At 45.3% G+C, this 119,870-nt stretch overlaps 6 protein-coding genes across 9 annotated transcripts; 3 read left to right on the top strand and 3 right to left on the bottom strand.

Moving 5' to 3' along the window:
* The first annotated feature begins 8,762 nt into the window (after positions 1–8,762).
* On the top strand, positions 8,763–9,223 carry LOC111067309 (protein Diedel-like). The gene has a single exon (XM_022356367.2). It carries the CDS (start codon positions 8,805–8,807, stop codon positions 9,144–9,146), a length of 342 nt encoding a protein of 113 aa, XP_022212059.1. The 5' UTR covers positions 8,763–8,804; the 3' UTR covers positions 9,147–9,223.
* A 9,417-nt stretch (positions 9,224–18,640) lies between these two features.
* LOC111067300 (E3 ubiquitin-protein ligase MARCHF5-like) lies at positions 18,641–19,579 on the top strand. Its single transcript, XM_022356358.2, has one exon. It carries the CDS (start codon positions 18,641–18,643, stop codon positions 19,577–19,579), a length of 939 nt encoding a protein of 312 aa, XP_022212050.2.
* A 3,392-nt stretch (positions 19,580–22,971) lies between these two features.
* Positions 22,972–31,474, top strand: LOC111068635 (homeobox protein slou). The gene is given in 5 exon segments (XM_022358273.2): positions 22,972–24,619; positions 25,002–25,178; positions 25,180–25,267; positions 30,529–30,815; positions 30,902–31,474. Coding segments are annotated over 5 exon segments (2,172 nt in total). The 5' UTR covers positions 22,972–23,308; the 3' UTR covers positions 31,211–31,474.
* A 19,930-nt stretch (positions 31,475–51,404) lies between these two features.
* On the bottom strand, positions 51,405–52,331 carry LOC111067293 (E3 ubiquitin-protein ligase MARCHF5-like). The gene has a single exon (XM_022356349.2). It carries the CDS (start codon positions 52,329–52,331, stop codon positions 51,405–51,407), a length of 927 nt encoding a protein of 308 aa, XP_022212041.2.
* Positions 52,332–53,206: 875 nt separating this feature from the next.
* LOC111068513 (phosphatidylinositide phosphatase SAC2) lies at positions 53,207–60,683 on the bottom strand. Of its 4 annotated transcripts, XM_022358014.2 has the most exons (12): positions 60,316–60,683; positions 58,465–58,693; positions 57,957–58,401; positions 57,774–57,895; positions 57,347–57,712; positions 56,951–57,278; positions 56,812–56,882; positions 56,135–56,350; positions 55,625–55,861; positions 54,510–55,565; positions 53,719–53,863; positions 53,207–53,654 (listed from the first exon to the last, which is right to left on the bottom strand). In XM_022358014.2, the coding sequence occupies exons 1-12, from the start codon at positions 60,410–60,412 to the stop codon at positions 53,526–53,528; spliced, it is 3,441 nt and encodes a 1,146-aa protein (XP_022213706.2). In that variant the 5' UTR covers positions 60,413–60,683; the 3' UTR covers positions 53,207–53,525. The 4 variants fall into 4 exon arrangements, with proteins under 4 accessions (XP_022213706.2, XP_022213723.2, XP_041447516.1 ...); XM_022358031.2 differs by lacking the exon at positions 56,135–56,350; XM_041591582.1 differs by lacking the exons at positions 53,207–53,654; positions 53,719–53,863; positions 56,135–56,350 and adding an exon at positions 53,927–54,405.
* Positions 60,684–61,101: 418 nt separating this feature from the next.
* On the bottom strand, positions 61,102–111,290 carry LOC111069363 (mucin-5AC). Its single transcript, XM_041591639.1, is given in 11 exon segments — positions 61,102–61,783; positions 61,854–62,334; positions 62,336–63,263; positions 63,266–63,877; positions 63,977–65,193; positions 65,195–66,355; positions 66,357–67,395; positions 77,952–78,100; positions 88,764–88,819; positions 96,512–96,572; positions 111,155–111,290. Coding segments are annotated over 8 exon segments (5,841 nt in total). The 5' UTR covers positions 78,067–78,100; positions 88,764–88,819; positions 96,512–96,572; positions 111,155–111,290; the 3' UTR covers positions 61,102–61,495.
* Between the last annotated feature and the right edge of the window lie 8,580 nt (positions 111,291–119,870).

Raw genomic sequence — 119,870 nt, 5'->3', positions numbered from 1 at the left:
TGTCTGTGTGTGTGAGAGTCCTTTTGAAACACGGCTGGTTCATTGACCGACCGGTGGCTGGCAATAAAAGTAAATGACTTCGAAAACTTTTGACGGAGTGCCAAACGGGCGGCTAACGAATTAGAGCAATTTGAAGAGAGACTATAAAAACGCCAGGAAAACCGCAGAAATATGTTGAAAATTTTTGGAAAATTTTCATGGCGCGTGCCCGAGGAAACACTCAGGTAAATGGGGCACACGGGGGTGGCCGTTGCCTTTGTCGTTGTCTGACGTACCGATCCGAACTGTGTGTTTAATAAGCTATGACGAGCGGAGCGAACGAGCGCATTGGAAGTGCAGGGAGGATCCATATCAGTGGAAAATTAAATGCATTTTGAGGAGCAGACAATCAAGGAGGATAACATGTGGAGGAGGGGATGACACACCCAGGCCCAGGCGCAGGCCTGTTCAACTACATCTTCGTGGGCAAACATATTAATTAAGCTGCCCCACAAGCCTATACCGGCCTATGCGCCTGTCAGTTGTCCGATGCGACGGGTCAACTCGGGTCAGGTCAACAACTTAATTATATTGCCCCGACACTGGCCCCGGCACTGGCCCCGTTGCTCGAGTGCACTCCGAGTGCTTCAATTATAATTATGCGTGCATCCATACATCCTCGTGTTTGTGTGTTTGCTTGCATTTCCAAGTCGAATTTATTATTATTTGTATCTCGAATTGTTTGACTGCCACGGCCCCGCCCAGCTCTAATTTGATAATTGCAATTGCGTGTGCAGTCAGCGGCTCGTTAGCCAATGTCGTTTCAGGACAGGACAGGAGAGGACAACGGAGGCTGATGGGTTAATTGGCCTTTAATTTGTTGCAAATTTGTGGGCATTGCCGGCAGCTTTCGTGTGCACAATATGTATGTGTGTATATTGGCCGCTATGAATAGATATTGGCCTCTAATAGTGTCAACATTGTGTTAAATCTACATTTACAACTGTCTGCATGCTGGCCCGGCCGCTCAATAATATATTGTAATTAAACCCATCCGCGGTGTCCCTTTAAATTATCTGCATTAATTTTTAGTTGTGGCCATGGAAGCCAGAAATTAGATACAATCCCAGTCCGGATAAAAACAGTATTTTTCGAATTGGCAAGCCAAATAAAATGGTTGAGTGACAATTGGTTAAATGAAATTGATTGATGAGACAGTCGGAATGTATCTAAACTTTGACAGATTGCGGGCAGAAGGTTGTGTTGTGGTTGGGCAGCCGCATAAACCCCACACCCAGATAGGGATCATCATCATTTAGAGTGAGTGGCACGAGTCAAACAAATATTGCGACAGAAAAGGGGTGCGGCCCAAACGAGAGACAGATACTCGAACAAATGTAAATGCTCGGAAATTGCCTGTGCTGTGCGTGCAGCTTATTGACATTAATGTAACAATTGTCAAAGGATTTATTAATAGCTCAGAGGGGATGGGCTGCTCATGGTAGGGTGCGACTCGGCTGGGCTGGTGCTGCTGGTCCTGCTTTTGCCATCAATCATTTGATTGATATTAATGAGCTGAAATTTGCATTAATTCAACGATGATCACATGTTTAGCGGCTCCGAGAGTGGAGTTTTGTGTCGTTTGAGTGCTCTGCTTTAGAGATTTGCCAAATGATTGCATAAATTTCAGGCATAATTAAGTTTGTGTCGTACGACCTTCCATTAACAATGCAGATATATACATATACCTAATAATATATGTAGATAGTGGCATTGAAGAGAAAATTAAATTCAAAATATATTTTGCACACATTTTTTGGACTGCCGCCAGCTTGTGTGCCAATAAATTATTTCGAATTTTCCACACACAAACAAAAAAAAAAAAAAAAAAGAACCATCCTATCCCTCGAATATTGAACAGAAAAGAAAAAAACTCAAATGTAACAAGAAGATCAACAATAAAGCCACAAGAATACAAATTACCAGGCCACAAAATGGCAGACAGCCGCCCCCCCTACACACACAGATACTCATTCCGACGCACACTTACCCAGCCATATAAATGCACAGTTTGTGATGCATATAAAAAACGGAAAGCAAATTTGAATTTTTAAATTAGTTTTGTTAACTTTTGCCGGCGCTTGTTGTTGTTGCTGGTGTTGTTGTTGTTGTTGTGGAGTTACTCCGGTCCTGGCTGGGAAATGTTTAACGACTCGTAAGGAAATTGCAAAGTAAAATGTCTTCAGGAATTTCCACATTTCCACAACGGCAGGACATGGGAGGGGTTTTTGGGGGCCGACAGAGCAAACGTAATAAAAAGCAAAAGGAAACCACCAACAACTACAGCATACAAAGGCAAAGAAAGCCACAAGATGGCGTTGAGTGGGTGGATGACAAGGATGCGCCGTTGGGTGGGTGGTTACTTGGCTGGTTGGGCTGGTTGGGCTGACTGGGCTGACTGGGCTGACTGGCTGCTGAAAATGGCGAATTAAATTTGAAATTGCGGTCGGTTGTTAGACGAAAGAGAGCGGCATACGGGCCACAGTGTGCAGGAGTGAAAGAGAGACGAGAGAATGTCACAGCAAGTTGAGGTAAAAAGTTGCGTCTGGCATTGCTTTTGTTGTTTAAAATATGGAAAAATGTCTTCTCGGCTTGGATAATGTGAGAGGCAAGGTAAGGTATGCAAGGACTGCTTATGCATACCAAATGTGTGTGTCCTGTCCCCTCCCCAGCTCCAACTCCAGCCTAGGGATAGGGACAGGGACAGGGACAGCATATGAAGCGGCAGCAAGTTTATTTGTTTTGTCAGTCGTTGCACGCAGCTTGGAGACCTCATTCATGCCCGCCACCGCCAGTTGATGGCTTGGAAAATAAGCTCAGAGTCCTCCCCGATTCTTCTGTCCCTTTTTTTTTTTTTTGTTTGCTCTTCCAGCTCATTTGAAATGCAAAGCAGCACTTTGGAAAAAAATTAAAATTATATTAAATTTGTGCCACATTTGATCAATATCAGATAATCATTTACACCCACCTGTCATCCGATAGAGAGAGAGGGCTCCAATGGGAGTTAATGCAATGCAAGCTTAGGGCTATAGTTGCTATGTATCGCTCCCAGATCCCTGACTGCAATTTCCATTCGAATTCCCCTGCTCCTCAGAGTCCTCATTCGATGTCTCCTTGCGATCGGAAGATGCCGATTACAAACTCAACAGTGAGGATCTCAACATCGATGAGTCCTCATTGCGGATCATCTGTCAATTTTCCAGCGCATTGGACCTGGTACTGCCTGGCCAAAGTAAAATCTTAGTCGGACTAATAAAGTGACAAAACTTAACAGTAAATTCTGGCCAATGAACAAAAAAAAAGGACACAAGACTCAAACAAACACACACACACACATTCATGAGAGCAGCACAAAGCCAGTGAAGACTGTGAAATTTATTTTGCCAAGTAAAATTACTTGTCGCTTCCGGGACAAAGAGCCTGACGATGCATGGGCATGGGGGCAACTACGCTTACGAGATGCAGAGACTAAATATTTCTGTGTGTGTATGTGTGAGAGAGAACTGCAGCTGTGTGTGGGTGTTGTGTGTACACAAATTAGACAAACAACGACAAAAGCTGTGGCACACTCAAAGTGAACGCCATGTCACGAAAAATATTTAAATTAGCATTAACATCTTTCGTTTGTATGTTGTATCCTGTATCCTGTACTCTGTACCCTGTACCCTGTACCCTGTACGCTGCTGTATTTTGCCTTTGGTGCAAAATGTTGCAATCAAAAATTGGCTTCCCCTCCGCAGAGGGTGGCAGCCAAAAGATGAAAGGCGCCGGACTAGACTGGAAAAGGAAGCAAAACTTTTGATGCTGTTTGCTGCTTTTCACATTTCCCTGTCACCATCGCTCTAGACGGCGTGTGTTCCTTTCCATTTAAAGTTTTTTTTTTTTATATGTTTTTTTGTTTGTTTTGTTTTTCTGCGCTGCTTTGATTTTAAGTATGGGTCGAGGACATTGCTGGCATCAGCATCCCTACCCTACCCTACCCCACATTGCTGTTGCTCCCTTTTTTGTCAGTCAATTTCGCCGGATTCCAGTTGATAAAAACTGTGATTGGTTCTCGGTTTTTTGGTCAGAGAGAAATGTTCATACTTATGATTTGATTTTGGCTGCTGACAGACAGCTATCCAATTCTTGCACACAAAACTTTTTAATCACGACGCAGTAGGTGCCCTTGCTTTGCATACCAATGTGTAAGGTTAAAACTAATTAAATGTGCCGTGCCGCCAAGTAGGCAACATTTTGTTGCTGTTGCTGCTGCTACTGCTCTTGGATTTTGTTTTTCCATTTCCATTTCGCTGTGGCACAGATTCAGATTGGGGCGACGGCTTGACAAATGAATGTGGGTGTCAAAGTGCTTTGATAACTTGGTAGCAATGGCGGCTCAAAACAAATGGCGCCATCAATTTGAGGTGTGGCCTGGCTGCCCCGTCCGGACGGGGGAAACAAGGAAATGTACAAACTAATTTTCATGCTCGGCACGCGCACAAAATACACGGAAAATCATTCCGAGGGTGGAGAGGTGGTTGGTTGATTCAGTTGGTTGGCTAGCTGGCTGACTGGCTGGCTGGCATATTAGAGTAATTAAATGGCAAACGCAAACTTAATTGGAATGGCCATTGGCCATGTCTCGTCTGTTGGCTGCCTGTCCGAGTCTTCGAGCTGGTAATAAAATAAAAAAACTCGCCATAAAACTTAACTTGAGCGGCGAGGCGACCATTTTCCAAGCATTACTTCTTCGCAGTGCGTGTGCCTATTTATTTAACAAATTAGCATAATTGTTCACAAAATAAAATTCAACTTAAGTACAAATGATGGCCGCTCTGGCCCGGCTGGCTGTTAATTAACATGTGGGTGCAGGCGGGGCTGGTCAGGACTGGACAGCACTGGACTGAGTTCCCGCAGCGCAAATTAGTTGCGAGTGCGCCAATGCTAATTGCGGAATGGCATGTCGTTGGACAATGAAAAGCTCGCCGTGTAACTGGCTGTTGGCTGGAAAATATATGAAAATTGTTTTGACTTTAGATAAGCGACAAACTATACTATGGCCGGAGTAAAGGATGGGCCAGGGCAGGTCTGGGCTGGGCTGGGCCGCTGGCATGCCGTGATAGACGCGACGCAGCTCTGCGCAAACGAAACGACAATCAAATTTATGACTTGCAGTTGAGGAACGACAGCGGACAGCAGACAGATCTTCCTCCTGGTCACTTAAAAGCCACTTGCCAGGTTTAATTACGAAACTATCAAATGGAGCCAGCTGTTGGAGTGGCCCGCGAGATCTCATCTTTCCATCCTCCGTTCGACTGGCTGGCATCCCTTTTGTCATTATTCGACTCAAAGAGTGGCTGGACTGACTCCGACTGCGACTCTTTGTGTGTGTCCATCTGAGATAAGCTTTGTCGCCAGTTTGCTGCAAACACGCAATGACAACTCGGCTACCTATGAAGTTGTCTTCCCGCTGTTCTCGCTTTGTGCTTTGTGCGATTTTCAGTGGCAGATACAGTCCTACAAAAACGAGTATATGTGAGTGAGTGTGTGTGTGTGTGTGTATATGATAGCAATTTTAAGTAGCAACATCACACACAATGACAAGTGCCATCATCATCATTGTCATTGTCATTGCCATTGTGCCCAGGACTTGCCTTGGCTCTTCTTTCTATTTTGGCCTGCCCTTTTTGTTTAAAGTGTTGGCCGGCACACAATTGTCCTTGTTTGCTGTTGTGTTCTGTTCTGTTCGGTTCGGTTCTGTTTGCCATTGAAAAGTTGATGTTTCGGACGCTTATCGTGCAAACAATTTAACAAATGGCTAATATTATTGAGCTTGATAAGGCAAGCAAGCGGATTGGCTCTGATCGAAATGGGTATTAGGTTGTTTAAAAGTAATTGAGATATAAGCAGAACGAATGGGGAAAACTGGAGGGCGAACAGAGAGTCCAAAAACAATATAACTTAAAGAGAAAGGTTATTCAGCAGATGAAACACAACTATTATATAAATCAATTATGGAAGCTCTCTTTGGCAGACATTTTCATTATGGATACTTGAAGAGAAAAAAGTTATAGAAAAACAAAACACACATTTTAAAATTATTTATTCGGCTTTAAAAATAAAACGGAGGGGGCGGGGCCAACCGACCCACCGCGTTTTTAACTTTTTGCAACAACGATACAGACGGGGCGCACGACGGGGGGGGGGGGGGGGGGGGGGGGGGCGGAAGGGGGGGGGGGGGGGGGGGGCGGAACGGGCCGGCCCGGGGGCGGCGGGGGGCGCGGCGGGGGGGCGGGGGAGGGGGGGGCGCCCCACCCGGAATTAAATAGAATTCACTTTGATTTAAACATAGGAGTATTAAAACATTATTTTTTAATTTAATATGTTTAGCTGTGATTTATCCATTATCCTTGCCACGAACCTCGTCGAGCTTTTGTTTCGCCTAAAAGCGTTTCAGTTGAGCTTTCACTTTAACAAGGGAAAACTACCAACCCCCAGCCCAGCAGACTAAGCCACCCCCCGGAAACCAAAGAATCACGCAACACTCTACTTGCACACACACACACACACACACACATGCTCGCACGTGTGTGCGTACCGCACACGCACACTAATTCCATTAGCCCCGCACACACATGTGCGTGTCGGAAATTATGCTGGGAAGCGAACCCTCAGGAACACTGGCGTGCATTATGTTCGCCTGGTGCGAAATCTACCATGAAAGAATGTGTACGAGTATGTGACGGACAATACACGTGTCTTCGGCCTACACATGCAGCAGGGGATGCTTCAGTGTGCGATGCGATGCTGTGGCACGCATACGCACACAAGAACGAGACAAGACACGGCAGAGCGTAAGAGCGCTCCTGCATGCGACAGAGCAGAGTGAGTGGTGTGTGAGCTGTGAGCTGCGAGCTGCGAGCAGCGACCTTGAGGCCGAGTCGTCGCGCACACTTAATGAACCAACCCCTAATCAGAGGCAGAGACAGAGGGAGAAACCACCATCACCACCACCACATCGTCGGCAGCAGCAGCAGCAGCAGCAATGTAAAGACGTAGTAATGCGTCCTTGGTCGGGCTGTTCTGGGCGCCTGATAGACTAAGGTTGCTCCTAGTTACGACGTAAATGTTAACCGGTTTTGGGTGTGACAGCCGCACTGCTCTCGCCTGTTAGCGTTATGTAATGGCCTCGCCTCGCCTCGACGCAGGCCCAGCAACGTCAGTGGTAACGTCAAACCCGGCCCAGCTGGTGGGCGGGCAGCAGGCATATTCTGCCGTGCCATAGTACGGTTATACTCCGCCCCGTAGATCCGCCCTAGTTTGCGGAGCGGACCGCCTGCCGTCAGCGACATGCGCAGTGGGAGCGAATCTGGCAGGGTTTGCCAGCCGACAGTCCTGTTCGCCTGGTCATCCTTGGGCGTTACCTTAAGAAGGGTTAAAACCGCTGATGGACACGTGTCCGTATCTGTCTCTTTTAATGTGCTGCTGCTGTTGCTGCTGCAGCTGCAGAGGTTCTTGGCCGGGTTCTTGGCAAAAAACACAAAGAACCAGTCCGGGTACCGTTCGAAACAGTTTGGACCCACCCAGCGCCCTCACTCGCTAATTGAAACGCTCTGTATGACGCAGTGGTTTGGTGTGGCTGTGCCGCCCACCCACTTGGGCGTAGTCGATGGGCCACTCCGTCGAGTGCCTCGCCAATGGGATACCTCTCACTTTTCTAGTTGGTGATAATGGAAATATTTATGGATATGTAAGCCCCAGTTGATTTTTCTATCTGTTTAATTTCCAATATTCCAATGTACTCTGCCAGTGCTGGGTACCACCGCAGTTACGTCAATGGCACAGGACCCACCCCTAAAGCAAAGTGTGACAATGTCAAGCGAACACACCCCTCACACACACACACACACACACACCTCGCACACCAACACATGCAAATACTTTCGCTTTTTGGAGGTTTGCTTAGGAATGTGGCATGCCAGCGCTGTGTCGCTGTGCGCCTGGTGGAAAACTTAAACTGGAATTTCCTTTCGTTTGACTGTAAATTTCGTGGGCCCGCATTCATTTTAGTGCGGACAGTGCAATTCGAAGTAACTGTTCACACTCAGGTCTGAATGGAATCTCTAGTGGAGCTGGGTGGAATGCTGCTGACATGGCCAAGTGTCTGAAATGCTGCAGGAAAAGACAAATTCTCTCAGTAGAGAGTAGAATGGAGAGATAGAATTTAAATTTAAGCTGGCCTTCGAAGATATTCCCCATTTGATAACTTTAATTTAAGAATCATAAATTGAATGCAATTAAAAATATAATTGATTTAGGCAATTATTCTTCTGTTCTGAAATCAAAAATTAAAAATTAAAATCTGTCTCGATTAATGCATATGTATATGTACATATGTATGTACAGAGTACATACTTAACTTCATTACAGTTCGTTTCCTCTATCTCCACAACTGCAAAATAAATAGTATAAGACCACTTCGAGTATGTTTATATTGGGAAAATAAATAGTATAAGACCACTTCGAGTATGTTTATAATGGGAAATGACTCTTGATGCTGATTAAACTTAGTCATTCAAGTATTTTTCACAAGAAATATTGACATACTTGTCGGAGGTTTTTGTTACCGCAACAAGCAAATGTTGGCACATAACGATTTCGATAGATTCACAAAGACGCATTAATGCAGCTAGATAGGTATCATACCCGTTATCTTTGTTGATTCGGGTATAAATACCGGACACAGGTGGAGATCATACAACAATTGGAGTCTAGAGATAGCCATGAAACCATCAAGCGTATTCCTGCTAGCCATTGGATGCCTTCTGGCCCTGGCCAGCGAAGTGAGAGGCGAATGCTGCCGTGCCTCGCTGACCATCACCTACACAGTTGACGGCGGCCAGGACTGCGGGATCGCAGGAGGACATGGCAACAAGGATAGATGTACTATTACTGTCTGCGCCGATGGCCGGGCCCAGGTGGGCACCTATTGCGGCCGAAGCTCTTGCAACCTATTCGGCTGCGCTTGCAAGAAGGGCTGCCTGACTGGCGATTGGCTAAATAGTTTCATCAAGAACAACAACGGTCATGAAATCAAGGTTCTGGAACAGAAGTGGAATACATAATATAAGAGAGAATATGTCAATTTAATCCTTCAATATGCGCTATTATTTACTCTATAAATAAAATCAATAGCCCTGCAGATATGGCAGATTCATATATATTCCAAAGTTAAAACAAGCGCGCCGATAACATTTCATTTAAAATAGGAAAAAATGGCCACACTGTTGAGACAGACCAAGGGTCACACATCAGGTAGAAAACCCCACATTTATATGTGATTTTTACATAAGCATGCATCGCCCTCTGTTGGTAATTACATGAATCATACACCAAATATACGCCCAAAAGTGTGCTATGAAATTACACACGCGCATCTGAACTTGGTCGGTAGGTGGTGGCACAGGAAGACCAATGAAGGATAATAAAATCAATTTTTTTTTTTTACCAACGCTGGATGGCGGCACGAAAATTTCAAACCGAAAAGAGGAAGAAAAATGGCGGAGTGGGCGCCTCTAGCGGACTTGAATGTCACATAATAATTATAATTGTCGAAAAACTGCCATCAAATTCAAACAGTTGATTTTAATCATTTAAATTGTACTACTACGTTTGTGTTCAGTTTTGACATTGCATTCGGATAATTTAAATATTTATTTTTTACTCCTCTTGCAGCTATGAAAGCCATGGCAGTGCAGACCAAATCGTCGTGGCTCTCACGACATAGGAGTAGGCTCCACCGGTGTGGATATGATGATGAGAGCCAAGCTCAGAAGGAGAATGCGAAACTTAAATTTTCCGGAATGCTATTGCAACTGCACTTTTTTCTGCGCTCAGCGTTTTATAGCGTATTTATAGCAAACGGATGATTCTTGGGCCGCTAAGCGGAGTGGTACATTGATTGCCTGACTTTACCTTTTGCTAAAACTACCCAAAATGAAGGCCAATCCAAATGATTAAACATCTAATTAGCATTTCGCCTTCAACGCCTGCCTCCCCCTGTCAAGCCCCAATCGAAACTAATTCGAAAAATTTCAGAAGTGAACGAGTAGAAAAAGATATATATATATGTATACTTTGTGTGTGTACAAGTCCCAGAAGTAACGCCATTCAACAGGGGAACTGACAAATAATCTAATTAGTCGCCAGTGCGATGAGTTTCCACTGTCAAAAGATGAATTCGAGTAATTTCAGCGCCCCCAAGGAAACTACTCGAAACGCGAGCAGGAAAGATAGAGATGGGTGTGGTGGGATATGGGGGAGCGAGTGAGATGGCCACATTGTGTCAAGATGTCAAAGGGAAAGGTAATAAATTGCTGCCACCACCAGCCAGCCCCAAGTCGGCAGCTGGCTGTGCAGGGGCTACATCTAAAACGATACTTGTGGTCCAAAGATGCTGGAGGCCTATGTAGGTATGTGAGGGCAGCGCGTGCATTTTCAATTTCCGCAGGCGGCATTTTTCAATACGAACACGAATATTCCTTGGAGAGTGTGCTCTCGGGCTCATCTTGAGATGTAATTAGCTGGATACTTCATTAACCACAGTCGACAATCAACAAATGAGTAATTAACTTGCGCCTGAGACTCGGGGTCGGACTGGGACTGGGTTCCTCGTGTGCCGTTAATATTTCATAATTGAGCAATTTATTTTCGCCTCTTTGACAGGATCAAAGACGGCACCGACCCCAAAGCGCCGCCGCACGCAAATTTTATGCTCGGTTAAGGAACGCAGGGATAGTTCCGTTCCGTTAATGGTGGGTAGGCTTTGTGGGCGGGCCACGATAGTATGTAGGAACTACACAACCTTGGGGAATGGAATGGTTATGATCTGTTCTTTTTTTTGAGGAAATCCCAGTATTTTTAATATTACTACTTAGTACTTTTGGCACCTAAATATATTTTATATTTAAGTTAAATATTTTCAAATTTAGATTAAATATTTTTTGAAATCATAAGCAGCCTCTTTAGCAGTATAGTCTTCTGATTAATGTTATTTTATTATTATTTTCTTATCTATATTCTATATTTTCTTTTCATCATTATATTTTCTTACTTGAAAGATCGATAAAAGCGCTGTCGAATGACAATTTCCGGTGGTACCTGCTGTGAAATGTTAATGATCCAATCAAATGTTCATTGGAGTATCTGTTTGCTCATGTTCTGCCGTTGTTTCTGTATCTGTTTGACAACGTCAAAACACCAGACGCGACAAGAACTTGTCATAAATTTGGTTTGATTGTCTCGGGCAATGCCAAGAATCTGGAGTGGAAATTTATGCCTAGACAATTCTTTGGGGAGGGACTGGTGCTGGTGGCCTGGCATCTCTACTCCGGTTTGGGGCATTCAACGAGGCGTGTGAGTGATTTGTGGGGTTGGGGGGGGGAATGTCAGAAGTTGCGCCATTTTATGTATGTGATAAATTAATTAAAATTAGACAATAACTACAACGGGAAGCCGACTAATGAGCTGGAGACGATCGACAAGGGCAACAGTGTGGCAGAGTCATGAGACAGCCTACCCAGCTTCGGGTCTCTCTCTCTCTCTCACGCGGTTGCAAGCAGAGATCTTGTAGAACATGTCAGCGCAACAAATTTCAATTAGTTCACGCTTCACTTATTCGACGGCAGCAGAGCACTCATAAAAAGAAAGTGCCGCCCCTGAAGGAGTCGACGGAATGAAAATGGAAATGGGACTGGTACTGGGAGTCGAATTGGAGCTGCAGCACATGGCGGCCACGCAACATAATTAATTCGAACAACTAAATTTATTGTAAAACGTTGATTGTGGCCTTAATTGGGCGTGGGGTCGCCACCCAAAGGCCCTTTAGTGCCTCCCGTCACTTTCCTCTGGGAATATTGCAATGTAAAGAGCTGCAAAGAGGTCTCCGAAATCAAATGTTGGGTTATTTTCGGTTGCCCGCACTCCGGTTACATGTTTTCTGTCATAGATTAGCCGCGGCCCTGCCTCCTTGCTGCCGAGCACATAATTTCACACTCCCCCATTCCGCATCCACCATCCTCTGCCTGACTGGCTGACTGGCTGCTGGCATGAGCATCTGTTGAATGCAGATACTTATGGGAGTATCTCCCCATCGCCCTCCTCAAGTGTGACAAATGTGTGCGGAGGAGTTCAGTGGCGGAGGGTTTGACTGCGCGTGTTCGTATTTTGTATGTCTGTTGTCTGTTGTCCCTTGGATAAACTGCATATTACTTATGCAGGATGATTTACTGGGACGCGTGACAGATTTACAAGTTGCATTTACTGCATTAATTTATCATAAATATTGTTTTGGGGGCAGCATAAGCCTTGGAGAGCTTGGATTCAGAATATATGGGAGATGGCAGATTGGTGATGGCTGATGGCTGATGGGAGGAGATCTGCCAAGTTCAATAAGAGGATCTTCACACCTTGGACGGGCTGTCACATCGGAGGAAACAATTACCGAATGGCACATGCTGGCATTTCCTGCCTCGGCCAGCCTCTAATTGCACTTGATGTGTATTTATAAAAACTTTATTCATTTGGCGACACATTTTCGCCGTTTTCTCTGGCCATAATTATTATGAGGCGTTGACACAAATATCGCATGCAGGCGACTCGTGTGCAGACCCGTGGGGCAACATGAATTTGCCATTTAATTAAGATACGATGAGATACTGTTGCACATAATGCTTTTATGACTCTTTAATGCATTCTCTAAATATTACATGGATTTCAATTTAAATAATTTGCCTCTACCGCAAAATTAGTCGGCCGAAACGAGCCCCGAAATTTCTATATTTATGTATCGAAAGTGCAATTGCCTGGCGGCAGCCGCCAGCTGAGCACACTCAAAAAACAATAAAAAAGGAAAGAGTGAGAAACGTATTTCGAATCTATTGTGTTATAAAACAAAGTATCATTTGGGAAAATCAGCGAGAAGCAACGACAACAAGGCAAGGAAAGGCAAAGAAGGCAAATACAAATCCCACACGACCGACCGACCGACCCGAAAAGACATTGTCTCTGCGGTTCTGTTTTCTGTTTTCGGTTTCGGCATGTTGCATTTTTATGTGCCATGAAATTAATTTACGATTACGACAATTTAAATTTTTAAAATCACACTAAAAATATGTTAACAACCCGACCGACCCACCATCTCCGCTGTCGCATTGTCGTCCCAAGCGAAAGTGTTAAAAAGGCCCGCGGAGGAGGCCCCAACTGTGGCCGGGGGATTTATGGTTGGCTGTGGGTTTTGGGGGGTGAACGGAACGACGTTCCGTTCCGTTGTTGTTCAATATCAGAAGTGTTGACTTGAGTTTATGTTTCATATTTTTTGTCTGAAGTCATTTAATTTCTATAAACAGACAAGACAGGGCAAGTCAATGGTTCCAGGGGTGGCTCTGGGTCGCATCTGAGGACAGCGCTGATGATGATGTGGCACTGACGTTTATGTGGCACTGACATCGGAGCCAAAAGGCGGAACTCGTTCACGGCTTATTTGGCAGCTCCTTCTGGCTGCTGTGAACAACATGTTTTAAGTGCCTGTTACTTTATGAGCTTATTAAAAAGGAAGTTCTCTGTTGTTCTCGTGTTTATTAGACCAAAAAACTGTTGGCCATAAATTGTCACTTCAATGGCCAACGGAGGAAGCTCAGGTGTGCGATGCGACAAGAAAGTGCACTTAACCACAAGCTAAAAGCCAAAAAGAATAGTAATAAATTGTACCCTTAATTTTGATTTGAAATTCCTTTTCTTTTATTATTAGATATCAAAACTATCCACACAATTGGATGCGTAATCTGGCATGCAGCCCAGCCCTGGCTCTTCCCACGTAATTCCACTCGAGGGCCTGTCATTACCTCCTGAAACAGGGATTTGGCCAGTGTCTGATTTGAAAATTATTTATTCATGGCAATCAGAGCAGCAGCAGCAGCAGCAGCAGCAGAGCAAAGGCAATTGTGTTTCATTTCTCTTAATATTGCTCTCGTCAAATAAACAAATCAAATCATGGTGTTAAGGCAAATGATGGATTGACATCAGCCAGCCACACAAACACACACAGAGATTGTTCTAGTGTAAAGAAATACACTGAGGAAAAAAGTGTTTTAAAATTAGGCAACATCAAGAAAAGGGGAAAGGAGACATAAAAGATATAGCGCTGCCGTATATGCCATGATCTGATCTCATGATCTTATCCTTTAAGTCCCCTGGCTGTTGCTAGCAATTCATACTTTGATATTCTATACAGAGTCTGGAATCCACTGACTATCTGCCTCAGCTCGGCAGATTCATACCCAACTTGTACACTTAGTTCAAATGCCTGTCTTGCCTTTGGTTGGCTGTTTTTCGCACTGTGTAGCTGCACTGGTGAACTCAGTTAGTCAGCCAGAAAGCCAAACACTGGGAATGCTGCAAATCCAAAAAATCGTGTCCTGGTGGCAACAATGCCAGCAAAACGCGACTCGCTCTGGAGTAGCAAAAGCAACCGAGGAACAATTTTTGCAGCATGTCCTGGATGTTTGTCCTTGGTGGAGGGGCTGCCAGGCACTGCCTTTGTTGCCGCAGTGCCTTTAAAATGGGTTCGGTTGGTTCCCTTCTTGCTCTGCTTGGCCTTTTTTTCGCAGCGCACTTTATTTTGTATTTTCCACACTTTTTGTGCGACCCGACCTGACTTGGCACAGAAAGAACAAAGCGAAAACATACTCGTTCGGCTGGGTAAAGGGGGGAAGAAAGCTCGAAAACATTCATAAAATATGCATTATGCAATCTAAGCTCGTGTGAGCGTTGCTAAATATTTCATGCACGTGTATTGTACTGCACAGACTCACACACACACACACACACTCACACACCGAGGATGATGGTACATATTGTGTGGTTTATGATTTTGTTTTGCCGCTGAATATATTTATAATCATTAATATCACAAAACACAAAGCCAAATATCGAAATTAACAAATTTCTTTATGCCAGAAATGTTCCACGCTCCACCGAAGACAAATGGCCGGAGCCGCACAACAAACACGGAATGTGCTAAAATAAAGCTGGCAAAATTCCGAAATAATAAAAACATTAAATACAGTTTTAAATAACATGTGCCGTTTAACACATTGAGCTGCGGATTTTTGTTCATTTTTAATGCCCTTTCTGTCGGACTCTGCGCATAAATTTCATCTTAAATTGCGCGCGCAGACCAACAGAAAACAGAACAGCCAAGAGGCAAAGGAAAACCATTCGATTCCCCTTTGGGTTGGTTGGGGAAAAGCCAACGCCGCCCACTTAGCGCCGCCGCCGACTTGGGTGGCTCCCTCTCTCTCACTCACTGTGACTGTCTCCGTCTCTGTCTCTGTCAGGTTCTGATTTTAATAAGACTGCCAATTAGCATTTGTGTGTGTGTGGTGCCCCCCACTCGGTGTTCCGCTTAGTTTAATTTGATTTGCCTAAGCAGTCAGCTTCGGATCTTAATTTCTGTATTTCGAAACTATTAAATTATGGGCAAAACGATGTTGTGCTCTTTGATCTGTATGCCAAGAGTCAACGGAAAATAATGTCTTTATATAAACAGACTGGTGGTGGGGTATAGTAGGTACATATACTTTTATTACTGGCCGGACCATACGACTTTTCTTTGTTCTGTTCTGTTCTGGTCTGGCTCCCTGTTTTCTCTCTGCCTGTGCGCCTCGTTTACGGCCTTTTAATGAGAATTATGTGACTTTAATTTATGTCTCAATTTTGCGCATATTAAAATCTTTATTTTGTGATTCAACTTCTACGATTTGGCAATGTGGTCCGCATGCTGTAGGGGAAATGTTAAATATATAATACATATTTTTTATAAATTAATTCTATGACTTACCTATTTGGACTAATAAACTTTATAGTTGTTGTGCTGGTGCTGCTGTCATCAAAAAAACTGTTTTACAACCCTAAGTTTTCTTTACAATAGACATAATGATTTCTGGCCTTTCAACCCTTCTTGATTTGTGGGCACGTTGCTACCCTCTGGCGTAATTCCTCGAATTTTATGACTACTCACAGATAAAGTTAATTTGTGATAGAAAGAAAACTAAAAATTGTTTTTATTCGTATCCAAAAAATATCTGATATGATATCTATCATTATTCCAAAAATTAACCTTAAAATCAACTAAAATGTTACTTCCTATCCCCAACTAGCTTATGCACATATTATATGTGCAAATATAGCACTCCAAAACTCACCAAAACACACAAACCTTTAATTTCTGTTATGTTTGCATATCGGATGCACACTTTTAATTGTTTAATCAAAAGACAAAAGTCGGTGGCTGGCAAAAGGCAATTGTTACGGCTAATGACTGCAGCTTTCAAAGTGTATAATTTAATCGCTGCTGCACATAGTGTCATGCGGGCATATCGTCCTGTGCTGGCCAAAGCATGTCCTGCTGGACAACAAGGCAGCACTGGCACTCCACTACAAATGCAGTCCACCCCCAACACCACCCCCCCACTCGGCTCGTTCACCCTCACCCACACCCAGGCATACGGCAATCCACACTCAGAGCCCTGTGCACAGCAGACTTAATATCTAAAGCAATTCACAGTTATGAAAATAAGAGACATATCCGCAAAACGACAAGCACAGTAGCACGACACTGGCACCGCCACCGCAACGACAGTAGAAGCAGTGGAGTGGGGCGGGATCAGGGACAAGGACTATAGCAGCAGGAGCAGCAGCAGCAACAAAGAAGAGGAGAGGACGAGCCGAGAGAAACTTCTGCTAACGAAGTAAGTACCCTAGAGGACACTTAAGCGTGCGACCCAGCCCAACTTGTGACGGGCGTCATAATGTCGCCAACATTTTTCGAAATTACACACAAATGACAAAATAAAAGGTGCAAAAAGTCTGCAAAGGGACCAAAAAGCAAAAAGCTGCAGGGGAAATCCCAATTCCACATATATATATGTATGTATATATGTGTATGGTTTATACCACTCTTTCCCTTACTCTTATGTTGAGTGAAAGAATCCATCTCTCTCGTTCTCGCTCGCTCTCTCTGTTGAGTGATTTCTCTCTGGCGGCCATGTTGAAAACGTCAAAGAGCAATTTCCTGAGCATTGAGTGAGTTTCTTCTGCTGCCACCCTCTCATTGGCTGTGCAGAAAGAGGGCGTGTTCAGAGAGACGAGACGAGACGTTCGTTGCGCAGTGAGTGAGAAGAGAGTGAGCGTGGGTGGGGGGCTGGGAAAGGGGATGTGTAGCTACGCGTTAAGTTGCGGCTGCCGAAATGAGGGTTAAATCGCGTGCATAATTTAGCAGTTCATTTCATTCATTTGAGTGCAAGTACTCCGTGCTCAGTGCTCTGAGATGTGTCGCCGCTGCCTAAACGCTCTTTCTGTCTCTCCGAGTGAGAGTGCGAGTGTGGGGGGTGTGGGTGTTCGGGCGCTGGCGCAGTGGCGACAGCGACGCTGCAAATATCTACTGCCGTTTACCGCTACAATGACAAGCATTTATGGCAATTAACACTTTAGCTGTTTATACGCTGATGCTGCTGCTCTGCTGCTGCTGCTGGTGCTGGTGCCGGAGCACTGACAGCGGAAAAGCTGCTTCAGCCATTGGCCTGGCCCATTGCTGCCGATTCCTCTCTTGTTGTTGTTGTTGTTGTTGCTTTTGCTGCTGTTGCTGTTTCCGTTGTGCACGCTTAATCGTGTCGTCCATTAGAGGCAGACCCAGACCAAGGTCCACTTCATTTGCCTAAAATCTAATTGCATTTTCCATGCAAATCACGTTCACTAGTTCGCGAGTTCTTTTCGCTCCCTCTCGCTCTCCCTCTCTCTCTTACTCTATCTCCCTCTAGCTTGTTCGTTGTCTTATTCTTGCTGGCATTTCCGTTTCCGCTTTTGCGTTTAGTGCAAATCCAATATCGTGCATAATTAATTTGCAATTAGCACGTTTCTGTTTTTGTTTTCATTTCACCAGCAACGCGCTGCCATCCAGCTATCCAGCCACCCAGTTCTCCCCTGGCTGAACTGCTGGTCGCCTGGTTGGCCCATAGGCGGTACATATAGCCATTGAAATTTTCTAATTACGTGCACAAGCTGAATGCAAACTAGTTTCAGCCACGCTCCTGGCCCCTCTGGACACTTGGCTGGCTGGCTGGTTGGCTGGCTGGCTGGCCGTCGGCATTTCGGCCAGACCACGTGCGTCCATGTCGATGTCGATGATGGCCTGCGAAATGGGCTGGCATATGAAATGAGCTGCAAATTGATGGAGGAATTAGCGCAGCATATTTAATTTGTGGCAACAACAACACGGCCTCGCTCGAATGGCTGTTTGCACGCCCGTGCACACCGTGTGGGCTGCTGAAAGATGGGCTACTAATGGGCTTTTAGTTGCACATTTTTAATGCAGATTTAACTACGGATTCGATGGGGAGATACCAAAAGATTATGGCATTGACAGGAGTCGATATAAATGTCATATTTATATGTAAATTAATATTTAAATACGTATACAACCAGACCAAAGTCACATTTTATTTTCTACATCGTAAAATAACAACTTTAAACTAAATTTACTAACTAAAAAGTAACAAATAAAATGCGTAGAGCTCCGCGAGTGCCTCTCTGCGAACTTCCCCGACTTCCCCGTCTTCATGGGGGCCTCGACGAGGAGCGAATGTGCTGGATTTGCCTGGACGGCGAAGAGGGGCCGTCGCAGCGTACGGATTGGCTCCATCCGTGCCGCTGCCGCGGCAGCAACAAGTGGGTGCACCACAACTGCCTAAAACGCTGGATCGACGAGTGGCAGCTGCGACATCCGAACAAGCCGATCGCGTGCCCCCAGTGCCGCACAGAGTACATCATTGTGACGACGCCGCTGTGCCGATTCGATGCGCTGCTATCCGGGATCGACGACTTCTACGGTACAGTGTGTTCCAGCGTGGCGATGGGCACAGTTTCGGCCGCTCTCTACTTCTCGGCGATGACCTTCGGGGCCCTGACGCTCATCCAGATTATCGGCTACCGCAAGAGCCTGGCGCTACTGAACGAGAAGTCGACGCTACTGATAATCGTCCTGCCGACGATTCCTGTGGGGCTTCTGCTGCTTCGCAGAATAAGATTGGATGACTACATGCTGCGTTTCCTACGCATCTTCCGTAGCCGGCGCAACGGCGTGCAGCCAGAGGATCTGGATGAGGCGGGCGAGAGACTGCCGGGGGCCCCGCTCGACGCCAACTACTTCGATGATCTGCCCCAAGATGATACGGCTGCGGACACAGACCTACAGGACTCCGAAATACTAGGCAGCGAGACAATGCGCAGAGCCTCGACCAGCTTCGTGGTGGCCCTCAGTCTGCCCAGCTTTGCCGTGCTGCTGGGACGCAGCTTGTACGCGAAGATGGAAAACAGGTTCCTGGGCATCCTCCTGGGCGGTATGACGTTCCTGGGCATCAAGGGACTGGCCAGCGCCTATGTGCGCCATTCTCACGTGAAACGTCTGCGCGGTCGCTCCGTGCTGGATCATGTGAAGCGCTGATCGAAGTCAAGCAGGACACAAAGACAGGCCCTTATTCCAGTTTAATATAAATAAATTTTGATGGCACCCAACCCCACACTTTCCAGCATGCAGGAATTTTAAATTTTGTAAAAATCTAGAAATAATATTAAAAAAGGAAATAATAAAAATTCTTAGTCATGATACGTCACATTATCAGAACTCATATTTCGTAGTACTGGTATGCTGAAGCGAGTCCAAGAACGAGTGAAACCCAATCAATGAATTATGCAAAATTAAGCTCGGCGAAAAAGCGATTTGCCAGCAAAATTGGATAATGAGTTTAGGCAATCCAGCAGCTGTCTGCGCTCCCACACAGTCGCAGCTTTACCCAGCTGGCTGACTAATTTATGTATTAACTTTGAACGCTCATTAGTTTAATTAGTCAAACAAATTAACGTGCGGGGCTTACGGCAAGTGGAGTGCAAACAACAAAATGGCCGAATAAACAGAGCGAGGAGCGTGGAGCGGCGAGCCGAGAGAGGCGTTGCTCTGGGTGAGGCTGGAGTGTGTCGAGGCCTCCACTCGCACTTCATTAAATATACAAATACAACGGACAGTGGCCCCATAGGCTTAGGGCGGCAGAAATTGACAGGGCAGAAATAAATGTTACACATAAATAAATTGAGAATAATTCAATTAACGCATAATTATGCAGATGGCCGCGCCCTTGTAGTTCTTTTAATTGCATTTGTCGCGAGGTCAGTGGATTTTCGATCTGCCCATCGATTGGCTTGGCTCTCTCCCTTTCTTAAAGGTACTCAATTTGGCTTTTAATTAGTTGTAAATCTTGCGCAGCCTGTTGAAAGCCAAAGGACGGGTGGGGGTGGGGGTGGGGGGTGTGGGTGGGCGCAACTGCCGCCATTGCATGCACTATTTATTTTAACAAGAGCTGCTCATTTAATACTTATTTTCACTAATTAAATGGAAGAGTAAGTACATCACAGCACAAGCGAGAAAGAGAGGGGGAGAGCAAACCAGAGAGAGAGAGAGGCGAGAGAGCACTATACATGCGACAGCCAGAGCAATTTTCCGCTTTTCCGCAGCGTAAAAAGTTTGATGTCTATGTAAACAGCGGCTTTTGTGTGTGGGTGGTGGGGGGACGCTGCAACATACATGCATATATATGTGTGTTTGTGTGTCTGGCGAGCTGCCAATTTTCCTGCCCCACTCACACATACAGCAGCCATGTATTGGTTCACATATATGTATGTACATGTGTATATGTATGTGTCTGCGTCTGTGTGCACATGCTAACGTATTCCGTATAGTACGTTGGGGCTGTTTGAGCGCACTTAAATAATGAATAATGACGAGACAAGCAATTAAAATAATTTGCGGTTTTACCGTGCGTATGCGCATCATTTAATTTTGCATGTAAAAGAGTTAAGCACTTACCCACACTGAGAGAAATCTACAAGTGGAAGCGGGTATAATACACCCCGACATTTATCTCTTCATACAGATGATGATGCTAAGATGAGATTATTCTCGCAGTGATCCAAATGCATGCTATACATACTCCTATATATATATACATACATTTACTCATACGTCATACGTATACGTATATATGTAAGTCCTCCCATCAATGGGGGGGGCCAATTAAAATGAGTGGCTGGCGCATTGGATTGGTGTTGGTGGCGGTCGGTCGGTCGGGCGGGCATCTTAAAACTAATTAAAACGAAAAACGGCATAACAAGCTGCTCATTAAGTATCGCGTTCCCGTTCTGCCACTCGTTTTGCGGTTAATTATAGAAGAGCGGGGCCGAGCAGTGCTAACGAGTGACGAGGCGAACAATAAAACGAACAGAAACAGCTAAAAGAAGAAGCAGCAGAAGTAGTTGCGGATGATGATGGAGGGAGAGGGAAGAGGGAAGTGTATCTAGCTGGACCCCACATTGACTTCCACTTGCCCACCCATCCAAATCTGAATCTCCGCTCTGCTGCCGTTGGAGTTCATTAAGCAGCATCCTCGGCCCGGGTCCGTCCTGCGTCCACTTAACGATGTCACTTATACGCCCCATTGTGCGCTCAAACCCAGCCTCCGTCCTCGGTCCAGCCAGGCAGAGCGGATAGGAGCAGAGCAAAAGAGCCTATCCATCCCCCCGTTCGGACAACCAACCATCCACCCATACAACACCAACCCCAACCCCCACTGAAGGCCACTGCTGCGATGCGTATAAACCGCAAATTGGATGCGATATTAAATCGCCTGTGCCAAAGCGCATATAAATTTTTGTTCAATTTAAAAGAATCTTTTGGTGAGAGCGAGCAAGCGCAGAGAGAGAGAGAGAGAAGAGTGAGAGAGAGACCCAAGTAGAGTGCAGAAATAGTCCGTCTACCGTCTCACTCAAGCACTTGCGAGTTTTACATAGAAAAAAGTGTCGTCAAGTCAAGTGGATAGCTGATAGTGAGGAGTGGACAGGTGGGGGGAGAAACGTAGCCAACAATGGCCAGTCCTGGAGCAGCCTTTAAGCTGATTTTCCACCAGAAAAAAGAAAGTAGTAAAACAGCAAATAAATAAACCATCTAATTAGCAACATAATTAGGGGAGCAAGCGAATTTAAAAATTCAATTAAGCTGAAGAAAATCTGGCAGAGCAGTGTGGAGCAGCTCTCTCTTGTTTGCCGCCCTCTGCCAACCTCTGCCACCGTACTCCGTCAATCCTATGCCATAAAGGCACAAAGCATTCATGCATATATGACTAGGAACCACCCAGGCATACGCGACCGAGGAAGCAAAAGGAGAGGAAAACCACTCGCAACATACAGAAAGCAAATAAAATATATAAAAAAAGAAAACGTTGGGGATCCATTTCGGAAGCAGCCGAGCGCATAAACAAACAAATTTTGCGCTAAATAATTTGACAATTACTCACATCCGCACATCCGGGACGGGAGGGAGGGATCCCAGCTAGACCAGCCTTTGTTTTCCTCGTGTTTACAGCTATTACAGTTGAGTGGAGAACTATGTAAAACAGAGAGGAGAGCCGAAAGAGCACCTCTGCCACTTGCCTTCCCTCTCCACCCATACGATACTCTCTACGGCTCTCTCTCTCTCTCTCTCTTCGGCTGGCTGGCTGTGGCTTAGACTCGGAACAGACCATTACATTTGCTAACGAGTGCAAGGCAAATTAAATCATTAGATGCTAGTAGAGATTAGAGCTGCTAGCCCGCACGGCAAAGGAGGAGTCAATCCCACTCACAAAATGTACCAGGAACCACTCAACTCACCCAAATGGGGGCGTGTAGTGCTGCCCGAGAGAGAGAGAGAGAGCGAAAGAGAGCGACACCACTCGAAATAGCCCACCACCAACCGAAAACAGATTTGTGTGTGCTTCCCCATTTAGCAGTTGACTTGCCACAGGGACACTCAACGGCAGCAGGGCCGCCGCCACGCATCTGCTGGATTATCAACCCGACACCCGAGCAACCCTCATTACGGTCCAGGCTCTCGCTCTGTGCAGTGTGAGTCGCTCGCTCCCCGGATTACGCTCAGGATAAGCGGATAGGATAGGATAGCATCGCCAGATATTGGGAGATACGCGCCGGCCTCAGTGGACAGTCGATTGGCTGCCATCAAGCGGACAAGACACACAGCGCGCAACACAGTGAACCGTGCAACCCCGCAACCCCGTGAACCGTGCAGTTATTTTGAGCAGTGTATTGAACGCAAAGTGTATTGAGAAGCGAAAGAACTTGCATCAACATGGTCATGTTGCAGTCGCCGGCGCAAAAGGCCAGCAGCGACAATCAGCCAACGGCCGTCGGTGGCCTGATGAGTCCCAACTCCAATCCGGACTCGCCCAAGTCGAATACTTCGCCGGAGCTGGGCAATGTGGAGGCAGGTGCAGCAGCAGGCGGAATGGCCACTTCTACGCCCCCAAAGATACCCAAGTTCATCATCAGCGCGGGCAGCGGACAGCAGCAGGCGGCGGCCAAGCAGCAGGAGCAGGAGCTGCGCTACTCCCTCGAGCGGCTCAAGCAAATGAGCAGCGAGTCCGGCAGCCTGATCAGCCGCCTCAGTCCCACGCAGGAGGTGTGCCCCTCAGACAAGGAAAAACCCAACCACAACAACAATAACAACAACAACAGCAGCCTGACAAACCACAACAACAACAACAATAACAACATCAATGGCAATGCATCGCGTCGATCGCAGTCCCCGCCAGCATCAGGAGCAGCAGCCAACGTTGTGATCAACAACTTCTCCTCGCCCGCCCAGCAGCGAAAGCTCTTGGAGCTGAGTGCCGTGCGCCAGTTGGCGCGGCCCGAGCCACTGCAGCATCCACACGCGGCGCTGCTGCAGCAGCATCCGCATCTGCTGCAGAATCCACAGTTCCTGGCCGCTGCTGCGGCCCAGCAGCACATGCACCACCACCATAATCACCACCATCACCAGCAGCAGCCTCATCCGCACTCGCATCCGCATCCACATGCACATCCTGCAGCTGGAGTGTTCCATCTGAGGGCTCCCAGTGCCACTAGCAGCACCACTGGGCCGCCCTCGCCCGCCACATCGCCACTGTCGCCGCCCACATCTCCAGCCACACATTCCGAGCAGGCGACGAGCTCCCCCCACGCAGCACCAGCAGCCAATCCTCCCGCACATTCCATCCAGCCACAGCCACAGCAGCAGCAGCCACAACCAGCACAGATCCTGCTAAGCAGCGGTCCGCATCCGGTGAGTCCCTTGTCCGCCAGCGACATTGATTTGGAGCGCATTAAGCTGGTGGCTGCGGTGGCCGCCCGCTCCAACCAGGCTCCAGCTGCGAGCACATCCGCGGCAGCCGCCTCCGCCTCCAGCTCCACTTCGAACTCCGTCTCGCCGGCTGGCCGAGACCTGAGTGACTACGGCTTCCGAATACAGTTGGGTGGACTGGCAGCAGCGGCGGCAGCTGCGGCGGCCACCTCACGCCAAATAGCGGCCGCTAATTATGCGCGCAGCGACACCAGCGAGGAGCTCAATGTGGACGGCAACGACGAGGACAGCAACGATGGATCCCACAGCACGCCGTCGGTAAGTGTTCAGGGAAAAACAAACAGACCGACCTGAATTACGATTTCAGTTATACTTTTCTTATAAGCAGAAAATATGCCATTGGCATAGCAAAAAGAAACATATTAAATATTCGGCTCTTGGAATTAAATATAATTCACTTTAATTTAAATCTAAGTGTAACCATTAACCATTAGTGTTTTTTTTTTGATGTGTTTACATTTTTTCCGAATTTATTATTTTTATTATTATTTTTTTCTCGAATTTATTATTTTCATTATTATTTTTTTTATTAAGAAATTACTTTTGGAAAATTATAAAACCGATATAGAGTTGTGAAGTGGAACAATTACAATTTTCCAGTGCCTAATTTAACTTGATATTCGTCATATATTTTGTACAGGTCTGCCCAGTTGATCTGACACGTTCAGTGTCCACAAATGCCACGCCAAATGCCAACTCTGCTTCGACCAGTGCCTCCAGTGATCGTGAGGCGGCCACCAAGCGCCTGGCGTTCTCCGTGGAGAACATACTGGATCCCAACAAGTTTACTGGCAACAAAATGCCCGCCTCCGGGCCATCCCTTTGGACATCCAAGGCAGTGGAGCTACGATCGCGATGAGGAGATGCACGAGCGCTTAGACGATGATCAGAGCGAGGATATGTCTGGTGAGTGTTTCCCGCTCTTATAAGTCATATTCAAGGAGAGAGGCTGGGACTTCTCACACTCGATAAATAGCAAATCACTGTGGGCACTAAGTAATCGTTTACAGATTTCGATAGAAATCACTTGAAATTCAGGGCACATCAGCAGCAAACACGATCCCTCGAGTGTCTCTGGGAATACATATGCACAGACATATATATGTATGTATATGTGCCATAAAGAGAAGCGTAGCACAGACAGACACAGACAAAAAAAAAAAAACGAGAGACGCAAACCACCTGCAAACAGTTGGGTTTTGCTCTTCCATTGAAAAAGTGCTTTCTGCCTCTCGATGGGGGTGTAGCCACCCCATGTGGGTGGTGGCATGTTGTATTTATACTGCTGCTTGTATCGTTTTTAGGTATGTTTTGATTTTGAATTTGCTTTTGCCTGCGCCCCACTCCCACTCCCACACACACCTCTACCATCGGGCGCCACCATTTTGAAGCATTGGAGATTTTTCTCTTGCCAGTCACGTATCATGTGGCGCTGCCTGCGCTCTGTGGGGGATGTGGAAAGCATTTATATTTTTCGTATATTCAATGGCAAACAAATGCGCAAATACCAGAGTAACCCGCATGCAAGCAACACACAAAAAAACAACAGCAGGAGCTGCACACGAACTTGTTTAGACCAGAAAGGATATGCACTCATATCCAGTAAGGATTTTCAATAGAATTGCTTTTAATTGATTGATTGATGTTTTAATTGGGGAAAAGCCATTGCTTTTGGGGAAAAGTTACATTTTCTTTTTTTCCTCTACCTCCCACCCCCATCTCTCACTCTGTCTCTCCCACTCCTCCAATGTTTATCTTGCTGCGGATCAGGTTCCGGTTTTCCCAATGGTTTTTTTTTCCGGCTGCTGTTTTTCTTTCGGTTGCTGGCTAAAAATTTTTGCTGAAAATTAATTGATTTTCATGCTCGGCTTGCTGCAAAGAAATTGCTCAAATAAAAATTTGCAAATTTGATTGAAGTTGTTGTGAGGCGGTGCGGGGTGGGGCGGGCGCTAAGCTTTTGCCAAAGCGCCAAAAACGGGGAAAAAGAAAAATCTCTGCGGATGGTTGGGTTGTGGATGGAGCTTAAGCTCAAGTTTTGAAATTGACGGAGCGGTTTGTTTGGATCTGATTATGAAATGGGGCTCCGAATCGTTGACTTAATTGGTAATGGCTTGTGGTTATGGCAAGTCCATTGCAGAAAATAATTGAATTCTGCGGAAACTTAAGCGAAAAAGTGGTCGTTGATCGACATGTTTGAGCTGCTCGTTTAACCCATTCCCTGTGATCTCCTTTGAGGCTCGCTCTGGCTGTTTGCCTTTGGCCAACATGGCAAGCGAATGGTTAATATATGTATGTATGTGGGCATATACGTAGTCTGCCAATTAATTCACTCACTTCAAAGTGCCATTCACACACCAGCACACCAGCACTCACTCCCACTCACACTCATTTGATGGGGCCCTTCGTTAAGCGCTTATGTACGAAATTATAGCACACAGAAAATGGCGCACAGGCAGCACCAGAACCAGCGCAGTACCAGCACCAGCACCAACCTCATTATCAACGACACATTATCGGCCATTGCTGGCTGTCCTGCTGTCCGTTGTCGGCTTTTCTGTTTGTGCATTTGTGTTTGTGTTAATAAAACACAATTAACTTCATCAATGGTGGGCCCTCCGAGGGCTCCGCTCCGAACATAACTGCTAATAAAAGCGGCTGAATGGCCCCAGCCAGGAAGTGGAGGCTGCTCTGCTCGTAGGCAAACATACGAATGGCGGAAAATGGACAGGCAGACAGACAGTCAGGCAGACATTGGAAAGGCAGAGCAGGGGAGACTTTGCACGATAATGATGTTGGAAATAATTATGTTGCCGCCATGGTTGTTGCTGGCAGTTTATTGCCTGCCTGGCACAAGTTTACAATCCAACCCCCAGGACCGGGCTTTGCAAGCTATCTGTGTGTCTGTGTCTGTGTTTTGTCTGTGTCTGCACATCACGCATACGCACTGTTTGCGGGCTTGTATTCAACGACTGTTGGTTGGTTGGCGTTGGTGTTGGTGTTGCTGTAGTCATTAATTAGCAAGGTACTTAATTACCGCACATTCATTAGGCGCTTCAATGGCGCTGCTGTCGCCCAGCCCCATGCTTGGCCCTGATTTGATGGGCTATTCGGAGGAGGTGCTAATGCGACTCTGCCTCTCTCGCTTTTGGCTTCGGATTAGCGTAATTATGCGGCCTTTTGTCATTGCGACTAATTAGATTTTATGGCACATTCTACTCACCCTTCCCCTCCCTCACTCAGTCTCCCTCTCGCTTAGCAAATGCAGCAGCCGCAGCCGCAGCCGCATCAGAACTGGTTAATAATTCATAAATATTACGCATACAAGCAGCGGGCAGCAGCGCAATTCTCCAAGGCGCCATTCATTTCGGTTTAGGCGGAGCAGCAGCGGTGGCAGGCCGAGCAATTTGCATTTCATTTAAATTGCAAAACAAAAGTGAAGCATAAAACTAACACAAACACACCAACTAGGCAATAACTGGGAGAGCAACAAAAATAACACGACTCCCGTGTAGATACAGATCCCCCCCACCACCCCCCATACATACTCGCACGAGTGTGTGTTGCCTGCATAATCCAGATAGTACAGAGCAGAGCAGAGCAGCGTCGGAAATGCGCCCCAAAAGTCATATGAAAAAACATGCGATAACTAAGTAAGTTGCTGAAGGGGGGGAAAATCCGTGAGGGGCGGGAAAAACTGAAACTGGTTCTGTGCCAACATTTAAATGTGGGCGGGCATGGCCCGGAACGGCTGATGGAGCAACCAACCCCCACACACACACACACACACACAAAAATGTAAAATGGCTGCGAGAAACTTTTATTCTTTTTGCAGCACTCCATTTGCCAAGCGCTCTCACTCTCTCTCTCTCTTGCTCACTCTCTTGTGTTTGGAGCACTCTTGCATATGTATTAGTGTTCGCACTCAGGGGAACACTCTCTCTCTGTCTCTCGCTCTGTATGCGTGTGTCTGTCGAAGTAAGGAAGGAAGGAAGGAAGGTTGGTTCATTTTAAGCGACAATTTTGAGAGCATGGTGGGGGGGCTTGGTTGGAGCTCGACTCGCTTTTACGAGTATTTTCCGTCCATCAGCAACTCATTTATTATTTTATGAAAATGGCAAAATGAGACGACAAATGCTCCCAGGGGTCGCATTGGCCAGACGGGATGCGATTACAATGATTGCCACTGCCACAAAGAACTTTCAAATTTATAAGCCATTTTGGCTGGTGGTGGCGGGTAAATTATGCGCCAGTTTGTGGTAATTAACACTCGGATTTCATAATTAAGTTTAAATTGTATGCCTGTAATGGCATCTCTCCATCCCTCCATCCCTCCATCCCGCCACTCACCATTCCTCCCTGTGTCTGCTCAAAATTGCTCCATCGAGCATTCCATCTGGGCATATGAGCCTTTGTCTCTCTCTCCCCCTTTCTCTTCTCCCTTTCTGCTCCACCATATCATCAAAATTGCTTATGAAGTGCTTCTGGCCGTAATTATAATTAACTGCAGTCATTTTGGAAATGGCAGATAAGCAGAGCAGAGAGCAGAGAGCGCAGAGGCCTCACGATTGTGCCATATAATGATGATCAGCCCTTTATGAGGGTCATCGACTAAACGACGGCTCATGACTCCATCACTCGAAGGCAATGCCTCGTGTTTGTTGTTGTGGAAACTTTGAATTATTCTTAGTCAAAGTTGAGAGTCGACTCTCAATTACATGCCCCCACACACACACACACACACACACACAAACACACAAACATACTCGTACTCGTACTCGCACACTCCACATGCCACTACCAGATTCTGGCTTACTTGCCGTAAATATGCATAATCCTTTCAGTATAATTAAACGTGGCTCACAGTCAGCTGTAAATATTGAACTTTTGCCTGTCTGGCCAAATGGCTCCCTGCCAGACATATTACGCATTCGCCATGTTGCAGCGTTCAGTTGAATGGCCATCGTAATTAGGCGCACTCTCACTCTCCTCTCCCCTCTCCCCTCTCTCTCGATCTGTCTCCCCTGCCCCACTCTCCGCTTGCGGTTGCAACGCTTATTAACCAGCTGTGGCCAGGACCAGGATGTAGCTCCCCCTTCGAATTTTACGCGTCTGTTTGCCAGCGCATTAAGCCTCCGACTGCCGGCCAGCCAGTCGGTCGGTCGGCTGGCTCCCCTTTCGTTCTGTGTGTTTTTGATGCTGGTAATTCAATTGACTCAAACCAATTGTGGTCAGGGCCAGTCGTCGACTCACTTTCGGTTAGGTATTGATGAGGCTGCCGGACGATGGGCAGTCGGCGGATGCCGGGCATCTAATGTGCCATTAATGCATATCAAAGTGGCTGCAAACACTCCACAGCCCATTACCAGCGATAATGGGGGCCCCGGTCCCTCCCTGCCTGTCTGTCTGTCTGTCTTTCGCTGGCCGCTGCAAAATTCGTTAAATATTAAATGAAGCGTTCACGTAAATTTTCGGTTTAATTGGCGCACACTGTCTGTGGGGCTGTGGTGCGCTTTTAGGCGCATCGCCATCTGCATCTGCTCCCCCTGCCACACTGCCTAATTTCATGCAAACATGGCCAATCATGTTGGCCAATTACCAGGGCAGGGCCATGTATTTTCCATGCAGACGAAAAGCATCTTTGACGGAGGGTTGACACTTTTCTCGACCCTTTTTGTCGCCTGACTTGCTCAAGGGGGTTGCCGTTAGAGTTGCCCCAATCGCTTTTATTCCCGCAGCTAAAATTTGTTAACAAGCAAAGTTTTAATGGCCTTAAGCATGATCCGGTGTTGCGTTGGGTTGGGTTGGGTTTTGGTTTCTTAAAGTTGCATATTCTGCCGTAAGAGATATACGCGATGCGGCAAGTGCCAGTTGGTCAGTGTGGGCGCTTCCTTAATTGAATTTTGATTGCCGAATCGATTGCAATCAACTTTAATCCAATGCCAATCTTCCGCCTGGTCCATCAGCCACTCACATGTGCGCCGAAAAATTCCAATTAATCGAACAATGATGCGGTGGTGGATGCGAGGTGATTGATTTCATTTCCGTTTGCCAATCGTGGACACTGGCCCTTGATGGATGGCCCGCCCCAGCACGGGCAGGCCTGTTGACTTATGCAAAAATTATCATCCACTCATTCTCTCGCTCTCTTTTTGCTCTCTGTGTTGCAGCTCAGGATCTTAATGACATGGATCAGGATGATATGTGCGATGATGGGAGCGACATTGATGATCCCAGCAGCGAGACAGACTCAAAGAAGGGCGGCAGCCGCAACGGCGATGGCAAGTCCGGGGGCGGTGGTGGCGGTGGCAGTGGCGGCTCCAAGCCACGACGAGCACGCACCGCCTTCACCTATGAGCAGCTCGTGTCGCTGGAGAACAAATTCAAGACCACACGCTACTTGAGCGTCTGCGAGCGGCTGAATCTGGCACTCAGCTTGAGCTTGACTGAGACACAGGTGAGAATTCGCTCCGTTCCCAGCAAGAAATTTATGCAGATCCACATATAAATAAATATATTTTTTTCTTGAAATTTTCTTCGCAGGTGAAAATCTGGTTCCAGAATCGCCGCACCAAGTGGAAGAAACAGAATCCGGGCATGGATGTGAACAGTCCGACTATACCGCCACCAGCGGGCGGCGCCTATGGACCCGGTGCCTATGCCAGCAGTCTGCTCTATCCGCACGCCGTGCCATATCCGCCCTACGGTCCCTACTTCCACCCTCTGGGCGCCCACCATCTGAGCCATTCGCACTCATAAAATTGTAAGATGCAACAGCGATTGTTGCAACTGTTCGAAAAGCGAGGGAAGCCGCCCGAGGGAGCCAGGACCCCCAGTGGGGGCAACCGATAAACTGTAAATGTCGAACTGCTTTAAGTGTGTGTGTTTAGTATCTCTACGAGTAGCCTCCCTTAGTTTGTGTGTTATTTCATTTCAATTAAGTTGTGGCTGTACATAGTTCGTGTAAAAAAAATATACCCACTTATACATACGAGTATGATAGCGCTTAGTGAACCTCGAATGCCATATCTAGAATTAAATTAAAACTATAACATAACTTGTAGCGTTTAAGTGGCAAGCAAAATCAAAAAAGAGCAAACCAAAAACTGCATAAATGTCAAGTGAGAAATAAACATTTTAAAAATAACCAATGCGTATCCTTAAATCAGATTGCCGAACATGCGAATTGGATGCATGAGGGTGCGAGGGAAAAACAATTTATCGCAGCGCTGCACACAAAGACACAGACAGATACAGAGGACAGCGGACAGGAGTCCGTGTGGCGGCAGAGGCGTGTGAAATGACAGGACAACAATGCTAAGTCAAGTGTAAAATTTTAAATTTGCTTCTCATTTGCCATGAGCGGCTCAAGCACTCACACGCACTCCGAGCACTCACCCCCCAAACACTCACTCACTCACTCACTCGCAGAGCGAACGCCCGGCTGGCTATTCAATTATGTGGCAAACGAATGCGAATACGAAATTTCTTAATCCGATTTGTGTGATACAATGCCGAGCCCCGGACGGCCAGATCTTTTGCTGGGGAACCGGGCGGACGAGAGGTTGTCAAAACAGTGACAAGCAAATGAATAAATTCACGGGCGCACACCTCCCATTGATATTATAATCGCCAGCAGCGGAACAGGACCGCAATTGCCTCCTGTCCAGGTCTGAGCCAAGTTGCGTATAATTGAAACAGAAATCCATGCATGGCCGATGCCAGGCTCAATGCGGATTGACTGCGACTGCGACTGCCGCTGACAGCGACAGCAACAGCGGTGCACAAAGAGTGAGAACAGCCAACGGATCCCCCCGGAAAATCCCCTCATATCTATTACCATAGACAAAGACACTCAGTCTCTCGTGCATTTGAGTCTGAAAAAATTGCACAAGCAAAATCATTTTCACCTTTCATCCGTGGACTTCTTTTTGGTGCTTTCACGCTGAATTTCTTTTGGGCTGCCGCTGCATTTGCTCGCTAAATAAATTATTAAAAATTTTGCTTTTACATTTGTTTGAAGCTTTTGCTTAAGTACTTTGCAATTAGTGGCACAAATCCTATTTGCCACCCACACACAGACACACATGCACACGAGTACATACATACATGCATATGTATATGCAAGCTCTCGCGTGTGTGTATCTGTGAATAAGTTGGTGTGCGTTAATTTCTGTAAATGTAAGTCGCTAAATTATTCAGCTGCAGACATGAGAGACATGTGAGCAAATGCTGCTGCTGCTGCTGCTGCTGCACGCCATTCAAACAGCACGGCGGCGAGCAGGAGAGTGGCACGGCACGGTGGGTTCAAAGTGGGAGCTGCTTGTTTAATTTGCATAAAATTAAATGCTAATTTTAGTTGCACACACATTTCGGCCCCCTGAAGGGACAGGTGAGTGTGAATAGGCATTATCTTGAGCATTGCAGCATCTCAATGAAATCGCAAAATATTGTTTGGATATACCAAAAGGTATAAGCTTAATAATAAGCTTAAATTATCTAGCTCCTAATTCCCATAAATTCTCTCTGGTATACATTTTAAAAACGAAGTTTATGCAGGTATTTTTCCTTTGGGTTTTGACTGATTTTCATTGATTTTGCTTGCGTATATTTCATATATATAATATATAATATAATAATAATAATATATAATATTAAATATATATAATATAATATTATATATATAATATAATATATATATTTAATTATTGTATCCCTAAGCATTTGTAAATAAAAACCCAAATTCTAGTAAGTCTATGGTGAACTCATATAACACGACTCTTGTCTGATTATTCACGGCTAAGTTATTTCGATCGATAGAGACTACTTTGTCCTTCGTTTGGGGCCTTTCAGCGGCATTTTCTCAGACATTTTCCCATAGAGTCTTTAGTCACACTTTCACACATGTGTCTGTTTGTGGTTTGATCCGCTTCTCCGGCTACTCCAGTTCAGACTCCAGGTGGCAGTTCCAGTGAGTCACTTCATCCGGACAGCAGCCATCTACATACATATGAACAATGTTGGGTGTAATCTACACCCGAATCCCATGGCTGCGTGTCTAAGTTACACCCAATTTCGACTCGTATTACAAATTAAAATGTGCCGCAACCCACACAGACGGACAGGCAGAAGGACAGACCCATTTCCACGGACGTGGAGAGGGGAGAGTGCGGCATGACAGCGTTTTAAACTGATTAGCTGACACTAGGAGCTGGCTGCGCTGCGGCTGCGGCTGGGGTTGGGGTAGGGGGCTGAGACTGCCACGGGTCAATGAGATGCTAAGCGTATGACAGGCATTGAAAGGGTGTCGTCGGAGCAACCTTCAAAAAGATTGTTTAATTTTTAAGCAGCAGTTTGCCCTCCCAGCATCTCCCAGGAAAAAACACTCTCGAATGGAAGGAGTCGACGTTCGGTCGGCAAGGATTTACCGGAATTTGTTAGATGTTGCTTTGTGGCTTTGACAGTTTTTTTTTCGGGGGATTGATGGATTTGCCTTTGCTTCTGCCGCACTCACAGTTCAGTGAGCATATCCTGGCGGGCCGGGTCGCGCCGGGGCATTGATTTATTTGCCTCGAATTCCCAATTTAGTTTTTTAAAGTTTCTGCTAAACGCCCAAAACTGTCAACGGTGGCAAGCGTTTGGGAATGGGAATGAGACTGAGACTGAGGCCGGGGAACCTCAGCCTAGAGTTTATGATTAATCGCTGGTAATTAGATTGATTAATTGCCTTATTAGAGGCGTCGCTTCGGCTTTAGGCGTGAGAATCGAATCTCCGGCTGCTGCTATGGATCACAATGCTCCGCCATGTGGCAGGGGAGGGAGTAAAGGGAGCGTGCTATGATTTGTTGTAAAGAATACTTTAAAATAGAACAGCTCCGTTCCGTTCGATCGCCCCTCTTTAATTACCAGAAAAACCATTTGGCGCAAATGTTTTTCTTTGTTTTCGCTTGTCCGTCTGGTAAATAAGAGAGTAAACTGCTTCAGCTTCAGCTCCTGCTCCTGCTTCTGCTCCTGATGCTCTTACTCCTGGTCAAGCAATAATATTTCATTACATGCTGCGCTTTTGCTTGTGTTAGCCCGCTCCTCGCTCCTTCTTTTTTTTTGGTTCTCTGGTTCTTTTGGTTTGTGTTGCCGTTTCAACCATTTCGACGGGGCACTTAAAATTAAGCGTGCCCAAATCCCCAAAGACCACAAGACCAACATAAACAATCTAACCGAATGAATGCAGCACAGCAGCTCGGCCCGTCGTCCTTCCCCAAGGAATACGCCAGGAGCGGGCTGTTGGCTGTTGGCTGTCGGGCCACCGCAATCATAAAAATAATAACCACATTATTGTGTTTAGTAATGAAAAATATCATTTTCGGCATAACTTTTGGCTTTTGTTTGTGCAGTCCACCCCACACACATCGGTACAGCATTTCAGCCATCCTCCAAGGGACGCCCGCATTTTGGTTGGTTGGGATCACAAAATCATCACAGCCAACCCTTAAAATTTCGCCTAAGCATATTTTCTAAATTATCGCCGGCTGTGGGGGAGTCTCGGAATCCGAATCGGAATCGAGTGCCTTTTCCTTAATTTGTGGGTGCACACCCCACACCCCAGACCCCACACCACTCCCCCTCATTTGTCGCCCCTGGCAGCAGAGCAGCCATCTAAAAGGGGTGCGTCTTGAGTACCTGCTGGCTGGCTGGCTGGCATCCACATACACATCCACCCTCCCGGGTAGGACTTTGTTGTTTTTATTGGCATGTTGACTCTTGAAATTAGTTTTTAATATGCGCAAATACTTTTGCATATTCGTCCTTGCAAGTGCCTGCCACCCATTCCCAGCCATCCAGCATCCAGCAGGCTCAATACGGCCATATGCCCTTATCAGATACGTACACACGTTCATATCGTTCATACACGTATAAAAAGTGTAAATATTTGTTAACAACCAAAATGCAATCCACCAAATTGTTTACCCATTCTCCCCCCCTAAGGCAGGGTGAGGGAAAAAATCGCTGCATATTGACATCAATTAAAGTGCATCAAGTCGACACTCAAACAAACAATGTAATTCACAACAAATGTGTTTGAAAATAGCACGACTCCGTCTCCGACTCCGCATTCGAGTTCGTATCCGGCAAACGGTAACAGGAACTATTCATTAGCTAACCCCCCAGGGGCAGGCAAGCGGCAAGCGGCATACACAACAAAAAAAGGTTCAACAAGGACCAAGCCACAGCATCCCAGTCGGGGGTATAGCTACCCTTGTTTCAAAAAACTTAATGTGGCCAGATTCGGCAGCAGGAGCAGCAGCTAGAGCTAGAGCCAGAGGCGACGGCGGCCACATTTGAGTGCGTTGATTTGCGCCTTGAGCTGTTTTCCAGGGCGGGACGTAGAGGTCAACGGGAATAGTTCTATAATGAACAAAACACATTGTAAATTGTCCTGCTGGCATGGTAAATGGGTACAAGTGTGCAGGGACCCCACAAAATAGAGAAATACACTCGGAGAATTTTTTTAGCTGGAAGAGAAATTATATGATGGCAAGAGAAAATATTTAAGTATAATAAGGTGAAAAGAAAATGCGTTTTATAAGGCTTTAGTAATATTAAAAAATAGAGAAACTCGAATTTAGTAAAAATGTTATGGCTATAGCTCGGATAGATGCAAATTACTGCCTTCTAAAAAGTAGACTCTACGACTTTAATTCATTTGAATTTGTGCAACTCAGCGCCCTTCTGGCACTCACTTGGGCATGCCAACAAAATGGGGAACTCCAACTCAATTTCGTGTGGCGCATTCTGCTAAGTGTAGCTGGGTCGGGGTCGTTCGATGTAAAAGGCAAATTAGCAAAAACCAGCCCGGCAATTTAAAATAAAATGTTCTCGTGCAACACCAAGGCAGAGCGACGAGACAATTCTCAACTGCCTTTTACTCTATTAGAAACTTGTCCCCAGGCGATTCAATTTAACTACCCAAGGCAGAAAGACACTGAAGGCACTGCAGGCCTGGGCACGCACAAATCACTGCCACTGTCGACCCACCACCAGGGGCAGGGCAGGGGGGCAGGGCAGGCGATACAATACACATGCAAAACTGCTGCCACAGCTAATTTAATAATTTATCATTTGGCTGCGAGGCAGCAACAAAAGATTATTTAAATTCGCGTGTTACATGGCCGGGTAGAACGGATCGCTTGGGATGTGATGGTGATGGGTTGGGTTGGGACAGCAAACTGTTAGGGTTGTGTTTGTGTGTGTGCAGTACAAGAAGTGTCGAGCCGCTGGCAATGCAGCGCAATAATTTACAAATTTCCACACCCCCCAAAATGAAGAGGGGTACAGAATGCACAAAGGGGGAAAGGGGTGTGTATCATTTGTTAAATTATTTAAAATTAAATGATGTGGCAGAATTCAAATTTCTCAACTGAAATCAACGCACGCACGGGAAGTGCCCGGGCACTATTCTAATTGGCGCAACTAATGGCGAATGCAACGAATCGTAAAGCAAATCGCCAACAAAAGGCAACAAAATCCTTGACAAACACAGAACGAACGAACCCTTTGACGGTGAGGCGGCGGAGAGGACCTGAGCTGCGAGCTCTTGAAACAAATTTGTTTACGCTGCGTTGTGAAATATTTTGATTTATATAGACAGGCACTCGACATCACTCACACACAGGAGAGAGTGCAGAAGAGCAGACAGAGCTCTCCTCTCGTCCTGGTCGCATGTGTAATCCTTTCGTGCCCATTTCAATTGTTCGATTTGACAAATTGATTTTCACTTTTACTCGCTCGACTCGGTTCGCTCTGATTGCTTTTGGCTTTGGTTTGTTTGCTTTGGAAATTGGCATTTTCGTTGCTGCTGCTGCTGCTGTGTCTCTTTCACATTTTTTGGCCACATGTGCGTAAATATTTATTTAGTTTCTGGCCACACCACAACCAGTTTAGTTTAGGTCCGCCCTGCAGCAACGCCGCATTGTCGCCCATCATTTAAATGCATGCAAATTGTTGGCTTTTCTCCAGAACCCGCACAGAGAATACCTCTCTCTCTCTCTCTGTCTCGTTCTCTCACTCTATGCTCGCCTTGACTCGATTACGAGATGCGCTAACAGGACCACGACAAGTTTGTTGAAATTTATGTGCCATTGGGCAGGGGAACGCTTTAGCCGAAAAAGCGAACAAGCGTAAAAAAAACAAAGAGAATATTAATTGCTTTTGCAAATGGAGTGCGCTATCCAAAATGGCGCTGACCAGCTAGTACACATAGTTGGTAACTTGGCCTTTTGTTCTGGCCATAAGTGGAGAGCATTTTTTTTGCGCTCCTAGCTAGGCGTACACTGCGAGGCACAGACCAGCAAACCTTGAATACCAGGGAACTTTCCAACTAGCTTATATTTGTGGTCGAACTTGTACCTTTTCCTGGCTCAAACCCGTTCTTAAACCCCACCTGAATGTGCCAGCTTGGCTGCAATTTCTCTCGGTGCAGTGGAGTGGAGCTTTGCATATGGAATCATACATTTTTTTTCTTGTCCGCCATGTCACTAAACCGGCCATTGTTCTCGTAAACTAAACCCGGCAATTGCAGATTGCTACCCCCAATTCCAGCCGACACATTTTCTATGTGGCAGCATCCCTTTGCCGCGCACCACCTCTGCTGGCCCCACGTTGGCGAATATAAATTGCGGCTTTATCAAAGCTCACGTCAAATCTCGTTTAAATTAATGAGTTTGAGCACTTTTTTTGTGTGTTAGTCACACGGCTGGCGCCTCTGGTTTGAAATTCAGTTTATTTATGCGTCATAAATTGCAAGAAAAAACGATGTGGCTGCAACCGGAGACTACCCAGCCATGATGCGATGCGGCAGGCAAGACAGGAAGACAGGAAACGGTGCCGCCGGGCAAAGCGTTAAAATTATGAAACATTGTTTGGCACTTTGCGATGAAAACCGAAATCGATTAGGGAAGCTCTCTCTCACTCTCCCCCACTCTCTGCAGTGCTGTCCCGGCAAGTGTGAAATGAGCAGCAGTTAAGTAGTCATAAACTTCCAGGCGCAGATCCACAACAGCCGCAAGTGCGGCAGGCAGGGGACTCGAGGACATGCCTCGAGTTAATTAAAATGTTTAGCCTGCCGAAGTGTTGATAATGACAGTCTATATGTATATATACACAAAAGGCAGCGTGAGGGCAGCCAAGATGGGGGCCGAAGACTGGCTGAGTCGACTGCAAAGTTATTAAAGTTATTGTGGCGTGTAATTAGCTGACGAGCTGTCAACAATATAAGAGTCCTCTGCCCCCCAGCCCCTGTCCCTGCCACAGGACTGCCTCTAGCGGATGGATCATTTTACGGGCCCTTGCTTTGTTTGCCAGCCAAATTGTCGACTGATAAATCAATTGCGGAGGCGCTGATTATGGTGGGAGCACTGAGCTATTGTCGCTCCGGGCAGAAATCTTCCTCAGTGTTATTTGTTTAATTGACTTGTGAGCAGCGTTTTACCCTCCCCTCACAGAACAGACCCTGACTCTGACTCCGACTCTGACTCTGACAGTCTGTCCATAACTAATTTTGTGATTTGGCATGCTGTGGCGTAAATTACGGGTCCTATTACAGGACGCAGGGCATGGCAAATGCCGGCACAATTATGTCACGCCATCGAGTCGGCATCTCTTTCTTCATCATCATCATCAGCGGATTTGGTGCGCTTCCGTTTACATCCCACCTTTCGATTGGTCACGATTGCTGCTGCCCCAAGGCGCCGCCAGCTCCAATTGCAGGCTCTTCCCCCTCTGGAGTCACTGCTGCCTTCCTGCAATTGTTTTTTGTATTAATTAATTTAATTTGTTGCCGGGGCGAAAAGTTGGCAGTCCTAATTGAAAAATGCGCCTAAGCTGATAATTAGCATTTTCTGATGGGAATGGGAATGGGAGGGGGGGCGAGTGGGAGTGGGATTCAATTACTCATACTTGAGGCGTGAATGGAAAAGTTTCGGACAGTCGGCAAACTTTTGCTTTAGTTCCCAGGCTCTCGTCCTTCAAGTGACCGCTGCTGCTTGCTGCTGCTGCAACTCTAATTGGGCACAAAATACACACACACACACGCATACACACGCAGGACGTTGCAAATTGTTTTATCACAGTTTTGGGGCAACCTTTTGTCGGAGTCCTCCCACTCTGCCGGCCACACACTCAATTAAAACTCAAGACCCATCATAATGCCTGCGCCTTTTAGTCTTGATGTTTCAACCTTTTCGACTCTTTTTTTTCTCCTTTTCACTGTTGAAAAAGGATTTATTTTGATTCTTTTTCTGAACAATTTTTTTTCGTGTTTTTTTTTTTGGGGGGGGGGCAAGGTGGACATCGTCGTCATCTGAAAAGTGTGTAAAGTTTAAAGAGCCTTAAGGGATTATGCGCACAAATGTGTTGAAATTCGGGTCTTAATGATAGACCAAGTGCCAAGCTAACCAACAAAAAAAAAAGACGGTAGAAAAAAATGTTTCCAAAAAAAAAAGGACAAAAAGGACAAACATTTCGGTACGTGGCTTATGGCCATTTATAGATAAGAAGGTGGCCCGGAAAATTGCCAAAGCTCCGGCACTCGACCCGATTGACTGGCTGCTTATTAGTGTCCTGCCAACTGTGTCTCGTGTTCGCAGTACCCTGACCCCTGTCCGCTGTCCACTGTACTCTGGTACAGCTGCGACAGGGATAAGTGGGCATAAGCCCACAAAGGAGAGGAGCCTGTCTCTTTTCGGGCAACATTTGACAAGATTTCGGTACGAAAATACGGCAGGTGGCTGAAAGGCACAGTCAGATCAGGGACTAACAACTAATTTTCATTTAATATTTTTTGGTAATATCCCTTTATTTACATTTATTTGTTTGTTCAGCGTTGACTCGCTGACATTTCTACCCGCTGATGTTTGCTTGCCCGATTGTTTGTCTGTTTGTCTGTTTGTCCCTGCCGAAATCTGTCAACTTCGCATTCGAGACTCCGCTCAAGTGGACTTCTCGAGTGACTCGTCGCGTGTCCAAATATTGTTGTTTACACAGCCTCTACCCGGACAGTTTGGACACTGATTCGGAACGTTTCAAGGGGCAAGAATAATAAGTACCAAAAAGTACTAGAATTATAACAAAATATATGAATACAATTGAGTCTTAGGGAGAATAAATATATATAGTATTTTTGTCTGATTATTCTGTGTCTCCTTATCTGTTGTATCCCATGGGTAGTGAATTATTTCGACACTTTTCTATTTCAAACTTTCAATTCTGTAAGCTCTGCACATGCCGATGCTGTCATTATTCTCTGTATTCTCTGCTTTCAGTTCGAAAATGTTACCTAAGCACTTGCCACTCGGAAATTCCTTTGGGCTCATGTTCCGAACCCATCCTGAGGCGGCCTGCCCTGTCCTCCTTTATGCTCCATCCCCCCGCCCAAAAGCATCGCCCATTACAGGCGACAACAATGGGAAATAGCAAAAACAAAAGGCAATCAGAAAAGGCGCACTGCTTAAAATAAAAAAAAAAAAAATAAAAAACGGAAAAGGAAAAGGAAACGGAAATACTTGCAGCTAAGTTTCCACGTTTCATGGCCGTGGAGGGTAAATTATACTACGTGAGAGTGCACATGGTGAAATTCCCAAACTCTACTTAGTGTCTCATCATCAGTTCAGTGGTGGGGGTGCTGATGGTGGTGCGTTACCGGAATCAAATATAAAATACATTTAAAAAAGTAAACTTCTAGGTATTAAGAAGCGAGTGCAGAGCAGAGCAGAGCCACAGGCAGAGGCAGCAAAAGAATCGGAATCAGAATCAGAAACAGAAACAGGAACAGCAGAGAGAGAGAGAGGGACAGAAAGACAAAGCCGAGTGGATGGGACACTAAGTAGCAAATGCAACTGACTCTGTGGCAAGTGGCTTACACTTACACCATCCTGCCACCCACCACTCCGGCACTCCACTCACTCTAGGGGGGCGTATGTTAATTTGGTTGCTACACAAAGTGAGATTGATTTCGGCATCCGTACACTTGACTTGAGTCGATTTAAAATTTCTGCCACCACAACAGCAGCATGAAATATTCAAATGGAATTCAATCGCACACACACACACACACACACCAGTTCGATTTGTTCTCGAGTGCGACTCCAGACGTAGTCCGGACATGGAGAGCCATTGGGTTCCGTGTCTGGGCCAGGACCAGAGCCAGAGCTAGGACAGGGCATTGCCTGCTCTTAAGTGCGGTTTGCAAATGTCAATTGGCCGTTCGGCCAAAATCGAACTTGCTAGCCGATTGCATTTTAATTTTCCACCTCCCTTTGGGGAAAAGGCTCTTCCTGCTGTGGCTTCTACGTCTCCGTTTGCCACTGCCACTGCCTCTGCCCGTGCCTCTGCTGAAGAGATTGGCAAAGCTTGCTCTGGCATCGATCTCGTTTTCTTATTTACATTAAAAGTTGTTTGCATTCACTTAAAAGGATAAGCAATGTCCTTTTAATGGGTTTCGAATTGAATAAAGGATTAAGTTGTTATTATAAAATTGAATTGCGTACGCTCGTTGGGTTCGGGACCAGCCCAAAAGGGTTAGTTTACGGGCCCCAGGGCCCGTGAACGGACAGGGTGCAATCCCATTTGCACGCTGCTGCCGGAAATCGAACATCGAACAATGTAAGACAAATATGTGAGTAAAAACCAATTGATATAACGACCTGAAGCCCATCCACTAATTAGCAACGGCTAGCACATTAGCGACGACAGTCCTGGCAACCAGCAGCAAGTATTTGCGCTCTGGGGTTGACAGTTATTACGGCAGCCAGTAATAATTATTTGGCAATTTTGCCAAATCAAATTGATGCGCGGGGCATTGTCATAGCGACCAGATGCGTGTACCGTACCGGCGTACCGCCTGCAGGTGTCGCAGCGCAGCCTGCAAGTCCTTTGCTCACTTTCTGCCAGCGTAAAACTTTAACGAGCACATTACCAACATCCCCGGAATGAGTCGCATTCATTCTGTGGTGTGGCAACGGCAGCAGGCAGCCAGCGTAGCCAGCGCAGCCAGCACAGCCAGCGATTTGTTAAGCCCACCTCATGCTGCGACCAGGCCTGGAACAGGAACCAGCAAATAGCAACCAGGACCAGGACAGGGCTCACACAATTAGTTGCCGGTGGGCTGCTCATTTTAAAACTGCCAACTGAGGGCCAACCCAAAGCTTAGTTCCCCATCTCGTCTCGCCTCGCCTCGCTCTTATTAAAACAGATTTCCTCATTATAGCAGCAGCCCGAGAAAACCAAAGCAATTTGCAAATGTCCTGCCCAAGTGGCTGGGGCGACTCTTTGTTCGTCTTTGGACGCATTTCGAGAGCATTTCGAGAGCCACCGCAGAGTTCTGTCTGCCCCCGAATTGGGGACTAGTTTCGGTTTCCGTGTGAGGAGGTCCCTGGGGGACGGCTCTGTCCCTTCTTCCGTGCCGTATGTGATTGAGAAAAATCTGGCGCAACAAATGAAAGCGAGCCAACATGAAAGGTGATGCTGCCCCGTAATTGTGTTCCATGGCTTTGGAATAAATTACATAAATTGATGCCACTGTAGCACAGTGTCCCGATGATGGTTTAAGCCAAATGTAGCGTGAACCTTAAGGAGAATTTACTACACAGGCGAAGTTACTCCCCCGCACCCCGCACCCCTTGCGGCAAATGCAAATAAATTAATCCTTGTAAATGTAACATCAAAAGATACTTCTTCAAACTGGGGGCTGCTCCTTGTGGCTGCTTAGCCCTGCCGCAATTCGCGTATTATAATTGCTGCAGTTTGTTGTCTGCCCCAAGACAGAGTCTGCGTCTCAGAGTCTCAATCTGTAGCTGCTGTTTTTCTTGGCCAAAACTTGCCGGGGGCCAAATAAAACACGGGTGCGAATGTCTGACTCCTGCCACCCGCCAGCAAGTTGTGCGGCGTCTCCTTTAATTATGTGCTGGCTTTGTAATGTCACACTTAAGAGGATTGCCGCTGAAAGTGGCAAAGTAAAGGGTAGCCGTGACATAAATAATCAACCAGCGTGGCTCTTCAGCTCTTCTCCGCTGGCTTTGTACCACTCCTAATGCTGATAGTTTTATGTTTGTTGCTGACAAAGATGGCAGTAGCGGGGGGGCTGCCAAGCACTTGCCAAAATTTGTGAACAATGCCCGACGTGGCCGCGTGGCTCTTTGCGGGCTCAAACAATGGCAACAACTGTAACTGATTTGCCAGCGGCGCCCACATAAGTATGCAGCAGCAGCAGCAACAACAGCAGCAGGAGAACGGAACTGGAAGACGGGCACGGTCCGGGTACGGGTTGGGGTCCGGGTTCCCAGTTGACCGAGGCACACGCCCACAGTATAAACAACTCAATTTGAATGCATTTAACCGCGTAATTGAGCCACGTGCCACGGACTGCTACGCGTGCGCTATTTGTGGCCAACAACCCCCGCCACTCTCCTGTCTGGTAGCCTTTCTATGGCCACCCTCACCCCCCACCCTTCAATCAACGTTCCGTTCTAAGCGCGCCAAATTGCAAACCAATTGGCATGCAACTGGTTTTGGTCGCGCGTACTAATGGGATGGGGCGGTTGCGGGATGGAGAGCCGAGCCCAGCCCAGCCCAGTCAAATGCCCAGAAATTAGTGCGTAAATGTTTTCTCACCAAATAAAAACGGCCGACTGGCAGACTGACGTACTGGCGGTGGTTTGTACGGGTCTGACTTGCCCGTAGACCTGCCTGTCTGGCCTTTGTGCCTCATTTCGCTACGCTTTCTGGGAAATTAACTACGAATTATTTTGGACAGATGAGGCAACGTTGCCTTTTGGCTGGATGCGGATAGGACACACGTTCAATTTCGTTGAATTTGCAATGCATTTCAAAAAGGGAAAGTCCGCTTGACAGGTGATTGGTCCGAGCGGATGAGGCTGCTGATTCAGATGATGATGAAATGGCGACGCGTGCCCCTAAATGTAAGCCAATTGCTCAGTCAAGTAGGCAAAACAAATGTGAGAAACGATTTCGAATGAGTTAGAATTTTTGGACTGCAAGGAGATTGAGATTGTATTACTTCACTCAACCCACAACACGATAACATAAAGTTTCTAAAGCTATTTAATTATTTATTATTTATTTTATTTATTTATTTATTATTTATTTAGTTATTTATAGTAAAGGCATGGTATGGAACCCTAGGCATTTTTTCTCTGGCTGTAATCTTGATAAATCTTGTAAAAGTTATATATTAATTTAAATCGAAATATGCTAAGAATTTAAAATAAATTTAGATTTTCCTGGATTTTCTATACAGATTCGTTTCAGGATGAGTCTAGGCGACTATTTTTAGAAGCGTCTCTACATATACATATCTTTGTGAAGTTGTCTGTTATCACAGATGTATCAAATGTAGTTTTTAGCAATACTAAATAAGAGAACGGGGATAGTTAAAGGCGTGTCAAACTGGCGGAACCTGCTACTTAAATGTAACTTTCAATATGCGGAGTCCAATATGTTATAGTTGGTTCTAAAATACACATGCTCATCCTTCCTACAGAAAAAACCCTTTATGCTCCTTTTTATTTGCCAGTGCTCCGCCTTTAATCGACCATAAGAACATCAAATATAATTTTCAGCGCAAAGGTAGTTTACAATTTTATTGCCCATGCGCAATTTAAAATATTAATAGCCCTGAACAAAAACAGAAAGCGAGAACCAGTTGCAGCTCAGAGTTCGGTTAAGTTCCGGGATAAAAAAAAACAATGGTACAAAAAAAAAATGAAAAGCGCGTAACACTTACTGCCAGAGCTCTAGCTCGGAAGCTGCTCAGCTTCAATATTACATGAGCACAAATTGCAATTTAATCCACAGATGTCAGCATTACGATCAGTGTCTCTGTCTCTCTGTCTCTCTGTGTCGCTGCCTCAGCCCTTTTGCACGTGCCCAGGCTCTGGCTACTGTTCCGGCTCTGCTCTACCCGGCGTGTGTCAAGTTGAAAAATGGCATTAAAGTCACATTGACAATCATCAAAATGTGATTCGCTTGGAAAACAACAAAGAAAAACCCACCCCTCGAGCAGGTCTGACTCAAGACACATGTGCTGGCTGGGTTCACGTACGCCCACCCACCCGCTCCTGTTCCCTGGCGACACTTTAGCGTATCCGGCTACTCCCCCCCTAGCCCTGCCCCTGTTCCTGCCCACCCCGCGGACTCTTCATCAAAAAATGCCCTGCGCAAATCTGTCATATAACTTTGGCAAAAGGACTCTTGGGAGCTTGTTTATGTCAACCTCTGGCCATAATTTATATGTGCCCCGCATATGTATGCATTCGAGTAGTCGCCCGCCCGCCCAGTGGGCGTGGTATACTTATTAAATTTTAATTGCCATCGGATAGGGTGCAGGGTGCAGCAGCATTGTGTGCAGGAGACACTAGCAAATGGCAGACTAAATGAACTAAACTAAGTCGCGACTTTATCTACCACTCACAATTAGACATCCAACTTGGCTGCTCATGCGAATGTCATTCACAGTCTCGCTCGCAGTCTCCACTCTCTCTCACTCTCCCCACTCCCCAGTCCCCAGTCAGTCGGGGGATTCTCCGAGTCTGTCGCTTGTCCTTCTGTTTCTTCAGTTCCCATTTATCTCGACGCGTCGGCAGGGGGTTTTGGAGCGCACTCAAACGCGAAATTGTCGCCGTCGAGCAGCAATCCAAATTCAATTAAACAAACACAATAAGTTTTCGATAAAGCCGCACTGATAAAGAAGACAAACTAAATATTCGCATAAAATTTACTAGCGCCAACCAGCACTGGGGGAGGGTTGGCAGGGCCTGGGCTGGGCTGGGCTGGAAGGGTGCGTCGGTCTGTTGCAGCAGAGTCAATGGTGCAGATTAAATGTGGCTCACACCACACACACACAAACACACACACAAATAAACACACACACTCGACACGATGATGATGATGTGATGTATGCGTAATCTGGAGCAATTCAGGCGCGTAGGAAGAAGCGGCTCGGCTTCCTCGTGCGTAGCGTAAACCAGAAAGGAAACGAATCCCAAAAAAAAACCCACTAAAACAGGCATCCGAAATCGAAATCGAATTCAAATTCACTAAAACTCAGCTCAGATTATGCAGAGGAAAAGTGGGAGTGGCAGGCTCTTAATTGCGTGAATGTCGCGCTTTGATTTTCCAACAATTTTCCGGTCTCGCCGACTTCCAGCTAACGGGATTGGAAAGCAATTGTCTTGGATTTGCGTCAAGGCGTTGGGCCTTGTTAAGGGTAGCTTAACAGTGCCGTGCCCCCCCTCCCCCTCCTTAATTTATCGTTTCACTGATTTGTGTATTATATGGGGACAGGGGCGTACCCTCGTACCACGGGAGGGTTTATCCAAGTAAACTTACCCCACTTACCGAACGCCTCTGGCATGGTTAGTGTGCGAGTGGAGACATCTCCTAAGTGTCAGTAAATTGTATTTATAGGCTTGGGTTAACTCTAATCTGATGATTATGCCTCGATAAGAACCAAATTTAATCGGGGAAAGACACCAGAAAAGGAAATCTCTTTGTGTTAATGATTGAAAAAAGTTAAATGTGATGGGAAAACTATTCAGACTTTCAAAAATCTACCAGTCCAAGTTTATTGTACTTCAAAATATCAGAAAGGACTACCAGAAAGTATTCTATTGCCAATTATAATTGATAAATGTCAGCACTTTGCATGCTTTTGGTGATTATTAATTTCTTGCATTCGTCCTCGACTATTTCTGACCCAAGATTTATTCAAAATAAATCTCTTTTGTGAGGGTTGCTTAAAATCTGATTCTGTGAAAATATAATCTGTTTTTCCATGTATAATGATAATAAAATATAAACACCTGAAAACTATATGGGCTTAGCTCTGCCGGAATATGAAAATAAATTGAAACCAACTATCCTCCTCGTTAGTAGGTAATCTTTCGATTATTCCAACGCCAATCCAGAAACTTTAATGACAATCCCAATTTACCAATGACAGGACAATAAATCACTGGCAAAACGACGCTGTCAAAGAACGAGTGACAGGGAAGGAAAAGAAAGCACAGTAAACCAGAGAATGTAACAATAAAAACAATGCCAGAAAACAATTTCACAAGAAGAGCCCCAAACCATCTGCGTGGAGTGGAGTTGGAGAAGCTAAAGCGAAACCCTTGTGGATGCTGACCAACATGTCAGTGGCGGAAGCGTAACACGAGGCATACGAGCAGCCCCCAAGCTCATCAGCATCAGCAGCATCGGAAGCGGCATCGGTATCGGTATCACACAGCAGAACGAGGACGCCCACACACGAAGTCTGGGCTGGCACACTGATAAAGGAAAGGTGTGGAAACGTGCGATTTTGTAATTGATACTAAAAAGCCCTTAATTGGCACCTTAACGCTGCTGATGCTCTGACAAATTCCCCCAAAGGACCGGCACCAAGGGGGCTGGGCCCTTGGCGTTGACATGCGTGGGTTGGAGCAGGACATCGATACGGACATGGACGTGGACATGACTTGGTTTTGGTTGGGGATGGATTGAGGGTGTGTGGGCTGCCAGCAGGCAGCAGGCACCAGGCACCAGGCATGGTAATGTAATCCAATGCCCTTTAGGTAATAGAGAGCCCGCAATCAAAGGCGTTGGAAAATCGGTGCCATATTATGCCAAATAATCATCGTCATCGTCATGGTCATCGGCAGCAGCGCCATCAGCATCAGCAGCATCATCATCATCATCATCAGCATCATCAATGTCATGCGACCATGTGAAATATCAAATCTCGACGAAGCTGGAACAAATGGCACTAATCCATAATTGTCTGGCCGTTGGTCAAGTGGGACTTGAGCCAATAAATCTCATCAGACTAATTCGATACGTGGCGTGGCTTTTCTCTGACTCGACTCAGTGTGGGCGCTGGTCAGCAAGTGCTCGATGGCGGATGAAGGAAGTCTGCGGTGACTGGGCCCTCGGCTGGCTGCCACCCTTGTGGTTTTTGCTACTTGTTTGCCAGCCTGTTGTCATTTGTTAACATTTCATTACATTTATTCCACACTGGACACAATTCCAAAGTGGATGAATGGATTTTGCCGTTTGATCTCGCCCCGAAGGATGAGTACTGTACTCTCCACCCCCCTTGCCCACACCATTGGATTCTCGCTCTGTATTTGCTCTCAAACCAATTTGTTTTATAATTGAATTTGAAATTGAAGATGACATTCGGTTTGCAATTGTTTGGCGTGTGGTGCAGCAGCAGCAGCCACAGGCCAATGGGCCACGCCCTCTTTGCCATCCTCCCTGGTGACCCGAGCAGACCCGACCTGACCTCAACTATGTCTATGTGTTTAGGTAATTGTATGCACAGATCGAGTGTGCTCGCATCTCTCTCGCTTTGTGCCTGACCAAAAATTCAATTATGTATAAAATTTCACAACCATTTTCCGGGATGACTTTTGGGAAAAACGCAATTTTCTATTTAATTTGCTTTCAAGTGTCATGTCGGTTGCTCTCTCTGGTCACATGTTGTATGCCCAAGTGCTAGCCCCACCCCGCACACATGGTTGCCCGCCGCAGCATATGCACGTGCACTTTGACCTCGAGGTGATTCCGGCTCTGGCAAATATTGTTTGGCACGCCGAACGCTTTTCGGATTTTATTCATGCATCATTTGACTTTGCGGCTATTTCGATTGATTTATTCGCATTATCACAAAAAGACTCTATAAATTTTATATATTTATATTTCTGTTTTCAAATTGCCGGCGTTTATTTTAATGGGTTTCCCCACACTGCACCGTGAATGGGTCAAATGTAGGCAAGGGGGAATTAATGTGATTTGTAATAAATTCTACAATTTGCCATATTAAATTAAGGTACAGATTTCCTCAAGACAAACCCTGCCTATGCATGCAGTCAGTTCCCGCAGTAGCTTCCAAATGATTTCCCACAGTAATCATAGCGCACTCAGAGAAAACAAGAGTAGCATTAAATATTTTAATATTTAAATTTAAATATAAATATATTTTAAACACATCTAAAATTTTTTTAAATATTTAAATGTTTAAATCAAAGTTAATTATATTTATTTTTTAATATGGATGCATATGCCATTTTTCTCCGAGTGTGAGCATCCGTATCTCAAAATCTAGCAGCTTAGTTTGAAATCAGGGGCCCATCATCATCATTATATGCAATGCAGACCAAGACCAGGTCCAAGTACTCCACCCGATTCTCTCTCAACCGTGTCATAGTCTGGACCAGACACCAAATTAGCATACATGCCATAAAGCAAATTTGATTTCTATCATCCATCTGGCCCCATCAAGCACCACCCCCTCCTGGGCATAGAATAGAGGCACTCAGCTGTGCGTCAAGCACTTAACCCGCTTTTAGCAATAAAATTAACTTTCCATTGAGCCGGGGGGAAATGGGATCGAGGAGCCAGCAGCACAGCAGCACAGCACGTACAAGTCGAACGTATAGGAAATTAATGGTTTAAGGCAAAAGTGTTTAACGAAATTGGCTGACGGCTGGTGGACGGAGTAAAGGCAAGTGGGAGACGTAGAGCTGAGAGCACAGTGTGCACACGATAAACCATGTAGCCTACTCTAAAGGCAGTAAATTCCTCGACTATCTCTGTATTTCACTTTACGAGTATTGGCGCATAAAAACCGAACCGAACAGAACAGAACGGAACAGGGAAAAGAAAGATACGAAAAGGAAAGGCAACCCAGATCCGATGCCTCTCTCCATACGTCCGCCCAACCGAGCATGGAAGCAGCAAGCAATTCCGGGTTCCCGGAGTCTGACTGGTGACTGGGACAGGAGCTGGCGCTGGCGTTGGCACTGGCACTGGCTCTTGGCACAATTTGAAAGAGAAGCTGTGCTTAAGAAGGCGTGTAATTGAAACATTCAAAAGACAATTTCCAAGTCTTAGCACAGACACACTTAATGGACGCAAAAGACATGGACAAAGTTAAGAAGTGAAATGCGAAAGAAAAATGGCACAGCACAGGCAGAGCAGGGGGGCGAGGAGGGGCTGCATCAGGGGTTCGGTTCGGATGTGTGGCAATCAGGCGTGACCGGGGGTCAAATGGATTGGCATGGCATGAAATATTCGTACGTACATATATTACGTTGAGCTCTTTTTTCTTCCCAGCTGCCCCCCAAGCATCCCACTGCCACTTCTGCTTGCGCTTCCCAACGTACTCGTGAGGTAGACACTGCCGGCCCGTGCGTTAATTAAACAAACAGCCAATAAGATTGATGGCACGTTGATTGAAAAACAATTGATGCAACTGTGCGGCCACATTAGCATGATATTGGACCAAGCCAAGGCTTGGCCACGACCAAGAGCGCCAGCGTGAGGCTCTTATCAGCTGACATGCCAAAAGTTCAGCTTCGGTTGGGAAGAGAGAGAGGGCCAGGGCCAGCACAGGGATGGCTTCTAGCTTGTCCAAAGTTCGCATAAATAAAGTCCAATATCAATAGAGACAGCAGACACTCGTGTATGTATGTATGTATGTATAAGCTGATTGACAGCACACTCGACTCCCAGCAGGGTCCGTCGTTTCCATGGCGTTTTAATGGATTTTTGATTTCCGCAACGAGCTGAATTTCCATGGGGTGGCGGCTGGCTGGGTGCCATTTTTTCTTCATTTGTTTCTTTGTTTATCGCTTATGTAAACAAGCCTCATCTAGCTATGGGACACCACTTGACACTGACATGTTGCGCTTTGGCTGCGGTGGGACGGAAAGTCGAGGAATATTCCCACGATTGGTAGTCGTGGATGGATGGAAAAGATGATACGCCTAAAATATATTGCATAGGTTACAAAAATCATAAGCTAACATATACGTGCAACGCCTCACAACATGCCCCCACTTTTGGTTTATTTTTAATTTATTTTATATTTTGGTATTTAAATTCAATCAACATTTTTCTATATTTTTATTTTGCTGGAATGAGGGCCTTCAATAGTGGAAATGTGTATGATGTGGGTGTCTTTGTGTCTTGTTGCTGCCCTGCTTGACTTTGATCAGCGCTGCACATGATCAAGCACGGAGCGACCGCGCAGACGTTGCACGTGAGAATGGCGCACATAGGCGCTGGCCAGTCCCTTGATGCCCAAGAACGTCATACCGCCCAGGAGGATGCCCAGGAACCTGTTTTCCATCTTCGCGTACAAGCTGCGTCCCAGCAGCACGGCAAAGCTGGGCAGACTGAGGGCCACGACGAAGCTGGTCGAGGCTCTGCGCATTGCCTCGCTGCCAAATATTTCGGAGTCCTGTAGTTCTGTATGATCCTGGGACAAATCATCGAAGTAGTTGGCGTCGAGCGGGGCCCCCGGCAGTCTCTCGCCCGCCTCATCCAGATCTTCTGGCTGCACGCCATGGCGGCGGCTGCGGAAGATGCGTAGGAAACGCAGCATGTAGTCATCCAATCTTATTCTGCGAAGCAGCAGAAGCCCCACAGGAATCGTCGGCAGGCCTATTATCAGAAGCGTGGTCTCCTCGTTCAGTAGCGCCAGGCTTTTGCGGTAGCCGATAATCTGGATGAGCGTCAGGGCCCCGAAGGTCATCGCCGAGAAGTAGAGAGCGGCCGAAATTGTGCCCATCGTCACGCTGGGACACACTGCACCGTAGAAGTTGTCGATCCCGGATAGCAGCGCATCGAATCGGCACAGCGGCGTCGTCACAATGATGTACTCTGTGCGGCACTGGGAGCACGCGATCGGCTTGTTCGGATGTCGCAGCTGCAACTCGTCGATCCAGCGGTTCAGGCAGTTGCGATGCACCCACTTGTTGCTGCCGCGGCAGCGGCACGGGTGGAGCCAATCCGTACGCTGCGACGGCCCCTCGTCGCCGTCCAGGCAAATCCAGCACATTCGCTCCTCGTCGAGGCCCCCATGAAGACGGGGAAGTCGGGGAAGTTCGCAGAGAGGCTGTCGCGGAGCTCTACGCATTTTATTTGTTACTTTTTAGTTAGTAAATTTAAAAAGTTGTCATTTTCCGATGTAGAAAATAAAATGTGACTTAGAAATCCTTAACGTGGGTCACTTAGTCTTTTTGTATACTATATAAAGGCCCGATTAGATACACATAAAAATCCTATATTTAAGTATTCTACACTATTGCTATGGAAACTCCTGTAATACAATCACCTATAATCTTTTTGTATACCAAATAATACAGCAAGCAATTAAGGCCCGAATTTAAGCATTTGTATCCAATACACTATTATTATTCTGTTTATTATCAAAATGCGTATTTGTTTCGTCGAATAACATCGCCAATCTTTTGTTAGTCTTTCTATTGTATACTATAGCTTCGCTGATTACATAAAACACACACTATATACAAACACACTATAGTGAGTAGCGTATCATACGAGAAGGCCGCACCCCTTCTGGGAAAAACTTATAACCACTGTCAGTAATACATTTTTGGACATTGCATGAATATTCTACATCTAACATGTAGATTTTACATTGCCAATTAGTTTCCAGTATCCAATTAAGGGTACTTATTACGTAGTTCTGTTTAGGGATGCGTTGTCGCAAGGGAGGGGAAGTGGTATTTGTCATTCTGGCTGTAATTCTGATCTGTAAAAATCTGGCAATTGGGCATCCCAAGTCTTTTTTGTTTTGTTCTTTAAAACTGTGCAATTTCGTATGTGGTGGGAATGGGGCCGAAATTTTATAACAGGCTTACCAGCCTGAATGTCCAGCGTCATCCACACTGTTTGCATTCACAGGGACGGACGGCTAATTTGTCAGCCATGGCTATAACGACTCGGCTAATGATGTGATTAATTTGGGCGTAAACATCCACTTTTGCCGTAGCTGCATATCATAATAATATCATAATAAACGCTAGCGAAACACACAAAAATTGAACTGCTACTACTACAGCCTGGTGCTATACCAATCACAAATATATAATTAATCTTCTAATGCATCTAAGTATATTGAAAACGTTTCTGTTGCTGCATTCTACTATACTGTTTCCTCTGCCTAATATCATATGAATGGAAGTGCCTCGTACAACAAGTAGAACAATTGAAATTTTTGCTGCGTTCAGCTATCGTAAATATATATCACTTGCACTAATACATTAATAGGTGTAGAACTTCGGGTATTACTGAGTTATTGCCATGCTTATAGGGCGATCAATTTGGTTTTACACTTTTCGGCATCCCACAGCTCCAGCAGATGATCGCGCGAGTTGGGGCCCCGCTCTGGCGGAGAGTTGCCGGCCGACAGGCTAGTGGGTGAGAGCACGCCGGACTGCAAAAATAAAACACAAAAGAGTTAGTGATAGATGTTAATCTGCATGCTCATAAATGCTCACCTTTGTGGCTATCTTGCGGGGGTCCAGGTTGAGGCCAATGTTCTTGGCCAGCTTCGAGAGGGGACTGGTTAGCTGCTTCAGTTTGTTGGCGTCTGAGTGGGCCGCCGGCAGTCCCAGCGGCAGGCTAAGATCCCTGGCCCCGGCACTAGAAACGCGTCACACAATACACACACAACATTATCTTTGCTAATTGAGTTTATTTTGAGCACTTTTTTTTCGGGCAGTGAGTGCCCCAAGGTATGCGGTTGTGTATGGAGCAGGCACAAGTATTTCCACTTTTGTACAATAATACATGCTAGTCTTAGGTATACATACATACATATATTATTTAAAACGTATATCAGGTTTATAATAATACTTCAAGTTGAATATTATAAAAAACATTGCTGTCGATTAACATAAGCATTAACATTACAAAAAATATCTACCACACTCAGAGAAAAAAGCACTGACATATTGAAATATTTTAAATAAATACTTTTCATATTTAAATTAAATATTTTCCCATTTAGAATAAATATATATCATACTTTAGGGGATATTTGGATTAAATATGGACCGCATTCAAAAAGGCTTTTTGCAATCAAAGTGAATTCCGAAAGTGAATATTTAATTGAAATTGTGCGTGTGTCTGTTTACTATGCTTTTTTCTTCGCTGAGTGCACAAACAGATTGGCTAATTTACAACTTTAAAAGAAAAGAAAAAACGAGATTACAAATTACGAAGCTCAAATCAAGAAACATCTACTGCTGCTGGCATAAATATTAAACATTAATTGTAGAATACCGACCTGGACTGCGGCTTAGAATCCTGCGCCTCGAAGGCTTCGTGCGCCTCCACACAGATCTGGGGATTGGGCGTGATTGGTCGTATGTGTGGAGCATTCTCCAGCAGGCCTGTGGGCAGACTGACATGATCCGTGACCGAGGTAATGGAAATAGTGAGCACATCTTCGGCCGTCTTGCACATGCTATCCTTCTGCTCCAGCTGTCGAATTTCGTCCGATGATTCCGCTTTCTGACTGCCCATTACAATGCCCACCGAGGGCAGGAAAGCATTCTCGTTGTAGTTGCCTTTATCCAGGGCTATCTCCACATCGGAGTCCACCTCGGGCTCGTACAGACTGTTGTCGTGGTCTTCTGTGTCCGTGCTGCTGCTGGTGCTCGTGGCCCGTTGCTTTCCGCCCAGTGTGAATACAGCCTTCTCCGCCGCTTCCTGCCCAGATTCGATTGCTTGGGGATTGATTGTGGCTGCCAAATGGCCTTGATGCTGTGCGGAGCTCGATGAGGGCTTCTTGAAGGTCTGACCCAATTTCGAGAACTGACCGGCCACATTGGACAGAGCCTTGGAGCTGATCTGCACCAGCTGAGATTCGGAAAGGTTGCGCGGCATGCCACCCTTGGGTACGTCCAGCATGGGCACCTTGCTTTTCCGCCGCTGCAGCACCCCGCCCGTGATATAGTGGACATCCGTGTTGCCAGCATTGTCCAAGGCGATGCGAAACATCTCCACAATGGAGCTCAGAGATTCGGCCAGCTCCTCCTGCGTCTTGATCACGTACGCCATGTTGTTGAAGAAGCGCAGATTGGCCGAGCGGAACATGTGGAAGTAGCCCTCCTGTTCGTCCACGCTGTAGTTCAGACGCAAGCAGAGATGGGCCGGGGCCGAGCCCTGGAACATTTTCGTTTGCTGATGCATGCCCAGCTCTATGATGCGCAGCTGCTGCAGCTGTACCTTCTCGAAGCGCACAATCTTGTCCAGATGCGAATCGTACTCGGCCACAATGTAACAGTCATCGGTGAGCAGCAATATGGAGTCCACCTCCGTTTCGCTGGCATCCCCAGAACTGCGAAAAAATGTTCGTTTGGATTGAGTTACATAATTCAGCGGGAAAATCGAACCCACCTTGGATCTGCATCGATTAGACCCCAGGCCCCAACGGGATACTGAGCAGAGCCCAGCAGCAGGCGGCGACAATCCTCCACAAGCATTTTGGCATGTTCGGCATTCTCGGTGGCATCATTCTCATCCGGAGCTGCTTGACCGCCCAGCGCACTTAGCGATTCCGAGGAGACTTGGTTGCCCAGCATCAGGTCGATGGTGGCCTGGCGATAAGAGTCCTTAAAGCGGGCCAAATAATAGCTAAAAGATCACGTAAATAGGTTAAAAATGCTCAACGAAATGGCGATAAAAATAGAGATAAAAAGGCGTATGCGCAGATGGATTTAAAGTGATTGACAATAAATGGGAAGATGAAGAATATGTAATACCTTTTGCGAAATAAGAAACAAGGATATTGTAACAATTGGAGCAACTAAAAACTGTAACTGTAACTGCCTGACTTCGTTGGCTTGGCCATCGACTCCACCTCCACCTCCATCTGATTCTGTTTCTGATGGCCTCTGATCTGCGCACCTGGTTGTGACGATGGATTCGAGCAACTTCAGCTCAGGTGCCAGCACGCCCACACCATAATAACCCCTGATGGGCGCACGTGTCTCGGGCTTGAGTATCTGCAGTATCGTGCCCAGGACTTCATCCTCTTGCAGCTCATCGGCCTGCCTCAGTTGGCCCAGCATCAGATCGATGATGCACTGGCGAAACGAGTCCGCAAAGTTTTGTATGAAAAAGCTACGAAGAATAGTTGTGGGCACACGGCATTAGCTTTGGGTCTGTGTACAAATATATATTCATAATAATTCATAATGGTGGTGTGGTACCCTTCCACACAAGACCTTGTCAGGGTTTCGGTACATATTATATTTGTTTAGTTAGGATATGGGGAAAAAAGCATGCAGCATTAGTAAATCAGATCGATGAGAAATCCCAGAGGAGCACTGGTTGAAGGCAAAATGAATATAAGGCTGGTTTGCTGCTCTTGCGGACAGTTTAGAAATATTAATTGCAATTTGATTGATTGCCAAAAATGGGCAAAGGAATTGTTCTGATGGCCAAGTCTCAATTTCGATTTAAATTCGTTTAATTAGTGATCACGTTCAAGTTCAAAACGGGGGGTGATGATGAGTGGGGAATAGATAAGAACAGCAACAAAAATTACAAAAATAATGCCATAATTTGAGTAGTGTACGCACCGATTGGCCGAGTTCATGCCGTCCTTCATCATGCCGCTGATTTTACGCTCCCCAGTCCGTGTGTAGTCCCCCTGTGAAGCATTTTACATAAGCATTTAAATGGATATCTGCTGTGGATTAATCGTAAATTAATGCATACCTTTAAGGCATTGGTGCCTGCATATTGTCTGCTGATAATGTCTCCATTGTTTGCCCACAGCACCATGAACGGGGACTTCAGCTGCTCGGGTATGGGCGTGTAGGGCGGCGAGAGGCCCAATTTGACGAGCTGCGACTCCAGCACCGCCTTGCCAATGGCCGTTTGCACCACATTGGTGCGATCCAAGCAGTCCATGCAGTTCACACGAAACACCGATTTCTGATTGCAGATCATGCCGCGCTGATCGCGCCAGTGGAAGCCCATGGCGCCTGCCTCAGGTCCGACGGCATCAATCAGCGCCGAGACATTCTCGAAGCGCATGCCGCGGCTGCCCAAACAACGAAAATAGGTATGCATTAGTTAGGCGGTTAGGGCAACGGCATTTATGTATCTTACCAGTAGTCGTGAAAGTCAAAGGTCACATAGATCATGAGCTCGTTGTTGTATTTGATCACGTGATCGGCATAGGCATCTCCGATGAGCTTCTCCTTGCCACTCTGCTCCACCAGATTGACAATGCAGACACGGCCATAGGTCCCCAGCTCTTTGGTGAAATGCAGCTCGAAGGCTTGCTGTGTTTCGGCCACACCACGATCGAGACGGGCCGGCGGGCGGTACTTGTAGCCGGGCTGGCTCCAATAAATCGGCACGGAACCGCGCACCTGCGTAAACGACAATTGGTGATGGCGAAAGGAGAGTATTTGCTCGGTTTCCACATAATTGGCACAGTTTCCCTTCTCATCCACGCCCCGTCGCTTGTAGCTGGAGCGGATCAAGTGAGGATCGTCAGTTTATGATTGCAAGATTGATCAATGGGTATTACCGTGTTCCCGCTCGATGGCGTGAGCGTCGCGAGACCAAGGCCAATGTGAAGCACTCATTGCCAATGACGCACGGCTCCACCTGCACGAATCCCTGAATGATGGGCAGTATCCATGTTTTATCCTAAGTGGGGAGAGTAATTCCATTGAAATGCAATTGCAAACATGTCTGGGAGTTGTCTCACATTCATTTGGAGTATGTCCTGGATCATGTGCATGTTCCAGAAGAACCTCTCGTCGGGCTGCGGTTGGCTCTCCTCCATTTTGGCTTCGTGGCGCTGCAGATTGTTGGTGATATCGCAATCGAAACTGAAGTAGAAGCTGTCCGTGTCATCGAATATCTTGTGCAGCTCCTCGGTGATCCGTCGCTCAATGTGCTTCGGCTCCCGTATGCCCACAGAGGACTTGACCTGCTTGGTGGCCAGGTTTGCTGCCTGCTGTGTGGTGTTCTTGATGGTGTTCCCAGCACTCTTTACAGCGCCCCACGTTTTATTCATGCCCTCAAACAGCTTGGTGCTCTTCGAGGATCCGGAGACGGTGGCAGTACCGCCGCCACCCGACGAGGCGCTCACATTGTTATTCTGCGCTGCTGCAGTGGCGCTGCTGTGAGTGGGCGTGGACTGGTTGCTTCTGCCATGAGAAATAAGATTAGATTCACGTGCGTATGGCTACGAATGGGGCAGTGTCACTCACTTGGTATGCTTGGTGCAGTTGGGCAGATCGGCGTCTGGATCCTCGGCACTCAGTATGCAAATCGACTTGATCTTATACACGAGGTGCGGGGGATACAGCACACCCACGGCGGTCGCCTCCTTGATCACGACCAGGTGCGGATCGTAGACATTGGGCAGCGAGATGACGCCCACAATTCCATGCGTGACTCCAATGCATTCAATGTCATCCACAGAGCTCAGATCCCATCCTACAACAGAGAGGGACAGAGTACTTTATGTTTTATTTTATGTGTCCAACAATCACTAACATCTAATTGTCGCTGTCTAATGGCAATGACCGATTTATGCTCGTTAGCTTTTTATTGATATTTGATTAGCTGTGTGGCCCAAGCCACGTTTACGCCCCCCCCATTGTGTGTGACAATCTTCTGCTGGTCATGTACGGTAGCAATCAAACACACAACAACACGCAAATAACTAATAACGAGGAAAGAACAATGTAAATATCCCCACACCCAAGGACTATCGTACTCTCTACGCTACGTAAGTGCATATTAGCGTGTTTCCATGGTTCACCCTTGAGGTTACTGCTGCCCCGCTCATTACTGGAGCACACACCCACCCAACCACTCGGCCAACTGAAAACAGCAACGAGTGGAAAGTGTGCGGGAAAGTGCACTTAACGTGTGTCACCTACATGCATCCTTGGGCATCGCATCCACTTCCATTTGATGTAGATGAGAGCTCGCCATGGCAGGGTTTTACTGCCTTCTTGCCCTTCCGCACTTACAGTTCTTCTATCTTATCTTATGTCTAAGGGTTTATCTTGCTTTAGAGGGAGATATGGCCAGAAATTGTCTGAATAAAACAAAAGTTAGAAAAGCTTGAAAACATTTTGCGGCAGCCCAAAAATCAATAGCAAAAGATAGTTGGGGACCATAATAAATTATGTCAAGTTCGTTGAGGAAGGGAAAGGCAGAAAGGGGTAGACAACAAAACATATTTGGGGGGAAAAAAAGAAAACTGAGTGGTTCCCCCACTACCCGTCTGCAGCGTGTTGACCTTGACAAGGATTTATGGATCGTATATTCCAGAGACAATAGCAGGGGATCCAAGGGCCAACAGACACGCCACCAAGGAGCTGGCGGAAACATAGCTGGGAGTGTAATCAAAACGGGAATTAAATGCAACACGCGCGGCAGAGTTGCGTGCCAGCGAATGGGATCCAAGTGTAATTACCGCACAATAAACAAGCAATTAGCGGGAAAGAGTCCTGTCGACGGGACTCGCACTGAAATTATTGACTGCTCGGAATGGATTTTCTGGAGGGTATTAATAGACGCAACAGCCATCCAAAGGCTGTCAATGAAGAGGCACAAACTGGCTGTGGTTGGGTGAAAAAAAACCTTGACGCCTCCACAGGCAGGGCAGCCCACCAAGTCTGATGAAGACTGTGGAGAAATGTATTAATAGAACGCAGTGAGCGAATGATAAATACTAAGCGTTAGAAACGGCGACCGCATTAGTGCCATATACGAAATAAAAGCATCTCGCATACAGGAAAACATTATAGTATGTTCGAATTACAGTAAACGTTTTGCGTGTTTAATCATCCACTCAAACATTAAGTCACTTATGTAGTCAAAGGCAGATGCGACCATGAATCCTCCCCAGCCAGCCCCCACTGCAGCCTTGACATTGGACTAAAATGTAGAACATTCCTCTTATCGACAGATTCACAAGGCGGCTGCTCTGCTGATTCAACAAATATCCACTTTATGTGGCTTTTAATTGATTACACTTATTAATGCAATTTGCACAATGAAATACTGATTCATCTGCGTCTTATTTTTATTAATTTTATCATTACCCGCTTTGATGGCAAACTCTGACGTCTTGCGGTTCCACCACAAACTCTTGTCGCGCTTCACGAATATATAGTGCGAATCGGTCTGGAACACCTCCATGCTTGGCCGAGTATTTTGCTAGTTTGTTTATTTGTTATTTATTATTTGGCTTGCGACATTACGAAATACTGATGTAAACACGGTGCTATTTTGCTTGCGACATTTTAATTGGTAACGAAATACGGATGAAAACAGCGTGAGTGTTAACGGTCAACTGTTGTTGTTGTTCAATCCATTTGATAATTTTCCAAGGTGCGACTTTTCCCAATTGGATACAATTTTTATAAAAATATTTTACTTTAGCTCAAAAATGAGCAAGTGTGACCGCGGATTTATCAATACAAAATAACGCATGACCCTCACAAATATATCGAAATATACCATGGTCAAAATATACCGTAAATATACTGACGGACACGACAATATGCATTGATATTCCTCGATTTTGATGTTCGGTTTAAATATTACTAGATAGTTAGCCCTCACAGCCCAAAACAAATAAGTTTAATCCAATTCCTAAATATATTTTGTTCAGGATTGGCTAGTCTTCAGAACTAAACTCTTTTTTACTGCATTATTAATTAGGTTCAAACTTTGTTACTCTGTTAAAACTATGAAGCCACACAAATATATCGATATTTTTGTGCGATAACTATGTAATTCTCATAATCAGCCTGAAAGTATCTTTTGGGCGCCCGGCATATATCTGTTCATGCCAAACTAAAAAAATTGAAATAATTTTCTTTTAGTGTATGTTCTGTAAATTTTATTATAAACTTTAAGCATAGCTTAGATATATGTATGTATTATGTATATGGCTTTCTGAACGTATTTTTAACTGTAGGAAGAAAACTAAAAAAAATATTTTATTGAGCCTACATAAATGTAAATTTAAGTTCACAACTGTGTGATTTGGCCAATCACTAACGATACGATACCGACACCAGATATTTGTATTAATCCCAGCTTAAAGTACTGTAATTTTCCTACGACTTAACCTAACACTTCTGACCAATCGATCCGATCATTTGCTGCGCCAGCTGACCGCTCTGCTTGAACTGCTTGAACAGCTTGAACTGCTTGAACTCGTTGACGCTGGCACAGCAAGCGCGGATCGCTTTAGAAAAACTAAACTAGTTCTACTTAAATACGCAGACTGCGACGCCTGTGGCCGATGTTGAGCCACTCCAGCGGCACGTTGCCGGCCACGTTGTAGGTGGTCGGGGTGCAGTTCATCAGCTTCCTGGCCGGCTCGCAGCGGCGACTCACATTCCAGTAGGCGAAGCCCTGCGGACAGCGGTAGATTTGGCCCTCGACGCGGCCCGTCTGCTCCGAGTATCCGCACTTGATGAACAGCTGACTGCACTCGTCCTCGTTCAGGGCAAAGTGTCCCTCGCCGGGGCAAAGTGGAGCTGTGGAGCTTATTTGCACCTATTCGGAAGGTAAGAAAAGAACGTCTTATAAAAATTGCTAAATACTTGGGAGGGTGCTAGTGACTTGCCATGTTTTGGCGCCGCGTTTCGTCCTCGAACAGGTTGGGGTTAGTCCTCTTCTGGCCCTTGCTGCATTTATCGCCCGCCTCGGGCTTGCCACAGCTGCAGGACTTGTCCTGGTACACCGTGCCATTGGGGCACTGGAACACCACAATGTTCAGGTCGTTGCTGTCCGCGCTCTCGCTGCACTGGTAGAACATGCCGCAGGTCTCCGGATGGCTGCGGAAGCCGGTGGGGCAAACGTACACGTTCTGCCCTGGCCCCTTGCTCGGACATGGCTCAGTTCCATTCGAGCTTGGTGTTGGTGGGGCAGATGAAGTAGTTGTGGTATCTATGGTGCTATCAGTTGTTGTGTCCATTGGGGACGTCGTGGTTTCTGGCTTTGGACTCTTGGTCGTCGTTTCGTTGGGTCCTGTAGTGGTTGTCTCTTCGGTGGGTCTTGTAGTGGTTGTCTCTTCGGTGGGTCTTGTAGTGGTTGTCTCTTCGCTGGGTCGTCGTTTCGTTGGGTCCTGTAGTGGTCGTTGCTTCGCTGGGTCTTGTAGTGCTCGATTCGGTGGTCTCCTCCGGCTTCGCTGTTGTTTCAGTCGGTCTGCCAGTTGTCGTGGGTGAGTCCGTAGTGGAGCTGGAGCAATTTCCCGATACCTGATCCGCGTAGTTGCAGGTCTGTGCGGACGTATCCCACACCGTACCCTTGGGGCACTTGAAGCTGTACACCTGATATTTGCCATTCTTGCTGCCGTCCACGCAGCGATAGTAGTGGCTGCAGTCTTCGGGATCGGCGAAGAAGCCCTCGGCGGTGCAGTTGTAGTTCGATTCTGGTTCTGGTTCTGGAATGTTGGTGGTTGTTTCGGTGGGCCCTGCAGTAGTCGTTGGGGTCGTTGGGTCCTCCGTTGTAGAGGTGGGTCTATAGCCTGGACTAGATGTTGTAGTATCTTCACTGGGTTTTTCTGTGCTTGTTTCTGGCGTTGGCTTTGTGACGGGTTCCTGTGTTGGTTCTGTGGTGGGCTTGTCAGTTACTGTGGTTGTTTCTGGCGTTGGTTTTGTGGTTGTTTCTGGTGTCGGCTTTGTGGTGGGCTTGTCCGTTACTGTGGTTGTTTCTGGCGTTGTGCTCTCTGGTCCTTTAGAGTCTTCCGTCACCGTACTCTCCGTCTGCGCGGGTGTAGTGGATGTGTAGATTGTTGTCGTGGTGGTGGGTGGCTCTGTTGTGCTGGAGCACCTCGGTATATTCGCCATGTAGTCACAGGTCTGGACATCTTCGTTCCATCCCGTGCCCTTGGGGCATGTGAAGTTGTACCTTCTGTAGGAGCTTCCAGCGTTTATGCAACGGTAGTACTTTCGGCAGTCCTCGGGATCAGCCATATAGCCCTCGCCCTTACATTCCGTGCCAGCTGGCAGTGGCTTCATCGTAGTCGTGGTATGGAAGTTACAGGCTCAGTGGTTTCCGTGCTGCCAGTCGATCCCGATCCCGTTGTGCTGGGCACCTCTGTGGTGGTGCTAGGCGGGGTAACACTCGTTGTTGTTGTTGGGATTTCCGTTGTGGTCACCGGCGTAGTTGTGACGGTTGTGGAGGGTGTAGTTGAGGTCACTGTGGTCGTCGATGGGGTCGTCGTTGAGTTGTTTGTCGTCGTCTCACATGGTGGCTTTCCTGGTGCTTCTGTTGTGTTGATGGTAGTGTTGCAATTGTTGAAGTTGTGGTTGCATGTTTGCAGGTCCTGGTCCCACACAGTTCCGGCTCCGCATTGGAAGGGAATCTGGGTGAAGCCACCTCTGCCATTGCTCACACAGCGATAGAACTTGGAGCAGTTGTTGGGATCGGCCATGAATCCCTCGGACCTGCACTGTCCATCGGTGTTGGGGGCACTTGTCGAAGTGGGTCGCGCTGTGGATGCTGTGGTTGAAGATGGTCGAGATGTCGTGGGTCGCGATGATGCCGTTGTGGTGGACGGTCGCGATATGATTGTGACAGGTCGCGATGTGGTTGTTGTGCTTGATGTTGGTCGAGATGTCGAAGGTCGGGCTGTAGAAGTTGAGGCTGTGGTCGGACGTGTAGTTGGTCTTTGCGTCGACGAAGACGTGCCGGAGCCGCCGGAACCGCCGGAGCCGCCGGAACCGCCGGAGCTGCCGGAACCGCTGGAGCCGCCGCATCCCTTGACTGCCCAGGCATGGTTACAGCCCTGGATTTGAGCATCCCACACCGTGCCGGGACCGCAAGTGAAGGGCACCATGGTGAAGCCGCCTCTGTCGTTATCCACGCACCGATAGAACTTTGCACAGTTTGTCCGATCGCCAATAAACTGTCCATTTTCTGTGCATGGCTCTGAGGGATTCGATGGGGGAGGGCTAATGATCACACTAGACGAAGGTCCCGAAGAGCTGCCGCTACTGCTTGATCCTTGACTTGAGCTGCTTGAGGACGACCCCTGAGTACTGTTGTTATTACTAGTGGATGAAGAGGTTGTTGATGATGAGGTTGTGGATGATGAGGTGGATGATTCGTTGCTGCCACTTGATGAGGAGCCACCGGTAGAGGATGAGCCACCAGTAGAGGATGAGCCACCAGTAGAGGATGAGCCACCGGTAGAGGATGAGCCCTGGCTGGACGAGGTGCCTCCCGTTGTTGAAGATGAAGAGGAACTTGTGCTATTGGATGATGTCGAGCCTGTGACCTTTTTGCATTTCATCGGCTGGCTTTGAATTTGATCGGGATGGTTGCAGCTGTTGGCCTCCGGGTCCCAGAGGGTGTTGGGCGGACAGGTGAAGGACACCATCGTGAATCCTCCCTTGCCATTGTCCACGCAGCGATAGAATTTGGCGCAATTTTCCTTGTCCGCAAGGAATGTTTCCTCACTTTCGCACTTTTCAGCAGGTTTGAAGGGTTTCTGAGTTGTTGTTGATCCTTCGGTGGAGTTTTGGCTGGACGTAGATGACGACTCTGAAGAGCTCTGGTTAGAGGATGATCCTTGAGTGCTGGACTCTGTAGATGAAGCAGAGGTCTGGTTGGACGAAGAGCCCTGGCTCGAAGTTGTCGATCCTTGGCTATTGGAAGTTTCTGTTGAGGCCGAAGAGCCTTGACTGGAAGACGAGCTCTGGTTGTTAGAAGACGATGATCCTTGGTTGGAAGTAGATGATCCTTGATTACCAGACGAAGAAGAAGATGATCCTTGATTACCAGACGAAGAAGAAGATGATCCTTGATTACCAGACGAAGAAGAAGATGATCCTTGATTACCAGACGAAGAAGAAGATGATCCTTGACTACCAGACGAAGATCCCTGGTTAGAAGACGACGATCCTTGGTTGGAAGACGAAGATGATTCTTGGTTAGAGGATGACCCCTGGTTCGAGGAGCCCCTGGCTGCTTGATCCCTGATTGGATGAACTTCCACTGCCACTTGCCATAGCCCTGCATTGCTCCTTCTGCACATCCGTTGGATGGTTGCAGCCCTTGGTGTCGGGATCCCAAACCGTTCCTGGGGAACAGTCAAAGGGCACCGTGTCGAATCCACCCTTGCCATTCTCTACACAGCGATAGAATCGGGCACAATCCGTTTTGTCAGCCAAATATGTTTCCGTATCCTTGCACTCACCGTCAGGATTCGATGGCTTCGATGTCGAAGTTGCTTGGGTGCTGGAACTTTCAGTGCTTGTGGATGTTCCATTGCTGGCAGTGGAGGATGCAGTCGAGCTCTGCTGATTGTTAGAGCTTGACGAGGAGCTTGATGATCCTTGATTGCTTGATGAGCCTTGATTGGCAGATTGGTTGCTGGATGAGCCCTGATTGGCTGATTGATTGTTGGATGAGCCCTGATTGGCTGATTGATTGCTGGATGAGCCTTGATTGCTGCCTTGGCTGGACGACTGGTTGCTGGATGAGCCTTGATTGCTGGAGGATTGCTGACTGCTGCCTGACGCGGTAGTGCTCTCCTGGCTGCTGCTGCCTGATTGATTATTATTGCTAGAGGAGGAGGAGGAGGAGGAGGAGGAGGAGCTGGAATTGCTCGCCGATTGATTGCCGCTGGATGTGGAATTGTTGCCACTGGCTTGTTGGCCACTGTTGGATCCCGTTTGTATATTACATTTCTGCTTTTGGTCTTCGTTGGGCAGATCGCAGACCTTCTCCTGCTGGTTCCATACGGTGCCCGGTCCGCAGGTGAATGGCACCTGCTCCAGTCTGCCATTGCCATCTAGGCGACATCTGTAGAACTTGGCGCAATCTTTTGTGTCCGGTATGTAGGTATTTTCATCCTCACATTCAGTTGGTGCGGGTGTGCTGGCTGAGCCACTGGACTGGTTACCACTGGAAGAGCTCTGATTGCTGCCAGAACTTTGATTATTGCCAGAGGATTGAGTGCTGTTGTTTCCTGAGCTTTGATTGCTGCCAGAACTTTGATTGCTGCCAGAACTTTGATTATTGTTTGAGCTTTGATTATTGTTTGAGCTTTGATTGCTGCCAGAACTTTGATTACTGCCAGAACTTTGATTACTGCCAGAGCTTTGATTACTGTTGTTTTCCTGAGCTTTGGCTGCTGCCTGAGCTTTGGTTCTGGCTGTTGCTAGAGCTTCCGTTGGATTGGTTTTGATTCGAGGAGGAGCCCGTGCTCGATTGCTGGTTGTTGGTTGTCCCGCTGCTCGACGTGGACGTCTCCTGGTTCGAGCCTGAGCTGGAGCTTGATGTGGATGAACTTTGCGTTGATGAGCTGCTGGACGATGTCGAGCTGGAGCTGGAGCTGGACTGCTGAGTGCTGCTGGACGTGGAGTTCTGATGGCTGCTGCTGGACTCTGATGACTGTGTTGATGTTTGGCCTGCATAATAGCCATCGCTCTGAGGCTCAGTCTGGGCCTGATTGCGGCAGCCGCCATTAGCACGTACATCAAACATATGGTTGCACGACTGCAGCGATTCGTCCCAGGCTGTGCCGTCCGAGCAGCGAAAGCCGATTTTATTGTAGCCCCTTCCATTCGAGATGCAGCGATAAAACACGGTGCAGTCACTGGGATCACTCATAAATCCATCATCCCGGCACGCCACCTCATCGGCATCCTCCTCCCCGGACACCGCGGCGCGTAAGGTTGATGAGCTGGAGCTCGAGAAGGATATGACTGAAACTCCATTGAGTCCTGTCAGGCCGTAATTTGTGGGCAGCTGATTTGCCGTCGCATAGGTGCGCAGCTCATTGGCGGCGGGTGTGACGGCACCGTTAAGCAGCGCATTATGGTCACCATCATTCTGGCCATCATTGACGAGTCCATCATACCCATCAGAGCCGTCACCCAGACCCCCCATGCTGCCGTCAATCTCGTTCATCTGGTCGACGCACTCGTCCCGCCCGGCCATCGTGGGGGGCAGGCACATACGAAGGGTGCGCGAGAAGACGGTGTTCTCCTTACAGGCGAGCATATACGGCCGGATGTACTGCTCCGTGCGCTGCTCGCAGCGGTAGTAGATGCGGCAGTCGTAGTCGTCGGCAAACAGTCCCTCGCCCGGACAGTAGAAGGCCACGTCCACGCTTTGGGCCAGCGAATTCGCACGGATTGATGAAGATGGAATGTCTGCAATAAAAGTCAAGTGATGAACGTTTTAGCTAGTTAAGTTTTTTTCTGCACTGACTAAATAAGCTACACTGCAAGAAGAAAGAAGAAAGCCGAAGCAGAAAATATTTTGCAGAATTTCCAGATTAAAATTTCAGATTGTGGAAAGTTTTTTCGCCAGTGTATATTTACCAGCAGCGACGATACACCTAACACTGATAGGTTTTAGTTCTAGAATAACTTATCATGGTAATAATTATTTGTTTTATTGTTGGGAAATTAATTTTCTACTCAAGCATTAGTCCTCATACATACATACATACGAGTATGTACCCTAGTATCTATCATGGCACTTATAACAGGCAATTTGTAATCGGCCGCTGGAACAAACCATTCAACTGAAACTTCCTGTCACAAATGCTCGCATCTGCAATCATTATTATATACACACACATATGTAGGAGGTGCACACATATGTATGTACGTATGTATATTTATCTACATATTTTGCTCAATTTCGTTTGACATTTTGTGTGTGGCTCGTCTTTCGTCGTTTTTCGTTGCGGGATTTTTCGCGCTGTCAAAATAAAATTGATAATTTATTGTCATTCAATGTGCGAGAGTCCTCTTTTTTTTGTTGGCTTTGTTTTTATTCCTGCCCCGGCATTGGCTTCCAATAAATTTAAATGCATTTATGGCCGTTACAGCGGAACAAATTCATTTTCAAAATGAATTGTGGGTGTGTGGGTGTGTGTGTGTGGGCGTGTTTTTTCGGGATGTTTTCATTCAGCTTTACAGTGGTTTTTCTGACCTTTTTTTTTGTGTTATTTTTTTTGGTAAGTGTTGTGTGCTAGACCGAATCGCTGTTGCGGCATGTAAATCGGGGGGCAGGAAAATTGTAAATGCTTGGCTAAAAATTAGACCGGGCCTAGGCATAAATTTACATCAGTCATAGTCTGATATATTTGATTTGGTTTTTTCTCTCTCTTCCTCACATTATTATTATTATTATTGGAGCATGTGAGCCTGGCCGCCACTGGTTTATGGCTCAAACGGCCCAGAGCCATATATTTCCCATGAAAATTGCCAAATATAATGGCCATAAAATGTAATTATAGCAAATGTGGCTAAGCAGGAACAACATTAGCATTTTTAAGCAAAAGCAATATGATGAGGTTCGTTTTGGATATTTGAGTGAACTGTTTTGGGAAGATGTTGAATAGGCACGAAAATTCAATAACAAAAGAAAAAAAAAAAAACTAAAAAGTTACAGGGAAATAAATTTCAATTTGCTTATTCCAATCATTAATAATAATATTAAAAGAATAGAATAATTCTACATTGATCGCAGATCAGCTCGGACATTTTTGGAGTATTTTGATATTCGCATTCGCTGAAGACGGCTTAAATTTTAAATTGGAGCCCACTGCAGAGTGGAACCGGAAAAACTAGTAAAATAATTTAATAGAACGCCTCACAGCACATGGCCTGGCCCGGCCTGGCCTGGCCTGGCCTGGATGGCTGCTCGTGGGCAAACAAACATAAAGTTTCAATTTGTACACGAAAGCCCAAAAATGCTAAACCCATTACACAGATGGTGGCTGTGGAGGAATGAAAGGTTGGACGGAGTAGTATCCGTATCCTTGTCGTCACTCTCCACCCTCCGGTGGGGGGTGGAAATTGACCGTTTTACGATTTTAATTATATATGATGTGTACTTTAGAACTTATGCAAAATGAAACGCAAGGAGAGCGCGGCAACGCGACCACAAACTTATGCGTTACCCCGCTCCGTTCCACTACCACCCTGACTATCAGAGCTCCAACGCGCGGGGGATGGGTGCAGACAGCTGGGAAGCTGGAGCGGGAGGGAGCGGGGGAGCAGGGCGTAACATGGTTAGCCACAATCTGACCGCAGAGCATGGCCGCAAATAGTTTTGGATATGCCATTGCCACGCACCACCCATACAGACTACAGACTCTCCCCTGCCACCACCCCACCCCAACTGGCGCCTAGGGTTGCTGCATTAAAATTTCAATTTTCAACATTTAAGCACGTTACGGTTTACGAAAATTTAGTTATAAAAGCATAAAATAACATTTACTCGTACTCGCATCCCGTATCCCGTGTGCGGAACTTTCCCTGCCTGGCAGTTCTTTTTCGGCCTTCGTAGGCATAATTATCGTGGACACTGTATAACAAATAGCAAATTCCACGTACTTCTGCCCTCAGCACTCCTTGATAATTAAATATTTATTGAGCGGCTGTTTTTTATGTGGTTTGGATGGCAACAAAGAGCCAACTGTCACAGAGTTTACTTCGTTTTGGAGCGGCAGGGACGCTATTTAAAATTTAATTTGATAAATTGTAAATGTTTTTCTGGGTCTGTTCTGTGGCTGCCAAATCTCCTTAAATGGCCAACTGTAATTAAGTTTCGTTTTCTGTTTCTGGTTCTTTTTAATAGTTATTTGTTTTGAAGGTTCTTCGTTTATGTTGCTGTCACACAAAATGCCAACGGGGGACATTTTAGTGTTCCATTGGCGCTTGGGGCGGGGCAGGGTTGGGGTCGGTTAGTTTGTTGTGCGAAGGCAGGGCAAATGTCGCTTAATTAGTTATTAAAAGTTTCGTCATTATATTTTTTGTGCTCGATTCAGTTCCTTTTTTTACCGCCCTGCAGCCGAATTCATTTTGTGGTTAAAGTTGCTCAAAAGAAGGCCAAGAGGGGTCTGTTTTTAAATGGGTCGACTTAGCGAAAGAACTTAAATTTTACCTTTGCCAATCATTAAATGAAAAATCGTTAGTAAAAATCTTCCACACTCACAAACACAATACAAAACATTCTCATTTATTGCAATCTGTTGATCAAGATTTTATCTTCTTCCCTGCATCCCATTCTCATTATGCTGTAACGTTTTTAGTGACTTGATTCTATTAACTTGACTGAGAGTGAGGGCAAAAAAATGATGCAATAAAACTCGCCATTGGCATTTAAAAAAAAGAAGGGAAATTCAAATGTCAGTTGGCAGTTTGATATCTGTCCTGTCCAAGCTCCAGTTGTCGCATCCTTTAATCGGATCCCTCACTCCGTCACACCAGCCTCAGCCCCAGTCCAGCTGCAGCTCCAGCTCCAGCTCTGCTGGCTGGATAATTCCCCGATGGCTATGTAGTGGCAAGTTGTAAATAGGATATTTGGATTTTTTAGCTGCCCCATCGTCGGGTTGGCAACTCCGTAATTTCATTTGCCTCTGGTGGCATTTGTCCGCTGCCTTCATGCCGGACCACGTACGTGTTGGCCTGGCCTGGCCCGGCCCGGATTTCAGTTTCAAGTGCATGTTTATGCCACGCCCAGGTCATTCCGTTTCGCCCCGCCCGAATTTCATGGTGCAAAATGACCAACTACAGGAAATTCAATTTATTATGCAGCCTGACAGTTTTTAGCCATTCTCTCTCTAAGATGACAGCTGCTCCAGCGCCAGCTCCAGCCCCGGCTATAGCTGCTGCTGCAGCTTCTTCTCGTGCTTCGTAATTCTGACAGTTGCAACGAGTAAAAAAAGATGAGTGAACCTTTCGCTAATTCTGGCATCTGTCCGGGCTCCGTTACTTCTCTTTGGACTCATTTTTCCTTTGGCCAAAACTGCTTTCGAATGCGGTGCGGCAGATGCATTTGAATTTCGCGCTGCGCTGCGCTCGAGCAAATTTTAATATTGGCAACGTCCTTGAAAGCATCGATTGGCGGATCGGACCGGACCGGACCGGACTGGCCAGTCATTACTCATACGCAGCGTGTGACACAATTACCATTTTGCATTATTCATGCCGATGCGGCATGGGTAGATAAACTTGTTAGAAAACTTGCTGACAGCTGCCATGAAAAACTTAAATATTTAAATGTCCTCTCCGCCCGCACACCCCACCCCCCACAACTCGAACCATCTCAATGGGAATTGTCTTGAGCTTCGAGCAATTAACTTGAATTTGAACTATTTAGAAGCACCAGGCCAGCACTCATAGTGTCAGGCAGCTGGTAGGAGGTTCCAATGTCTCAGGGACCAGGGAGCAGGGACCAGGGCTTGCCGTCATGCCGGTAAATTAAGCATAAAGCGCTTTTAGTTACAATCACGTTCGTCTCAATTAAACTACATTAAATTCAATTCAATTAGCAGAACACAGGAACACGAAATGAAAGCAACATTGTCATTACGGTTAGGGCTGCCCTTGCCGATGGCAACGTCTTCTGTCCAGGAGCCAGGAGCCAGGAGCCAAGGGACCCAGGACTAAAGACGCAGAAATCTAGCGATGGCCTGACTGACAATTGACTTTCATTATTTCCTACATTCCTTGGTGCATTATTGAGGCCTGGTGCTGGGCATATTTGACACAGACAGAGACCAAGGAGCTGGCGAGGTCTTACTTTACTCCTTTGCTACGCTGCTCCTGGTGCTCCTCCTGGTGCTTCTGTCTTGGCGTGTTAGTTTGCCTGTGTGTAATTAAGTTTAATATTTAATTTAATTGCATATAGACATACAACTACAGCGGCAATGTGCCTCATAAAAGGACACGCGCTGAGACAATGTTGGCCATTTTGTTGCTGCTGTTCTCTGCTCACTGAAATTATGATGAAAGCAGTGGCAAAAGGCAGAGCCAAGAGCTTTTATACTGTTAGTGGATGGCGTAGGAGGAGGACGGACTCCTTAGCCCAACTCTCACCAAAGCCATAAAGGTGAAGGTCAGTCTATAGCTGCCTCGAAACTGGAACGTGCTCGCCTTAGCCGGGACTTAATATCGTGGATACTCCCACTGTGTGTGGGTTGGTCAGTGACTTGCTTAGTTACTTCATTTTGCGTTGACCTCTTTCGGGGCTGCATTATTATCATTGGAGTTGCCTGACTCTGCCTGACTGCCTTCTATCCGGACTGCTTATATTATGTCCTTGGCATGGGATTATGGCGTGTTAGCAGGTAGTTCGTGCCCCCCATCCGCCATCCGCCACTAAGCATTGGGGCCAGGAGTCGTGTAATGAATTGTGTGTCGGGCAGCCTGATGTTTTGTTTGCTGCTCAATTTGCCAGGACAGTTAATCACATTGCGTGAAAGCTAATGTCATTAGGAGAGCCTTCGTGCTGCCAACATACATACATATGTACATATAAAAATACCTTCTATAAAGCATAAATCCCACATAAAATTCTATGTCAATGCCTGCCCTACTAATGTCTATCTTCGGAGACTTAGACTGGTTTAGTATTTAGTAAAGTTAAGTCAGGATATGTCTGCAAAGTTTGAAGTTTAAGCAAAGATCAGCGGGCTGAAATCTAAGCCTCATAACTCATACAAATTAAAATACAATTCCCTATTTTCGAAACTAAATTAAATCACACGCGAAATCAGATTAAATCTTTTGACTGAAACACAACCTGGTTGTAGTTTAATTTATTTTCGCTGTTTCCTTGGAAAGTGGTGCTCCTTTGTCGGCGGAGAGCGTGTAGTGACACTTTTGCATGGTAAATGAATTGCTGCGGCACTTCAAGTTCCATCAACGTGCACTAACTCAAACAAATTCCCAATAAATGTTCCTTAAAGGAACCAAACCCGACCCGAGCATATGTGAGATGAAAACTTTGCCATGCTAGTCACAGCCCCGGCTCCAGCTACAGCTCCAGCCATTGTTTTATCGTATCGAAATAGGGCGCCATGGCCCAACCCCAGGCGCGCTCCTATTACCCCTTAACTGTTTGGCTAAGGCTCCGCAAGACTGCAACAATAGCCGCCAGTCATTGGGTGTATAAAAAGTTACATATGTATATGTAGGCGGCCAAAACTTTCCTTGCCAATTGGTGGGAGTGGGAGAGGGCGTAGGAGTGGAAGTGGCAGTGCAAGTGGGAGTATGTGTATGGCCCAGGGGTCTTCAATTAATTTCATTTAGAGAGTGGCGCACAAAGATGCTCCCGGCTATTGCTAAACACACCCAAACAAAAGAATATACACACCCGAACACCCGAACACCCAGCCCCGGCATGCACTGCGGCCGGGCACATTCACAATATTTTCAATTAAGCTTGAACAATACCAGAGGAATAATAACAATTACAACATCGACAAGGCAGCCAGTGTGTGGGAGAATGCTTTAAAGGCAGGCAAGTCCGGCACTCGTAAAGGAGGCACTCGTGGTGTGGTATCCTCCCACCGTCCCTTCTTTCATATATTTTTATTTGTATGTTTCCTCTGTCTCTTGGATCGATAGTTGAACTCAATGCGTATGATAAAGTCAGGAAAAAAGATATTATAACATTTTCGCACTTAAACTGGACCTCATCTGGTTTTGCTTCACATATACTTATATATATTGAAGCCTCTTCCTAACCAATGCCAACCACCAACCATATCTAATCTGACTAAATTGTAGCTAACTTTGAGCAACCAACAGACAAAACATCTATGAGGGCAACTACTTGTGGTCTGGTGTTTGCGCCAACTGTTGTCCTCCGCCACTACATAGCCAATGAGGAGAGCATAGGGTGCATATGGTACATACATACATATGTATAATTAATAGCTGACAATGAGTGGAATTTGTTTGAAGAGTTGGCAGAGTTAGCAGAGAAGGAGGCAAATGGAATGGAATTGCCACAGCAGGCGTCACTTGATTCGATGCTAAATTCTTGTTCATTGGGGTGCATATTGTTGCTGCTGTTGTGCTGCTGTGCTGCTGTACTGGTTATGGTTATGGCAGACAAAAGTTTTGTATTGCATTAGTTCGGTCAAGGAATAATAATTAAATTCCTCCCAAAGCACTGGCATCCACTTATCTGCCAGATGCACGCCTCTCCCGTTGCTTGTACTCTCTCCAGCTACATCTGATGGATTCAGTAGGGGGAGTGGGGGGCCCAAAAATTATCAGTGTGCAATGCAACAATTTCCAATATCGAAATTGGCATGCTAATTGTGTGCACACCTCGTACGGTATGGGAAAGCAGCTGCTCAGCTGAAACAGAAGTTCAAGTTGAGCTTGGAAAGCTCTCGGTCAACACTTGGGCTCTATCAAATATTTATAGTACTCGCCGAGGTCATTAACATTCATTTAGCAGAAAAACAAAGCCATGAATAAGCAATTTAACAATTACAAAACAAATGCCCAAACAGGCGCAGACAAGGGGACGGAGAAAACGGACAGAACGGACAGACCGGACAGGTTAAACTTCCTAAGAAATTCCCCACTACAGTGTGTGTGAGAGACAAAAGAGTCAGCTCAGACTCGAGCACACTCCGGAAGTGCTTGAGATGAGAATAGAGTAGAGTCTCCAAGCCTCTCCAGTTTCAACTCAGAGCGGCAATCAGAGAGTCAACAGTTTGCCATAAAAAATGCTGGCAACCAGATACAAACTGCAATTCAAACTATGCACGTGTTAATTATTTATGCTCGGGTCCCAGTTCTCGTCCCCCCCCCCATCCCCACACAGGAGACATTCCACGCCCAACGCAACCCGATAAATATGCTGGCCAGGCCATAGGGAGCTATCGGCTTGTAAATTCCTTCCACCAAAAAGAGTTCCTCGTATAAATTATACAAATTATTATTTAACTTCCAGCTGCACAAGCGACTTGGGTTTCCAGTGGCTGTTGTTTTAACCCTGACAGGGGAGACTGCAAATACCCTTTCATAGAAAAGAAGCATGCGCGACTCTATGGGTAGATAACCATAATTCGATTACTTAAGTATAGCTGAAAGAGTATCTAAAGGTTCGACCTTAAAGTTAGCCTCTCCATGCTGCTGCTTCAGCGGTGTCCAAGAGTCTGGCGAGCTGGTTAAAGCAGAAGTTATGCACAGACAAATCGCTTATTTAGATTAGAGCTGACATCTGTGGAGGGGGGGCTAGCCAGAGCCAGAGAAGAAGGTGCGGATGCAGACGGCACGCAGGCGCAGATGCTTAGATGCAAGCCCTGGTAACTGGTTGGGCCAAGATCTTCATTCTGTGGCAATTTGCTGCTTCTACGGGAGTTGTTTGCTCATCTGCTGACTGCCCCCGGGGGCGTGTCGGTGTTGTTCAACCAAGTGTCTACTTAGGTTAAGCTTGGGTACTCTGTTTGGGCCCCTGGGCTGGCCTGGGCTAATGGCTGCTCCAGGTAATTGGCACGGGGAGGCAGGTGATCATTTTCAATTAGTGAGACCATCTGGGGCGTGAGTTATACGCTGCTGTGGGTAAGACGGTAGCAGATCGGGATTGGGATTGGGATAAGTGGGGTAGCATCATTTATTAAGTCATATTCAACGAACCAATGACTGGAAGCACTTACAGATTGTTGTTAGATTAGCGTTCGTTATAAATGAGACTGTATTCGCTAGTGGAGTGAGTTTCGGGGCTGTCTAGACTTCTGATTGCAAGGTGAAAAAAAAAAAAAAACGAAAGCCAAAGGTCTCTGCTACCATTTTACCTGACTGCGCATTTGTCATAATAAAATTAGCATTTGCCTCGGTCAACAACAGCAGGGCAGAGCAGCAGAGGCAGGGACCGTGAAACATAGTGCAGGACGAGACAGGCACAGGGCAGGACCTTGCAGGTCCAGAGCCCAGGATGCAGGCGAGACTTATCAGCGTGTTGACAGACCCACCAACCAACCCAGCAACCCAGCAACCTACGAAGGAAGCAAAACCATTGGGTCAGGGCCTAGGTTAACTTTTTTCCTTGTTGCTGTGCCATTTCTAATTTTCTTTCGTTGGGCTCTGTCATATGCCACGCCTTGTTTGGTGTTCTGAAATGGTTTGCTGGCTGGCCGATAAACAGGAAAGTACACTGTGAATAAAGTTGGCAAATATTTAAATGGGGAATGGAATGCAGATGCAGAAATAATTCTAGTCATGTTTTTTATTTTGTCTCTCATTCTAAGCTCTCAGATTTTACTTTGGGGAAAACTAAAATTAAATGTATTTGGTTTGAGAAGATTAATCTGATTTTTTAGCTAATTGAAATCAATCTCCGATGTCGGAGCTGGTGCTCTTAAGTCAGAGCTCAGATACTAACAAGTGAGGGCCACCCAATTTTCGGTCATATATATATTTATTTTCAGTGTAGTTATCAAGATGCAACTAAATACATGAAATGGCCAATTCAATTTAAATTCTGTTAGCCGGCAATCGATCTTGAATCTACTTGCAACTGTTTATCCTTTAAATGTGCATAAAATATACAGCAAAATGCTCCGAGTCCTTCGAACTCTCAACATTGTCGAAATACTTTGGTATTGCTGACTAAACGGAAAGAGTTTTGTATGTAAAGAGAAATCAAATCACGTACAGATTCCGTCCGTGGTCTAGCCAATATCTGCTGACCAATTTCACGCAACTGCAACAAATCAAAGAGCAAAATGTTGCCTCTGAGAGCAGCAGGAACAGCAGCAGTGGCAGCACCGGCAGCAGGACCATGCCCCAGTGCTAAATAAATTGAAAATTCTAAAATTTTAATAAAAATTGTCGCAATATTGCAATAAAATGATTGCATGATTGCTCGCGCCTCTTCCTCTGGCCTCGTCCATCCACATTCTGATTCTTAAACCCTCTATGGCCATCACGTTCCGTTCCTCGACTCGCTTGCCCACCGAATGCAATTGCATTTTTTCAAATGCCAACTGAAATACTATTTTTGATAAATGTATCTCGCTCCTCTCTGCCCCTCTCGGCCCCGCCCCCTTGGGTTTGTCGCGGTAGTGTGGCAGTTCAATGGAGGATTTTGTTGTTGCTATCACATGCACCACACTCTGGGCCAGGGACAGAGTCTGTGGCAGGAATGCTTGGTGTGACATTGTTTGTGTGTGATTTTGTAACTGATATTTAAATTGTTCAACTTAGTCAGCGACGTGTTTGTCTGCCACTGTCCGTCAGTAATCCAACTCGATTTTATTTTTTACATTTTTTACATTTTGCAGATTTCCTTCCTTTTGGGTTTTGCAATGTGGACATCGAATATTTAAAGTAAGTAAATTTTTAAATTGCTACACAATGCTGTTGAAGCAAAACTATCTTAGTATTAAATGAAGTGAGAGGTTTATTGTCTTGATATTTTTTTCTGTGAAAAAACTGCTGCTACTGACGTTTATTGTGCTTTAAAACCATTCAATAAAATTCTTTTTTTTCCCATACTACCCAAATTGATCAACATTTTAGATATGCTACCTCCTTGTTCCTTTGCCATACACTCCAACTGTATAACGCTTTAGAGGCTTTTTTTTTAGCCCACACAAACTATTAATATAATTGAATTTTGTACAATTTTAAAAGTGAACTATTATATTAATTGATAATATATATATGCGCTAGAGGATGCAAACACAGAGGGAAACGGAAAGCAATGTTTTTGCGGTGCTCGTTCGATTTTGACAGATACATAATTAGTTTTTGGAGAGCCAAAGGCCGCAGGTGTCGGGTCTGCTACAAACACTGATACACCCACCATAACATGTACATATGCACATTTTTGTTGTTGTTGTTGTTTAACAGTAAGAGCTATCTATGAGTATGGTCTGGGTATGGTATTTTATGGCTGTGGGGAATCGAATGAATTTATATAAATGTTTATGGATATTTACCTCGTGCGGCAGCGGCGCCAATGCAGAGGCTGACGAGCAGCAGGCGGCAGAGCCAACTGGATGTCCTTGTCGCCATTTTGTCGAGCTGCGAAAATGGCGGCATCTTTGGCGCCATTGCGTTTTGCTTTGCCAAAAAAATGTCACAACAGCTGCAAAGAGAGTGGCGAGAAATGGTAGAAGTGTTGAGATATTTTGCTGGAAATTCGCTGGCAGTTCTACGCGGGGCGTTGCCTCCGTTTCCGTTGGAAAAACCGTTTGATTTTTAACAGCTTCGAGTGAATTTAATGCACGGCATTTAGTTTCAATTAGTGTCCCTCCCCCCCCTTCTTTAAGTCGAGGCAATTTGTACGCGCCATAAAATTCAAATCAATTTCGCTAATTAGCAAAAGTCTCAAGTAATCAGAGAGATACTATGGGTCCCCTCTCTGTGCTCTTCTGCTGGCTGCCACAGCAAAATGAATTACCCTGTCGAGCAGGAAGCCAAGAAAAGCGAGCAGGAAGGTGCAATGCATGAGGAAATGTTCCCTTGTTCCCATTCAGTGCCAATGCTGCACACTTTTTTTTTTCCTGCTACTGCTGCTGCTGCAGCTGGGAGGCATCTTAACGCCTCGTTCGGTTTCATTTCCACAATTTCCATGCTCACATCCTTTGTGAGCTAGAACGCTTTCCCTAGCTGGGGGCCATTGTCTTGCTTTGGCTCGCCCTCACCATCGCCCACAAAGCCCATTTAATAAGTTAATTGTTACTACTGTTGCACTTTTGCCGCTTTTGAATTTATGATTAGCCACAGCCACCGCAGCGCGAAGCCAAGTGCTCAACTCTGCTTGAGGACTGGGTGTGGGCCCACTTCTAAGACGACTCTCCGTCCACTTTTCTGTCGCGGCTTGAACGCCTCTGTCTTGGTAAGTTTGCTTTAAGCCCGCACTGACATTCCACATAAATGTCAGCTGTGGTCCTGCTGCGCTTTATGTAGTCCGACTTTTATGCATTTCTAGTGCTTCGCTTCCTCTCTGATAGAATTCATGGCTGCCAACGACTCGACATAGTGCCGTCCCATTTCCCTGCCTCTATCCAATTCCGTTTTTCGCCCTCTCTCTCTCATCTTGGCCAAATGTCCTCCCAGTCATTATTGTCGTCTGCGTTTTTACTGGCTGTTGCTGCCTCTTTTTCTGCTTGTGCTGCTGCTGCTGCTACTGCTGCTCCACTGGCTGACTTTGTGTCAACTTCATAATTATAGTTTTCTGTTATTTTCTTATATTTTTTTTTTCGACAAAAAGTTTCTATGAGCAGCTCCTGGCCGGGCCGGGCACAGTGGATAGAAGTTGTTTGCCAAGTGTATGTATGAAGTTTCTGGTTATTGATTTGGTGTCCAATAAGTTTGTTTATATGATTATTTGTTAACTTAGAGATGATTGCTCGACTGTACATAAATGTTTGGGGAATTCATGGTATTTGCTCTCTGAGATTTCCGTTTCTAACTGGCGCAAAACTTTACCAACTCGAACAGAACTATACTAGCCCGGGGCGCAACTTTATTTTTCTCAGAAATCATAGTTCGTGAACCCATCTACTCTAGTATCAATCAAAATAAACTAGCTGTAGTCAGATTTGTCATCTACACTACCCCACATCATGCTTAGGAAACTACTGTACCTCCAGCATGACTGTACCCCAATCCAACCCACTGTTATTCCAGATACAGTTGCTCTACATGGAGCACTGCAGCAGCCATACACATAAAGCGGCGGCAAAGATTCTATTAACCCAAGAAATTATGAGAAATGAAAACTTATTACGAGAAGTCATTAAGATGCAAAGAATTAAAAACTTTAAAAAGTAAAACTGAAAATGAAGCAAAGTCAAAGCTTCTTCGCCATCGCCCTCGCTTTTGCCTAGCTGCTGATGGTGCAGCTTCTCTTTTTCTGTTTCTGTTGCTGTTGCAGCATCATCAACGGTGCTACGCGTTGGGGGCTGGGGGATAAGGGAAGCTGGGCGGCAGCCGTACAAAACTGTCGACGACTTATAACAAAGCTGAGAGAGGGGGAGACGGCAGAGACGGCAGGCCTGCGTCAATGGCAGCGCGCGCTTTTCCTTTTAAGTTTCAACTACTTCGGCGGCAAAGGAAAGTCATAATTGTTAATGGGCTTTCAGCTTAAACGAATTTTTACTGCAAAAATACATCTCTAGAGAATATATATATGTATGTAGTACGTGCTGCATAAAATAATGCAATTCTGTTTAAGTTTTAATTAGATTTTTAATATTTCGAATATGAAATATGGCAGGCAATAATTTTGATTAAAAAACTTTCGCTATATGCATATGATATATGTTGAATCATTTTTTTTTTGTTTATATGATATTTCATATATGGTTTTTTATATGTTTTTATATTTTTATTTGTGAGACCGTCAATCAGCCTGGTTGGTTTAATGAGCTGGCTATTAAGGCGGGGACAGGGCGAGGGAGCCGGCGCATCATCATTACGCAATGTCAGTTGGCACTTTTATCAATGTTTCCTGTCAGTTTCGAGAACTTTGCGCCACGTCAGAACGTCACGAGTGTCAGCGCCAGCGATTTTCATATTCACTGTGCATTTTTATCAGCCATTTGCCGACTCATTAAGCCAACGTCAATGCTCTTCTCCTGTCCGTCCGCTGCCATCCGCCTGCCTGCCTCTCTCTGGGCCCTGTTTTTGGCTCTGGTTCTGGCTCTGGTTCTGGCCCTGGCTCGGGCTCGGGCCCTGTCTCGGATGGATGGCTGATGGCTTGGCTGCATTTTAAAAACGTCACTGCCGATTGAGTTTTACATGCTTTTAATTGACGTCGTCATGTAATGAAATTCAATTTATACTGCACGCCATTAATAGTAATTCATACTGAAGCAATGTACCATCATCAGCAGGTAGTTTCCTACTCACCTGCCAGCTCCGGGACAGCTCCACTCAAGCCAAGTCGAGCCCTGACATGAATATGCAGCACGTGAGCAGACAGGTTCGTCGTCTGCCGCATCCGACCGAGTGTGAATGGGTTCAGCACGTCCGCATATGTACGTACCCATGCACATACATGTAGTATGTACATAGGTACAATATCAGCGGACAGAACAAGACAGAAGAATGCCATGCCGAAGCTCTTTCAAATTGAAAATGCGTAATGCCATTAGATGGCCGCATGTTTGCTACTAACATGCTCTCAAAATGAAATTATTCCCTTGAGATTAGTTCAGGAATTCGTATATGGCAGAATATGGCTTTGCTTGTGGTCTCTGGACTGGTGCTTTGCCTTTCTTCTCTCTTGGACATTTATGGCAATATACTTCTATATTTGTTAATTGAATTTAATTTCCCACGTGCAACAATGCAGCAATGATTCATCCATGTTAACTGAAACAAGAACTGGGATACAAACACCCCAGTTTAATTTTAATAGCCGTAACGCTGTCATCAGAGCCTCAGACAAAGTCTGAAAATTGGCATTTAATTACTTAGCCCAGTAGTCGCTCAGACTCTGGCAAATGCAAATAAGTGTCGAAGAAACAAGTTTTGACTTGCGAAATAAAAACGATTAGCAACCACTTACGGCTTTAACATTCATATTTAATTTAATGGCCATTTTGGAGCGGCTATCAGATTAATCTGTAAATCTTAAAGTCGCGTGCCACCCAAAAAAAAAAAAAATGTAGGTACTTATTTAATGACGAAGAAGGATCCGAGGCAGAGAAAAACAGACAGAATAAAAATCGAGTATCACGACTTCAATGAAAATTAAAAATCACAGCATGCATTCAGATTGTGGCCAAAGCATTTTAATTAAAGTCCGCCAGCGACACAACAATCTAAATTGTTTTCCATTCACCAAAATATTAATTGACTTTTCCGATGGTCGCCTGCCTCGGTCGCCGGGCCGAAACATCATTAACGTAAATATAATTACGTGACAATTTGATGGTTTTTCGCCCGCTCTTTGCCGTGCACAAATCACAAATCAAAAAGCGAAAAGCAAAATTAATTACACACAGCCTCAGTCCTAGTCTGCGCCCAGCCCCAAAACTCCAACAGTATCGGGCGTGCCGACCTACCCAAGGGATCAATCAGTCGCAGTCGAAAAGGTGAACAATAAAACGCTGCATGGCCAAATCCCGTCCCGACATTTATACAAACATGGACCAGGCCACGGTGAGTCCACTGTCCACTGTCCACTGTCCGCTGTCCGCCATCCACCATCCGCCATACACCATCCAGAATTCTCCCTCCATCGTGTCCAGTCAAGCGGGCAGGCTCAAAAAAAAGGGTCGACGACGCTGTTTAACTTTGAAAAATTAAAATCCACTTGGGTCCCACGAACCACCACGCTACCAGCCACCACCAGCCCCATCCAACCCGCGGATAGTCTCGCATTTTTCAATGGCCAAATAATAAAGTCCCCAAATGTCAGTTGGGAGTTATAATCTGTTTGCCGCTTTTTCACGGTCGCCATTTGACTGCCCAGAGGACCCAAGCGGCAGCAATGGGTATATGCGTTTGGTGGAGCCATTTTTCACAGTGCAGTAGGAACAGAAACAAAATATTGCAAACCAATTTACGGATACCCCAGCAAAATATGGTTCTGCATTAATAAAAAAAATCCTATATGGTGCTTCGCTTCTTGCCTGGTTCAACGAAGTATTTTTTCTTTAAACAATATCCAGGGTATTCCCCGCATCGACTACTCCCATTTCGTTGAATTTTTCGTGTTGTTCCTTCGTCTGCTTTGGGATTTACTGGTCTACTCGTGGTCCCTCCTACAATGGCGATTAAATGAAACGTAAATTTGCTGCAATTACGCGGGTAAATATGCATTAAAATAAATTTGCATGCAATTATTTTTGGCACATCAAAGTCTCATCAAATTTATCAAATTATCTTGGGTGCAGATTTGTTTGTTATTCTTTATTTTTCTTGGTTTCTATTTTTCTTTTTCCCCTTCGCCACACCCCTCCCGCTGCCAATGCCGACATCCTAATTACCAACTAAAACAACTGCAAATTAGTTGACTGACTTTGATGATGTCTGTGTCCCGTCCCTTCAATGAACCAATTTGTTTTGGGATCCGCTGAGGTGTTAATGCCACAACAACAGAATGCGCGGTGGGAGCATCTCGTTTATCAAGCTGAGGACATAATCTTTGATTTTGGGTTTGTCTCCTCCCCCCCGCATCGGTTGTAGCATTGTGTTGGCATTTTATGATAAATGGCCCACGAGATGGCAAATGGAATGGGGCAGGGAGGGGCGGAGCGGGTATTTCGCCCTTTGTTTTGCTGGCTGTCGGATGCAAAGCGGCTTAAAGTTTGATCTGAATGTTGGTCAAAGAAGTATCCCAAGACCAAGAGAGAAACATTGTCTTTGCCAACCTAATTTTCAGACTCATCTTTTGCGAGTTGTGTGCGTCATTTGTTATCCCGACTTGCAAAAACAAAGCAAAAAAATATATATATATTTTCATCCTCCTCTCGAACATGTGCCTCGATTTAAATAAGCATTTAACATTTTCCCTCTACATCTGAAAGCAATACCCTGCCAGTAGAAATTATGAGCTGTCGCATTGGCTTGCAACATATCCCTTTATTCCCATTATATTTGTGAGTCGGAATCACCAAGATCGGATCACAAAATTCTACATATAGTTGCCATAGGAACTACCAGTCGAAGTAGTATATATAAATGGCAACAATGAAGCTTGTAAGTGTATGCAAAGGTTTGCAACTTTCTCTACGTCTTATTTCTTCGTGATTTTCTCTAAAATTTGGTAGCATTTTTTCTTCTTGATTTCTCTGGCTCGGCTCCGTTTTGCATACATTTCCCGGCGAATTAAAAAAGCGCACAGTTTTGTTGTAGATAAGCTACTCAAAGATTTACGACACAGTCAGAGAGTCAGAGAGACACGCTGCTGCTTCTGCTGCTATCGTTGTAATGCTGTTCTTGTTGCTGTTGTGCAAAAATTTGACTAAAATGGGAGTGGGTCTAAGGGGGGTGGTGGAGATGTGCGGGGCGTAGAGACGCATAAACAAGGCAAAAGCATTTCCAACGATTTGGCGTGACAAATCCAGCACGATTTGGAGCTGTCCGTGCCGCCGTGGCAGACGCAACTTTGTAGCAGATTTATATGCAATGTCAGTGGAAACGGTTTATCACTTTGGCCTAGGCCTGTTCGTACCTTTTTGATGCTACCAATCCCCGTACCGTTCCCCTTTTACATCACCGACCCAAACGTAAGACCCAGTTCCGCCTTGGGCCAAAAGGTTGAAATTTTTTGAAGGCAAATTCCCTTTAGATTTAGTGCAATTTCATTTACTTTTGTCTTGGCATTTAGTGAGATTTGTTAGGCAGTTGCTTAAGACGGCTGTCAGAGCTGCAGATAGAAATGGAGATGCCTGGATGCGTAGCTCTGGTCTGGTCTGGTCTGGTCACACGAGATTTGATTGCCCAACTGTGTAGAATGCACAGCCTTTTGCCTGTTGTCCTGGACGACAACCTGAGCGACTGTTAACATTTTGTTTCCATTTCCATTAAATTAGCTTTGAGCGTGTGTTAAGCGAACGTTGTCCTGGGCAACACACCTGAAAAGCTTCTCTTCTGGCTCTTCGAATCATTAGTGGTCTTAGGGAATTTCTCTTTTGTGGGATTTTAAAGTACTCCCATATTTTCTGCACTCATTCAATAAACCAAACTGGCAATAAATATGGAAAAGTGCCCGCTCATTCTTAACTTAAACTTTGGAGAAAAGTTCGGGCAAATGTACAAAATTCCTAATGATGCGAAATTTTAATTATATCCCCAATACATCCATAGAAACGTACTCTCGTATCTGCTCGGGCTGAAGCTGCTGCTGCTGGCTAGACCTTTTTGATGTCAATCACTCAGGCGCTTAAGGAGCTGTCATGCCCGACTACTCCTAATAGGAGCTCGTCGGGGCGTCTCCGCTAGATGTGGAATCTTCGGGGGCAACGGCGCCAAAAGAATTTAAATTAGCCAAGGCACTGGTTGCCAGTCGGAGTCGCAGTTGGTGCAATAGACTTGGCTGAAAAGTTACCCACTTGCGTAGGTCCCGGCGGTCCCGGCGGCGACCAGGCCTGACTTTGCTAATGAATCATGAATTTCTCAGCACCATTTTTTTACATCAGTTGGCTTTGTTTTGCTGGTACTTTTTTTTGTGTGTGTGTAATAAGCGTAAAACTTTTTGGCAGCCCCAATTTTGGTTTCTGCTTTCCCTCTGCTTCTGCTTTGCATTTCAACCAATTAGTTGGTTTGTTTGTCGATGCTGCTCTTGTCCCTGATTGACAGGCAGTCTCGAATGCTCCCATTGCTCGCCCGTTGCCAAGTGACGAGGGATCCGCTCTGAGCCTGCATGCAAGCCACTCCAACTAACTTGGCCGGAATCTGTCAGGGCGTGACTAATACCTGATCTCTTTCAGGGTTTACCTTTCTTTCATTCTTGTCCGTCGTTGGCGTTCTTTTTGCCGTTTTAAATTGGCCAAAAGTTTTTCCGGCAGCAATTGAAAGTCTTGTCTGAGGACACGCCTCCACGCACGCCCCTCCAATTGTCATTTTGAAGTTTTCGTGTCGCTCATGTGTGCGCCCGTAAGTGTTGCCGAATGACAACTTCCTTCAACTTTGAGCAGGTATTTTATATGATTCTCTCACGCCAGCGGAATTTGGTGTTTTATGGTTGTTTTTCTTGTGTTCGAAGCGCAGTTGCTGGTGTCCGTGACAGCTCTATAACTCATCAAAATATATTGAAAATAGTTGTTATTAAAGTGCCTCTGTATTTGAAACAATTCAGACCAGACGAGCATGCATAAGAGGATTTTGTTTTTGGTTACAAATGAATTGGTTTTCGCTAGCACTGGTTTATTTTCATCTAAAACTCCCACACTTTCATCAACATTTACTCGACATTGACTGCCCAAAAAGTTGAAATTATTTCATGCGACTTAAACCCACACAAAGCTTATGTGTATTCCTCTCCATGGTGATGCGCTTCGGCAGCATCTACCTCCGGTTGTTATTCTATTTAAAAATCAGAGTTCTACTTGTGTTTTGATGTCATACATTATGTATTGTTTCATTCGATTAATATACGCTTTCGAATGAGTTTCTTTTGACAGAAGTTTTGCTCATTGCTTTTTGCTTTTTGCTTAACTTACTCGGCTCTCCCCCTACGACGGGCATATAAATTGCTGTTTTAGTGCCAAGCATTTGAATTGAAAGGCATTCGAGTTTTTCAGAACTGGGCGTACTCTTCGATGCTGGCCAAATCACAGCCCAGACAATGTCCAACTGATTTGTTTAACTGGGCGAATCATTCACAGTTGGTCGCACAGCCAGTCAGTGGATTAGGTCTGTTAATGACGGGGGAATTCTATCTGATTTAGCGCCGAGAATGATCGAAACTGTCTCCGATTTCTGGCTGAGGAATAAAGTCCAACGTTTTTATGAGCCACCCTATCTATCCATACGCCAAAGAGGTGACAGTTTTTGTCGAAAATTGGCATTATGTATGCGAGAATCGTTCGCGAACATGCTGCCCGACAAGCCATAAGAATATATTGCCGTTTGCTTCTGCTTCTCCTGCTGCCGGGCCAACATTTTGCCCCTCCCGTGTGCTGCTGGTACAACGGTGCGTATGATTTTTATAAATGCCGTGTCGTTGTCGCAACCGGAAGGCAGCGCACAAAGCAAGCCAAATTTGCTCTTTTCTTTGTCCTCACATGAGTGTGTTTGATATATATACCCGGGTGGGTATATATATAAGATCCTTCTGTGTGTATATATGGTCCCGTCCCGACTGGCTTTTTGTCGTGCCCAAAATCAATCCCGGTCGTGTATGAATTTTGCACGGCTTCTATTTTTTGCCATCAAACTTCTACCCCCAGCCCCAAGGAATTTCATCTCCCCAATCAATTGACTTTTTGTATTCGCAAGTTCGAGGTGGGATAGGAATGGGGGGCTGATGGCTGAATGTTTTGGCGTTTTGTCATGCCGCTTATTATAAAAAAAATACCAGAAAAAACTGATTTGTCAAGGCCATACAAATATTTACTCCCACACAGCATTAAATGAACATTCTTCCGTTATTGTACAGGTATGCTCATAGTTCTCCCAGGATGATGGGGCAAATGGTTATGAATGTGAGTTGGTAGGGGGGTCAAAGTTGGGTAAAGTTTGCTGACTTGCCAGATTTTTGGATGCCTGCAATGGAATCCTGTCGATTAAGTTGATTATCGTGAGGCAGGAGGCGCAGAGTTCATTCGTGTGTGAGAGATGGGTACGAGTATAGCTAAATATTATTGAATGAGGCGAAAACCTAACCAAATGTAGCCCCGACCTAATTCTGAATATTCCCCAACTAGTATTCGCAATTTGCATTTTCAATCAGAGTCTTCGTGAGGGAAGGGGAAACAATATCGATGACAAACCGACTAGGACGACGATGACAACGATGATGATGATGGCGATGATGGCAAGGACTCCTAGACTTGTTCGTGCTACAAAAAGTGGAAAGCAATGTGTAAAGGCGACGAAGAGCTCCGAGTTATGTTTGCTTGTGTAGAACTAGAGAGAACTCTTCAAGCACGAATGCCCCACAGTCACACGTTCAAGAGTGGAGCACAATTTTCACTCTGCACCTGCCTGTCTATCTGTTGGTGGGATGTGCTTCTGTTGTCATATTTTCATCACACTTCAGGTGTGAAATAAACACACACGCACCTGAATGTACAGAGCCGTGCGACACATCTCTCTGTGTGTGTGTGTGTGTGTGCAATGTTTCTTGTAGCTAAAGAAACGTAGTGTAGGTCGGAATATTTGCACACAATCTTTTTTCTTCGGGGGTTTCCTCAGTTTGTAACAACAGCTTAATTTCTTAGCTGCCCAAACAAACTTCAAGTTTCTTTCCATCTTTGTTTGTTTAATTTTTGGTTCTATCCGGCTCCGAATTAGCACGCTCCAAGCCGACGCTGGCACCGGAGACGGGTCCGGCATACTTGTTGTTATGTGTTTTGCATAACTAATGATTGAGCTGTCTCCAGTCTCTGCGGGCTGGCTTAGGGAACTGAGACAAATTTAATGGGAAAACAATAAACTCTTTATTATTAGGAAATCGCTTGAGCAGCTAGCTCCATCCTCTGGCACACGCTCGTACGGGCATTTAATTAAAAACTTCTGGGCCAAACCACAGTCGGCCGGAGAGGCAGTACAAATATTTGACTCTTGTTTTGTGACCAGGCTTCGATTTAATTCTGCCCAAATAGTGCGCAAACACAATCAGAATCACACGAGCACATAATATCCGATTTCAATTGGAAGGAAAACCTATTAGAAATTATTTCCCTTCACTAAATATTTGCTCGATTGTGTGGCGCATCTTTGTTATTGTTGCTAATGCCATTGTATTCAATGAAAATACTGCTCCGCAACCCGCTTTCCCCCGCCCCGAAAAACATTTTCCATACAAGTAATAATTGTTGGCTGCCCCATCCCCACCCCGTACAATCCCTTTATTTGTATAGATTTTAAGCCTTGAATTTTCGTGTTGGGTCAGCGTTGTGGGTCAACTAGCGTGGTGCTGGTCCTGGTGCTGGTGCTGGTCCTAGTCCTGGTCCTGGTGTGTCGGATGTGTGTCGGGCATACATACATATGTACATATCGTATGCGTTCTGTTGATTTAGTTGATTGGCTTAAAGGCGTGACCTGACCAATGCTACCAACAATAATTGTCTGGATGCCCAGCTATTTGCTATTTGCTCGCAACCATTCAATTAGCCAGCTCTTACCTTTCTGCTCTGCTTCTCTCCTTCAGTGCTCCTTCGTCTCCAATCAGATTCGACTCCTGCAAGAGAGAGAGATAGAGCGGGCGGAAGTGAGTAAAAGATATTGTATCTTCCATTTAATCAAGTCTTAAGGTTTGGCATTGTTTGCCCCCGCATTCCAGGCCGGAATTGCAATTAATAATCAAATGTGCAGAGGAAAATACTTTGTTGCATTGCATTTCCCCTTGGTATGCTTCAATTAATAAGATGTGGGTTCGGTTTACTGGTTTTACTGGTTTCCTTGGGCGCTCTCTCCGAAAATATCACATTTCAGCTCAAATTTCTGGCACAAAATTTGTGTTCTCTTCTAGAAAACTTTTTCGTATGCAAACTACAGCGGGAATTTTTTGGTGTTTGTTTAGTGTTGGAGTTTTTTTTTTTTAGCGCTGCATCGTTGTTTATGGAGTGTCCAAAAGAGTGCGATGGGATGCGATGGAATGGGTTCGGACTCCTGTTTGTTTGCCTTTCATGTTAATGGACTTTACGCGCACATGGCCACAGCCATGCAGGCTTTGCGATACCAAAGCTGCAGAAGCAGCCTCTCTCGTGGAAAGCCTTTTTTTCTGCCGCCATGAACGGCATAGAGACATAGATAGACATGCCATATATACGACATAGAATGCCCGATATATGCATAGATGCTGCCTTGTCCGCCCAGCTGTTGCCATTTGAATGTGTGCTGAGGGTGAGCGGGCAAGAGAGGGGTGGGGCGAAGCCTGGCTAACGTTTGGTTTTTATCGATGCTTTATCGCTTAAAGTTTTCCATCAGCATAAATCGAGAGCATAGCGGTCGAGTCTACCAAAGTTTTTCATTAGATTCTGACGTGACAATGTTGCGTATACTTAATATTTATACTAGTTGCTTAGGACCCGGTCGTAAATAACAACCACAAAACACTAACACACACACACACACACACACACTCCATGTGTACGCTTGCAACATGCTGCTCGACAATTATTTGTGTTGCTGCAACACGCCAAAAAAACATTTTTTTTCACGGAATTGTTGTCGAAGAAGTGAGACAAAAGTCAACATAAAAATGAAATACAGGGCAATAATATTTATGGAACAAGTGCGGAGAGTAAGAGGGAAAGTTCTAGGGGTTGGTTCGCTCTCCCACTCTCAATTTGCTGTATGCCCTCTCAAAGGTTATTGTGACTGCTCTCCTTTTGCTAACTGATGGGAAAATGAAGGTAGGATTTAGGTAAAAATAGTTTAGTTTTTAAAATTTTTGTCTTTTCCTGAAGAATTCAAAACAAAATTCGGCTACTTCCATTTTTTTTGCAAGGGTATCTAAAGCTTCGGTTCATTAAAACTAGTAATCCTTTCGTGTGTGTCTGCTTCTTTGTACGTATGTACAGAACCATTTCTGTTTCGCTGCCAAAATGAATAAACTTTTTGCACCTTTCCCGTGCTCGCTCCCCGTGCTCGCTCCCAAAGTTCCTTTTTATTGCGCGATTTTCTCAATGAAATGCGATTATTCCAGCTGCAGCTCATTTCCATTATTAATATTCTCTGCTATTATGTAAATATTCCACAATGTGACCTGCATATGCTGCGCTTTGGCTTTTAATTGGAGAAACTTTCACCCGAAAAATGGCATAATAAATCTTTCATATGCGTGTCTCCGTGTATCTGTGTTTGGACAATGTAAATATTGGACCTAGCAAACAACAGCAACAGTTTTGTGTGCCTGTGCCCTGACTCTGTCGGAATAATGAAATTTCTTTAATACTCTGCCGGCAAACAAACAGCGGCCAGGAACCAGCGCACAATTTTTAATTAAAACGCACCAAATCGAGCTTATTAAAAAGTGGCCCTGGTCAGCGAACGGTGATGCGGTGGGCATGTCCCGGTATATGGGTCATGATGCTGGGGGAAGTTGAGAATTAAACGGCACCCCCCCATACTCATATTTGTAAGCTGGGGAAAGTTTGCCAGCTTTGTTCGATGATGCGTCGTCATAATGTCAAATGGATTCGAGGCTCAAACGGGACCAGGAATACTCACACACGTTGCCACACTGTCCACACAGATGCACACACACACATACCACACCACACCACACTCGTGGGGAGTACGATATAATAACGGTTATCCGGCAAACAGCGTGAAAACTGTTTGTCCAATCCCCCTTTGGTACACACCACGTCGAATATTGCCGTTTTCAGCGACCTATGCAATTCGCTGGCCATATGGACATTGGCCAGTAACTGTCATCGACTGTCGGCGAAAACGAGACGCAAAATATTAACAAACGTTCGCTGTCCCTGCTCTGTTTGTGCCTACAACATGAATGACCTCTTGCCGCTCCCTCTGCACCCCTGTGCCATCTATTTGCATTGCCCCAAGCGGTGGATATGGTGGAGACCCTCGTAAAGCAGTAAATACTTTTGTTTATTGATCTGTGTGTGTGCCATGGATATTTGTTGCTGATCCATAGATAGGCTTTAAGAAAAAAATGGATAATTGCTTGGAAAATACACGTATTTCCGGAAAATGTTATTAAATCGTTAGTGCTATGGCAGGATATGCGTCAAAGGCAACTTTAATAAATACTTCAATAAATATACAGACCAGCCAACATATTCATGGACAAGAAAATATAAGCCTAAGAAATTATAAGCAGATACAAATTGCTTAACATTGGGATGGCAGTTGGAATGGGCGAATAAATTTATTGATACTTTCTTCACATCTTTAAATAACAAATAGCCGTCGTTAAATCATCGACCTTGTTCCTCCAACTGCAACGGCTTATTTGTTCGAATTTGTTAGATTTTATTAAGTGCAATCGTGTAAAACCAATTTAATTTATTCATATTTGTCTGCTATGCATATTGTTGTCAGAACAAACTCGTAAATGAATAGTCGGGCATTGGGTTATTGGCTGCTGTGGAAAGGGTACTCATAGGAAATAGTAGCTGCCATTGATTTTATTTGCTTCCTTTTGTGTGTTTGTAACTGTTGCTGAGCTACGAACTTGCCCTTCAACTTTTTGCTCCCTGTGTTTGTATGTGCTTGCAACTATTTCTGTTTTTGTTTAATGATGCCGTTGATTGCTTGGATTAACTTCCACGATCTGCTGGCATTAATCAAAGTTGGAAGCGCTGATAAGATGAGTGCAACATGGGAGCTTTTCCAATTAAAGTCACTTGTATTTCGCATGCGATTGCATGCCATAAAATGAAGAAGTCCAATTGGGTGTGTGTTAGCTGCTTTGGTAATATTTCAATCTTTTTTAGTGTAGGTAAATTTTTGCGTTAAGAGAAAAAAATAGTAAACAAAACTCTACAATATTTAGTTATGCAAGCATAGTCTGCCAACTTTTTGGTCAAATTTAATTTTTCATTTTTTATGGCTTTTGTATTATATTTATTATTAGTTTGGTATGATTTGTATCAGAGATCCAAATTCAGATAAAATATAATTTATTTTTCTAAACACTTGACAACTCTGTACGTAGTTTGGATTGGTGGCATCCACAGTTTTGCTTCCGTTGGCTGTGCATTTTTCTGGTTAGATCAAAGCGCATGGGTCTCTGGTGTGTGGCATACAACAGCAGCAGCGGCCACAGAAGAAAACCAAAAGTCAAAAGCCAAACCAAACCAAACAAAAAAAAAACCAAACAAAAAAACTTCATTTAATGCATACATCAACGAGTCTACGAGTACGAGTACGAGTACGAATGTGTGTGCACCGGAAGCGTCAAAATGAACGGAAATTGGCTTAAAAATGACAACAGAAATGCAACAATAGCCAAAATGCTGCACAATATACAAACATATATACATTGAAAACTCGTATTTTTGTTCTCTTCGAGTCCCTTATTTTGGGCAGTATGTCAGGCCATGTAGATATACACATATGTATGTGTATGTGTATGTGTATAGAGGCAATATCTATTCATAGTCAGTCTCGTTTCTCGATTTTAGTTTGGTTTTCATGGCGTTCTGAGCATCGCTTTTGCATTTATAATTTTAGTTTCATTGTTTTTCTTGCGCTTAGTGGTTGTATTGTTCTTTTAGTTTCATATTAAATATGGCAGCGTTTTTACGTTTCGATGATTATATTCGGGGCGGTGGGCGGCGTTTATTTGTCCGTAATATGTAGTTGTATAAGTAAAAGGGTAAAGCAGGCACAGAATGCAGTTTGTAACTTATTTATTTATTATTTGTTTCAAGTGGGATGAGTGTTAGAATTTAGCAGTCTTGGCTTGCCAGTGTAGCGATAGGTGTATACCCCTGGGGTGTCATCTCCTGCCACGACTCTTCCTCCTGAGCCACATTTCCATATGTTATATGCATTTTTAATAGAGCCCAAGAAACTAATCTGCATTCAGGGTATTTCGTAGTCTCCACAATAATATTCTGAAATGTTTCGATTTTTTTTGTGTGTGTGTGTGTGAGTTTGGAGCCATTTTCCGCTTTGGCTTTTTAGTTGCGCTTCTGGTTGGCCCCGTGTGGTCGGTTTTTGCCGCCGTTATTGTCGGAATGGGCCGGACTGCGGCATTAACTTTTGCACGTTACAAGCTTAACATTGATTTTGCGGATGTGCGACGCAAAGTCACCAACAGCCCCCAACAGCCACCGATCTCCCCCCACATGCCTGAACTGTGCTTTGAACTGGTCTGTCGCTCTGGACGCTCTGAACGCTCTGAGCCATGTGTCCGGGCACTTCCGGAGGGCATCATTTGCACGAGAATTGCAAAAATGTTCGCCGTCCGGCTGAGAGAAGGACACCGCACGGAAAAATCCATGCAAACAAAAAGTTAACTGGCATTTTGGCCGCTTCCAGCCTCCACACCACAGCCAGATTCGGCTTTAAACTGTCAAAAACTTTAACTATGATATTGTTTTCCGTTTGTTTAGGTAGTCGTACTACGTGGAGTACTCGAGGATGTACTCCCTATGAACTGACGTTTTGCATATTATTTATTTTAATGTGAGCGATGGCATCCAATCAAATTCTAAATATCTTTTACAGTAAACTATTTACTTGGGACAGGGTATACACGGCTCTATGATACCCGGTCTAAAATTAAACTTGTTATACAGCTTTTGTGTTGGTTCGATTTGGTGAAACTAAACTGGGTGCAGATGGCTACGCATACATGATATTTGGAGGGGCTTATTGAATTCGGAATTTTTGGCTTAGATTCTATTGTTTAAAATTGCAGTTCGATGGCCAGCCAAGCTTTGCCGTTCCCATTGGAAATTGAATTAGCAAAGAGGTCGACTGCGCTTCAAGGCGACCCACACAAATCCTCGAGCAGCTCATTGGAAGTTGGTTTTCGAAGAGACAACGCCAAAGGAAGCAGTTTCCGGGCTGGTTGTGAACCTTTCCACTTTTGTCTCCATTTTGCAAATGGCTGGCAGCTGCCGGGGAAATAAAATTTCGACAGTTTCAATTTCCAGAAAAGCTTCTGCTGTTCGCTCGTACACATACTAGCACGGGGAAGCACCCATATGGGTTCGCTCAGTTCCGTTTCCGGTTCTAAATACAGTTATTTCTGCACCGCTGGCAGCCATTGCAACTCTTTCATGCACTTGAGCAGCATCGGCAGCCAGCACCTGACGATTGCTCCCCCCCCAGACCGTTTGTTCCCAGTTCCCAGGAGCAACTGTTTGCTTGCCCACGGACTTGTCTGTCTCTCTTCCCCCTCTATTTACCTCTCTCTTTGTCACTCGCACTCTCTCTCTCTCTCACTCTCTCACTATTTGTCTGTCTGTCCCTCTCTCTTCCTTTCCGTGTGTATTTTTGTATGCAAATAAGCAAAACATTTTAACAGAGATGTTTTTTGCGCTGTCGTCTGGGCCGCCGCTGTTTGCCAATGACTTGTTGATTTTACAACTTTTCCAATTGGATGCACTTGGGCGGGAGGTTTGCATCATGTTTGCCCCCGGGCACAAAATGGATTTCCACTCTCTGTATCCAGTGCCTGTCACTCTCTTTTCAATTATTGATGAAAATGCATGAGTTTAAAATGTAAATTGTTCACTTTATTTGCTCAGCAAATAGATAATTCAAATGCAGCTAAAGTTGCCTGGGTAAGCAACAAAAAAATAATAAGTATAAATAGTAATAAAAACATATTGCACATTTGACAAACATGCGTCAAAATATGTGTTTCCTCCACGCCACTACACTCCACTGCACTCCACTTCACTCTGCTCTTTTGCTCTCTATCTTGGTAGACGAAAGAGCAGCAAATCAAGCGGAGCACGTACTTGAGCCGGAACTGAAAACTCCGTGGAATACGAGTAGTATCCTCAGCTCTGATGGGTGGGTGTTACTCCTGCTGGCACTCTCTCTCTCTCCGTCTCTTTCTCAAATAGAAATGGAAGCGTAAATAAATATTGAATATGGCGTCAGCGTGCCCTCATTGCTCCATTGTTATATGGAGCTGATGCACCAGTCTCACCCATCCTCTAGCTCTCTCTCGCCGAATTTTTAAACCGCAAATGGCCTTTGCAATTCCGTTTTTGCACAATGGAAAAGTAAAGCTGGCAACGAGACGGCAGCACGTTTGAAAATTGCACAAAATCGAAGACGAAGAGTTAACGGAAAATAAATAAATAATATGGGTATGTCGGGGTGTACGAGTATGTCTTTCCGGTTCACGATGACAGGCGGCGTCAATGCGAGTGCCGTGCCCCATCCTCTTCAAGGAAGTTGAGCAAAAATTCTCTTGTTGTTGTCGGCAACAACTTTTGGCACTTGACACTTAATGTGCATCATTGCGCAGCTGACAATTTCAAGCCATTTCCGTGGTGCCAGCCACTGGCCCTCCCTCCTCCTTCACGGACCAAATGGAGTAGGGTTTTCCTCCGCTGACATGGTAGTGTCTGTCATTCTGGAAGTTTTGAAGTTTTGCATGGCCATATAAAAATCGAATAACAAATTGCTCACAAACGCAACTGCAACTTGTTTGCAGGGACGGGTGTCGCAGGGTGGGTATCCGGACATTTTTATGAGCAGCTGCAAAAGATTTCTGGCGTTCGTTGGATTTTTTCCGCTGGCTTCCTTCTCCAAGTCTTGTTTTCCACCAGCAAAATTTGTTGTGCGTGAAAAGTTGTGTGCAGATTTCTCCATATAGATTGGGCAACTCTCTCTCTCTCTCTATCCTATTGTACGTATGCATTTGTGAGATTTTATGTGACATTTGTGTGGGCTTGAGTTGCATGTGGCAACTTTCAGACACAAATGTAAAAATATTGTCAAGAGCCAGCCACTCTGTCCCGGACAACTTCTTTGATTGACAACAAAATTTATTGTTAAATGGAATATAAATTCTTCATTCAATTAAAATTTGAGGCCAATCCACAGAAATGTAAATGCAAAAATCTCTGCCTTGTAAATGCAGTTACCTGCTCCTGCAACCAAACCAAAACCCAACACCCCAAAATGCACTCTATGTGTAGTATGTAGTATGTAGTGCTGGCCAGCTGTCGCTAATTTACAACCTGGCTGGGAACATAGTGCGTTCTGGCCAAACTTTCGGGCTGCCGGCATATTGCTGCCTTGGCCTGAATGTGCCCTGGCTGGGTGCGGGCCGAACTTTCAATTAAGCTTAAAAGGACACACAGAAGTTGGTGTAGTGGCCGGCTGCTGCTGCTGCTGCTGCCACTGCTGCTGCGGCATATTTCAATAAGTTTTCGAACTCAGGAACGCCGCGCTAAAACAACATAATTCATACTTAACTCACCGAAACAGTTTCCCGACGCCCACAAAACCCGGCAGTGGCAAGTGGAAAGTGGCAAGTCTGGCTGCAATGAAAAATGGTAGAAATAGAAATAAAATTGCATTAGGGGTGCATACACTGAAAGTTAAATATTGACTAAAAGTAAGTTACAATTAATTTTTGAATTTTTGCCTTATTGGAATATTAATGCAACAATTTTCTTCTTCTTCTTAAATTCACGAATGGGTTGTCCCGAAGGAAGGAAAAAAATATATGACATTGTTTGCAATTTTTCGCTGCCTGTACATTTCATAGTGTGTGGTAAAGTTCTAAAAGATGTTGCTGGGCCGACTCATAAAATGAAATTAAATTTATGTACAGTTGCAAAGTTGCACGCGGGGCAGGGCAGGGGCGGCGCAAAACTTTCCAAAAGGCAGCCAGGAAGTGGATCTAAACACGCGGCCAGCCCATCCTGGCCGTAATTCAAAATTCGAGTGGCAGTTGCAGTTGCAGTGGCCGCCGAAAAGCCAAAGGCGCAGGATGCGCCGCTCTGCATCCTGTTTTTTGTTGCGGGGATGGGATCTGTTTACGCTTGTTTTCACTTGGACGGGCGTAGGTCGTGTTCCCTCCGGGTGTTGTGCGGTCGATGGGTGGGACTGGGACTGGCTCTGGCCCTGGCCGGCCACCCTTGCCTGTCATTTGCCGGCGGCTGATGGTGGTTGCTGCTGCTACAGTTGTGGCACATTGAAACACCTTGAAGGAAGCCCCAAACTGAATCCAGCCCAAAACAACAATATGGCAGAGAGGGAGAGAGAACTGTAAGTGTGCCTGAAGGCGAATGCGTTTCCGAATTAAGTTATTGAGTGGCTGCCAAAGGATTCCTCAACTGTGATTTAAGCCGAAGACACTCGACTGGGATTCCTTCTCCGTTGCTTTGTTTCCATCTAATCCCGCCGAACAATTGGCAGCAGCAGTGGCAGAATTGAAGCAGTGGCAGCATCAATTTTAATTGAATTTCCTGCAGAATCAATGCTGCAAAGTAAATGCCGCCAGAGGCCAACAAAATCCAACTAAACTTTGAGTGGACTTTAAAAAGCATTTGCTGGCAAAAAAGTTGGATTGGGTTGATAAAAAGGCCCGAAGAATATTTTGTCAATATTGACTCCCAAAATAAACATTTATATATTCAAATAAATTGGTTGAGAATCCTCATGTGAAGTTATTTTTGCAGCACTCAGATCGGATATCTCTGCTCTAAGTGCCAAACGGTTTTCTGACCATTATTTATGGGACATTTTACAAATTACAAGAGAATATTTATGATTTAAATATTTCCACATATCCTTGGAGATATATTTATTTATTTTGAACATATTGGAATGCCACTGATGATGATAGTCTTGACTGTGGAATACCCATTAATACAGATGCCATTTTTCGTTTTTTCCTCTGTAATTATAAACCTACCAATGGGCTATGCTTACAAATTATACTTATATAAAACTTATCGAGCCCAATAGCCCTCCCCTGTCTTACTGTGGCACTCCTAGTGGGTACACAAAGAGGCACTGATTCACTGTGGATGCCATAACTACGGGCAATGAAATGAAGTAAGCCCGGACAGCAATGCAAACTCAGAGGAGATACCAGCACGTACATTGGGCGTGTATTGTAAAAAAAAGGAGTGCAAGTCCGTCTCCGGGCCCAGGCAGTGTGCGGGTTTGTGGGTGAGTGTGTAATTGGCAAAGAAAAGGACTTCGGTGCTGTCCCTATGGGAATTATTGATAAATTCCAATGTACGAGCATGCCAGTTGACAAACATGTTGTCCTCGTTATTGGCCCCCAACCACCCACTCGCCCAGCTGCCTGGGCCCACTCAGGGACGTTTCAATTGTAATTACGTTTATTGCATTGTTTTGGCTTTTGGAAACATCTCTTTTTTCTCTTCATTGCCGTGCTGTTTGTGCCCATTGACTGGCTGTCGTCTGTGCAGAAAGAAGGAACAATAAATGGGCTTCGGTAGGCAGATACAAAGAAATACAGATGCAGATACACAGCAACATGCCGCATGCCACAGGCATGAGTGGGCATGGCATACGAACGAGCCAAGCATATTTGTAACATTCTGTTCGCAAAAGTATGCAATGAAGCTTCAGTCGAAGCTACGTCGAGACTGAGATTATTTTTAAGTGGGAGAGGGGAAACGCAGCTTGAGTACAGTAAAGAGATAGCAAAGAAAAAAATCGTAACACCGGAAATGCACTGTAAAGCAAGTCACAGAAAAACCTTAACTGATCAACTATAATATAATAAAGGAACTTTTAATAAAAAAGGTACAAGCTTGGATTTGAGAATTTGAACTAAGAAAATTATAGAATTATTATTTTTGTACTTAACCCCAAGGGAATTAAAAAAAAAAAATAGTAATCATACGAAATTTATACTTTCTATTATTTGTGCTATATTAAAAAGAATGTATAACGCCCATTGGAATGCCCTTTTTCCGTATTGACTTTAAAGTTCCCTCGCTGAAACCGCGATGACCTAAGCCAGCCCTCAAACACCACTCACATGACCCGCTCGAAAATTGTTTACACTTCGAAAATAAGCAACACAAAAAACATAATTTTAGGAGCGCAAAACAGAACCCACAATCCTAGATCAAGATATATATGATTATTTAATTCAAGTGCCTAAATTAAAAAAAAAACTTTCCCAGAATTCTGCCAGAGTATTTATAAAATTGAAAAACTATTTTTGCAGTGTATTAGCCAGGGCGTGCGTCTCTGTCCAAATGCTTAGGGTGTGGGGAGGGAGGCGAGCAGCATTTTGGCATGCAGGCCGCAAAAGTATGCAAGTGTGAGTGCGGTGAAATAGTTTGTCTGCCTTGTCCGGGTAAAGGGTCCGAGGCGTTGGTCCACACTCGAAGAGCTTCTTGAGCATCTGGGATTTGCAGGCTGGAGTCAAGAGGATCACTGACGAAGGTACATGTGTGCCTCGATGAGGGGCAAAATCTGGCTTCGGGGCTTCAATTGGAACAGGAGGCACGAGTGCAGACACAGTCTATGGTTAGGTTTTGCTTCTTCTTTTTTTTTTGTCGTCTGTTGGCATAAATATTTCATTGGGAATTCCATAAGATTGGCTGGCCAAAGTGGGCCCAGAGCAAATCAAAATGAAAATGCTTTTAAAAATTGCATCTTGCCTGGACATTAAAATTTAATCGGGCCATATAATATGTTTTGACAACTTTGCTGTGACAATGGTGGCCGGTTGGGTCTCGGTCTCGTCTGGCCGGGCCGGGCCGGGTCGGGACGGGCCGAACCGGGCCATTTGCGGAATTGCATTTAAAAATCGTTTACTTTTGCATGAGTGCCACAGTGCCGCCTCCTCCAGCCGCCCCCACAGATAGCACAGACACACGAGCAATGTGTCGGAAGGGGAGTGCGGAGAGTGATGCTGCTTCGAGTGTTTATGCTGCAATTTGTTGCAAACGCACGTAGCAATTGTATGTCCCTGGCAATCCGTTTGGACAAAAACAATGTTTTTCTTCATTTTGTTTAACTTATGAAAAATACATTCGTGTGCTGCAGACACAGAAGTACATATAAATGTATACTATGTACTACTATGTACCACTATGTATGTGGATATGTATTGTTTAGGGTCAGCTTTTGGGCCAGGTATACCCATACCCATACCCATGTACGAGTATTTTGCAGCATTTGCAACATTGCTCAGAAAAGCGCTTGGGATGCTGAACTTTTTCCTTAGGTAAATGCTGCCGAAAGAAAAGCGAACACACACAAAAACTCATCTAGTGGTGTGTGTGTGTGTTTGCGGGGAAATTGTGTGTGAAGATGTCAACAAGCTAGTTAACTGCATTTGATCTGCACTTTCCCGGCAACACAAACACAAAACCATCTCTCATTGTCATGGCCAGAGTGTGTGTGTGCGTGAATCTATTATTCCACCAGCTCTGGCATCAGCTCCACAGCTCCGCAGTTATGCCAACCAAAGTATGTTAGTTTTGCTTCGTTTTCCCATTTTTGCAACGCTTTTTCCATTGTTTTTTCTTCACTTACACGTCGCCTAATACTTGGCTTCATCATGATACTCGTAGTTTTCTCCGCCCGTTTGTGTCAGTCCATGGGTAAGACTAAAGCAGAACTAATGCATGTGTTTGGGTGTAATGATGTCAAAATGACAGAACATTTTGCTGAAGTTTAAGTAGCATGAACACACACACACACACACACACACACACACACACACACACACACACACACTCGTGTGTGAATGTTGCCAGAGGAGGTGGAGGGACGACCTCCACGCATGTCTAGGTTTTGTTTTTGGGGTAGTGCATGACACGCCCTGTCATTTGCAGCGACTCTGAGAGGACTCTGCGTAAATTTGCAAGAAATCAAAGAGCTGCTCCCCAAGCTGTTCATGAATGGTTCTTGACTTATCAAAACCATTTAATATTAAATTGTAATGCGCAAATAAATAAACAATAGACAATAAAAAACCGAAACATGTCTGTTTACCATTTATCAACTAATTCCCTTTGAATACGCCTTTGAATAAATGAAATTTGCCTCAATTAAAAGTCTGAAATGCTAAATAAAATTCTAAGAATATATATGTATGTGCATAAATGAAAATGAAACGAATACGAATTGTGAAAGTCAAGAGCTTGTAAATTATGTGCGTGTTTTAGAAGGCAAAAGCCAAAAATTATTGCCCTCCAGTAAAGATGGGTTTTGTGCCGAAATAAATTTCAAATGCAAAACTATTTAATAAGCATCAAACTAGCCAACCATAAATAAATAAAGCCATGAAAAGTGTGCTTAAAAACATTTCAAATGCTCTGCACAGAAGAGCAAATTCGTCCACAGCAAACAAATAAAATGTGAGGGGCTCTACTTTAAGTTAAAGCTTTTAATTGCTTTGTTTCTGCAGCATGCATGCTCTCTGCTGCTCTACATGCATGCATACATACATATCTTTTTTAAGGCATGAGCTACAACCGTTTCATGAACACAGAGAAGAACAGAGAATATATATAAAGACTAGAGGATACGCTGCATTAAGTTTATCGAGTCGTTAAAAAAAAACTGCGGATCAGAATTAATCCATGAACAAAAATTTGTTTAGATCCGACTCTCGCTACTCAGAGAGAATTATCTTACTTATGCGGTCGACAGCACTTTCGTGAGGCTGTTCCAATCGTCTCCACTAGTTGCACAAGCTTTTTTTTGGCCTACAAGTACTGGGTATAAAAACAAAGCCTAAACGGAAGTGTCAGTGGGCTACTCTAATGTCTGCTCAACTGAGTCAGCAGCAGAGGCAGAAATAGCTGCAACAAAAAGCTGTTTGTTATGCTCTTGTGCCTCACTCTCTGTTCTTGCACCCTCCTTTTTGCAGCAGACACATTTGGGATCTCCAAGTATGGCAAAGATGAGAAAGAACTCGTGTGTGCCCCCTGTTAGCCCACTCTTTCTGTTGTAATGAATAAGCTCTCGTTAGATTGGTTATTCGTTGAGGGCGGCAGCAGCTTGGGTGCAGGCTGGGGCTGGGTTTGGGCTATGGGCAAAGCCCCTAGCAGACAACTTATTTATGCTCACGAGAGGGTAAGAGAGGCTGCCGCCGTCATTCGTCTGGTCATGTGTCCAGATGTCTGACTGATTTGCATCTTTTCTGCATGCATTCATATACATGCAGGCCCCACACTCACACAGATGCCCACAGCACACACACGCACAGATGCAGCAGCAATTATTGCATTTACGAAATTCAGCTGCTGCTGTTGCTACTTCACATACTTCCCTTCGCTCGCTTCAGTATGTAACTTTTTGGATGCTTTTCGCTTCCACAATCTCCCTCTATTTTTGTACACTCTCAGAAGGTATTAAGAAAATATTTCCATGCCAACTAAACTGTCAACTATAGGACTGCAATATTACGTATCTACGTATTAAGTATTCCAATTAGATACAAATCGATCTGCCAGAGTATCTTAATATTCGGCCCCGCCAGCTAGCCCTTTTTTTTCTTGTTTCGTTTTGCAGCACGCTTGGTTGAGCCAGTCCGTCCACCCACAGCCGGGGCAATTATCATTGGCCCACAGTAGAACCCATCTCCACACAGCTTCCCCCTTTACCCCATTCCAGTCCCGAAACCCCTTCAACGACTGGGTTCCCAGGCTCGTTCAGTTTGCGGCTTGGTCTTGCGGCAGACGACCCTTTTCGGGGGCCCTTGTCCGGGGTCATAATTTCTGAAATGTTTTGACTTGCATTCGCCTTTTATGCTGATTTACTGGCTGTTGTGGTTTTGTGACAAATCTGTTTTGCTCACTTCTGATGTGATTCTCATTCTTTGGGGCCTCGGCAGGGCCCTCGGCAGTTACATACTCGTACCCTCGGATGCCGATGCTCTTTGGGGCTTAAATCTGCCAAAAAGTTTTATTTCAAGCAATTTAGTTTTGCATTTGTTTGTGTTGTGTTGCTTAATTTGTATATGTACGAGTGTGTACATATTTTGCAGAGCGGCAAAATGGATTGTGCGAAGGCGGAACAGAGCGGCAAGCGAACAATTTAGGCTCAGTCATTAGGCATAAATCAGTGTCTGCAAAACTCATTAAATCACGCGCTTAGCAATGGAATGGGCGTGTTCCATTTGGGCCTAGACAATGTCCGCCCCTAGGGACCTACAATCGTATCTTTTTTTGTAGTTTATGGTGGTTCAGGCATTTCCTTTGATCTCTGAGGGCTTTGACATGGGTCATCGTATAGTTGGAGTGAGGGACGCCCCAGACTTGATGCACCCAAACACTCGAAGACGAATGCTCGCTGCAGTTGCCCGAGCATTGGCGTTTAATTCAATTTACGCCATCCACACCTGATGCCGCCGCTCATCTCGCTGACCAGGACAACAATAAAAACGTTACTAAATCGCTTTGGTTTTTGCTAATTTATTGGCCCTGCGATGATGATGATGAGGATGATGCCGGAGCGCAAGCGAAGCAGGGAACAACAATACATGCGCCCAGAGGGCATCACGTAGCCACGGCCAGGTGCGCTTCAAGGTCGTCTTTGCTGTGGTCGTTGCAATCTCGCCGTGGCGATAATAAATATATGCATTTTGTTGTTGCCAGTTCCCCCCAAGAGACCCTTGTCCAGACGGGTCCAGCACCGAGTGCAGCTTTCTGCGCTGAAGAAGTTATAAAAGTTATCTTTGAGTGCGCAAGTTCTTTGACTGGTGTTAATTCACGCAAATTGCTGGCGGGTAATTGTCGTTGTCGGATATTGTGGCCATGTCCATGCCCATGCGGTTCTGTGGCTGCAGGTCTGTGACTCGTCTCGGCACCATCCCCCGCCCCTGCCTCTGCCGCTTCGGTTACAATGTGGCTCATTTGTGCAACAAACGAGGTTGCAATTTTGTTACCATTTCTGGAGCCAAGGACAAATCATAGCTCTGAGCCAGCACTCGCTCCCAGCCTCTCTGTGAGGGCCGGCAGATACACACGTCAAGTAATTGGTTTTTGCTAGCCATAACCAGCCCGTACCCAAAATCCAACCCCAAGACTCCATCTCTGTGGCCCACCTCCCCGGGCGCCTTACCCCGTCCAGTTCTGTTGTCATAATTGCGGTTTTCGGTTGCCGGTTGCCGGCCTCGTTGTCTGTCGTCCTCCTCGTGAGTTTTGGTTTTGCATTTTAAGCCCTTAAGTATTTACACATCGTTAACTTTGAATTACTCTGCCATAGAATGTATTGAGTGGCTGCTTCTGCTCCTGCTCCTACTCCTTCTCTTCTGCAGATCCTTCAGATCCGGACTTTGGGGTCCTCTTTGGATGCTCTTTGGAATGCCGGCGACAAGCTAGTTGGCGTAATTTTTGGTTCAGGTCTGCTCAGGCACATGCCAATGTCGATTTAATATCATACTCGTAGTAGTACTTTTCTCCAGCCATCTATCTACGAGTATTTGTCTCTTTTTTTTGCACTCCCTGCCCCTTCGCATGTCATGCTTGGGGTTTTTGTGTAATGAAACCGCAATTTTATGACCCATGGCCTTGCATATTCTTGGGCGATTTAAAGAGCTTTTAAATCCCCATAGTTTTGCATTGATTTCTCTTTTATATGATTTCTCTCTCTCTCTCTTTATCTCTCCCGCTTTGCACGGACTCCATTCCATCTCTTTCCCGCTCATTCTTTATGGGATATATATTTTTTAATAACATTTTTTACTGACCATATATGGGTGTTTCTGTGTGTGTGTGTGTGTGTATGTTTGTGTGAAAATCGGAATTTGTGGCATCTGCGGCCTTGTGTCCTCTGAATCCCATCCGCTGACCCGTTCTGGTCCTGGTCCTGCTGTTTGTGCGCTAGTTATGTGCGTTTTATTATGTCAACATCGGGCCATTGTTCACCGGGGTGGGAGAGCTCTCTGGGATCATCGTGGGGGGATTGTTGTTGGGGTATGAGTCAGTCTATCCCCCAGTTTGGCTCTCCTCTCCAGCTGTTTTTCTGGTATTTTGCGAATGTTCCAGGCTTTTAGCTTTGATATATTTGTTAGTCTGACCATAAGCTTTATGTAATAAAATTGTTGCATTTTGAGCCCGTAATTGTCTGGTTGATGGAGTGCATTTTGATGAATACTCGCACGATATTAAAATGGCGGATAAAACAAAACGATTGAAGAGCACACAAGAGGACATGTGACTTCTTCATCAGCTTTTTATGAACTCGCTAAGGTTTAATCGAATCAGTGGTAATTAAAACAAGTGGAAATTTTGCTCAAATTAGTTTTTTTTCTGGCCATTAAAAATGTATGCAAATCAAATTAAAAATCTCATACATGAATATACAAAAATAAAGAAACGGACTGTGGTTTATTTTCAATCTGCAGATGATAACTGGTACATGGAAATAATCTATTCCCTCGGCAAAAGCCCAGTGCCATATGGAAACACTTCTTGCTGTCAAGGCAAAGGCAATTTCCTTTGCATATCTTTTATTTATTCGTGTATTCATCATGCCGGAAATTAGCAGCTGAACAGAATCGAAATCTCTCTAATCTGTGCATCTGGTCCCAGGCGATCCATTTTGTGGTGACTCATGTCAATGGACATAAATCGAAGTGGGGCTCTGACAGAACAAAAATCAGGCTTATCTACGGCCTGCCAATGTGACCATTGCCACCTGTGCTGGGGCCTGGGAGGGGGGTATCGTACAACTAACAAGCAAACAAATGACAAAATCAAGTAACTTAAATGTCATGCTACCATTTCAGAGGCATCGTCAAGCAAAATAAAAACAACAACAGCAACAACAAGCAAATCTGCAATTTGTTTTATGTAATAGATTAAACTCTTCTTCCAGATACCTTCTGGAATATATCCCTGACCCAGGCCAACTGCCAACTGGCATTGCCACTGGCCGTGTCCCGTGTCCTCCGCCCCAATCAAATTGAAGAAAATTGCATTTGCACGAGAGACAATTCCGAAACAATTGCAAAACTGTTTGACATGCTGGCTCTGTCTCTGCTTCTGGTTCGGTCCAGGCCCAGGCCCAGACCGGCCTGGCTCTACCTGTGATGCTGCCAAACAGTTTAGCAGGTAATGCCTTATATCGATATCGGTCGACACACACACACACAAACACAAGGCAGACACTGAAACAGAGACTGAGTGCTGGGAGAGGGCAGGCGAAACAGCAGCCGCTCTTGGCAGGCAGTTTGATGCAGTTTAGTTGACTATTGACTGCCAGGCAAAGCCAGAATTCAGTCGACTCCCGGCACGGTCCAGACCCGAACCAGATCCCCTCCCCCAGCTCAGAAGTTGAGGTTGGAGATATCACGTCAGTTGCAGGCATTGAAGTTTTTGGCACATTTCAGTTTAAGCCATTTTGCCCGTTTTGTCCTTCCTTCCGCCACTGCTTCCGCTTCCACTTCCTCTTCCAGTTCCTCTTCCACTTCCACTTCCAGTTCCGATCAGGAGCAGCAGCAGCAGCAATTCGGAATCCAGAGTCCCTGGCCATGTAGTAGCTATAATTTAGTTAAAGACAAAACGTCGCTGTGTCTGCAAAATCGAACATGATGCCAATGGGCCAATATTCCCTCCGTCAATGGCAGCTTGCAACGGCCTGTGTTTGTGCTCGTGCTTGTGCCTGTGTTTGAACAGGCCATTTTTGGGGACAGCTGGCCTAAGCTGAAATTGGTATTGGTATCTGCATAAGGGCAGGGACTGAGAGCTACGTTTGAGACTACTCGATGGCGACTGGCAACTGGGACTGGGACAATGTGTGCCGGCTGGCCAAAGCCGGCTTAAATGGAGTGCCAGGAATGCACTGCACTGTGCACTGTGCTTGGGACATGGTAAAAATGGCAAGTCAAGTGCATAATTACTTAATTTCCTATCTAGGTTCATTTCGGTCACACATGGAGGTCCCTCCCATGCCTTTCCATTCGGCTAATTTTGAGTCTAGCCCTCTCAGGAGGCATTTCGGGGCTCAATACAAAACGTGTTTGTCTTTTTAGTGTCGAATTTGATGCCACAATCTCGAAGATTTCCCCAAACGGCTCTCCACTCAACCCAATACGTTTTGCGGCGAAAAACTGTAAATTTGCACAATGACAAGACTTAAGAGGACGGGGACCCTGCACGTAGCAGCCTCACAGTAGGACAATAACACAAAAATTGACAGACGAAAGCCAACGGCTTGAGCTACAACTCGGAAAGAACAAAATAGGACAACTGGGCAACTGGGGACCAGGGATCAGGCACCGGGGACGACCCAAGACCGTTTCCGACTTCTGGGCTACCGAAAATTGTCAAAGCCAAGCTAAGACCTGTTCGGAATTGGAGGGGCACGTGTTCAGGGATCCGCTTCACACTTGACTCTCTATCTCTCTCTCCTCTCTGTCTCTCTTTCGCTGTGTATTTCTATCCTTTGTGCTGTCAAATCGTTGCTGTTATTAGATAAGGGCACAAGAACAAGACCAAGACTGAGGCTGAGACTGCGACTAAAGCCAGGGCTATGGGAATGGCTAGGGCCAGGTCTGCTGCTTTCTTGGCTCACACATACATAGCTTGGCCTACACCTGTTGCCAATTGTTGTCTGCCCGGGCAGGGCAGGGAAGGGAAGGGACGGGAAGAATCGGGCCGGGCCGGCAGTTTATGTTTATGTTTATGGCTCTGCCTGACAAGACAACCTCTCTCTCGGCTTCCGCCTAGCAGAAGATATAGTGTTTACAGGATTTTGTGCATTTTCTATACCTCAACCCCCACAACCTCTCGCTCTCTTTCTCCCCCTCTTGCCCTTTCTGTGGCTGTAGCTTTTTTTATTTGTTTTAAATAAATTTTACACGGAAGCTTTTATGTAAATTTTATGGTAATTTGCCTGGCAGATTTGCCCACTGCTCGTTGCATAAGTTTGGGGCTTTGCCCCGACGATGTTGCTCAGTTCAGCTCAGCAAAAAAAAGCCGGCAGAGTTGCTTGTCTTTTCAGCACTTCACGAATCCGAACGGACCACAAGCAGATTTAAGTGTAACACTTTTTATTTATATTTTGATTTCTCCCTTTGTATGCTGGAAATGCTGATTCATGAGGCAAGAATTGTTGTCTGAGTTGACCGCATAGGAATTACATGACCAGAAGTTTGCCTCCCATTTCTTTTCAAAGCGATCCGGACTTTCGCCCATTAGCAAAGTGCTCGCACAGATTCAGATAGCGGCACAGCTGCGGATACCTGTTTTCGTGAGTGCCAGAGCTCGGAGCTTGGCCTGTGCTTGGGCTTGGGATAATGGCTTCATCTAATCGATTACATCATTGAGCGAGCGGTTCGCGTGCCGCCTCCAGTTGGCGGAGTTCAAGTTGAAGTTGAATTGTTTAATTCGAGCGTTTTGCTTATTTGTCTAACATTTTTTCACTTTGTTTTCTTGCTTGTCTCATTGTTGGTTTTGTTTGCTTGTTTGTTTGTTTGTCTGATGTACGCTTCGCTTGGTTTTAATTGAAATTGCATCATGAGCGGAGTCATGGGACCCAGATCGGGCCTGGCTGCCTGGAGGCAGAGAAAGCCTTTCGATGCCAAGTGCCAAAATGTGAAATGTGCGAAAATTGGCACTCGTTGGGACTGGGAATGTTCTATTGACTGTTGATGGATTTGCCAAAATTCTCGGCTAATTATAGCTTCAGCTATGATATCATAGAGTAGCCCACAAGAGTAGGTCGATCTCCGAACAATAGACGATGCATTTTATGGTCTTATTTAATTGGCTGCGTTGCTGGGGGCTTTCTGTGTGGGGTCTATTGTAAGTTCCTGTTTTATTTTCGTTAACCGAATTCGTCTCAATTTGCATAAAGCAAACAAAATATGCAAATGCCGGGCAAAAGACCCAGAAAAATGAAAAGAACTTGACCACTTGACTGGCACAAATCATGTTTACACATGAGCAGCAGCCACTTCAGGGTTCGTCCCCATTTGACCAAGTAACCCAAAAAAATATATACGTATATACGTTACCCCCTGCACCGCCGACCCTCTTGCTCTCGCTGCTTATTGGCAGATAATTGACACATAAAATTAGCATAATTTGCGAACAAGTGAACTGGTCAGAAGGCAGACGAGCAGGCGATAGCCATCGGAATGCATAATGACCAACAAACGATATCATTTCACTTTTTCTTTCTGGTTCTTCTTTTGGGGCTGTGCTGTGCAAATATTATTAATATTTATAGTTGCTGTGTTGTTGTTGGGTTAATGATTGGAATTTAAATTAACAAATTTTCACAAAATTTTGGGATGTTGTCTGTGCGATTCTTATCTATGCAGATGGTTTGGTTGGCCCAGCCCACGGACTTATAAAGAAAGTGTGATATTGTTATAGATTCAAACAGAAATCTTTGGGGTTGGACAGCATTCTGTTAGCTTTTGATTTTCCAGGTTAGGATTGGGATGTACAAATAGATATCTGACAACAAGAGGTATGCTCTCTTTTTTTGTTGTTCCCTCTGCTGTGCTGTGCATTGACTTTGATGCATTGTATTGCCATTTGTTTACAACAAGCAGCCATTGATGGAACTTAGCCGCCTATTAGGGCCACGCCCGCACATAAATCGCTGGGCAAAAAGTTGTCAACATTTAACGCTGCCACTGGGACAGGGACAGGGACTGGGTAGTGACACTGCCACTGCCACTGCCACTGCCACTGACGCTGTCAATGTTGTCCTGCGACAAACAATTTAATTTATGGCAATCGTTGAAAACTAAAGCAGAATGCCAAGCAAATTGACAAAGTGCGCACAAAGAGGATGGGGAATGGGGCCAAAGTGAGAGCCAGAAGAGCTGACAAGAAGTCAAGTTGAAATGCAGAACGGGAACGTACCGCGTCCGAGGAGCACCAGGAGGTAGGGAGGGAATCCTTCGATTCAAGTGCAAGTGTGTAAGTCTTTTTTTTTATGATTTTTTCCTTTATCTTTCCTACATTTGACACTTGAGTGAGCTTCGATGGTTGTTGGTGTTGGTGTTGATGTTGGGCAGTTTGCGCAACGAATCAAATTTAAATTTCTTGATTGTGTGCTCGAGTGGCAGGCCCAAGCAGTAACTACTACAAATGTCAGGGATATAGAAAGAGACCGGGGAGAGAGAGAGCGACTGGAGTGCGAGATCCTTTTGCGATTTTGCGCATAATAATAATTTGAACAACGTGCCCGGAATTGATGACTGGTCTGGTCAGCGATGGCTGCTTCAGCTCCTGCCACTGCCAATGCTTACTGCTCCTCCATGCAGAAGTGTCGCGCCGGTCCCCGAGTGACTGATGGACTTGTGCACTGACATGGCTCAGACGGAACCCAACCCCGCCCCTCTACTGGGTCTCCGCTCGTTATCTTTTCTACGTTTTTTACACTGCTTTGTTTTTTTTTGTGTGTTTCTGTCCTGTGCATTCTGCACTCGGCGGCAATCTATGGCTGTTAAATGGAGCAAAAAGTGTTGCCCGAACAATGGTGTCAATTAAAGTTTACATTGTTGTAGCTACAGCTGCGGGAACAGTGGCAGCTCGGGAGCTCGGCAGCTGATGGGCTTGAAGGCTGGAAGGCGACCTTCAATTTTGAATGCGTGTGCGTAAAATTCACTGACGACTTGTGCACTTCTAAACAATAAAGCGCTTTGGTCAAGTGCTATCGAGGACTCTGAGGTTTCTCTCCAGTCCCTTTTCGGAGTGCTTGGCTTGGCCATTTGGGTTGATGGAGGTCTTAGAGTGACATAAAAATAGCAAAGAGGTTTCAACCTCCTTCACAGAACTCTGATTTGTCTGGCTTGTTTCAGTGAAAAGTGTAACTTAATGAATCAAAATTGCCCTCACGGGCGGACTCTTGGTAACGAGGCACGGGCAACTCGTTGAAACATTTTAGCCCTCGAAACACAACGTCAAATGATTCAAATTGATTTTCTACATGCATTTTATATTTATTATATTTATTGGTAATAACTTTGTCAGTCCTTGATTTATATATCAGGTTTTAACCGAATTTATTAGCTCTGATTGCATTGGAATAAAAATATATGCATATATAGTCGTATATTGCCATTTTCGATTTGCATTGAATTTCGTTGCTAATATTTTATATTTATGTACAGATATTTCAGGCTGGACTTCTTTATGGCACTCACCACTTTTTTGATTGTTTTTTATGGGGCAAATTGTTTATCGAATTGTTTATCACTCGCGTTATACTGCTGCTGATATGACCTAAACGGAACACACTTCACTAATTTGTTGGGGGTTGGTTATCCTGCCGTCAGGATAGTTCTCACCGAGCGCTGCTGCAGACTGCGCACGCGTAACCGAATCGAGAAAGATTTGCTGCAATGGTCAGTGGGGCCGGGTTCTTTTATACCCTCGTGTCCCTTGTGGCAGAGCTGAATTCTGAATTTCTTCTGCCGCCGCAGCCGCAGCCACAACGGCAGCCGCTAATGAACGTCATGATGATGTTCCATTGTGGCAGCGAGGGCTACTCCAACTGCGAATGCGAGAGCTTTGCCGATTCTGGGCAGAATTCGCGCTGTAATGAAAGCCCAGCCAAGCGTCGGAGCCGGCGTCGACGTCGGCATCGGCATCGTCGTCGTCAGTCAGCGTCGTCGGCGTCGGCATAAATTGTAAGCGAACCTCTGCCAAGGGGAGATTCTCCAGACGTCGACGCCGCTGCCGCTGCCGCTTTTGTCTTTGCAAAATTGTATTTGCGGACTGCTCTCTCCCGCTCCCTCTGCCTCTGCCTCTCTCTTTTCGTCTTACAGTCTGATTCTGGTTTTGGCCAAAAGCGTTCTTCATTCTGGCCCATGCGGCTTCTTTTTTGGCCCTGTCTCTTACGATTGGCCAACTGGAGCTGCCCTCAGCTGTTTGCCTGAGTTTTTTATTCGTTCGGGCACTGCGCTTTTTGTTTTGTTCGCTCATTTGCTTGATTTATGCCGGAAAATACGAGTTCTCGTATTTGTTAACCGTTTGGGCAGAGCCCCCGCCGAATCGGGCAGAGCAACAGGTGATTCATGAGCCTCCACATCGTCGGATGCTTTTGTTTCGGGCCAAGAGCTGCTCATTAGCTTCCAAGCCCAGACCATTCCAGATATGCCACTTCCTTCTCACGCAAAATGTTTCAATTGCCAATTCAATCTGAGCACCGGCTAAGGATCAGCGCCCGAAAACAAAATTTGCCATATCAGCGATGAACGTGCTCTGATTTTCGCCTGGATCCCCTGCCATTCCACCGGATTGGGAGAAATTGAAATCCCCTCGTCGATTTTGTCATAAACATGAAGATAAAAATGTATATAAATATATATATATATATTTATCTGAGTGAAATTAATTCCAAGAGAGCTCTAGAGGTGAAAGCTTTTGACAGAATACATTTCGCTTGGTTTTGGTTTTGCTTTTGGTTTCTTTCCACTGAACCACTTCCTTGGCTGCGTATAAAATTTAAATTTGGCTTGATTTTGATTCCCCCCTCTTAGCCCCTCTCAGGCAAAACTCATAAACGCCCACACACTTCCAGCTGGCCTAGAAGAGTCGGCAGAAATTTCAATATCGGTGTCAGGTTCAATGGAGCATCATGGTGGGGGAGGCGGTTGTGGAGGCTGCTGGGTATCTGTATCTGTAGCTTTGTATCTGTATCTGTAACTCAAGCCCAAGACGCATAGCGCAGGTGTCGTCGTGTCGTCGTCGATGTCAGGCGGCGCCAGCAGGCGGACAGCCTCGACTTCTTGCTGCTTCTGCCGTTGCCGTTGCTGTTGCTGCCCCGCCAGTTTATGCCCGCACGTGATTTGCATTCGCAAATGGCCAAGACAGCACTCGGATGGCAGCACTCATGAGTGGCTGTGTGAGTGTTTGATATACAAATGCTAAAATAATAAATTGCCTCGAATTATTGGCACTTTCGCTGCGCTGATAAAAAGAATGTGTCTTGGTAATAACAATAATAATGCGACAACGACATTGGCAACATCTTTTCCCCTCGACTGCCCAGAGAGCAGTCCCCACCCCCCCGTATCACAACGCATCGCATCTCGCATCTCTCCGAGTCCCCTCCTAAGACACCCTCCCCGGCCAAAATGTGTGAGCCATAAAAATATTATTATGCTTTTCAATAATCACACGCATTAAATTATCATAATGCGAGCGTTTTCAATATTTCCACGCCTCAGCAACGTAAAGAGCGTGGCGGGGCTCGCCTCGCCGTGTGGTTCGGGTCGGTTGCTGCCACTGATTTTCCAATTTGGCTTTCTGAAAATTGAAAATTGTGCTCCCGGTGGGCTCCCACCCGATGGTGGTGGCACAGAGCAGATCAGCACGGGGTATTATTTTTTATGAATATTATTTAGCGGTATCCAAGCTAATTTGCTGAGATTTGTCTGCACAAATTATTGTCCTATTTATTTTGGTTGGCTATCATTAAGGAAATTGAAACCTTAATTTCAAGTTAACTTTTTGATATTTTATCAAAGAATTTTCTTGAGCAATATTTGGGCAGATGATTTTTGGTTGGCTGCTGTGTCGCCTGCCTTCTCAGGTAGTTTACCTGCCTGTCAGCCCCGTTTTGCGTCATCAAAGAACAGTGCGGCCAAAAGCCTCCAAAATACAGTAACCCAATTTCCTGCAGCCTATAAACATTTCATTTTTACAGGCAGAACAGAACGGCGAATAAAATATAATAAAAAGTACAAATAAGCGAACGATTTCTAAGAAGAGAACTCTTCTTGGACCACAGCTGACAATGACTCATCAGAAGCGGCTTTCTCGACATCTTTCCTCTCCAGACGTCTCCAAAATACAAATAAATTTAAATCAAAAGAATGCCTGAACAGTGAACCACAACAAAGGCGAACCCTCTAGATACAGTTAAGTAAATTTTGATGTTTTATTTCGCTGAAATCCACTCGGAGCGGAAATCCACAAGAAACCCCCCCCAAACATTGTTCTTATCGAGAACTAAGCACTTCAGTCCGCGAATTTAATTGGAGGCCCACACAGAACGTGGAACTGGGACCTATATATGTATCAGGCCTGATCATATCAGCACTTTCACCGCTCGACGCCTTAAATGCATGCTGATGAGGATCAAGACGGTGACGGTGACGCTGACACTGGCTAATAGAAAGTTCTTTCCCCAATTAATTGTTATTGAGAAATTGCCAAAAAACAAAACAAAGCAAAGCAGAGCAAAGCAAAATGAAATGGCACAGACTTATATGGATGGTAAGGGGGCCCGCGACTGCGACTGAGACGGGGATACGGTCAAGGCAGGCCATTAAAAGTAAATCCAGTGCAAGAAGCTCGCCCCGGCCAGGCAGAGCCCCGGACAACATCTGAATTTTTATAAACTTGTCGCAGACGTGCCGCACAGATTCCCCTCCTTGGTGCTGTAATTGTTTATAGTATTGTATTTGTTGTTTCTTCTTTTTACCCTCCTTTTTTTTGTATTTTGTATTTTTTGGGTTTTGTGGTGGTGTTTTTTTGTACCCACACCCTGTCAAAAATTCTGTGCCAGTGACCGAGAAAAATTGCTTTTGCCGGCAATGTTCAGCCGTGCCGACGCCGCCGGCTATGGCGGGAGCTTGAGCTGGGTCTGTGGCTGGGTCTGTGCCTGGTCTGTGGCTAAAGGGGGATCGTATCTAGCAGATACAATTGGGCATGGGCTACCAGTGTGCTGATTGATTTAGCCAGAAATATTTTGCGCACCCACTGAGCTGCCTGAACTTGAGCAATTGTGGTTGGAACGGCATAAACCGGTTGTAGCTGTAATTAAAGCCAGCCTGATGGTTTTGTTGTCATCCGAAAAGTATCTTGAAATGGCATTTTTTATTTGGTAAACAAAAGGGAATTTAAGAATTTCTTTTAAGCATTTTCAGTGCATTAATCTGAATAGTGGAATGAGTCTGTTTCTACAAAAGATTCTTATTAAAGTTTAGGTAAACGTTTCTTTGTTTTTTAGAATACGAAAACATCTATGGGACTCGCAGTGTGTTCTGTGGGTTTATAGAGTATTCCATGGTCGTAAAGCGTTTATGACTCTTTCTCCATTCTGCTGTCTGCCTAACTAGGCAATATTCAAATCATTCCCGAACTGAGACTTAAACGTTGTGCTAATTTGCATGCTTTAAATCAGAGTTCAATCAAGAGAAAGAGCTGGTGGCTGGTGGCTGGTGGCCGTTGGTCGTTCCTCATTCGATGCTAATCAGTTCTCCAGCTGACGACAGCTTCCAAGAAGCAGCCAAAAACCCCACCTTGATGGTCACGCTGTGATAGGAGTCCCAGGGTACTAGGTACTGTGGCTACCATTTGCATAGGGAGCGGACATGAGGAAGACCTCGCTCGCCCCTTTTTTGGTTCTTTTTATGGCATAATTATTAAACATCAAAAATGATGACGTTTTCATGCTAATTGCCTTTGTCTATGAACACGGTGATTGCTTCATTTCGCTTAGTTCCACTCCTTCCCACCTTTCTTTCTTTTTTTTTCAATAATTTATGCAGATGGAAATTTACATTTAAATCGCTCTCGCTTGTGTGGAATATGTTTACTTTTACTTTTGCAGTAATTGATAAGGTTGCTGGATACACAAAATATGAGTTTAAAGCGTGCGGAAATGTACTAGACTATCAGCTAAATCAAAGACAGTGTCTACTTAGGCCAAATTACAGTAATTTGAGCAACATAATCAAGGCGTTGGGTCAGGTTGGGGTCTAAATATAGACACAAAAGACTCGAAACACACCAATTATAAACGTTGTTATTGTGAAGGACGCTGTGGATGCTACAAGAGGTCTTTCCTACAGAACGCCTCAAAGACGATGATGATGTAAAGAAGGAATGCCAAAGGACAATTAGCGTTGGACAGACTCGAACTCGAAGTCGAAAACGAACGCGAGCCCAAACCCAGCCAACGTTTGGTCCAAGATCAAAGCCCATAAAAGGCGCAGTCGGAGCAGTAGATGTATCTAAATTTAGACAGCCGCATTGCGCCTGCTGCAGAAGATACTTCTGCTACTCCAACGGATGCTGCTGCTGCTTCTGCCGCTTCGGGGGAACGTCAGCAGATGTCATAGATTGTCATAGTTAGCTGATGATGACTGCTGTCTGCCGACTCCTGGGACTCGACTCGACTCGGCTCCTGCGTGAAGTGTCGACGAGTGTTTGTGGCATTTCCGCACTGCGGACGGCTAACTAAATTAGCCAGCCGTCTCTCCGCCCTCTTTTGCGTGGCCAGTTGCAGTTGCAACTTAAGCTATAATTAGATGAAATCATTAAGTTTTCATTTGCAGGAATTTTTTTGATTTCATTATTTTGTATTTTACGGCGCCTGGCTGGGCCCCCCCTTAAAGCCCCATTTTACGAGCCTTATCTATGGTTCCCATATCAAAATATCTCAAAAGTGACTTGAGTGCATCTGAAATGCCTGTAAATGGCTGTCGCAGCGGGCCTTTTGTCGGTTGTCAGTTGCAGCCTGGCTCCGTCCCTAAGGAGGGTTCTGCAGTCCCCAGTGGTGTGCAATAAAATTGTGGTCTTATCATAAAATGGATATTCTTATGTCTGTTGATTTGAATTTGAGCATTTTTCTTTGGTCAGTGGTCTGCGGCCTCGTCTGAATCTTGGCATATAATGTGCCCGACTGGCATTTAAAAATAATATCTTAAGTGTTGTATTTACGATACATTTTTATGCCCTAACGTTTGTAATTTGCAATCATAAAGATTGTTATGTTTGCCGGATCATAAAGCTATGATTTTTCGCATGTTATTCTCGTTGTTTGCATTCGCATTCGCTTTCGCTTACCTGCGAATTATTCTTATTTCTAAAATTCATTAATGGCTCAAAATTAACGAAGCGAAAATTTAATCAAAAGGATATTTGGCCCAAAGGCATTACCATTACCCTGTAATTTGGGGAATCCTTTGAGTCCATTCTGTGACCTAACCCTAATAATAATAATTATTATATTTGTTTATGGTATACACTCCACTTCCCCTGGCGTGCAAATTATTACTTAATTAGCTTTTCCCTTTGCAATTGGCCTCATCTCAGTGCTCTTCGCCTGTCACAGCAATTTTTCAAATGCTCACCGAGGAGTTGTTTTGCAATTTATTAAATTAAATCATATTAAAAGGCGACGTGCCCACGTGGCGCGGGCAGACCATAAATAGAAATTATGACACATTTCGTGTGGACACGGAAGCCGTCTATTGGTCGGTTTGGCCGGGTTGACAGGTGACTCTGTTTTGGCTTATTAATTAGGCTAAATTCGTGTGTGGTTACAGATTGTGGTCTCTCTGCCTGCCACATACAACACATCTTTTCCTCAGCACGCATACGATACGTTGTCAGGTGGATTTTTTTTTGCTCCTTTTCCATACGCAGGGTTCGCAGGGTTCGGACCATCCCTTTGCATATCCTTGCTCGTACTTGTACATACGAGTATTTCACATGATTAAAGGGCAGCAAAATTTATTCATATGTATTCAGATATTTCATTATAAATTACATCATCTGTTGTGGCTGTTCTGGTTGATTAACTGTTGCAAAAATATTATTATCGTGTGATGGCTGAATTAACATTCGTTCCGTACTTCACATACATACATATTTTGCATTGTGTTTTTTCCCTCAGTAGGGCTTTAACTCTCTTCCTGTTTTCTCTGTAAAGATTTGTTTGCATGGCGACAAAAACTCCTCTGGCCGTGGCAGGTTACACACAACTTTTGATTATTATTTTAATATAGTTCTCAATGACGTTTTTCTTTTCATTAGTTGCACTTTACTCAACTCATTTGCAATGCTCTGTGAGCCGTGAGCCATGTGTCTGGTCATAGTCGTCGCCGTTGCTGCCCAGCAAATAATTAAATTTTTTTCCACTGTTTATATATTTTTTTTTATAGTCAGCACGAGTGCACGAGGAAGCACAGGGAATATAGGTTTCTTCTGGCTAGATATATTGCGTATGGAGGTGCTGTTTACGGGGTATCTTCCGATCGAGAGTCTCGTAGACAGTGTTACCAACTTGTTTTACGCTTACTTAATGACATCACTTCCATGGACACGCGACAGTTATGAGCACAGTGCTGTCTCCCTCCCTCTCACTCTCCCTCTGCCTTCGCTGATTCTTTAATAATGTTGTCATTTATATGAGTATTTCCACTACTAAAGTAGACATTTTTCGCTTTTGTTATTGTCATTATTCATTATCCTTTTCGACCGACTGGCCGAGTGTGTGTGTGTGTGTGCTTGGAGCCTTTATAAACGGACGGATTGTTATATGTTTGTTTGCCTTTGAGGTGTGTCGCTTAAAATGTGTAATATTCGGTAATAATTTCCAGGAACCTTTTGAATATTTCTGCTGTGCAAATACTGGGATCCGTTCTGCGTCGGCACATTAAGTGAGCCATTACCATTAGTTGTATGCATGGGTGTTAGGGTGTGTGTAACTGATGGTCAGGCCTCAGCGCCAGCCCACTCACTTGGCCGAGTTAATGTTAATGAGCCGCAATCACATCAGCATCAGGGCTGCCAGAGGACAGTGAAGCGTCAGCCCTCAGCAGACATTGTTTGTTTGTTGTTTCATTTTGTGGGGAGGTTAATTTTAAATTAATTAAAAGTTGTTTGCTTGTTGTTTCAATGTACGCTTTTTGATACACCGCCGGGTTAAGAGCTGCGACAGCGGAAGCAACGGCACTTGTCTGCAGTGCGTTTCACAACTGTCAAACTGTGGAGAGCAGTTTGTGGAAATGAATTCACTGCAGTGCAAGGATTGCCTTGTCCGCTGACTGAACTAATTTCATTGACATTCTCCTTTGATTGAATTGGCTTAAGTCAAAAAGATTTTAAATAATACTAATATACTTACGATCTGATCTTATTATTTGGTCCAGTTTGCCCCAGCCCCAGCCCAGGGTCACTGATTCCTTGAAAAGATAGTCAGGTAGCATTCGAACTTGGCCAATAAGAGCCAAGATTATCTCTTACAAATGGCGTTACATTTCTGAATCGCACTGTACATCGTGTACAAATATAAAAATTACTCTGTCAATTTTCGGCCTGACAGAGGAGTGAACCATCTCTGCAAGTGCAAGTGTATGGAATTTCATTTAAATCTTTTCATATTTTAATTTATTTTGAGTATTCGTTGAAATTGCTTGCCCCCTTGCTCTTTAACTGTAAAGAGAGTAAACATACATACATATGTACACACACATTTCCAGTTAGCCACTTACGGGGGATTCTGCCTCAGTCAACGCTTGTAAAGTTCTGCCTCTCTCGTCAGGGATTGGGATGAGAAGTTCTGCGAATTTTTCATCCCAATTTATGCACAAAGTTTATTATTAAAATCAATTTGCATACCTCTCACACACACACAACACAACTCAGACACTCGCTTGTCTGTTGCTCATTTTTGGTAATTACGATGACACTTTGGTCTTAAATATGCCACAATGGCCCGCTCTCCTCTCCTCTCCTCTGCCCACCCACCCGGACAACGCCCACACAAAGGATCCCGAACAATGGGAACAGGTATGGGCGGGTGGCAGGAGGGGGGGCTTGGGGCACCTTTTGGTGTATTTGCGCTCATTTATCATGCGGCAAAGTTGTTAAGCAGCATTTTAATTTTTTAACAGTTTTGCTGGGGCGCAGTAACAAAATGCTTTGCTACCCTTCCAGAGGGTATAATGAACATGTAACGAACATGTAGACAAACTGGAATTTATTTGCAAGTGTATGAAATGTCTGGCTGTAACTGAAACATACAGTCGATGGTGGAACGATGGGGTGTGGAAGGGTATCTTAGGCTTCGGGCCATCAAGCTACCATTCGTTGTGGTATGTTTTTGTTTGCGGCAAAACG

Source organism: Drosophila obscura, unplaced genomic scaffold, assembly GCF_018151105.1.
Source record: "Drosophila obscura isolate BZ-5 IFL unplaced genomic scaffold, ASM1815110v1 contig_150, whole genome shotgun sequence".
Classification (NCBI taxonomy): Eukaryota; Metazoa; Arthropoda; class Insecta; order Diptera; family Drosophilidae; genus Drosophila; species Drosophila obscura.
Note: the sequence above shows the minus strand (reverse complement) of the source record. Positions and strands in the feature narration are given on the sequence as shown.

Excerpts from the sequence above, each read along its gene's own strand:
- LOC111067309 (XM_022356367.2), top strand. The coding sequence starts at position 8,805 with ATGAAACCATCAAGCGTATTCCTGCTAGCCATTGGATGCCTTCTGGCC.
- LOC111067300 (XM_022356358.2), top strand. The coding sequence starts at position 18,641 with ATGCGTAGAGCTCCGCGAGTGCCTCTCTGCGAACTTCCCCGACTTCCC.
- LOC111067293 (XM_022356349.2), bottom strand. The coding sequence starts at position 52,331 with ATGCGTAGAGCTCCGCGACAGCCTCTCTGCGAACTTCCCCGACTTCCC.
- LOC111068513 (XM_022358014.2), bottom strand. The coding sequence starts at position 60,412 with ATGGAGGTGTTCCAGACCGATTCGCACTATATATTCGTGAAGCGCGAC. Across the intron at positions 55,862-56,134 it reads GAATCCATCGTCACAACCAG|CTATTATTTGGCCCGCTTTA; the intron begins GTGCGCAGATCA and ends GTGATCTTTTAG. Across the intron at positions 55,566-55,624 it reads CTAATCGATGCAGATCCAAG|TTCTGGGGATGCCAGCGAAA; the intron begins GTGGGTTCGATT and ends ATTTTTTCGCAG.